This window comes from Filicampus tigris, chromosome 17, assembly GCF_054856515.1.
Source record: "Filicampus tigris isolate MCC_2025a chromosome 17, RoL_Ftig_1.0, whole genome shotgun sequence".
In the NCBI taxonomy this organism is placed as follows: Eukaryota; Metazoa; Chordata; class Actinopteri; order Syngnathiformes; family Syngnathidae; genus Filicampus; species Filicampus tigris.
The window spans coordinates 7,786,876-7,928,168 of record NC_141233.1 but is presented as its reverse complement, the minus strand read 5'-3'; the positions used below and the strand labels follow the sequence as shown (position 1 = coordinate 7,928,168).

At 39.2% G+C, this 141,293-nt stretch overlaps 2 protein-coding genes across 4 annotated transcripts; both read left to right on the top strand.

Moving 5' to 3' along the window:
* Nucleotides 1-22,065: 22,065 nt before the first annotated feature.
* sez6a (seizure related 6 homolog a) lies at nucleotides 22,066-103,042 on the top strand. Of its 3 annotated transcripts, XR_015081885.1 has the most exons (18): nucleotides 22,066-22,481; nucleotides 66,379-67,122; nucleotides 67,566-67,687; nucleotides 78,795-78,987; nucleotides 86,256-86,441; nucleotides 87,312-87,480; nucleotides 88,035-88,201; nucleotides 88,289-88,483; nucleotides 89,795-89,933; nucleotides 96,761-96,957; nucleotides 98,736-98,930; nucleotides 99,475-99,666; nucleotides 100,126-100,320; nucleotides 100,479-100,517; nucleotides 100,661-100,769; nucleotides 100,863-100,959; nucleotides 101,575-101,655; nucleotides 102,660-103,042. XR_015081885.1 is itself a non-coding variant. In XM_086012798.1 (17 exons), the coding sequence occupies exons 1-17, from the start codon at nucleotides 22,394-22,396 to the stop codon at nucleotides 101,599-101,601; spliced, it is 3,054 nt and encodes a 1,017-aa protein (XP_085868924.1). In that variant the 5' UTR covers nucleotides 22,066-22,393; the 3' UTR covers nucleotides 101,602-103,042. The 3 variants fall into 3 exon arrangements, 2 of the variants coding, with proteins under 2 accessions (XP_085868924.1, XP_085868923.1); XM_086012798.1 differs by having other exon boundaries at nucleotides 101,575-103,042; XM_086012797.1 differs by having other exon boundaries at nucleotides 100,863-103,042.
* Nucleotides 103,043-132,577: 29,535 nt separating this feature from the next.
* Nucleotides 132,578-137,636, top strand: LOC147133167 (LIM/homeobox protein Lhx1-like). Its single transcript, XM_086012595.1, has 5 exons — nucleotides 132,578-133,145; nucleotides 133,720-133,940; nucleotides 134,612-134,889; nucleotides 135,254-135,410; nucleotides 136,084-137,636. Exons 1-5 carry the CDS (start codon nucleotides 132,976-132,978, stop codon nucleotides 136,458-136,460), a joined length of 1,203 nt encoding a protein of 400 aa, XP_085868721.1. The 5' UTR covers nucleotides 132,578-132,975; the 3' UTR covers nucleotides 136,461-137,636.
* Nucleotides 137,637-141,293: the final 3,657 nt, after the last annotated feature.

Below are 141,293 nucleotides of genomic sequence, written 5' to 3'. Positions count from 1 at the left end.
CTGAATTGGAGCGTTGAAAAACCTATCCTTTTTTTTCTGATAAAATAAACAATGCAATGGCGTGCCACTCTAAACTGAAAAATGAAAGTCAGCAAGCAAAAACTCCAAAGCTGATTTAATGTTGGGAATAATTTTGCTTCATTTTTTTGGGCTTCTTTTCCTCCCTTGCTCAAGTCGTGTATACTTTCTCCTCACCTCCAACGGGGCTCTGAGCTGATGGCACTGCTGAAGAATAATCTCCCCTGCACTTCCATATTATTCATGTATGCCTACCGCATCTCTTTTTGGCAACGCACGGCGAACTGAAGCAGCCCATCATTGAGCTCCAGCAGCTCTTCATGCATAGGTGGTGCTCAAATGATTTCCACTTGAATTTTTGAGTGTCAAATGAGCCTATCTTAAGCAGAGTACATAGAGGAATTGATACATGACTAAACCGGGAAAATGGTTGCATTTCCTTTAAGCGTTTAAGAACTATACAAAATAAATACTCTTCTATTAATCAAGGCATAACAATTATCTTGCCATTATGTTGACCTCAACTTTCGTTGACATAAGGTGAATGCAAGCTGCCCCCTCAGAGCCGGAGGAAACAGGAACCAGATAAATCAGATTTGTCTTGACAGAGGAAATCCACTGAACCTGAAAATTGAAGTATGACACACGGATTTACACAGTAGATATCACCAGCAAGTCATTGCCACATTTGTCATGAGCAACAATGTCTGGATTTCTGTTCACAGTCCATACCATCACTGTTCACTTGTTTAATTTGTCTAATAATGTTTCATAGTGGAGTGTGCGCAATGAATGATGAAGACTTATCGTACTGTTGTGGAGCACTTGCATAGCAATATCTTTTTCGGTTCAGACACCAATCACTTACACTCACTCTTGTCACCCTCACTGGATTTCACTCCACAAAAGGTCTCCATTTATCCACTTCAGCTTGATTGATGGATGACCTTCAGCTTCTTCTCTGGGCAAGAAATGAGTGCTGACAAGTAATTGCTCTGTGTGAAAACCATCTGATTCAGATTGCTGCTGATGAAGAGTTTTGGATTGAGCACATGTGAAAACCTTGGAAGGTTTTAGGTGTCAATTTTCAGAAGAAGAGAGAGCTTTACAAATTGTTACTCTTTTACCGGTAATATTTGACTGAGGCAAAAAATGTAATACACTACATACTCATATGATGAAGAGTCTCAAATCACGATGAATAAATACAAATACAATACAAAGGTTATTCAACAACTTGCATCACCCCTAAGCACAACATTTATGCTCACCTACCACTGGCGGAGCTAGGATTCTTTTTTTTTGAGGGACTATGGGGAGGGCAAGAATATCTCAACAACAAAGAAAAATTACAAACCCGTCAAATTCTTTAACGCTGTTAAAAAATGTAATATAAGTTCCCTATGGGGGACAAGGAGAAATATGGAGAAGAAAAGAAAAAAAAAAAATCGGAAAATACCCAAAAGTGATCTGGCACTTGGGGGGGTCCAAGCATATTTCAAGGGAAGAGGCGCCCTACCCCCAACTCCGCCAGTGTCACCGAGCAACACACTCTTTTTCCAATTTATAAATCTGACAAATGACAATTTATATTTTCTTACTCCAAATAATAAACAACAATAAAAAATCTATCCATCATGCCATTTTTTAAAATTAAATTGTACCTTTTATTCTATTAAGGGTCACAGTAGGCAGCTGACTGAGGGGGGATATGACAGAATGGTGTCCAGTCAAACACAGGTCAATTATTGTTAGTGGGAACTGAAAATCAATGACCATCATAACAGATAAAGAAAAACAAAATACAGCATGTGTATTTTGCATGTCTCCTTCATTATGTACACAATCCCACACCCGCTACGTTTGGCCTCCTGTAGACCCTCCAAATTGACATTCTGGCAGGTGTTAAAACCTGCTCTGCTTGAACACTCCACAAAAGGTTTATTATACACCTGCTTGGCTATTTTTCACGCCTTATTCTTCTCAGGGAACATCCTCTGCAGGGAATCTCTGTCCCCCAGTCTTAAGCAAATTAGTTTTGTGCCCATCAGCATGATAGAAAGCTAATAGTATTAATTCAAAAGCTAACTGAATGTGAATGGTATCTGCACTAGGCAGGTGAGAGTCATTAAAACTTCTTTTGCTCTGGCATGTGCCTCACCATCATTTCCCTATGAAGTAAGGTTAATAATTTAATTCACAGGGAGAAATATTGACTTTCACCTTTCCAGACACATAAATAATTCTTTAAGATGTAGTATGAAAATACAAATAGCAACAGCACCAGCCGCATACCCTTGAAGATATTTGCCGATTTATCAGGTCGGTAGTGTTGCTTGGCATGTGTGTGACCAAGCTGAACAAAAATGCATCACATACTCAAACTGAGCGATCTTTTTTAGGAATTGTAGATTGAAGATAACTCATTTGAATCACTTGGCAAATGGTAAAGATGTCCCATCTTTTATCCTTGAGCAAATAATATTCAGGTGTTCACATCCTCCAGAGGATGAATTACTACCAAAACAAGATGCAAAGTTTTCATTAAAATGCAAAGTTATTCATTTAAACATGAAAATATTACTTAAACACAAGCATAAAGTGCATTTAAACGATTCGCTATTTTTCTTTGCATCTTCTGCAAAACAGTCAAACAGATTGAGAGGGGCTCTAAAAAAAAACCCACATTATAGCTGCTTTTGAATTTTCCCCACTCCCAAAGGATTAAATACCATTCAACTTTTTAGACTACAACTTTCTTGGCCGAACTAAAAAGGTAAAACTCTGTTCGCCAGTCCATTCATATTCATCAACTTAACCAAAACTCTGTTCATATTACAACTTCTCTTTGGCTTTCTCAAATGGCTGATGCTCAAAAAGTATGTAACGCTCTTGGTTACAAATGTGATGCATAATGCAATGCAGATGCTGCTGGGTTCTGGCTATCACAACAACAGCCTTGTCAAGCTAAACGGAGCCAAAACAAATCTTTTTTTTTTTATACCTGAAAGCAAAAATATTTATACTAAAACAAACACAAAAAAAAAACCTCAGAACAGACAATAAGAAGAGATAACAGAAACTCAAGGGAACACAGTACAATGCATTCACAAAATGATGCTGAAACTGAAAGAGGCTATATACCCAGATGTATTAAAGAAATTAGGCACAGCTGTGTAGAACACAAGGGCAAGCCAGTAAATGATTGGTTGAGAGTGATTAGGGCGGAGCAAAAATAGGACAGAGCAGGTGAAACTCATAATCAGAGTTGACCAGAGTTTCCCAACCTTTATTGAGCCAAGCCATGTATTTTACTTTAGAAAAATCTCACGGTACACCCAAAAGCAAAAATTGTCTAAAGCACAAATATTAAATTGAATATCACACCTCAGTTTAATCACAAGTGTACTGACTCAGTGTGTGTGCGCCATGTCTTATTCTGTTGTATAAATGGTAACGGGGATACATATATAGGTTAATTATGTACCATGGGTCAACAACATGGAGATAATTTACTTCAAAATAACATTACAAAAAAGCTAATTAAAAAGTATAATTTTCATGATGATTGGATGAATGTATTTCATGTGTGTGTATCAACTACCAGAGCTGGGTATTTTACGAAAAATTCAGGGTCCGTTTATCTCCTTCCGTCTACAGCTGGGGTACCCTTCCGTCATCTGTTCATCCGCCATTTTGTCCGGCTGGACCAAATAGTACTCGCCTATCGGTCGGTCCGTCTATCATTTTAAACGCGCTTCCATTAGCGCTTCCGTCGACCAATGCGCAGCTCTGCAAGCTTAGTACGTATGCCTGTGAATAACCTAATGCTTTTAAATAATTTCTTTCTCAGGACGGTGAATTAATCACAACTGGGCTGTTCTGGTTTTCTTAGAAGGTGTTTCATCTCTCCACCGAGCAGAATGGACTCCGTCATGACTTCCCTTCATCATCAAGTTTGTTCATAAGATAAATGGGCATGAATTCTAGGCAGAGCTGAGGCTTTGAAGGGGTCTCTTCAAATGACGCATGGTGTCTGGACATTCCCTTCAAGATAGGGTGAGAAGCTCGAGCTAGAGCCACCGCTCTTCCACATCCAGAGGAGCCAGATATGGTGACCTTGCTGGATAGGATCGGATGTCTCATAGACGCCTGCCTGGCGAGGTGTTCTGGGAATGTCCCACCATGAGGAGGCTCCAAGGATGACATACGTCTCCAGATGTCCAGAGGAAGAGCTACATTACAGAGCTCTTACATTACTAAAAATACATAGCCTACATACATATGCACATACTTACACATTTTGAGTAGATGGGATTTAGGGAATGAATGATTTCCAAATTGTTCACAAGAACCGAGACTGTTTAGACCAGAGGGTCGCAAGTGGGTCGGCTGTTAATTACATGTCACACATTTAACACACCGCGTGTATTTTTGGACACCCTCAACCAAACAGCACATTCTGCTGAATATTAATGATGCACGCCTGGTTACTTGCAGGTTAATACATGCCTTTTCTGATAAATTACTAAGGGCTGATGATTAATGCATAAAGCTGACTGTTCGATGCTTGTAGCTTTACGTTAGTCTCAAGTTGATGTGAGCCACACTTTGTAGCGGCTTCTGCTGGACCTGATATATTGACCCACTATGATCCAAAGAAAATATACCAATGAGCTGTTTAAATCTGACTATATTAAATATTTATGTTTGCCTAAAGTAGTATTAGTTTAAGTTATACGTTATTCCTGGTTGTTTCTGACATTGCCAGCAACCTTTTTCACTATTGTGCGTCATAATTAGAGTGTGTTTGAGGCGTCTCCTCCATCATTGTTGGTGGTGACAGTCTCATTTACAATAGATGGTAGCCTGAAACAGAGCTGCTGTTAAACTCGTGTAGTGTATATATCAAAATGGACTCTGTATTGGAAGCAAGCCCAGTAAAATTGATTTGCTGTAGTAGTTTGCAGCCAATATGTAAACCAAACATTGGACATGTGTTCTGCCTGAAGTAAAGCATGGCACATGGATTTCTTTCACCCATCTCCGAATTCCACTTCCAGTAATATATCTAAATCTATATGTCAATTTCATTGAGTTTTCGCATTAGAACATTGTTTGATTAGCGACTTCAATATTTTTCTCTTTTAAAAAAAAAAGAACAATTTCAAGGGTTCCTTTTGATCGCTGGAAGAAACTGAATACTTTGTATGTGTGCCCGTACTCCGTCCTATCTTGTGATGGCACATGTCTTGGCCCCTGCTGTGAGTTGTCCTGCTGAGTTGTAATAACATACCTCAGTGCTGTCTGAAATATTCATAGCCAGGTAAGCCCATCACTTTGTGCCAGTCACATGGATTCTTATTATCACTCTCCTCTGCTTTTGCCTCCAGGTCACTTTATTCCACCTGACTTTCACTGCATACAACTCACCCCTCAACTCCTGGTTGCATCCTGCATTGCCACCCAATGTTAAAGCCTCCAGCTCCAAATGCCACTGTTTATTGCAGGTGATTTTTGCTTTTTACAAATGGCATTAAAACTGTCAGGGCTCCTGCTTTTATATGTATGTATATCCAGACCAGACTTGTGTTCTCAGGCTTTGCGCATGCCTGGGCAACAGGGCTGTAACCCCTAGTCATTTATATATTGGCTAACTGCCGTATTTTTCGGACTATAAGGCACACTTAACAACATCCTTTAATTATATAAAAAAATTGACAGCATGCCTTATAATCCTGTGCGCCATATGTATGGATGTCAGCTTTTCAGTTTGTCGTCTTTAATGGTGCATGCAAAACCTGCTCATCTTTTATGCTTCAAGATTTTACCATTCGTTAAAATAATTGGACTGTATATCACCTTCACTGTCAAGAAAATATTTCAATCAAAAGCAGAAAACCCCACAAGCACTGAGAGAACATTGAACATCATTTTTACCCAGATTGAAAACTATGCATTTATCCATATTCTATCCCGCTTATTTTCATTAGAGTGGCGGGTTAGCCGGAGCCAATTCCAGTTTAGTTTGGGTGGTCACGTCATTTAAAACGAAAAACAGTCTTGTTCAGCAATTGTTCATCAACAATTGTATTTGCAAGTGTTAGCCTGCAAGAAACATTATCATTATTAACTGTGTAATAGTTTAGCGACAACAACATCGACTTTTACCTTAACTTTTAGTATTGAGCAAGGTAAAAGTCTATACACGCAAATATCTATCACTTTTAAAATGAGGAGTTGTGGTTCGAGTGAGGTCAGGAAAGGGCAGCGCATGCCTGTAAGCAGTTTTCCTTAGCAAACAACAGTCATCATCTCTCTCCAGTCGAGGTCTTCGCACAAGGTCAAAACTGCCACAGGTCAATCACCATTAGTAAGAAAGCAACAGAAAAGCAGTATTGTGGGAGGAAGGCACAAGCAAAGCAAAAGAAAGGTGTCACATTTTTCCAGGTGGCAAATGGCCGCTGATGGTACACCTAATAACAACCCCTTATGTGTCTTTTTAACCAAAGCAGAGCAATTGCAAAAATGGGGTAAATGTCTTGAGTGATGATTTCAGTTTTGGTCTCTATCACCGTAGTTTGAATGTGTGGAGTGTCAGTTGAAAAGAAGAGGTAACATGAGGTAAACCGCTTGGAAGGGGGACCCAACAGCGGTTCATGGTATACGTAGCCTGGTCTTCATGAATTCAGCCTGAATTTGACCTAAGAGACACATGTCGGCTTTCAATGCGGATTATGATTTGTCTTGATCACAGAACAAGCTGTTACCCCGTGTTGTGTGATACCGTCAAAGACTGGTGGTGATCTGGCATCGAGGACGCTTGACTTTTCGTTTGCAAACCTGCCGCTGAGAATCTCATATCTCCGTGGCAAAGATGCTCTTTTGACGATAAAGTGGATGGTGCGCTGTAGCCTACTCCGTTAGTCATTCACCCAAATTCAATCTGAAACCTCACACACTTCAACTTTGAACCTGAGGATGAATGATTGGTTCCCAGTCAGGCCCTATGGCAAGTGGCTATACTCCACCACCAGGCAATCTTGCTATCTTTTTTTTAGAACTATTTATTGGCCTTATCCTACATCCTGATGGATTAATATTTATTTATTTAAGGACACTGAAAAAATACCTAACCCTTTTGGGCCATATCTACTGTATAATTCTCATATTCAGTTTCATTTCCGGTCACTTGGCCTCTGCCTCCTGGAGGTATCCTGGTGCCTTTTTTTTTTTTTTCAAACTCTGTATTGTTCTAAGGTACTATATAGAGAATAAGAGTGCAGTCAGAAAATCTCATTCTTCTGCAGAAGTCAATCAAAGAAATGTATCTCTTTATAACAGTTTTTGATCTTTTGCAAAAGGAGACAAAATGTGCTCGAATTTTCTGCTCTTTATTGCAAGGGCATCTATTGTGTGGGCTCAGCTTGGTCCATTAAAAAACATATACTGAGGCTGTTGAAGACTTTTTTCCCCGAGTTTGAAAATTTGGTTGAATGAGCCTTTCTTGTGCTGGAAGGTAAAATCCAAATCAAACAAAAAAATCTGTACTAAAGCTTTGTGCCAAATAATTCATCTTTGGAACTGTTGACAATTCCATCCATCCATATATATATATATATATATATATATATATATATATATATATATATATAAAAGCAGAGGTAGACTTGTATCAACTTAAAAGTGATCTTAGCTCAGTAATAGTGTAGAAGGGTGTTATGTTTAGACAATAACAATAACTGAAGAATGTGTAGAAATTGCATATCTGAGATTAAACCTCTGTAGAAATCAGCAAAGCAGACCTACCAAAGAAGTCAATCTTCAAATGTTTACAGGTCACATTGACTTTTCAAGCACTGTTTTGGAAAAAAATGTGTCAATATTGTTTTAATGAGTATTTTCTGAATTGTTTTGTAATAGATTGGGTAGATTCACTGTGAAAGCAGATGTGCGCAGCAGATAAAATATTCAATAATTCATCAGCACCAACCCTTTTTATATTTTGTCTTACTGCTCAGGAGACGCGCTTGTCACCTGATTTGTGTTTACTCTAGAGCCAACAAACCATAATCAGAATGTTCCATAAACAATGTTACAAATCATGCAACTAAAGGACACGCAAACATTTCTTGCGCTCAATTGTTTCTGTGGAGCTGCTGATGAGAAACATTGTTGTCTTTGATTCAGTGATCGATAGAGAGGCAGCCTGACAAAGGTGAGCTTTAAGCATCTACGGGGAGATATGATCTGGAATACAGAAACAACCTTGTGAGGAAAAAAAAGCAAAGGATCATCTTTGTGTTGCTAGGATGTGTTATGCGAGGCTGAGAGAAGTGCTGAACTGAGTAATTTTATTCCACTGAAATGGCCTTGATCTGTGCCGACTAGGGGCTCCATTATTGTGATAAATCCTGTACATCGCCTGTTATATCTCTTTGCAGAGGCGGGTTAGACCCTATGTTGGTAATTTTTGCAGACAAATGCAGGGCCAGCGGATTTGAGAGGGGGAAGGTTGCGCCTCTGTGGGAATGGTCACAGCTGACTTCAATCATTGGTCCCCCAGCGCCGCTAAGGTTTTCTGCCACCAAATTGTCACTCTGCCATGCACACCAAAGACACTCTTCTGCTGCACCAGCTTGCCAGGCTTGGCGGAGACTGGTCTGCCAAATTGTCAAAAGCACGCCTTGCACTGATATGAAAATCAGGATCTGCTGGCATTCGTGGCACTGTGCAATTGTGCTGACTTTGAAAAGGGAGCCCTTCAACTTACTAATTACTGGTGATTCTGAAAAATAAAGCAAAAAATATTGTTGACATGCTTATTTTTGTTTTTTATTGTGCATACTGTTTCATGAGTTTTATTCATTTAGCTTCTAATGCTACGTATATTGTGAATATTTTCCTTGCACATCTTTGTGATTGTTTCATTTCTGACAGTAATAATAAAAGGGATACAACTTCTACAACTCCTTAAAATGTATTCTGTATATGAATAAGTAATAATAAGTACTTTTTTTGTTGATACAAATATTTTTAATCAGTGTCACTCTAAATCTAGTTCATCAACTATAACTGTCTATCAAAGTCTGCATTGATCTGATATCCATTACAGAATTGTCATTACCTAAATCTCTGCTTTAAGTTTTTTTTCTTTGTGTCATTATTCTTGGTATTATTCCAGTAGAGCTATTAACTATATTCAGGTTGCTTTGAATCCTACATCTGGTACACAAGGATAACCTCCACAATGCCCTCCACTGACTCTGATTTAACTTATTTAATGATCAACACATTTAAAGATCCATATTTAACATTCAGTGTATTTGCTAGGTTACATTCACAGCGTGTGCTTGATAAATTCATTTGAACGGAGGTAGATGGAAAAAAAACTCACCAATGGGTGTCTTTTGATGACATCAACATAACATCGATGGTGTACTGTATATACAATCTGTCCATTTATTCTGCAGTTGAGTTGGCTAACATTGGTGTCAGATTTTTATCCACACTGAAATAGGCTTGATTCAGGTCTGAAGCTTTGTGATTCCATATATTTTTTCTATCCACGTTTTCAATATGCAAATCCGAATTGTGCTACCTGGGAGTCACATAAACCATGCAGCCTAAAACGAGCTCATGGCGCTGCAACGTGCATATCAAAACAGGATCTATGCTAGGTGGTTCACGATCACAATTGAATCAATCTGGAATGATCAATGGAAACCCCTTCTGCAAATAGAGTCTAATAATAGAATGATCGTCCATGCTCCATGACATTTGAGGGTAAAAGAATATACCAACCAAGTCATCTAATATCTTCTGACCATCAGCTAAGCTCTGATTTTAGGCAATTAGTTTCATTTTACAACAATTAGTATGGATGGACATGGATGGTTGCAGAGTCTCTTCTTCTCACTTGAACATTTATTCATTATATTTACGTGTGAATTTGGATCATGCAAGCAAAAAAGCTTGAAGTGTCTGTATGTCACAATGTTTCCTCCTCTGGCTAAAAATGGAAACTATAAGCTTGATTATCTCCTAAAAATGGAACCATATGATCAAAGACAAACCAATGTGTCATTGTCAAATCATGAAGTACAGAATTACAGATGCAAAAAAGAAAGAAAGGGGAAAAAAAGCAGGTTCATGTTGATAAAAGAGCACGATATATAAAATGAAACTTCAGTACAACAGCGCAGCGTAAAGTTGACAAGCTTGGATAAATTGCTCTTGCATCTTGTCGTGGTTCAATCAGTGTCACTCTGAAGCTTCACAGAATAATGAATGTGCAGACGTACGGAAATAAAATTAAACCCTGCAGCAATAAAGTATGTAATATTGCCTTTTGAGCCTTTTAATTTCCATCAGCAATTAAGTACAGAATTCCAGTCAAATGTTCTTTTATGTAATAGTCGCTTAATCACATCACATTAAATTAAACCTGGAACTCGTAAGAGATTAGCAAGAAAACAACAGAGGAAAAACAAATGTGTCTAATTGGACCATTGTCTCCTGTTAGTGGAATTGCTAATATTGTAGTACTACAACTAGAAGCCTTTGTGGTGGTATTAATAATCAACATAGCATAAGGTAAACTTATATGAATCCTACACTGGGGAAAATCACATTACACCATTTAAGTGTATGAACATAATTGTCATGAAAACAGGTAAAAAGCTTTTTTAAACCAATTCAAAATAAAAACAATATTAATTTAGCTGGATTTAATGGTTAATTGTGAACATGCAGAAGTATCCCATGCTGGATATTACCCGACCCGAGGAAACACATGCTATGTAGGCAATAGCACAATTAGCATTAGCTAGATATAAGTATTTCACATGAAGGTGAGAGCATGTAGTGGTCCACTGGGAGCATTACTGATTGAGTAGCACTTGAAGAAAGGGCCATTGGTACCACTCCTTCTGATACAATGAGTCCAACAGCTTGTTGATGTGCGATGTCAGTTTGAGTTCTGCTCTCTGGAGTAAAATAGCCGATGCTAGAATTACACAATTTATTCAGAGCGGGCGGTTGACCTCCAATCTGTTTTGAAATCATTTTTCCCAAGGGGTGAAAAATGGAAATAAAAAGGATCTGTTCCGGGGTCAACATTTCACCATCATTAACTGTACCGTCAGTGTGTTATGTCACATTTGAACACTGTCATACTCATTTAGGAAATAAATGAAACACTTAAAAAAAACACATATCTTTTGGAATACAATATCTGTTGAAAAAAATTAAACGTAAAATAAAAAAAAAAAGCAATTGTGGTTTGGTGACATACTGATGTCATGCATGGTTGTTTATTAAGTGTACAGCCCTTTTCACACTGCACTTGCTCAGTGTATAAGGGTTGCAAGGCAGCATGAAAAGATGACGTTGCCCCTGGTGGTAAGCATTTCCATATTTGGAAGTGCCTATCAAAAAGTAAAGTCCGTGTTCTGTGCACAGTGCAAGTCTAGCGCAAAGCGCAGTCTGTGCGCATCAGTGGAATTTTCATCCTTTCGGTATTTTTGTAGGCGTGCGCTGGTAGAAGTGAGCGTTGGCGCCGTTAAGGGAGTAAACACATCTGGCTTGTTTGACGACCAATGGAAGTCGATGATGTAAAGTTGCCAGCTTTGAAATGGGCACTTCCTTCCACACCCAATCATGCATTCGTGTCTGACTACTGGTGACCTACTGTGCCATTTTGCCACCAGCTGCCTGTGATGCTGAACAGCATAACCAGTATCAAAACAGATGGATGGACAGAAGACTCCATGGTGCAGAAAAGGAAGTGAGAGAAAGTAGGAGGAATATGAATGAAATATGATGAAAGTATACTCTGAAAAATCACGTCTTATAATACATCTGTTGGATATGCATGATGCCCTGAATGACTTGATCTGTGGTGCGTGCTTGGACGAAGCACTTTGTCTATTCATGGAGCTGCAAATCCTTCAATATAAAAGCCATTACTGCATCCAAAATATGATCTAGCTTCCAATACCATCCTCAGACAGATTTGCAAATCATACCTTCTGCAGATGCACAACCAGACTTTCCCCACTTAAGTTGGCCATTTTGTCCCAATCCCTCATCTTCTCTACACACTCACTCATTCAGACAACCCATGAAACTAAACTCAACTTAATTTAATCAACAGAACTTTGTCCCCCCTAAAGGAGCTGAACATAAATGACCTGAACGTTTTTAATTAAAAGCGAGTACTTGTAGTATCTCAGCTGCCCATTTTCAGTTCTGTTTGGACTGAAATTAAATGTTTTCTTAATTTCATTCAATTTAAAGGGTGTGCTTTTCTCCTTACGAGATATTCCAATTTCATGTAAAAATAACATGTGGTATTATCAAACAGACACAACGCAGATGAAATACAGTCACTCCCCCCAAAATTATTGTGCTTTAAGTGACATAGAATAGTACTGTGTAAAAGTCTAATAAAACACTTTTAACATGCTCTTTTATTAGTCACTGTATGCTGGGCCAAGCCATGCCAAGCCACCAACACCTGCACTGTCCATGTGTGTCTTATAGGGGCGTGGCCTTGTGAGTGATGGAGCCATTGTTGCTCCCCTTTTTCTACTGTACTTCGGCAGCTGCTTATCTGAAGCTCGCTCAAAGCTCGCGTTACAATACGTGCGCCAATTCTTACATATGCTTCTAGCAGGCGTAAACTTTAGTCTACTTTTAGCCACCAAAATTGTCAGGTACAGGAAATGCCCTCGGTATGTATGGTGCAGGATATGAACCCAATTCCCAAATAAGTGCACCAAAGCTTGCGTCAGCATGAAAATCAGGATATGCCTATTTTCCCGCTCAGACGCGGCTGCGGCATCTACAAATTCAGAGCCCTTTATGCTATACTGCTTAACAGCAGATGTGTAGCAGATTGTCACAATCACCCGCACCTTCCTCATTAGGGGGTCATGTGACATAAATCGACAACCTGTGACCAACCTGAGGACGGCGTACAGTATAGGCTGGGGGAGGATGAAGAAAGTGGGCGGTTTGTGTGACTTGTCACTTGTCAGGCATTGCTTCCGCTAGCCTTGAGATGCTGGGCTGTTGCCTGAGAGTGCTTTATCATCATGATAAATGCAGCCTTGGAGCAGTGCACTATCAGCATGCTCAGAGGCGCGGACACGCTCCGGCTAATGAAAAGAGAAGGTCAAGGAGAGGGAGGGGTGCACGGTGCGATAGGGAGTGTGAACGGCGATGCGTATGTTCAAGTGTGGGACAACATGTCAAATCCTCTGTCAAAACGTTTATGCGCGTTAATGTGTGTGTGCACGGTTTGTTTGAAACTAATGTGTAAATGCATGGATCACAATTTCCTTCCTCTACACATTTATAAAAACAGGCACATGCCTCATGATAACACCCCTCAGTGGCTAAATATTAAATAAAGCAACAAAGAATTCATTGTGGCGCATCTGCACCTCTATGGTTCTAATTACATTTGACAAGAAGGGTTTCACTAATTTTCCTGTACCAGTATAACTGTTGACATATTCCTTCTATCTTGAAAGCTATTACAGCAGGTGTTGAGCATTTCCTGCACAGTATTAATTTTGGAGTCATCAAAGTGACAGCGTGGAGCATAGGAATCCTTTTGGGCTCATTACCATAGGCTGCTGAATCGATTGGCAAGACTCTGCATGAGTGGGACTGGTGCTGCTCCCGAGCCGTCAGATAGGAGTAATGATGGGAGCGGGGGGCGGAAATGCTGCATAGTCTTCTGGGTCGCAGCCTCGGCCCGAACAACAAAAATGTTTACGCAGAAATAAGAAAAAGCACAAAAAGATGTCTCTCCCTGCATTCTGTCTCCTGAGCGGTCATTCCTGTCAACGCTTACAAAAACCACCAAGCAGATGTGAAATGGTTGAGGTCAAAGGTCAAGCGGAGCCTCATGCACAATTCTTTTTCTTCCCCGGAAAAGGGATGCGGGCAAGAAGCTGCCTTGTGTGCAGCCAACCTGCGCAGAGGATTCTCCCCCCACCCACCATTATTTTACTTGCTAATAAGGAAGTGCAATTAACAGGCCACCAACAGAAGGAAGAAACACAACATGTACTTATTCATAAAGCCCGATTTAAAGTAAAAGAAAATATTTCCCATTCAGGTGGGAATGGGATCATTACAGCATACCTGTCAACCTCAGCCAATTGCTCCCCTTATTAATGATTGCAATTCCCCTTGTTAAGCGATAATAAACCTTACAAACACAATGCGGCACCCATTTTCTCACAGCAAGACAGACTATGTAGAATAAGAACACAGATAATTTGTGTAAACAACTTTATTTTATTTACCAAATAACGTTGTCGTCTGCTACCAGTGACCGAGACGGTCCGGATGAGAGCCGAAATGGGCAAGACGAGATCGGTCTAACAAAAAAAAACATGTTTTAAAAAAAAAAAAAAAAATCCCTTACAAAAATTGTTATACGGCGTACACAATTTGAAATGATCAAAAAACATAAAATACAGGGAAAACGTATAAGTTGACAGGTGTGTTACAGTAATGGCAAAAGAAAGCACTTGACATCAAGGTGGAAATTGGTTTATTACAGTAATGGCCAGCGTGAGGCAGGTAAGAAATAAAAACAACACTTAATTAAAGAGTGGTTCTTGATTCTCATCAGTAAACATGGATTTTTTTCGCTCAGTCAAAGAACTGTATTGCCAATTTGCACATTTGCACAAACAATATTTATGAGGCCTTCGCACGCATGACTGATGAGGGGGAGCATCTTCCGTGCAAAGAAACACCAAAATAACAGATTCAGGCTATTATTGCTGCCATTCTTTTGACACATCCATATTGCATATTTAGTGATTTTGGAACATATTCTTGACTGCCCACTATGATTACCTATTCAATCTCAATTAGCTTCTTTCCTTTGTTATACATTTGTATTGACTCGCATGCATTCAATCAAAATGCATTCTAAAGAGAAAAAAAAACCCACACCACCCGCCCCCCCCCACACACGCAAACCTAACAATAAAATATAATAGCACATCCAATTCAAAATTTGATTACCTTCCATTATGTTCTATTGTCTTATTTTTCAATATTGTCTATTAAATATCTACAAGCCTAGAGGATTTTCTAGTTCAGGAGAAGGCAAAAAAAAATCAGCAGAGTCAGCAGAATGAGTCGACTCTTGACAACTCTTATTTTATTTATATTCTTTTATGAGACCGCCTCTCTTCAACAGAAATATGGAGTATATAAATAAAACACCAACACTGTATATGAATCCTGCCTGGAAACATCATCCTTGATCCATTACTGTAGCCATAGTCAAGAGAATAATGAAAACAATCAAATATAATTTTCTCTGATCTATTTTGGTGCAAGAACATTTCATGTTGCTTTGGACTGAGTTGAATCAAAATAAGTGTCGTGCCGGTGATGATGTTGACTCTAAAACACCAAACACACAAGTGTTCACTCTCGTCAAAATTGTTTCTTTCTTTGTTTGGTTCTTTGTCTGCACTCAAAACCAAACAGCGGCTGAAGACAAAATTGCAAATTCACGTTCTAGCCACTACCTAGCAAACATGTTATTTTAATATTCTGTTTAGGGTGATCAGGCCTCTGTAAATGTCACTCACTGTCATCGTTTATCTTATTTTTTGGGGGTGATTTTGTGCTTCGACATAACCAGAATTGAACTGAAGTCAACCAAGATGTCATTGAAGTGAAGATTTTCATCTTTAATTTAATTGCTTTCACAAAATATGAAAACTACTATTTAGGACGTCACGCCAGGCAGGCATGGTTTGCATGTCTGCCTCACCAAATCTCTCAGGCTTTCCTATGTGACGTTTGTACAAATATTCTGGCTACTTTTCACATTTCAGAAATCCTGCATGCTCGTTTAATTGAACTCTCTCAATATGCCCTGTTTAACTGTCGGCTTGTCCGTGCTGAAACCCGCCTTACTGACTTACTGCTTGTTTGTCGGTCTTCCCACCTTCACTTGTTTCTTCAGTGAGTCCAAATCAGGATTCATTGTATTGCATTAAAGGGAGAGTTTGAATTTTCAAAACTTTGAATGCCGCCTCACTTTTTTCTGTCTTAAGTTGAAAGCCTAACTAAGCAGCAACGGTTGAAGGGGGGAAAGGAGGGAAGGAGGCAGTGAATTAGAAAATGTTTCTATGCCTCTGGTATCAGGGTGCAACTGGCCTTTGCTATAAAATGAGTAATGTTTTATGGTTTGTAGTTGTTCTTCCTGTTAAAAGTTGGGACTTTTACTACAAGATTACTAAATATTTGACCTAATTATGAACCAGATGGAGCTCAAAATAGTCTTTCATGCAAACCATACACTTAACTTACTGTTTGAGTTGATTTGGTTTGGTTTTATGCTTTGTTTGACATTTGGCTGACTGTCAACCGAATAGCCAACAGTATACTTCACCCAATGCACCTCACAATTCATCTTGTTACTTTCGTCAGCAGTCATGTCATAAATAAATCCCAGAGAGGTCATTCCATTGTCAGTTAAATTCACCACTCATGCCATAACGCCGTCTGTACCGTGTTTGACAGACGATTGGGATTATGAGTTGTACATTTGCTTCACTGCACATTTCTCATCCCATAATGGAAATAGTTGACCTTAGTTTTACTTGTCCAAAGATTCGGATTCCAGAACGTTGGACTTTCTAGCAAAATGTAATCTGGATTTCCTTTCCTTGACTGTCACCAGTGGTTTTCACACTCATTTACATTAGGGAAAGTACTTCTTCCGCAGTGGTCTTGAGTTCTGTTGATGCAAAGGGCTTTCTCTTTGTCGATTTGTCTCTAGGCTGCCAATGTATTCGTATACTATGTTCAAGTGTTCAAATTCATTATCAAACAAACAATAATCCTTCATGGTTACTTCTGGTATAAGGCAGATGTAGTCTCATGTAGGTGTTACAGTTGAGATGAATGAGCTGATTTTAGGACAATGATTTTGATTGCAGGCTAAAAGAGGGCACAATGCTCCACTCTCAAGGTAATGCATTATGATTAGCCCTGTATTCATTTGTGAGTCTTTTGACTGTGATATTGCGGAACATTACCACAGGCTGTAATTTGGAGCTTGCCGTGCTGTGTGGGACGAGACCCATTGATAGCATTTGGCAAGCGATCACGCCAGTAGTCCATCTGAATATCACAGTCACTGCTCTGAGTCAGTAGTCAGTGTATTTGTTAGCTGAGCATGTAATAATCAGTCAGTCCTTCGCTACTTAATCAGCATCATTAGATGTTTTTACATAATCCTGCCATATGAAATTACCTTAATGCGTGTAAAGGCTCACTGCCGCAGTGTGCCTCATTACCTTGGGACATTGGTCATTTCATTTCAAGGGTCTGATTTTCATTAACTGCTCACCCCCCCGACCCATTAGCAGAATGAAAGCTCGCCCGCGACCATCTGGCTGCCAACTAGACCTTAAAGCTGCTTTAAGGCTTCAATGTGTTTCATTCAAGGCAAAGTTGCAATATTAGGTGTTTCTGGGGACAGAATAGGAAAGGAAGATGTGTCGTCATAGAGGAGTGGCAGTTGAAAAGACCCTGGCATGCAATGACACATTGTTTTTGGGAAATAGACTGGTGTTAATTGGTGGCAGCTGTAACTTGAGAAGTGCAATCTTATAGTGTGGCATTCATCCATTAGATAGGTTTATGGTGGAAAAACTCAAAAGAGCAGGTGTGCTTTTTACTCATCTACTTGATACATGATTTGTTCTAAAGAGTCCTCTATTTTTAAAATGGCATCTGCTTGCAGAGACTATTTCGGTATCTTCAATAAATTCTCTCTGGTGCCTTTGTTTGCATCCTTATTCTCACTGTCTGCTCTTGTCTCATAATTTCCTTTTGTTTTGGTTTTAAGAACGTATATCACCAGAGCATGATGTACTGTTCAAGTGTCAAAACACAGAATGTGCTTGAGAAATTCAGGTCTGGTTTGTGTCCACTGGTACGGTAGCTCCGATGAATTATTTTTGTAGGTGATATGACATGCGTGCGATGATAAAGGTTCGTGCTTTGATAATAGTATTCATTAACTGACCGACTGACTATATTGAGCTTATTTTCAATGTAGCACAGCAATGCACTGAGTGGACCCTACATTAGATCTTAAGTTCTGCCTTTACAAATATAATAATACTGAGTTTTAATTGGCGCTGTCAGATTAGAGGATGTATTAGTATTTCGGTGACATTTTTAGCTACGCGAGAGGAGCAAAATTAGAAACATCCCTCATTGTGATGAGGTGCACTTCTACACTGCTGCAAACTGTGATGATAATAATACAACTAGTTTTGTGTATTGTCAAATACTAATGTACACCATGTATGGAAACTAATGATAAAGAAAACACACATGTATTTGATGGATACATTAATCAAAGAGCCCTTTGCCATGAAATGTTGTGCCTCTTGGATGATCTATACGCTACGTTTTTATCTTTAGAGTTGGCCACCCAACAAAAACTGGGCCTTGGCCTGAAGTGATGAATGCTGTCTGGTTACTTTATTATACAAGCCGACGAGTCCTTCACAAAGTAGCACTTGACGACTTTTGTCACACTGTTAGTAACATTGATTTTTCAGGAAAATCCATTGTGTAACTTGCCCTGGCTTGACTGGGAGGTTCAAAAGTCAAAAAGACTCAATGTACAACAGGGACTTGCTTGGTTTGCTTACTTTCCACCTTACTGAGGGAAAAACAATTTAAAAGGGTTTGTAATTGTGGTGGTTTCAGTGCAACTCGAAGAAAACACCATATCACAGCTTTTGGGCCCACAGTTAAGCCTTATGGGAACCATCCATCCATCCATTATCTATACCGCTTATCCTCACAAGGGTCGCGGGCGGGCTGGAGCCTATCCCAGTAGTCGTCGGGCAGTAGGCGGGAGACACCCTGAATTGGTTGCCAGCCAATCGCAGGGCACGCAGAGACAAACAAACAACCACACCTAGGGGCAATCTTTAGAGTGTCCAATCAACTTACCGTGCATGTTTTTGGAATGTGGGAGGGAACCGGAGAACCCGGAGAAAACCCACGCAGGCACGGGGAGAACATGCAAACTCCACACAGGGAGTCCGGCGCCGGGATCGAACCCACAACCTCTGAACTGTGAGGCGGATGTGCTAACCAATCGACCACTGTGCCGCCTCTTATGGGAACCATGTAAAATATTACTGAAAACATGATTGATGATCCAAATGATGTTTTAAAAGGAAAACAATCATGTCTTATTATTTTACGGGGTTCATTGTAAGGAATTCATATTGAAAAAAATGACAACAAAAACAACTGCTTTAAATTCCAGTACAGTATAATTCAATATTTCTCTCCACATTATGTACAGTATGTCAAGCCATTGAGATCACCGCATGGATTCCTACATAAATTCGTCATAAAATATGATCGGATCTTCATCTAAGTCAAAACAAAAGCTTAAACTAATACAACGCAAACAATTACATGATTTTGTGTTTTTATCGGACAAACCATTCAAACATTCACAGTGCATTTTGCAAAAACATGTCAACCCCTGCGCTAATAACTTCTCCAAGAGCTAATTGGAGTCATGAGTCATCCAACCTAGAGACCAATCAATGTGTTGAGCTTGCGGGTGGTTAAAGCTGCATTGCCCTATCAAAAACATGCACACACCAGTTTGGAATTTTCTATTCTCAAGAAGCATTGGCCGATGTGACCTATGCCTCGTACAAAAGAGCTCTCAGAATGCCTACAATTAAGCATTGCTAACTTGCATGAAACTGGAAAGGGTTGTAACGGCTCTCCAAAAGCACTGATGATGATGAACAGTCCATTGGAAGACAAATGGAGAAAGTTTGGCTTTTGTTACGACTCCCCCTAGAAGTCGCCGTCCTTTTAAGATGACTGCAAGAGCACAGTGTAAATTTCTCAGTTAGGTGCAGGAAAATCCTCAAGTGTTGGCTAAAAACACAAAGAAATATTTGGCACACGCTAACAAAGGTGAAGGACTGGAGCGCATCACGCAGGAAGTCACTGCTCTCCAAAAACGCATTGCTCCAGTTTTGAAGTTGGCAAAAGATCACCTGGATGTTGTTTGAACTCTATACCCAGGCCACAAAAAAGGCTGAAGCTGAGTCGTTGAGCGTGCGTCACCAAGAAAGCACCGAAAAACAATACATTTGGAATCAAGGATTATCTTTTTGAGGATAAAGTGAAACAGGCAATAGCAACATGTACAATGTCCATCCATCCATCCATTATCTGTACCGCTTCTCCTCACAAGGGTCGCGGGGCGTGCTGGAGCCTATCCCAGCTGTCTTCGGGCAGTAGGCAGGGGACACCCTGAACTGGTTGCCAGCCAATCGCAGGGCACACAGAAACAAACATCCGCACTCACAATCACACCTAGAGGCAATTTAGAGTATCCAATCAACTTACCATGCATGTTTTTGGAATGTGGGAGGAAACCGGAGTGCCCGGAGAAAACCCACGCAGGCACGGGGAGAACATGCAAACTCCACACAGGGAGGCCGGAGCCGGGATCGAACCCACGACCTCTGAACTGTGAGGCGGATGTGCTAACCAGTCGACCACCGTGCCGCCCACATGTACAATGTAAGTTTTGAAAATCCAAGATAAGAGACACAACATTGATGACTTTTATGTTCATCTGTCGGATACAGATAAGATAACTGTGTGAACTGTGAAGCTAAGGTATAGGTTAGCTTGACCATTCAGTTCACCAATAGTTGGTCAGAATAACAACTAAAGATGATGTTGGTTATTCATGTACTTGAGAAGACAATAACGCAGTAATTTAGACACTATGGAGAGAGTAATGAAACTATACCATTATAAAAAAAATAAAAATAATCGCATACTCTTAAGTTGTTGTTCGTTTCATATTCAGACATCGAAATGCTCATTTAATTTTTAGAGATAATGTACTTTTTGTGTTATGATCAGTGAAAAAACTATTTTATTCACACTCTGATATACAGTATGTTGTGACTGAACAAGATGTCTTGACTTACGACTTGCTTGAACCAAGAAATGAGTCTACTTGACATGCTTGAAATTACTTGAGACTTGAAGGTTACGACTTGTGACTTGCATATATGAGACTTACCTAAACCTCTGGTATCACCTTATTCTTTTGTAATTTGTATAGGAACCACTGCCAACTCTGGAATGTATTGATTGTTTTTCCAATACATTTGATACTTATTCATGTTACAAACTTGTGTAAATAACTGAACCACTCTCTGCTCTCTTAATTGGCCCCTGGAGACAAATGAAGTTTTCTGAATCAGAGTACGGACCAAGAAACATTAATATCCATCCACAATGTAGCATCTTCGTGAGAAATTGGGAGTGGGCCGGTCTACTCAGAGAAAACACATTTAAAAGTAAAGAAATAAAAAAAAAGGGTTTCTGAAATATCTGAAAGAAAAAGATATATTCAGACAAAAATGAATTTAGTAGAAGCTATAGATAACATCTTGGGGTGTCAATAATTGTGGAGGGAGCTGTATATACTGTATATACAAACATATGTAGGCTACTTATACAGTACATACTGCACATACTATACGCAAATACATGCATATGCATACACTCATACACATATATACTGTAAATCATTTAACCCTCGTACTCATACATACGCATTTAGACATAGTGTACATAATTTCGTTAAGCTCAAGGTAACATTTACGTATTTTATTTACTTGTTATTTTCTTGTTTTAACTTGAAAATGTTTCTATATTTTTACCCATGAAGCACTTTATGAGTCATCTACGTGAAAAGTGCTGAATGAAAGAAAAACAAAAAACCTTGTAATTGACAATGAATGTCAAGTTGTCTGCCTCGCTAAAACCTAAATGGAACTGAACTGCTATATCATGTCTCCTCTCTGCTATTTGACACAAATGCACGTTCAACGCCCCCCCCCCCCTCCCCCGCGCACCTCCCAAATTCCACGGAGGTTGTTCCGTCTTCTGACGCTAGGAGTAGGAGCTGTCCTCAGTGCTGACGACTCGCTCTGCTGTCTTCGTCCAATGTGCCGCCAGCTCTCACAGCCACAATCCGCTTACTGAGCGTCCGAATTAAACCAGGACCTCCGCGTTTCACTTGATTATTATCGCCCGTCGTCTCCAGGCGATTTCAGCGAAGTGAAGCGGCAAAAAAAAAAAAAGCGTCACGGATTCAACTTTGCATTTTTTTTTACGGACGTTCAAATCTCTCGGTTTGCTCTCCCTTCCTACCCTGCTCCCCCCCCCCCCCCCCGGTTCCTCCGACACAAGGACGTTTTTTTGTAGCCGCGCGACCTCGACTTAAGAAGAGATGAATTGTGCAAGACGAGCTTGCACGTTGACGAGCATGCTGGCGATGTGGCTTCTCGCAGCTGCCGTGGCCACGAGCCACGGGCGAGGTAAGAACTTGCGTGCACTTTCTTTCGGTTGTTGTCCGTGTGTCAAACAAAAACAAAGCCCGCGTTCAAGGTGCCGAGGTCTACAACGGAGCAAGCGGTGGCATCTGTAATGTATAATTATGCTTTTTATATGACAATGAAAAGCGAAAAAACATTTTTGCTTTAGAAAATTGTGTCAACCAAGCTGTGCAAATGAAACCAAATTACAGACAAAATTGGAAGGTAAACCTGTATTTTAAAGTCATCCACTGACTTATTCTACAAACTTAATGGCTCATCGTGAATATGTATTAAATAACAGAACTAAGCAAGGATCTGAGTAAATTAAATCAAATTATACAGAGGGGGAAGCTAAACCTGTGTTTTAAGTTCATCCACTAATGGCTCATCAAGAATGGATATCGATTCATCAGCTGTACAGACTAAAGCAATGGGGCCAAACTGAATAGAACAATATAATCCAACGTACAGCAGATCCATTCGACTTTCTGCACTCTGCTTTTAAACCTATACGCATAATAAATCAGTAGCACCGTCAGGCAAACTGATTGTTAAAGGATGACAAACTCCTAAAGTGTGCAGGAAATGAATAAAAAAACCTCTTTCACGGGCTCCATTGCAAGCAAAGTATTACTAATCACAAATTGCTCTTCATACAGCCTCGGTGTGAAATGCACAGTTACTTCCTGTCCATCAAGCCACGTCGACACTCTTTAATAAAGCATAACACACCAAGAGACTCATTTTAATTGGCCACAAATCAATGAAACAGGCTTTTGTGTTCAACCTTGCAATGTGATCAATTCGACATAGGGGTGTGTATGACTTGATTGGAGTTAAAAAAAAAAAAAAGAGAGAAAAAAAAAAAAGAGGAAAAAAAAAAAACCAAGCCAAAGAGTGACTTATTTGGCCGCTAAGGTCTGTGTGACAGACGGTGTTCAGTAATAAGACTCTAATCCTCAGGAATTGCTGAAGATTATTGACCAAGCTGTTTGACACAGTTGAGCGCTTGTGGGAAGTGGCGATGGATTCACGCACAGTGGCCTTGTCCTAATTATTTTTGTATTGTGCATCTGCCCTCGCCTCCATCCTTACATGCAGCTCTGTGTTAGAATGACTCCTTCTCAACTTCTGCTGCATGCATGGGTGGGGTGTGACTTTCAAATCTATGCAACATGAATGCCATCACTTCGTCAGAAAATGATGAAATATTGTTAAACCGAGGCAGATCACATAAGAATGATACTGATGGCTTTTCTGTACCTTAACCTTAAAATTGTGGTTTACAAATTTAGAATGGGATATTAGAAACACCTCTACACCGCAGCAGGCTAAAATAATATTAAACATATTGTTAAATTAACGACCCTGACCGTGTCTGTTATATTTGCAAAAGCAGACTCCTGCAATGGATGTCATTAGATTGTGCATCTGAGATTATGACCATTTTAGTGTTGCTTTTGGACACCCTGTTTAGGTGCAGCCTTTCATGGCTCTGGCTGAAAATGGGAAAAGGAAAATGAGTCTAAAACTAAATGTAAGAAACTGTGAAAATGAATTCATATTGCGTTGCCTATTTCATTCGCCCTATCTCAGCCCATCTAAAATGAGGTGCAATTCGAGTGCAGCGCCTGCCACAATATATTACAGTATCAACAAAACAAAACAAAACACCTACTGATTGAATATCAGGTGGAGGAAATATGCTCTATCCTGCTACTAGAGTTTCTACATAAGTAATGTGCAAATCCAATCATTTGTGTTATTGCCCTTAGCAGACATTTTATATTTTTGAAATGTTTGATTGAGTAAACACTAATGCAGAGCGTGCACTGGTCGCTGAAGAAGACGTAGGAATAATTGAGTCTTTTCAGCCCCGGGAACATACCTGCACTGTGTGTTCAGTGCTCAAAACTCCAGGGAGAAGCAAAATGCAGGATGCGACTATTTTTAGAGCAAAAATAAAATTTTACAGCTTCCATTAGTGAATTTGCTGCTTAGCCAGCAGAAGTTCGCTCATAGTTTTTCAATTTTTAATCACATAGGTTTCGATGTTTTAAGAAGGTAAAATTGTGTGCATGCTCAAGCTTGTGCTGCTGCCAGTTGTTGTCGTCAACTTGACGCCATTTGTTACCTCGAAGGGACCCCGAGCAGCCATTCACTGCATTGAGTAAAACACACAATACATTCAATTGCCAGTTTGACTTGCGCACATTAGCGGGTAGAATTTCAGAAGCTGTGAATTGGAGTTGATCTTTTTAGTAACAAATGCATCTTTGTAATAGCCTGGTACAGTAGTTGTGATGCAAGACTGTAACATAAGGTTGCCTTTCTATTTTCTATTCTCATCCAAGTTGTATTCTATTGTTGATAATACTGTCGTTGTTCAGGCTTTATTTCTGTCTTCTATGTGGTGGCACTGGATAAATTTATATGACTGATTTCCACCTGTTTATGCTATTGGATTGTATATGCCACTATTTCCACAGCAAACAACAATGCTTTCAAATCATATTCCTTTGTTGATTCATTCGCTTTGCTTCTTTTTGTTCAAAATTGTGACATCAGATTTTATTGTCAATGCAGAAAGAAGAGGATAGTCATTTAAAACAGTTTTTTTCCTTTATTGCTTTGCCCAAGCGTTGCCTAGATAACTTAATGAGCTTGATAAGTGAGCCTCTCTGTGACAACGTTACATGCAGAATAATTCGTTTGAAACTTTTTGCAAAGTGTGACATATGCTCACTTGGAGTCTGACTCATACTATTGCAATTATTAATACAAATTGATAGGTTTATTACTAAACACAGACAGAATTGCATTTGGCACCAGGGGCAAGCAATTTATTTTGCAAAGGAGCGAAGTGAGGGCCTTCATCAACATGCTAACCTCAATTGTGTGTATATAGCATTAAATTGTATTTTTTCAATGAGCTACGACTTGTTATATTTCCAAGCAGTCATTAAAATTAAATTAACATTATAACACTATTTAATCCAACATTCACAAAAAACGTTGAATGAACATTTACAGTATGCATTTTTTGAGGGGTAGGCCTCCCTAAAAATTAGTGCTAAAGACGACAACAAAAGATAAGAATAAAAAAATGGACCTTGGGTTTATATATTAAATTTCTCCCTTTTTTCCACCCTCTCTCTGTGTCTAAATAGGAGTTATGAGGTGAATGGGCATCCAGTCACTTAGCTGATCAGTAACACATTGGCTTTTGTATACTAACACACGCACATGACAGAACAGCCAGCTTTCTCTCATTTCCAACAGAGGACAGTGGTGCTGTTTTTGACCACTTGAAACATTTCCCAGCTTTAAAAAATATCAGCTAACCCCTACCTAACAATATAAATAGTCAAATAAAAAATAAACGTCAAAAAAAAAAAAAAAAGAACACTAAAGATAATAGTGTGTTCAATACATTATTATCAAATCGTGTTGGTATTGAGTTGTTGAAAGTAGGGAAACGCTTCATATATACTGGTCAGGTGCTTAGAACCAAATACTGCAGGGTTGTATACCTTTCTAGCTTGTTATAAAAGGACATAAATATATAAAAAACATACATAAATAGATAGGTATGTATTTAATATCTCAAATATTTAGGAGGGGCTGGGATTCAATAGGGGTGCTTGAGCCCCCCAAAATAGGCTATAAACACCCATGGTTGGGACTTACGTTAATGATGGAGTCAATAAGAATGTTGCTAACGTGAAGATTAACACTGTCGGCATGGTATCATAAATGGACACGGGCAATACACCACTTATGTGTCCATTAAGGTTATTGTAGTTCACGAGAATTAACCAAATAACTAAAACTATTATTTAAAAAACATTTTCTTGATAAAATGAAATGAAAAAGAAAAATAGTGTTTTTAACCTATAATTGATTAAAACTACATTTAACGTTTATAAAATGAACTAAAACAAATAAAAATTATAGCAAAAATTTCATTCATTTTCACCTTTGTCAATTAATTTGCTTGTCTTAGATAAGACAACCACACAGATTTATATATATATATATATATATATATATATATATATATTTTTTTTTTTTAATTTATTTTTTTTTATTTATTTATTTATTTATTTTAAGAAGGATTATAGTAGTATTTTAGAGAAGAGCTGCATATTCACATGATCATCTTGTTAAATCTTAATAGACATCTAATTTGTTGCATCCATTGTGTTTGGTGAGTTAGGCATGCGAAGCCACTTTTAGAGTTTTATAAAGTTTAATGACATTCAGCCGAGCCTATTATCTTTATGCCAAGACATCATTGCTTCCAGTTAACAATGATCAGCAGTGTGCTGGGAGTCAGAGAGTCAGGCATGTTTTATCTGTCCTTATAGCTCATTAAATGAGTTATGAGCAGTTGACGGAGCTCTCCATGACATTCCACTCAAGGTATGAAAAATGTCTCCAAGATGGAGGCTTGTAATTCACATGCTAATAATAACTTCTGTCTTAGTTCTTTAAGGGCAGAAACCATTTCCTCACATCGGATGAGGCATTAGTAGATTGACAAAGGTTATTCATTACTTGGCCATATTGTAGGAGAGGTAAGAAACCATTTTCTCCCGGGCTCCTCCTACACAGTAATTTACTTTTCAATCACTGTGCTAAATACAAAAAGAACAGTGGTGATTGGGCATTTGTTAACTGACAAATCGATGGTCCTAGCTGATCACTTAATTCAATTTATAGTTTAACCCTAAGATGAAAAGTTAGCGCTGGTCCACCAATAATATAGAGCAAAAAGAGGGTCATCTGGAGTTGTAGTGGCATTTATTTTAAATTCCCTTCATCACAAGCAGGCAAGCCATACAATGGTTTTTGAAATGGTTATTTTGAAGGTCAAATTTCCACTTAATATTCCTTTACAGTATTTCATCAAGGTATTTCACATCCATCAAGAGAATTTGTCACCAACCGAATAAATTATTTGTAATATTGCAGTCTAAAGGACTACTTTCTCTTTTCTCGCATTTTAATGGCTGCTCATATCCCAAGATGTTCGTCAAATGCAGAGGTATGGGGATAATACAAGATAATTCTTCTCCGGCATAGATTTTTGCTTGAAGCTGCATCGCCCGTAATTTGAGGGGAGGTAATAGAAATCACGCAACACCTGTTTGTTGGATTGCTGGTGATTAACTTCATCAGGGGCTATTCAGCATCTGTGTACTGTCATAATTACTTTCATTTTACCAAGCCCTGTCACTTCCAAATGAGAGTCATTACGCCAGGATGCCCCCTTCCGCACCCTCCAAGGCTGCAGTGCACGCCTTCCTCGGCCCCTTTCTGTGCCCGCCTCCGTCTCTTTCACCGCCTCCTAGGTGGAGCTCACAGCTTGGTTGAATGCGACTCATTTTCATCTCTTCATGTGCTAATGCCTCTCTCGTTCCACCAGAATGTTGCATGCATCCTAATTTGAGTCCTCACCGCATGTATTGCTCCCTCGAATATGTGAAGGTTTATTTGTCAAATGTCAAAGAATATTTTTGCGGGGATGTTTTTGGGTCTGGTGGTGGAAGGAGTACCTCACAGCTAAATAAACCTCAGTGATCTCACCGCTCAATTTTAAAGGAGATTGAGCTTGGAGTTCAATTTTGAATGAGTTTTTAGCATTTTCCAAACCTCTACAAAATTCCAAGATTAAAGACACCGAGATTTTAGAATCTGAATGATTGTGAGAAAACCGTAATGTTAGTCCCGATTCTACTTGATTCTAGATACTCAACCCTAGGCTCTGCCTGGTGGGCCATGTATTATATGTATTATATATTTTCTCTCTTTTTTGGGCATTTAGGCTTCGCAACCAACTCTGGAGTGTATTCTATAATCTATATATCTCGATTCTAATGATGATAATGATGGCTTGACGCTGGTGTAGAACCCATTGTAGAGAGAAGAAACTGGCATTTCCCCAAAAGCATTTCACTTCCTGTTTGTATAATCAGTCTCACAGATTGGATGGGCCTCAAATGGGTTGCAGATAATTATGTGAGAGGTTTCTGCAAGAGCCAATCTTTTGACTCTGTGTAATCATCTCCTGAGTTACTCCAAAAAATAAGAATGAAAAAAAAAAGAAAATGAAATTGGCAGCTCAGTGGTTAGCACATCTGACTCACAGTCAAGGTGTTTTGGGTTAGAATCTCAACGCAAGTCCTCGGTGCAACGCAAGTGTGGAGTTTGCATATTTTCCCATGCTCGTGTTGGTTTTATCAAGGCACTCAGACTCCTTTCCACATTCCAAAAACATGCATGTCGGGTCAATTGAAGACTCTAAACTGCCCGTAGGTGTGAATTTAAATGCGAATGTTTTTTTGTCTATATCGCCCATATTCAGTTGGGACAGGCTCCGTCTCACAAGCGGCTGTAATGAGGACAGGCAGGAATGAAAATGAGCATTTGAAGTAAGGCCACATCTGCTTCATTTATGATGTTACTCTCCCAAAACAAAGAGAGCCTAGCGGAGCAGGACCTCCTGCACGGAGCGTAATGGATTCAGAAACGACTTCGCCACATAGGGAGGGTATGCACGTTTCAAATAATGCTATTTTGTGGCAAAATAACAACAGGTCTAAATGAAGAGATCTCTGTCACTTTGTCAAGGCAGCACATCACCACCGTACTTTCTACCGACTCCGCCTTCGGCCTGGCACCCAATCGATCGCGCAAAAAAAGAAAAAGGAGAACCTGGTCGCCCTCCCCCAGGCCAAGGCTGCTTTCTGCACCTTTTGCGCTCAGCCTGTCTGTGAACACACTTCTGTAATCTGGACTGGCGTGCTTTGTGGCTGCAATGGGGATGCCTCTCTGAAACGATTAGGCTTGGGGACAGCGCCTGCACTCATCCCCTCTTCTCAATGCCAGATTCCATCTAGAAAGCATTTCATCTATGGCGGCGGGAAGGCGCATGTGGGGTGGCTCAGCAGTGTGCGGAAAGCAGCAGGTAATAGGCTGTGTAATGTGTTTGGGGGAGTAGTTTTAGTATTCACAGTTAGTCCTGACCTCTGGCGGGTGGTGCCACCCCTGCAGTAATTTCCTTGGAAAAAATGTAATTGAATTCATTGGGATGAGTAAACATATTATAAGTAGTAGAGAAAGATAACAGTGTTGCGGATAGATCAAGGAAGGGAATTGTTTCGCCATGAGTAATAGAAAATAGTTAAGACAAACAAGAAACATAAGTGTGCAGGGTCTGAAGAAACTTTTAATTCAAACATTTTTCCTCTTCCCTTTCTCCACTCTGTCCTCTCAGATCAGTTTGGATCAGATTTGCTGTGATGCATTACTTTAGGAAAATTACAACCCATTTTACAACAGGCTGATACGATCCAAATACATAACACAAGTTTTTCCTTTATAAAGATATTACTGCTTATTTTAGGAAGAGATTGTTAGAGAGTATTGCAACATCCCCGCAACATCTTGTCATTGGAAAAGTATGAATGCGAGAGGCGTGTTTTTGATTTGGTTGAATGCGACAGTCAGTCATAATTAAACATTTGATTTATGACCTTAGTCACGGACATCAATTAAACTCCTTAGTCAAGGTACCGCTATACGATAGAGCATTATTGAAAAATATAATAATCATGATGATTTTGATTGAAATTGAAATCATGAATAATAAACACGATTATTCATTGGTTTTCAAATTTTGCATTTATTCAACTACCAAAACTCAACTTTAGATAACAATAATAAAAAAGAATACACAGTACACACTTGCTACAAGCAACACTGTGCATTTAGGACGCTAGGAACACGCTCAGCACAGTTCGGCACATCAGTCGTTTTTCTTCAACTTTCTGAACCACGACGTGGCTACCTAAAATATGGACGGACAAAGACACAAGTACAAACTGCTATAATTTCTTTTACTCGTTTATATGCATTTTTATTTTGAATCATGGTGGAACCCTTCTCTCTGCCACAGAATCCAAACCGGTGTGGCCCCTGTTTCAGTCATTTCCAGTGAACCAGGAAGTAGCTAATTAAAATACAACCACAAATATATTAAGTAACAATGAAGGTTTTACTTTGTACTATAAATGAGGAGACCGAATGCTATCAGAATGTGTTTTAGAGGCCATTGTGAGGAAAAAGCACTGTAGGCATGCCATACATTCATTTCAGTTCAATGTTCCAGCTGGTGCTTTTAGTCCACACAAAACCCACAGAGTAGTCAGGCTGCAATGTCTTTGAGTCTCTCTTTGGTGAGATGTATTGAAATGAGGTCCCCCGGGAGCTTTTTGTATAATTTAGAGGTTCTAACATCGACCCCCGTCTTGAAAAATATCGAACATTGCCACTCCGAGCAATTGCTGCGTGGTCAGGCAATTGTCTGTCAGTGGCAAGTGAGACCTGTGCCTCTCCTAGTGATTGAGAGCTGCCTCATTGTCATGGTTTCCATCTGTCAGAGCTACAAGACACCTTTGAAGAAAAACTCATGGTTAAAGAATGGATTAGTGAGAAAGAGAACAGCTGCAACGCAGGTGGACCAAAGCGCTGACTGCTGAGCAGGATCTTTTTGTGTTTATGATGATAATAACATTACATTTCTCAGAAGTGATGTGTATAAAAACACCTAACTAATTGGCTTTGAAGCAATCTGCTTTAACAAAAATACTCAGATTATGCAGACTGAATTCATGGAACAGTGATATTGTGAAAATATTCCCTGAACCAAACTATACCAGTGACATCATGACATTTATATGGAATGTGCTTGTGCTTCTATACCTACCCTGTTTACATTGCGGTTTAGAAAGTAAACAAAGGCTGACATTTAAGGGTATATGTGGAAAATAACACAACACCAGCTGCATTGTGGATTAACCTCAGTCGCCACAATGCGAGGCGGGTTACACACATGGGATTGGAAATGGCTTCATCGTTGTTGTTAGAGTGGTGTTTGTGCTTCTTTTGAGAGATGCCATCAATTCTGAATCACATCTAACCGTGTGCCTTCATTCTCTGACAACACGGCATGGCAGCAGGAATTTAACATTTTGGTTTTCAGATCATTTACATAGCCCAACCTTACAACTACCGGCCACAGCTTTAGGTATGATTGCACATTAGGGTCTTAGCCTGAGGCCCACTTGTAATTAGGGCCTGAGCTGTGAGGTCCCTATTGTTTCTGTAGAAATTGTTATTTTTAGTAGTAGTAGTAGTAGTATTCTCTGTAACGATTCATATTGAGGGTCTAAACATCAACAAAAAGTCATCAAATTGCAACTCCCTACAAAGGTTTAATGGAGCCCTATCCTAATATGTTTGACCAAGTGCTAAGAAAATTGGGAGGCACGTACAAGGGCGTACAATAAAAGTCTTGGTAGCCATGCCCTAAAATGTACAGGGAGTGAGCAATGTGTATTTAAATGCACAGTGTTTAGCGGCAATATGCCATAGCTATTGACTTAAGTGATATTGGTTATTATCAGGAAAACAAAGAACAACAGCTACCTGCTCTTACATTAAACTCTTATGAGATTTTTGTTGCTGTCATCGTTATATTTGTCCAAACAAATGTATTTTAAGAGAAATCGAAGAAAGAAGGACAGTACAATATTTTTTTCCGTGGCTGTATATTCATCCTAAATATTTATCTTATTTTAGATTGTATAATATAAAACCATACTACCATTGTTGTAACTGCACTAAACGTCCAGTTAGCGTGTACCTTACATGTGCAATTTCAATTTATGAAATGACTCATTTCAAACAAATCGTTCAACACGTTTGTGAGTACGTTTGAACAATTCACTATAATCACTACATTTTGGAACTGAGGTCAAAATGTGCAGTTGTGCTTGCTTTTTCGACTTCACTTAACAGGCTGCCAATGTGCTTTCATGTAAACAGAGATTTTGTTTAAATGGATTTTTGTGCAGACGCAGATTTTCTGACCCCAGAGTGGGGAATATCTAATTTCCTCAATATGGGCACCAACCGCACTTCATGTCAGTCCATCTGGAAAAAGAATGTATACCCTCGGAATGTGAAGTTAAATATGTGCTAATTATTGTGTAATATTTCAAATCCCTGTTTGACTTATTTAACCCAGGCATCAGTAGCTAAACATGGCTCAGCAGCTTGCCGGGTGGAGCGAGTGTACAGGATATTCTGTTCATGAAGCCTTGCTGTGTGTATGTGTGTGTGTGTGTGTGTGTGTGTGTGCTGGGATTACATCTGAATTATAAAGGCAAACAGATGAAAAGGGATTGTGACAGTAAGAGCTGATTCTTGCCAAGGACACGGCCTTTCACGCAGCACGGGCACAGTAAACAGAGACTAGGACAAATGTTTTATATCAATTTAATACTCCCTCGTGTGATTCTTTTAACAGCAAACTTTAAAGGTCACACTTCAAATGGAGACATAACGGTTGAACTGGGAAGTGGATGGGGTAAATTGTTGTAACGTTTCAACAATATAATGTACAAACCGTGTAAAATAAAATTAATTATGCAAATGATCAAGACATAAACGGAATTGTTCTGTATGTCCATTAGCGCAACACAGGTTCACTCGCATGCTTAAGAGGAAAGGCAGCACATGTGTTCTCCATTTCCATAAAATGGAGGGAATAATGATGAGTTTGTTGTTGTTGTGACTTTTGCCTTGTCCCATCAGGGGTCGCTACAGCGAGTCATTCGTATGATTTGTTTGGCACAGTTTTTACACCAGATGCTCTTCGTGACCCAACCCAACCATATTTTAAGTCAGCAGCATGTACCACTACGCTACCTTTGCAATGATAGGCTTGTTGTAGCGCTATTTACTTGTAAGCAGTGATGGAGTAACATTATACATACCTAACGGTATTTCTTTTTCAGGAACGGTAATCTAAATAATATTTTTTTCAGTCATTATAACCAGGGATGGATCAAGCCAATTTGGCACCCTAGGCAAGAGTCCTCTTTAGCCCCATGTCAGTGATTATACGTACACTTTTGATTTTTTTTCTCCCATCGTTTTGGCGCCCCCTGGAGTCCCTGGCGCCCTTAGCATCCGCCTGTATGGTCTAATGCACAGGAGTGAAACGTAAGGCCCACAGCCAGATCTGGCCCTCCACATCATTTTATGTGGCCCGCGAAAGCAAATCAAGCATGTCAACTTCAATGACGCTTGCAAAAATCAGAACCAAAATTTCAAATTGTCATATGTAATACATAATAACATTGAGATATTTCAAGCATTTTCTTGTTACCAAACCCTTATTACATGAACTTAAACAATAGCTGAACTAACCATTATTATTTTAAAACTAGTTAACCCATTAAGCCCGTAAGTCATCCAATTCTCCGTCTCTTAGCCAACTTAATGCATCAGAATATACATGTGACGGTGTCGCGAGACCGCGGAGGATGTCGTGGAATTTTTTCGAGCCAGCTAATGGCGGACGCCGTCAATCGCCGGGAGCTCTGATTAAAGTAAGTAATGGCAGTGATATATAGACGACGTGCACGACCAGTGGAACCAGTCAAACGTGATATGATATGGTTTGTAGACAATGACGATATTGACGTCTTTGTAGCAGAATACAGGATGGTAATTACCACTCGATTTTTTTTTAATTAAAATAATGCTTCTCTTGTACTGACACGTTATTTTTACATCTTCGATTCAAACAGTAAATGATAATAAATTCTGCCTGTGTGAAAGCCACATGTCTAAACTCTTTAATTCTTTTGAATTATGTTTTTGTCTGCTACAGGGGCTGAGATATTAATCATTTGTAAGTGTTGAATTTCTGGGAGAACTTCAGGTTTTCAAGGGTAATTCCAAAGGCGACCTTAGGTTTTGGGGAGCTGTTGACTTGGCGCTTTAGGCCTTAATGGGTTAACAAACAATTTGTTGTGCAGTGTGTATATGTAGGCCTACATGTGGAGATGATTAAACATTTATATGGTTTCAAAAAATTCACAATCATAACGGCCATCCAAGGGAAACCGTAAATGCAATGTGGCCCACGATAAAAATGAATTTGACCCCTGGTCTCATGGGTGAGATTATAATGTTGTTACCGTTGCTGCCAAATAAAAAAGTGCTCTACATTAATTATTAAATCATTGAAGCTGTTTTAATCAGACCGGCGAAATCTCTAAACCAAGATCTTATTATTTATTTATTTATTTAACCGCTCTTCTTTGTGAGGGGCACCTGCCAACCACATAAGGTAGAGTAACATTTCATTGTAAGCCAGTCAGAGTTAGAGTAGGGTGGGTGTTAACACGAACGAGAGCAGGGACGGTTGCACGGAATCAAACTCAACGAGTAGACACTAGTGAGTCGTGAGGACTGAGGGAATAATGACAGAAATGGCAAGTCCGGTTCAATCTTCACGTAAAACAGTTTTCTATAACTGGAAGCAGTGGCAGCTGGTAAATAAAGCAAAAATATGTAATAATAAGATTATTATTTTTATTACCAGTACTTAAAATACGTATACTATTTTTAGATCAGCAGGATAAATAGGATACAGATACATAAAATGTATTTGTTTATCTATGTTGTCTCATTTTATGACACACTTTCAGTTTTGGGAACTAAGATGCTTCACAATCAAACAACCGATCTTAGACTTGGACAAGTTATCATTTCTTCCCAAATGCTGAAATTGGGAATGCACAGCACATACTGAAAAAAAGAGCCCAAAGACCACATTGAGACAGTAGCACAACCTTGTCATGAAAGACAAGAGAAAGAAACATTTAACAAGATACTTTTTGGTGAAACCTTACTGATTCAATTTCTTGCAGTTTTTTCATTACAACCAGACTCATTTTCTTGGTCACTTGTGGGCTGGCAGATTGTGTTGGGCCCAGTAAAGCATCAGCATAAATGCAATCACACTCACAATGCTTTTTTTCCTGAGAAACCTGGGACAGAGGCTTCAATGTCCCAACCACAAAAGCCAGCAAGACACAGCAGATCAAAGTCAAACAGAGCCAAAGCAACTGTTAGATTTTTGCATTCTTCTAAGATAAAAGTACAACAAAACACATGAAGTTACTGAACATTCGCACACTGCAATCAAACCTACATTGCACCTGAACACTGTCAATTCCTTGCTCACGATGGGTGTGTTCACAGCAGGTTGTTGTCATAGCGACAGCAAGCTGAAAATTTAGAGCTCCCAAAAGAAAAGAAGCAATAGGAACACGTGGTCACGTCTGTGGCTGGAGAAAAGGGCCCAAAATAGGAAGCCACGCATAACTTATGTTATTAAACACAGTTGGTGTTATCTTTAGCCAGCATGGACACATCACTCCGGTATTTGAGTTCCACATAGTCTTGAGTCTCGACTGTTTCCCCGCCATCTATTTTGTGTTTGGCGCATCTGACAGTGGCTGTGATTGTGCGGACGTAGTGACATTCACATCCTTTCGCAGTGTTCCTATCTGTTGGTACGCTGTCAGGGATCGTAGCAACAGACATCTCAGAATATCTGACACGGCTTGAGATCCGTCGCAGCCCGTCTTTGGTTGCACGCCGACTCTATCTTTCATCTTGGCTACAGTCTCTCAGTGGGATGTACGACCACTGCTCATTAGCTGTGATGGTCGAGCATACCTACGATTGTGCATCTATCTTCCAAGGTGTCCAAAATCATACAGACAAGAGATGGTGTGTGTGTGTGTGTGTGTATATATATATATATATATATATATATATATATATATATATATATATATATATATATATATATATCATTAACTATGGAGATTATTTATAATTTTATAGCGCGGAAAAAAAAATTACTCAGTTTCATTTACTTTCTGCAGCAGCTGACCACTGCTCACTTTGCAGCCAAAATTAGAGGAGAGTCACTGACAGACTTTTACATTTTAGTTGCTTGACGACTCATTGGAGAAATCCAAACTAATTTGCGCACTTTGCAAAAGCAAATTCCAATACCATGTTAGTTGTACGTCTTTGGTTTATCATTCAACAGTTGTATTTTACAGGAAAAGAATCATATTCAAGGATCAAAGTAAGTTATTACAACAGTATTTGAATCTAAATAAACTTTTAAAAAAATTTCCACATTAATTTGAAAGAATTTACACATCTGTTCCAAGATTTGTAAAAATTGTTGTTGAAAATAAATATTAATTCATTAAAAAAATGTTAGCGCTTAACACTTATATATATATATATATAATATATATATATATATAATATTATATATATATATATATATATATATATATCAAGATATGTATCAAATTGTCTTTTACTGGATGTTTGAAGCAAATGCCACATTTTCGCTAACCTACTGACAAGTTCATTCATATTGTTAAAACTCATTGCATCCTACCCTCTTGAACTCAACCATAGCATATTGAATAGAACCAAATTGAATCGACTTATAAACCGCCCTTATATCGTTTCGCAAGTATGTATCCAGCCAAGTATCGAGTCGTCTATCATTGGAGAGAGGCACACCACTAATATATATATATATATATATATATATATATATATATATATATATATATATATATATATATATATATATATATATATGTAGGTTTTCCAATCAAGACTCTGTCAGTCACAAGGCCAATGTCTCAGATAACGTTTCTGTTTATGCTGTGACCCTGTCAAAGCAGGTCTTCCACAAGTCCTTGCAAAAACCGAAGTTTTTTTTAGGCAGAAAAAGTTAATTAAATAAATAAATATATCCCTGCACCGCTTGGCTCCAGTGCAATTACCTTCTGCAAATGAAACACCGTGTGTCCTGTAAGCCGCTGAGGTTTGGGTGGTTCGCGCATACATCGTGTCAACAAAACAGCAAAGGCCTATTTGGAAGGTGTGAGGCTGTTTACCTTTGTTGCCATGTGGATTGATGAGGTGGCTGCGGGAGAGGCAGGGGCATGATGTGAATAGTTGGAGAATTACTGTGAAAGGAGGTGTTTCCCCTCGGAGGCGGCTAACTGAGTTTGACAAAGCTGCTTCAGCTGAGAGGCTGCAGGGACGATTCCTGGCTGGGATCCAGCAATGCCGGCTGTTCGTGTGGATGCACATTTAAGGTAGTGACGAAACATAGTGCACAAGCAGCGGGGGAGAGACAACTCACAGTAACAACATTTAAATTAACCGGCACACAGCGTGTGTTTTAAGAGTGCGAGTACAATTCGAGGTGTGTGTCGAGTTTTTCTATATACAGTATCCTTCACTCTTAATATACCTCATTAGAGGAAAAACTCCACACAAAAACGGCCATAACTGTAATCATAACATTAACAAAAATTAATATTAAAGTCATTGTAACAGTTATGAAATGTGGACACAAGCCCAAATACCACAGACTACAATTTGTCTGGTGTGGTAAAATGTCTGGCCACTCTTCTAGCTTCTACTTTTTCAGTATTCACTGACTACTTGATGAAATGCAGAGAAAGGCTTTAGTATGCAATTTCACGGAGCAATCTTGTACGCCAAAAACTGATTTGATCGTAAAATTTAAAGACAGGCAATCCCAGGCATTTAAATTATTCTAAAAGCACTATTGATTCCTCTTATTTGGACTCATTTGTCTTTATATGCCACTGCACGCTCTTTAAAAAGATACTGTATTTTTATGCCACACACCATTAATTTTTTTGCCCAACATTGTCTCAATATTTCTTGTGTAGAACAAAATACAACTGGTAGAGAACTGGCTAGCATCAAAATGATAAAGATAGCAATTTCCTATTGACTATTTATGATGTGAAACACTGAATATAAAGGATTTTTATCTGAATATATATTGTATAGGAGTAATGGTACTAGTAGTCGTATTGTAGACATGTATTGTGTCATGTGAAATCATACATATATCATTTTCACAAAGTATATACTGTACAGTTCGGTATAATCACCAAAACAGTCCACATAATCCTTTCTTATTTCTGGTTTCGTACTCTTTTGTAAACCAAAGCTGTTTGCCAAAAGATTTTTCATCTAAATACAACTATTTTAGGAAAATAAACACAACATAGTTTCCATGGCAATGGAGTCTAAATGCTCACCTGCTTCAAACAAATGTGCTTGGGAATAAAATAAAAGGTGAACACATCATTTGTAAGAGGAGTAGCATGCCATGATCCACAATATTAGCAGGATGATGAAAATATTCATAGAAAGAAGACTATAATGATTATTTGGAATGGAGTGGCACAAAAGGATGAAACATGAAAAAGGGTCAATCCGCGAATGCAGCCGACAGACAGCTGCGTCATTACTGCAAATGGATCTCAAAAGGCACTTTTTTTGTATGTTTGCTCTTTGTCTTGGGCTCCCCGCGGAATTGTTAGCGAAGACAAACCCGCCATGCATCTGAAAGCTCAGCATCGAACAGAAGACAGATCAAAGCCCACGCTGTGCCGCTAAGATGCTTTCGTTAGAGTCCTGAAGACCGAGGGAGGGACGGATAGATGAAGAGGACAACAGAGGGCAAAGTTGGTGTCTTTGTGCTCACTGTGTATAATTAGGCTTCTTTCCCGGTAAATGTGCGGGACCTGGAGATGCGATGGATGAGAAGAGATGCATTCAACGATATTGTCACAACCCCACAGCCCTTGAAGACCAAGTAAGAGTGGTTGTTAAATGAGGTGTTCAAGTGCAGGCTGGGAAATATAGCAGGAACCTCTTAATTATTTGAATATGCTGTCTTTGAAGTAATTTCGGGGTGTGAGTTGCAAATATGAGCACCATTTAAAAAAAAAAAATGTCTCCATACAATAAACTACTTAAACATTTATTAAGCACTTAGTGTAATAAACTTTTTGAGCCTCGGAAAATTGTTTCAACAATTGTGATGATATTGACTAAAACTTTGAGACCTTTTCAGCATCTTGACTTCTGTATTATGTTTAGTTAATCATTAAGCATAACGCTGTCCGTCTCGGACTTTATTTTAAACCTCCCCTGTGAGAGAAGTGTTTTAAATTAATTATGTTTGCCTAATGAATAATTAAGACTGGGGAAAGATAATTTGGTGTTACGGAGCGAGCCAGGCCATTGTTGCATGTTGCACTGCATGCCTGCCTGATTTCACATCGGGAGTATGAAATGAGATTTAGCAAACAATTAGTTTCCTGTTTCGTCATCTACCGTGACCAAAATATCACTGTAGATTATGTCTTGACAAGTGTCAATACTGCATGTCGATTTTTTTTCTCCTAATTATAATGTTCTATTGTTCTTGTGTCTAATTTGACACAGTTTGAATGAGAACAATGGCACTGGCCCAGGTGGCATTGTCATAGAGAAGTAGGAGTATTACACTAACGACAGCAGATATAAGGAGGCATTAATCGCCTTTTGTCTGTGGAGGAGACACAGAGGACAGAAATGAATCCACCATGGAACACATATCATTTGAGTCCTACTTGAAGTGGAAATATCCAGCACATCACAGTTTTGACGCATTTTCATTTGTTTGGTTTTAAGTTTGGCCTACAAGTATAAAAGCTTACGCAGTACGTACATCACCATGGTGTTTCAGAAAAAAAAACACATGTTGCTGAATCTAACTCTTAATAAATATTACTAAATATAGTATTATATTACATATTACATTCTTGTTATTATTATTATTAATATTATTATTATTATTAGTAGAAGAAGAAGAAGAAGAAACCTGATTTGCTAGAGTCATCAAGTAAATTTACTTGCACTTCTGATCAAAACAATTTCTAAAAATGTGTTAACCAGTGTTCCAAATACCATAATTTCTTAAGATTACCAGTTACCACGTACCAGTGTTTATCAAAAAGCTGTATCCACGCTCATAAAGTAAAATATTATCCGCATAGTAATTTGATATTTTTTGTTTTCAGACATTTTTTGTTTTTGTGTGAAGGGAAGGTCTCCTATTTGCTACCATTTTCATCTGTCAACACTGGAGGTTTGTGTGCAGTGTGGCGTCACTGCCACACCTTGATGCTCATGTCACACCAAGTGTGTCCAAGGCTCAAGAGTTGTGAAAAGGCGCTGTGACAAAAAGGACATTTCGTAGTCTGGGGAGCCCACTTTTACACAAAACATGACATCGCGTAAGACATTTTTGTTTTTATATATGGACGTTTCCTTTCCTTTTTCGCCCGGACCTGTTTCGGGACTAATCATTTTGGCCATCAACATTTTTGGTGAGCAACGGAAATTATGTTATAATATATACATTTTTAACATTAGCCATTACGTATCATATTGGAATGAAGGACACTGTTGGTACCGGTAAATGTCTCTGCAGTAACGGATTTTCGAAATTTTGACTGTACTTGTATATAATACTACCACTTGATTTTGGATGATTTTTTTGGTGCAAAAATGCCTGTCTTTTTCGAGAAATTACAGTAAACACCATTAATACATGAGGAAAAAAAGCACATGATTATCTTTGAAAGGATACATCACAGTTATCACTTTGCGTGGAGTGTTGGGATTCCTTTTTGTGTGCTCAAATGTGGTGACTTTACTCTAACCAATATAGTATATGCATACCTTGGTGTGATACAGTACTGTACATGTTTTAAACTGGACCAATACCAGTGACAGTTTCAATTTCACTGGCCCCAGTGATTTATGAGATCAATGAGTCGCTCCCAGTGAAAGAACAAGAGAGAGGCCAGACAGATAACAGACAACAGACAGACAGACAGACAGAAAGACTCCTGCCCCTTTTCTCTGTCCTTGTCTTCTCATCTACACCGCCAACCAACTCTTTGTCCCTCTCTGTTGCGCAAGGCGTGCCAAGAAATCATTGGCTCGTCTGAGAAAGGGCAAATCCTTTTCAGCCAATTTAAATTCTCCTGAGCACATAGTGCTGACTATTCCAAACTAATTAATAGACATGTCATGAATAAAAACACTTTGATTATGAGGAGAGGTTGCCCTCTGCCTCCTTTTAGGCTTGTCATTAGTATGAGGACACATGTGGTGAATAGCCAGAGTGGTCGTACCAGCAGCCAGAGACTGCCACAGATGCCCTCGCCTTGATTAAATTTTTTTTGCTTCATGTTTTATTCAGGTCTTACTGCATGGACCCAATGCCAATGTCTCTGATTAGCCGTACCTGCAACAACGAGTAAGCTAGGGCAGCCAGGACCAGCAAGGCGAGGCTTATTCAAAGGGCAGGACTCAGAGACACGTGACCTCAAGGCCCTCGTCAAACGTGCACACTCTATTACCAGCCACCCTCGAGTCCCCTCAATCAAAGTGACATACAGTGCATGTCCTCTTGAGTACATCGACCCAATCGCAATGAAGATTTATTTATGGCCACCCTGAATTATCGCTAGTGGCCCCAGGGTGTGTTTTGATTCGGATATATCAATTCATGTGCAGCAACTACGTAATGTCAAAAGTTTGGGATCATTTCACACTTAATGAAAGAAGCTAAAGTGCAATATGCCTATTGTGGAGCACAACACACCTGCACGGCTACGGTAAAGAAAAAAATGTTAGCTCATTTAATATAGCCTTCTACAGCTCGCAAAAACGAATTGTACTCCTTCCATCTGTAGGGCATGACGACACAAACGCCGGTGCCTTTCATTCGTTTTATTGAACAAATGAAATAATAACGAAATAAACATGAACACATATTCTCACACGACCTGCCGTTGGCCACAACTAACGCCGAGTCACTCAGCATACAAAGTGGCTATTGGTTAGCCAGTTAACAGGCAGAAATCTCGACACTCTGATTCACTGAGTCCCATGTTCCTCAACAGGCCTAGCCCCGCCTTTTAAAGCCATATACATTCAATGGTCAGGAACGTAATCCCCACCAAACAAGGGATTACTGTAAACACGGCTCCAAACTGCCCCTAAATGGTAGCATTTTGCCCCCGAATTTGAGTAAATTTTTCATCTACCTGTGCATGTGCATGAACAGTAAATTTGTTCTTGTCTTTTACCATTTTTTTTATTCTTCAATATTTTTTGTTGTTGATAAACTTTCTCATCCATACTTAAGCTCATTTAGCAGTAATATAATGAAAATGAATGGAAATGTGAATGTTATTTGAAATATTTGTAAGTCGGTTTACAGTGTGTGTCCCTACATTTTCTACATGCACCCCTAAAAGTTCAGGTTTGGGGAGACTGTGCTACTAGTAATAAGAGATAGTCTGGAGCCCTAATGCCATATTTAAATTATGTTAATGGTCTTGTTTTTGTTGTTAAATTACCCCTGTGCTGTGGATTGGGTGGGGATTTTTTTACGTCGTGATCGGTGTATACTGATTATGTCAGGCGTGCATTTACAAAGTATAAGGTAGATGTGATTTGTCCATTTATGGCAAAGTTGCATCAGCAGATATCTGGATCATGGCTGATTTTTATCCATGTATAATGACGGCTTGATTCTCATCTTAAGATATTTAATAAGTGTTTTTTTTTTTTGGGGGGGGGGGGGTTAGTATTTGTATCATAACTGTGTCAAAATGGAACACATTTTTTTAACCGTTCTACTTTAACTAGACTGCATAAATCCATCTGCACAGTAGGTGAAGAATTTATATCTTGCAAAAGTGAACAACTTAATGTAAGAATCAAGTCGCTGGTTCATCATTGCAATTGTTTTATGCATCTTAAATAACAAATCTTTTTTTTAGTACATTTCTGATAACATTCCTTTTGAAAATTCAAGACGGAAAAAAGGACTAAAGTTGACGCAACAATTCATTCGGAACATATTTGATAATCTGCGGGTGATATAACAGAATATATCAAAATGGATTGAATGCTACAAATGAGCTCTTAATTGTCCCACAACAGCAATAACAAAAATCACAGAAAAGCCTGCCCTTTTAGGAAAATAATGCATGCTTCATCTTGGCTGCTTACAAATATGGAAGGATAAAGAATCGGACAATACATTTCCGCCAAAACTGTCCTGGTACCGAGGTACCCCCAGGCCAAAACTGTAGATACCCCTAAAGACCTACACAAACTACAACTACACAAAAGAGTACAGCAAAACAATACACGAGTTTATAAATACAACTCACAAGCAATTATATTTAACAAAGCTAATGTCGCTTACAAGGGTCGACAAACAACCGAGAGGAGCCATTACTGACGGCTCAAATTAAATAACAGTCAGCCCTGATGATAAATGATGAAAGGCAAACGAGCGCTGTTTTGAAAAACTCTGGTATGCATCTGATTTGTGGAGGGGCTCCTTGCATCCAATCATCTCGCTGAGTGGGAGGCCGTCTTGTTCAGTCCGCGCGGTCAATTTGGAGAAGTGCCACCAATCACTGAGGAGTCATCTGAGGTGGCAGCCAATTCCAGACAGTACCAGCATGCACATATTTGTCTATAGAAGCACATTAACATTTCAGATTGTAAGCCAAACGCTGTAACCGAATGTAAACACATACACTTACTTCAAAATACCTTTTGAAGGATATTACATGCCATGCCGGAAAAAACAAATGGACAACCTCCTATCGTAACGGTTATACTCCACGCACCATACACTTCATAGCTGCAACCCAATAAAAAAAGATGCATCGGAAATTTGAAAAGGTAATAGAGCTTACTTTTTACTGAGACCGTGAGAGTGGTCCAAATTTTCCACTACATGTATGATTGTGGTTGCAGTGGCCCAAAAATTGAACGGCGTTCTGTCCATACTGTACCTTGAATTAGTGTTGAGTTATACAAATTTCTGGTTAGCTCAGTACAGTACAACACAGATTTTAGGATCAACAATACTTTTCAGAGCTTAATTTAATGGCATGCAGGCATTTGAATGCATAGCCTGTATTTCATCAGGAGCTGAGTGCTAGTTTGCACCGTGATCAAAACCCCGCATACATAACAATGCCATGAGCGTGGATGTGTTCTTTTTCTAACAAGTGATGAAAAAAAGAATAATTGTACCTCTGAGTATTGCCTCGATGCACCGGGAGCCTCATTTTATTGATTATACGCTTCTTCCGCGTTGACTTGTTTCGTCCGTGGCCTTTTTATAGACGGGTGTGTGCGGCCATATGTTATTCAGCAAGATACCGGCCCATCAACACGTGGTCACAAACCCAGCTGAATCTTCCCAAGGGGGGACCCCCTGCAGGAGCCATCTGTATCTCAGACAAGGTTATCCATCATTCTTGCTGTAGCTCTCAATTTAGGGTTCTTGTGCAGACAGCTTCAGGCGGCTGTGAACAGCTTTACATGGACGTGGCAGTAATGAGAGCCCTTGAAACTTGCCTTGTGGCTCGCAAAGCCGGCCGCAGGGGCTGAGGGGAAATCAGTGAGACGATCCCCCAGGATGAACCCGCGCCTGCTGTCTTGGCTTGTTGAAAATATGGGCTTCTTCCTTCACCTTGTTTCATTATGGAACAGCAGCACGACATTTTAAAGGAAGCAAAGGGGATTAGGAATAGGCCACAATCCAAGAAGCACAGTAATCCCTTCTTCAGGCTTTTTAAAGACAATGGAGTCAAATGTTTTCCTCAGTGGCTTGGAGTGCCTAAAACCGAACAACCGTAATATAAACATCTAAGCTCATTTTGATGTCATTATTCATTATTGTCATGGCAACAATGGTTGCGCGTTTAATATGGATGTTTACGTCTGATTGCTTCCAGGTATGTTGACGTATAACCCACATTTATTTTCATCCCGGGGGCAAACGTCATAGAGGACGTAAGATTACATGCGCTCCATAAATTTGCTTGAGGTCTGCCTCTTCTAACCGCAGAAATGTGCAGTGTTCATTAATTTCTACCACCCAGTGTTTCAGGGTAAACTTCCAATCGCCCGTCTGCTTCTTTAACCAGAGGCTATCTTCACCCCACTAAACAAATCCACGTCAAACAAGCAACTCTGCCTTTGACGCGCGCAGTGCTGAAAACGCCACATTTCGCCGAAACTCAAAAAACTCCTCCAGTCTTCTTTATGTTTTATGACATGTCTGAGCAACTGAATCCCGATATCATGTGCAAAGCAGATCTCTAAAGTACCTGTATGGCAATGTATTTATTAAAAACTGTCTCCAAAGTGTCAATTTCTCGAGCAAGATGAGCAAGTAGACTCTGTATCAGGTCGCATAATGAGGTCCAACCCAGCTGACTGTGGCAGGCAGTGGGTCTATATGGATAGCGCTAGGGATTGTTTGAACAGTGTGTGAAATATCACAGACCAAACAACATGATTGCTAAAAGGCATTATATTATATTTTATAATGTATGCAGTACTGAGTACATAAGAATACATTCTTACTATATATTTTGCCATCGTATAGTAGTATTTGCTCAGATTTTAAAAATGCATTGAGCATGCTAAGTGTTTCACATTCCGCCAGTGCCAAATCGAATTATATGTTTGCCATATCCAGCTTGCTTGAAGTCTGAACAGCAAGAATCCTACGAGCTGCATTTTTTTTTTTTTTTTACTATAGACTGAGCTAAACCATCTGTGGAGGTGGTTTGAAATGTGATTCAGATTGGATTTCTACAGATGCATCTTCAGTCTCGATGCTCTGGTCTCTCCTGAAATTGGGTAGTGTTTGTAGTAGTGTTTGCTCAGATTTTAAAAATGCATTGAGCATGCTAAGTGTTTCACATTCCGCCAGTGCCAAATCGAACTATACGTTTGCCATATCCAGCTTGCTTGAAGTCTGAACAGCAAAAATCCCACGAGACGTTTTTTTTTTTTTTTTACTATAGACTGAGCTAAACCATCTGTGGAGGTAGTTTGAAATGTGATTCAGATTGGATTTCTACAGATGCATCTTCAGTCTCGATGCTCTGGTCTCTCCTAAAATTGGATACGAGTTTAATGATTGAGTCACGTGCGCAATGACACACTCACACACAGCAGTACAGAAGACCACTTTTAGTGTGAGAACCCCGACTGGTTCACTGATTAAGATTTACAACAACTTTTTTGACATTGACTTGGAAGACACAAACCACAACAACCTGTCCTACTTCTAGTTGCTAATTTCTGGATGTCGCCAAACCTCTCACTGAATGATGAAATCGCTGTTAGTGCTCTTGGCAACTTGGCAGTGCAAGTGTTTCTAGAGCCCCTGAGGGCTCCAGGCAAGAAACACCAATGAAACACCGTCTCTCCCTCCTGCAACACACCTAATTCAAATGATCAGGATCGTTATTCAGCTTCTGCAGACCTTGCTGATTATCTGCTGTTTTCCATCTCCCCCTGTGTTGCAGCAGGGGGAGATGGAAAACAGCACCACAGCGGTCCTCGAGGAACAGGATTGAAGACCCCTGCCTTAAGCAATTTCCAACCCTGTTATGGCGTCTTTGCTTCCTGTGCAACAGCTAAATCGTGTGTTCATGCTGACAACTTGGGCTTGGGTGGTGACCAGAAAATCATTTTTTAAGACGTCTTTGTCAACATAGTAGTCCATTCAAACATACGGTATGTGTTTCTCTTCTACTCTTGTTTTTTTTCCATACTTTCATTGTAAATTGAATTAGAAGAACCTCCCTTCCATGATTGGCCTGGTGCAACATGATAAATGAAATACTTTCAAGAGGAACTAAACAAGGTCTTCCTACATGCAAATACAACACAGTTCCAGGAAATATTAATCCAGGTTCCCCGGTTGTAAAATGCAGTGGATTGGTTAAGTGTGGCACACTTTATTAGTGCTTGGATTCCTTTCATTGTTTAGTTCACAAGATTTGTGAGCAGATGTTTTTGTTTCTATTCTTAGGCAGACGCACCACCAGAGGGGCTTTGGTCTTTTATTATGATCACGCAACTATATATTTGGATTTTTCCAGTAATGATTCTGTTCATTCCCATTTGTTAAACTGGCAGCAGAACTCCCTGTAGCCAGAAATCAAGTCATTGAAGAAAGCTGAAAAGGATAAAAAGGATATATTTATAGCACGGATCTTAGTTACGGCATTATTCACACGTTGAGAGTTTAGTTTCAGCCCATCTACTTTCGTTTAAGGTGATAAAATGTATATGTAGAGTGTAAGATAATGCAATACAATGTGAGTTCCTTTAATTGCTCAGCTCAACAATATTCCTCTGCTGCTCGTCTTATAAAATAAAGGGCTTGTCCTCACATTATTTAGACTGTTCTCCTTAGAATAAGGGGTTTTTAAATAAGATACAAAAGCGATTAAGATGACTATAGACAAGAAATTTCCTCTCACCCTGTAAAGTTGTGGGCATGTTTTCATTGTGAGGTATAGCCAGAAGTTGTCACTAATAACAGAGATGAGATCCTTTGCATGTAAACATATGAGAATGGTGAGCTGTGAAATTGACTTTGGAGTGTGAAATTAAAAGCAACGCCGACTGGCTGTGACTCTTTAGAGGCGGGGCAAACCCTACTGCAATTCAATTAATGCCCTTGATCGTCTAAGCAAGTCTGATGGGGCGTGACCGCGGGAAAAAAAAGGAGTGTGAGAGCAACTAGCGTAGATGATTTGGAAGTTTCCGAGCAGATTTCTTATCAGTGCCTGTTCACACCCTACAAGCAAAGCAACCCTTTTTAATCCATTTAAGGGTTACAAAAAAAAAAAGACATGGATGACAACTACTAGTGAGACCACCATTTTCAAGCGGGCACAATGTCATAATCCAATCCAAAATGGATTAGAAATCAAATATTTTGGTGTGTGAGGACGAAGAGAAGGCTAGTGAAATGCCAGCAGGATTAAGTCCGAGAGGATATTGTGCGGCTGCAGAGGCAGACTATCTTAGAGTTGCTGCCTCTCAATAATAGAAATGTCAAGAAGTGAAAACAGGGGTGAAGCGGATGTCCTGACTGCAGGTCTTGGAAATTACACAGCGGAGGGGAATCCATCATTTCTGCTTCTCACATGGATCCTTTTCTTTTTTTCTTTACAGATGACAATAACTTTTACTGTGCAGGAAATTTACTTCTAGTGGGATAGCGATTTCTGTCTGAGAAGCGAAAATAAAATAAAAACATTGCAAAACTGTTTTGCACTTCTTAGGGATAAGAATGATCATAGATAAACACTAGTCGTTTGGGTTCATATTGAACAACACTGACAACATTGCTCAAGGTTTTAGTACCATGTCAGTGTGACATTGTGCAATTTAACAGAGATCCTCTGCATATGCCTGAATTTTGTCATTTGTTATCAACTGAGAAATGAAATAACATTTCAACATTTGTTGAATCTCAACCCTGGATTCACATGCACCTTTATAAGTAGACACATACACACAAGATGAATTCTTCTCTTAGATCATTATTTTGAGCTCCACTCAAAAAATAATGCTTCTTCTTTTCATATTACTGCTAATAAAATAAGTTTTAACTCGGTTCAACAGTTATTCGACCACTTCTGGCAGGTGGATGAAGCTCTGTTTCGCCCCCGCTTTAAAAAAAACCCCGAAAAAAACAAAAAAACAGGATGAAGTCAGTCATTATACATCTACTATAACGGCATCTTGGAAAGTTGCATGAAAACACTTCCCCAATGAAGATGTGCTCTTCAACCCCCATCCATGTTCCCCACAGGCAGTATAAAACCATTTTAAAGCATGCCAATTGCCTGCCATTTGTCACCACTTTGCCGGGCGCTTTATTTTCAATTAAACCGGAGCCTCTTATAAAGTACATTTTAAAGAACAATTTTATCTTTGTTACTGTGCAATATTTTAGATAAAATACACGTACATTTGTTTTTCGAGAATTGCCAGAAAAGTAAGATAAGTGCATCTTTTAATCCAAAATACGGTAGTTAAAACACACACACACACACACACACACGCGCACACACACACACACACACACACACACACACACACACGCACACAATGATATAATATAATAGCAATATGTGGATAAGCAATTCAGTTAAGCGTAATAAACATTAAAACAACCTTGCTGCAGGAGTCAGTGTTACCCATATCCAGTTTCATGCTTTATTTTGTAATGTTTTATCTCTCCTCAAGCGATCACTTTGTCAGCATCAGTAGTGCCCATAAATCCTACTGTGGAGGAGATTAGTCTGTGAGAAGTGCTGCCGCGTGCAGTAATTAAAATTCTGCCGGATGGCCAGAGTTTTCCCTGCCGTCGCCTCTAAGCATCACTTGCTGTCTGTTTGACTGTCACTCTCCTTTGTTGTCCTTTTGTCCCTCTCAAAAGGTTTAATCAATTATAGTTTCAGCAATTTCAGGACTGAAAGCAGTATCTCTCCACACTTGAACGCTTGTAAGCTGAGTACAAATAGCCTCCTAGAGAAATATTAGCTGACATGTTCAATGATAGACATACGGGACTGGCCTGAACTGGAAATTTAGAACAAAAGCTAAATGCTTTGTGTCCCATGTTTCGCAGCTCTCTAAAAATAATTCTAAATGACCGTTCTAGTTATGCAATCCTAATCAATCAACTATTAATTTTTGCTGCATTATTAATTTTGTCTGTATTGATTAAGTCCTACAGTGCAGCATAAGGGCATCCGTCTAAAATTATTACTTTTTTAAAAGACAAATATGCCTGTCTGAGATTGCCTTACTGGCACGCGTGCATTTTATGACTCCGCTGCTCATATCTTGACAATTGCATTCAATCACAGACAGAATGAAAAACCATTGCACATCTTGCTGCAGCATCAGCAGTATGCAAAAGAAGCGCGGTGTCTACTTTGTCCATTCTGAGTTGCTATTTCTTTCTCAAGTAATACCTGAGGGACCTATGAATGACCTCCATCGATCTGTCATTGTCCCCGTTTTCCCTGAGGAAGAACGATACTTTCATTTTGATATTTAATTCTAGAAATCTATAAAGGACTGTTGCAGGATCTTTTATTACAGCTATACATCTTAGTCTGACAACAGAGTAAATACTCTATCAATTATATATAACACAGGATGAGATTTATGGTGGGCAGATTTCTCTGTTGTATATTGTGCAAGTTTGTCCTATGCTAATTAAATATGATGAAAAACAAAACATTAAATAAGTTTGTAGCTAGAATCTTACATTACAAAAATAAAATGCAGTGCACTACAACGACATGGTAGTCGATGCCTCAGATGTTGCGCAAAATGATTTCGATTTTCCAACCTTTAATCTGATGCAGTTGTTGAAGTAGGAGGCCACAAGAGAAAAAAAGTTGTTTCTAATTTTAGTTAAAGCTTCACAGATAATACCAAAAAACTATAATACTGTAAATAATAAAACATTAAAAAAAGAATAAATAACCTCCAGTTCTGCTTTTGGTAAAATTTAAATGACTTCTGTATGAAATCTGACTAAATTCTTATATGAGAAAAGACTTTCAAGGCAGAAAGGTGAACATTATTACCATTAGCCGTGTTGAATAGTTCTTTTATATCGTGACAACTCACAAAGCAGTACTTTCAACTCAGGGCACTGCAGCACAGAATCCTTTTGAAATAGCTCCCCAAAAAGATAATCACTTCAGTACAGTTTAAAGATTGACCAGTGTGCCATATTCAGACTGTGTAATGTCAGTGCGTCACTCAATTTTATTTAGGATTTCCCTATTTTTGTCACTCATTGCCTGAAATGTCATCCTTTCAGTCATTTTATTACCCCGGTGCTCTGTCTGCAACCAATTTTGTTTATGGCCCAGGTGACCTTTTGCGAGCCATAAACAATGTCTTTGCTGGTCTTTATAGCGTTGCAGGGTAATCATCTCATCGGTTATTTTCCTACTGTAAGAGCAACATGACCTAAACTTTCTGTCCTCAGCCATGAGATGTACAGAGATAATTTGCTTTATCTGTGTTCAGATGCTATTGGACTGCACATGCTGACAAAGTGCCACCTGATAAGAGGGAGCGTGTTACATGCCTGTTGCAAGGTCATGACTCTGCTGCATTGTTTTGTACAGCATGTCACATAGCAAAAACGACTCTTTGGATGATAAGCACTTATGGATGATAATTACTCTAATTATTGCGGAAAGAGCAAAAGTAGAAAATGTGTCCCATGCATTTGCACTGCTTGAATCAGAATGTCAGCCATCAGCGATGCTACTTAATGAGTGTGGTGGACGCAGGCCGGCAGAGAACTTAACTGTACTTCAGTGAACAGTTGGCTTCTGGCTTAGGGAAATGCCAAAGGAAATCCTTGTATTCCACAAGAGTCTGTTCTGAAAACAAAATAGGGAAAATATTGTCTTATTTATTTTTTATTTTTTTCATTCTTGAGTTTCTCATTTTACAGTTCACAAAAGAAAATCTATATGATCACAAAGTAATTGAGGGCAGAGAAGCAATGTTATGTCCTGGATGGAAAGTGTGAGGTGGACAACCTTCAAATGTCACAGGATATGCTCAATAAAAAGAAAGGGAAGAAGAAGCTCCAGAGGAAATCCAGCAACGGAGCCCCAGAGGCCTCAAATTAGCATTTTGTGCACGTTATAGCCTATCTATATCGTGGACATAAAAAAAAACCTTCCCCACCACATCAAGCCTGGTCTCTGTAAGATTTGCCACTGTGCTGTTTAAAAATGATTTCTACTCATTAAATACAATTCGTTAACTTTTACTAGTCTGACAATGAAGGAATTTAATAAAAGAGTAAATTCATTTACGTGCTTAGTCACAGGATGATTCAAACATGTATGTCAAAGTGCCAATGTGATATTGAAACATTGATATAAATGTAAGGGAGTAAAAAAGTCTCAATTCAGTCATTTGCTACGTGTTGTCTCCTCTCTACTGGCTGTAATTGCCATTTGATTTTATCACTGCAAATTTTATATTGCATAATAATCGGATCCATTATCCCATTTGCCATTTTGCTCTTGTTTATCTTGGGTGTAACCACGATTATCTGCTGCTACCATACTGGCTGAATTGACATCACGTTCTACTCTACACAACCTCTCTGAACAGCTGTGCGTAAAGGTCGCTGTCCTTTCAACCTTGTGGTTGGCAGTGCTTGCAGCACTGACGCTCTGATGTGTTGGGCTGCTTTGCTTACTCAACCCCCTATCACCTCCCCACAAGCCCTACTCACCCCACTCTCCCTGCAGAAACAAGCTGACAGGTCGTGGGAGTCGAGGGACGATGCTTGGTGGCTTTGTTGTGTTGATAGATGATGTTTTAAGTATTTAAGGCACAAAAATATGAGCCTCTTCAGGGCTTTTTAAACACTTGACTGCAAATCACTTGTTATTAAATACAAACACTACATGTTTTTATGTACGCATGAATATTGCAATCAAATTGGGGGTCATGCAAAAAATGCTTCGGACTTTAAATGTTGCCAGCATATTTAATAACTAAAGTCAACAGAGGATTTAAATGGTGGTTGTAATTACATGCATTTCATGCGATTCTGTCAAACAAATATCGAGTAACCAAATGGGAAAGCTCTTTACACAGGAGACTAAACTACTCAAACATTAACAATGAAATGATATGTATGACAGCGGCTCACTTTCCGTTTATGCTGGCTCTTGTGTTTTTTCCCCTTGTCCCCTGAGCTGGTATATTCCAAGATTTAAAGGATTAGAGCAGAGTTATATTTTCCACGGAGCTACAGACCGCTTAACCCTGAATCACTCTGACATGGATCCCCCCCCCACCCTTTATATCAGATCAATTCAAAAACGTACATATTTTTGCGATTAACTTTGCTCGTGTAAGCAATTAGTTACTCCACGGTAAATAGCTTATTTTTGCTTGAGACATTCAATAGTCATGTTGAACTGCAACACAGAGTGTGTCAAAGGCAAAGTATGTACAAAAAAAAAAAAAGAAACATATTGTGACACATAGAGATAGACTGATATATTTTTTCTGAGCAGATAACTGATTATTACTAGTCTAGGAGGCCGATAACCGATATTTGGAGCCGACATTTATTTTCAGCAAAAAGGAAAATATTGACGTCAAAATCCCCCCAAAATCAAAACTCTTAACTTTGTCGAAACATCTTTAAGCATATGTTTAATGAACACTATTTTTAGATTTACATAATGGTGATTTATTAATAATATTATTCTTATTATTCATGTTTGCCAACAGGGTCGACTGGTTAGCATGTCCGCCTCACAGTTCGTGGGTCGATTCTGGCTCCGGCCTTTCTGTGTGGAGTTTGCATGTTCTCCCCGTTCCTGTGTGGGTTTTCTGTGGGTACTCTGGTTTCCTCTCACATTCCAAAAACATGCACGGTACGTTAATTGGACACTCTAAATTGCCCCTAGGTGTGATTGTGAGTGCAAATGTTTGTTTGTCTTTGTGTCTCTGCGATTGGCTGGCAACCAGTTTAGGGTGTACCCCGCCTACTGCCCGAAAACAGCTGGAATAGGCTCCAGCACGCCCGTGACCCTTGTGAGGATAAGCAGAATGGATAATGGATGGATGGATTGACCATCAGATTTTGAAAAAAGGCCGATGCTGATATTCGTCAAAACAATACAGTATACTTATAATAGTATGGTATAATGATATACTTCATTCATTCAATACAGAAAACAGTTTGAAAAGAAGCTCATGATTCAATTCTTTGATTTGACTCCTTACTTATTACTTGAAGATGGTCAGTGTCATAATTTGGTTTCCCTCTCTGGTTTTGCAGAGGACATTATCAAGAGAGTAGCGGCGCTTCATAGCCACAATTCATTTTTGAAGGGAGCTGCAGATTTGATTATACGCACAGTCAACTTAATCTTTCTTTTTTCACTATTCAACTCCCCACCCCACCCCAGCTACACCCAGTATGGAAAATCCTTTCAATCCTAAGGTCACAGGACAAACATATTCCCTATCTGCGAATTTGCATTTATTAAATATGAATCACAAGCCCCAAATGGTTTATGGAAAAACAAATCAGTGTAGGCGTGATTGAAAGATTGAGCCTGTCAGGCACTGAACTTTTCTTTTTTAGCCGTTAATACAACAGCAAAGGAGTTATATTGGATTTGTTTTCATTTCTTGCGTCCTTGTACTTTAAAGACATTTCCACTCGGTTTAACTAGACAAGCGTTGCAGCATGCAACTGTAAAACCGTTTTATGTAGATGGATGATATTTGAATCGAATTGAAATGGAACAGTACACGCTTTCCAAAAATGTGAATTTAGTAGGTGTTTGAGAACGGTAAATCTTCCATAACCTACCTTTATAAGTACTTTTCGTTTGCACTCGTACATGCAGTGTTGGCTGTACTGTATCAAGATGCAACGTAAAAAGGCTTGACAACTTTATCCATTCCTGTGCCACGTAGCTCACATTCTGTATGCACACCCTACATGTGATAGAGGCGAGCAGTGATAAAGGCTGACATTTGTGATAAATGCACTGACCATAAACTGTCAAATCATAGCAGAATGTGGCTGCTGGTTGCTCCTGGTTATGCTTTGCACCCTCTCACTCGCCCGTGTAACTCCCCTTCAGCGTGGCTGCCATTTTGGACACACATGGTCAGAGTTCACTTTGACAGGAGCCAGAGTGAGTCACATAGCGGCCAAAGGCATGAGCAGCCAAGGTTAGTGACCATTAAACATCCTTTTTACCTCACCTATCTCTGTGACCCCATTTGGAACTTGCTCACTCTTATGTCTTCATTCCCGTGCAGCACCTGTTTTTTGCTGTGGATTTGTTTACACCCATAGGTGTGCTCTTTCGCCGATAAAACACTTGCTTTAAGGTGTGGATGATGCAGGGTTACCAACATCTGATGGCAGAGTTTCTTCATCGCTTATTCATTCCGCAGTTTATCACCCGCTGACAAGTTGTCACTCTCCCTTAGTCTTTTGTCCTTTTTAAAAACACATTGAATTATTCAGCCTCGCTTCATGCATGATACTGCCGCTGTCAGGCCGCATTACTTTGAAAACAGAAGTTTTTGGGTCATGTTTGTGGAACCAGCCAGAAGCAAGATGATAAATGCTGATAAGCTTTTTAATTATCATAACTTAACATCGTAATGTATAAATTGCATTACGTAAACTTAGGGAAGAAATTTAGTTTGTGCTACTTTTGCAACTTTTACTGTAGGCAGAGCAACAACAACAAAGCCCGTGTTTGACTGTGCGGCAAGGATGGCCAATGTTAGCGCACGGCCGGAATGTTGCTTTTTTGTCAGGATTGGTCATGTAAGAAATGTAGTTTTCCTTTTGAAATCTGCTACAGCATTGATGTACCTTTACAGACCATCAATGGCCCCCACCCAATTCAGAGTTTAGTAACCCATTTTTTAAGAGTGATACAGGAATACGAATGACACATCAAGAGAAAAGATGCTGAAATAAACCACTTGCTTGTCTGAAAGTATCAAATGCAGATGTGAATATTGGGTTTGAAGTCTTGAGCACTGATTACAAGACTGAGTGTTGTTGTGGGTGTTTTGACCACCTGCTGTCTATACAGAACTCGAGCGGGAATGTTGGGATGCAAAAAAAGGTAAAAGATGAACAAGAGTATCTCACTGTCGTGTTGTTCATCTCCTGAATGCGATTTGATGTTGATATTTTACTTTTAGTTTATCTCAGAGGGAAATTACAGTACATCTGCATAGCATAATCTGCACGTCCATCCATGATGTAAAGTTATTTTGCTGGCCCATTGATGGAATTTGATGAATTTGGTACTATAGCTCATTTTGTATGTTAAAAACGCATTTGCCGGCTGTACGTGATTAAGCTCTATGCAGTTTATTGTCCTCATGAGCTTCAGTTGCAGTTTTTGGAATCAGCTTGATCTACACAAGTGACTCCGAAGGGACAAATACATCACATGGCTTGTTTACACAAAAAGACAGAGCTTACAAAAATACTCTTTTGCTTTGAAAGCATTTGACTTTCACTGTGTAGCTTAGTTCCACAATTTGGGATTTATACAGTTTATATCTCAAGAGTTGAACCTTCATTATTATTGTTAGTATCATTAATTAATTATCATGCATTTTCCACAAATATAAGCATAAATATTTAATGTGTAGATAATCTTTTCTTTTGCTGTTGGCGCAGAATTCCAACAACGGGGATGAGTCTGTTTCATCAATCAATGTATCTATCTACAAAAAGAATAGAAGACTCCTTTGACTTGACCAGGCATGGGGAAAATACATGTTTTAATCAAGACTATGGTGCCTTCTCTGCTCTAAAAAAGCCATGTATGCTTCAGAGTGCCACAGGGAGCAGCGTCATACATCACTGTCAGCGTTATTATTTGTATCCCCGTGCCTCCCTAGGCAGCTTGTGTTCTGGTTTTACAGGGTTTATATTTTCAAACCTGTGCACACAGGCACTCACCTGGATCTGCTCTCTGACACCCCGCTGCCAAAACAAACAAAATCCATTTCAAAATTACAAACAGTCAGCATATATAAATGTCTGCCCTAAAATCCATCTCTGTTTCATCACCCCATCGTGTCTTCTTTGTTTATAGTTCGAAGACTAGTACTAGAGTATGTTTTGCAGGAATGTCTTTCAAACAGAGGCAAAGTGTTGTGTTGGTTCATTTGGAACATTCCACAGGTGAACAGGGTCATTTGACTCAAGTGCGTATCATTATAGAGTATAATACGGAACATCCTCGAAAGGCTCAGTTGTACACAAGCAAGGACGGGGCAAGCTTCCCGACGTTGTGAACAACTGTGTGAGCAAATAATCCAGCTCATTTGGGTCTGATTTCCTTTTGATTTGTTAGATAGAAGCACTAAAATTAGCTCATGAATGGTGCCATATACAGCATTCACAATCCCCATAACGATCTATTTTACTGATTCCCCATCTACTATACATTCAGATGCTGAAGATTGAATTTTGGAAAGTCTGTACCCACATATTTATCATTTGAATGCACCACCCCGCTCCAGATTTATCAGAATTAACAGAGTTAATGCCTAGAGTGACATTGACAGACGCTTACCCCCGTGGCGTCCGGCCAGCTGTCGGCACGTCACGCTGGAATAATACACTGCAACGTCAGACAGCGACGCTGACCATTAAAGTACCTTTTGCGCATGCATAAGATGTAATATCCTTCCATACCATTGGCGGCAGTATCACTATTTCTCATTGTTAGAAAAATCCAACCGGAAAGCTGTTGGCCGGGGGCGGATTATAAAAACGTAAACAATGGCATTCAGCTGTATTCTTCGTTCAGGATGAACTCCCACGCAAAGTTCTTGACACGGTATTTGTTTATCACTGTTTATCCGCATTTGTTACTTCCCGTTGGTGCTCCGAGCGCTGATTTGCTAGCTAACAGCCAATCAGAGTGACCAAATGTCACGACTGGTGACGCCGATTCAACATGCGTAAACGCCCCCCAGACGCTTACTGACGAGTTGCGACACTACGAAGGTGGCCGCTACACCAATCAGACGGCGCATTCAGGCGCCACGACGCTTCACGACCTCCGACATCGGTTTGGTCTATCTAGGCCTTTAGAGTTATCTTTTTTTTTTAAACCAAGTATGTAAAAATATATACATAATCTCTGGTGGTATACACGAGTACTGCAGTAACCAGCAACTATAACAAAAAACATTTAGGACGTAACACATAAGTACAGCGAGTCTGTACATAATGTAGGGGTACCATTAGTGCTGTTATACCAAACAATGACAGCTTTGCAAAAGATGCGGAAAGTCATCAAGCAAAAATAAAGTGACCAGTAGAACACTAATTACAACACAATGACAGTTATGCAGATGATGAAGAGAATCGTGGCACCAATTTAAAGTGACCAGTAGTGCAGTAATTATGAGACAACAACAGATGTGCAATGATGCAGAGAGTCCTTGAGTACTTTAAAATGTCCTGTGGTGTGGAATATTGTCGCAACAGTTATACCAATATGTAGAGGGCTGAAGCTACAGTATTCAATATTGTATTACTGTCAATGTGGGGTCTTTTCATTAGGAAAATCATATCATCAGCTCATGACTTCCTACATCCTTTTCTTGTCAAGCAAAGCCTTTCGCAAGATGGCGGGTCAATTTTTCCCTCTCTCCCTCTTACTTTCACTCCCACTCTGTATTTTTAAACAAAGGAATTTTATTCATTTCACTGAGAGAACCCGGTTGATTTTATGTCACATCTCGGTGATAGTTTTATAAAATAACTGAATGAGTTTGTGTGTGTGTGTGTGTGTGTGTGTGTGTGTGTGTGTGTGTGTGTGTTTTGCAGTTAGCTGAACATGTTGAAATGTTAGCATCATACATGATGCCAACAAAGCATACCTTGGATTTTTTTTATATCCGTAAATACCCTACAATGGAGCAATGCAAGAAATGATGCCGATTTTGCATAAAAAATGTTAAATATGCATATAGCATTTTAAATGTATCACATTACAGTAATCCATTTTAAAGTTGTGGGTCCTGTTTCACCCCAAGCTCTCTTCTTAATTGACTCCAGCATGGAGTAAATGAGAAGAAAATGAAAAGATAAATTACAATAATGGAAGGAAATGAAGTGTGTAAGAGACATTTTCTCCCAGTATATTCTCAGATGCGGAGCATTGGTAAATTGAATTACAAGAATGACTCTTCTAGGGAAGACGTGGGTTACTAACACGAAGCAACACGATGTACTCTCAGTGACTCACTTGTGCTTGATAAAGATAAGCCAAATATGCGTGAAAGAAATTGAATGGAATTGCAATTTTCCCAATTCAACATCATTCAAACCTACATTGAAGCTTCCTTACTAAAGCGTGCATGCTGGATGGCCCATTTACATGTTGTTGCTCTACGGTGTCTCTCATGCAAATAGGGGTGGCATGTAGATCTGCTTTTGTTCCGCTTCGGGTAAAAGGTCAGGCCTTATGAGCTTCTATTAAGACATAGTTTGTTTGGAGCCTGAAGGACGAAGCTCATTGAACCGGAACGCAATAAATGACAGCGGAACGTTACGCTCCCGCTCAATGAAGTCAAAGGGCAAAAGGAGGAAAAGAGTCCATCTTATTATGCTTATATTTTCACAAATCACCAACCTGATATATTGAAAATGAATCAATACGATGCTTTTAAAATCAGATTATGCAAGGTCACCTAGGCTGAGCCACACTCTAAATATCCGTCCCTTTGCAATTCCGTTAAAAGTCAGTTATTCTTTATTTTAAATGATTAAATAAATAAATAAATAAATAAAATGATGGTTTGGTTTTCCCAGCCAGCACTCACTTAATTGAATTTTGTACATTTTCCTCCCGACACTTTATTTATTTCCACTTCCGTGCACCTGTGACACCCAGAAGCCTAATTAAATTATCAATTCATTAAGTCGACTAATGGAATCATTTATCAGATTCAGCTCATTATGTCCTGTCGTCTTTCTTTATCACTGTAGTCCAAACAAATGCTACAGGTATGGAGTACATGTCAAAGCGAGGACATTTTCATTTCCTGATGCAAACCTCCACTGAGGATCCAGGAAGTCACGCTGCCAGTTCTGAAAGATGCGCTTGTGAGCCCAATGGAAGCTGTCGATTGATTTGCTTGTCTAGAGGCTCTGTGTAAAAATAAGGAAATAAAGCCCCTGGATGTAAAGGAGATTGATGTCAATCAGCAGCCCGCCTCAAGTGTGGCTTGTCCCATCTTATTAATGCGCTCTCCATGCACTGAGTGTTCTCTGATGACTCCATTGATATGCAACTGAAGAGAGAAGCTTGTCTCTTGCCATTTTAAGGAGGAGTCTCTGGTGACTGCTCTGTCGTTGCAGTTGGCAAAGACAGCCAGATAGATTGTCATGGATACAGAGATGTATCCGAACAAAGTCACATCATGTCCTTCCGATATTGATGGCACTTATAATTAAGATAACTATTTTATTTTCGTGATAAGGTAATTACAGGAGTACACATATGTTTTTTTTTTGTTTTTTTTAAATTTAATACAGTCCAATAATGTTATAGCTGCGTAAACGGCAAAGTACACACTGGACTGGACGCCATTCAGTTGCAGATATAGACAAACAACCAATTGCACTAGCATTCACATTTATGGGCAATTTAGAGCCTTGAAACGCAATAACATGTTTTTGGAATATGGGTACAAAACAGGAAGGCCTCAGTTAATAGCTAATCATCCTTCCAACGTGTTATCTAATAAAAGCAATAGTCCAGGACCCTAAATGGTTTAGTTATCACAAAATGTAGCACTTTCAATCTATTTTTGTGGCTTATGCCGCTTCATTTTTACCCCTGCCAAACATGTTATGTGTGTCAAATGCAAAGACCTTGATTTCAATATTTTTTCAATCCCAATAGAGCTGTGGTGATACCATCTTAAGTGGAGTAGGGTTAAACAAGCATATTTATGTTTGTTTACCCTTGTTTACCCTCTGTATGTTGTTGTGCAGAAGCACAGACGCTAGTGTTGCTAAAAAGAGCAGAGGTTGAACAGAAAATAATGCTTAGCTTTATTTTAGATTTATTCACTATACTCACTTTAATCATTGAAAGAGTCCCGCTAACCCCCATATACCCCCCCCCCCTTCTTCAGCTGTACATTGTTGCATGCATTACAAGGCGAGGATAGATGGCATATTTTCCTTGTCTAATATAAGACTTTGTTTGTAAAAGTAATCTCAACTAACCAAATCACCAGACATCAGAGAGACCTAAACCTAATCGTTTTCATTTTTCCATTTCCTGGGCACCACTGTGCCGTAACTGTCTTATAAAAACTTAACTCTTATCACACTTTTTAAATCCTATATCTACCCATGAGACCCACTAAAAGTAAAAATGAATTCTAAATGAGAATCTTCCTTTCACACCTAAATTCCCCCATGGACAGTAAATTCCATCGTTGTGTCACGAGTCTGAATGTGAACACTAACCAGTGCTATTACAGTAATCTCATTCTGTCATGGCAGTCACCACCTTTAATTTATGAATACGCTCTAATTAACAAACCGCCGTGTCATGTGACTTAATGCAGTTACACACATAACCTCTTTAGCGTTTCAGCTCAGGGATCTACTTTTAGCCATAGCAGCTCTACTGCAGTAAATGAGCGCACAACTGTGAGTTTACATCATCCTCAACACCGTCGGCACTTATGCAGAGCTTCAGTGGCGTCACATTCTGGACGATGAGCAGTTAAAAACATGTATTTTTCATCAAAGTTCCCCAAAAGAAAACATCAATCATCTCTTTGGGGTTTTTAGTCATTGATCACTGGATCGTTAAATATGATGGCGATACGCCCATCTTGTGAAGCTGACAGAGCCCATGAAGATCACCTTGTTCTGACACGCCAATGCTTAAACCAGCATATTACAGTACAGCTACACTTGATTGGAGTCCTTCAAGTGCAATGAATTTAAATTGGCTGGCAGTAGAGTGAGATGTTCCATCTATGGATTGAACTGGGTGACAGAGGGGCCCTTCTGTGCTTATGAATCACAGTCAAGCTCCGTAGTCTTTGCCAAAATCACAGTTTGCAAGTCATACTGTAATTGTAATGGAAATTTGTGCTGCTTATCAAATAGAAAAATATTTTATATTCAACAAATGTTCAGTGTCAATATACCAGACACACAACATAGTCACAAGATTAAGTTCGGTACAGAGAAGGTGAGTTAATTTAGGCAAACTAATAAATAATGAATAAATTAATAACCTAAAAAGAAACACCAGGACCCGTATTCAGATGAATCATAGTGAAAACAGTTATTAGGCAATATCAGTAAATAGTATAATAAAACCTATTTATAAATTGCCTCTTAATAGTGTTTTTAACCCAAAAATTGCCATAGTGGAGAGAAGGACATAGTTTAATCGCTAGCACTGGACAAAATGGCCAGAAGTGGAAAAGGGGGAAGAGATGTGTTACAGACAATGGGTAATACAAAGTAATAACCAGCTAAACATACCCCGTGATTGCATGGTAAACAGTCCAGGGTGAACCCAACCTCTCACCCAAATGTCAGCTGGGAGAGGCACCAGCTCACCCTTGACCCTCATGAGGACAAGCGCTATAAAAAAAAAAAAAAAAGATGGATTAATGGACATTTTAATCATTTTCAATTAGAAAGATTAAATGCTGAAAACACTACACATGTTAATATATGAGGCCCAATGTACTGCTAAAAACTTGCACCCATGTCACTAATTGAAGCATTGCTGTTTACGATAGGCATAAGCATTTTTGACGGTTAAGAGAAGTTAATCAGAAACTTGTTATTTCTCTTCTCAGGTCGGGCAATATTCTGGGACTAAATCTTGGCAAGAGAATGTTTCAAATTTGCCCATTAATTATATTTACTGACAATTTACATCTTTACAAGCATCTAAAGTCCAAGCTTTTCAAGTTTATTCCGCAAAAATGTTTCTCAATTGCGCAAATTTGTATCTGCTTCAATTTTGTCTTCATTTAATGCAGGTACAGTTTTCATCCATATATTTTCTTCATATCATCCGGGTGCGAGACGGAGGGCTGCAGCTTTAGCAGCGTAGCCAACACTTCCCTCTCCTGAGCTACTTTTTCCAGCTCTTCCATGGGAATCCCAAGGCATTCCAAGGCCAGCCGGGAGATATAGTCTCTCCAGCGTGTCCTGTTTTGTCCTCAAGGCTACCTCCTGGGGAGACATAACCAGAACACCTCACCGGGGACTCTGAGTCCCTCCCGGATGACCGAGCGTCTTACCCAATCTCTAATGGAGAGCTCGGACACCCTACGGAGAAAACTAATTTTGTCCGCTTGTAACCAGGATCTTTCGGTCGTGACCTACAGCTCGTGACCACTACTGAACACCTTCTTCACCACGACAGGCAGATTCAGAGTCTGCATCACTGCAGACACAGCAATGATCTCCCACTCCATCCCTCCCCTCACTTGTGAACAAGACCAACATACTTGAACTTCTCAACTTGGGGCAAGATCTCATCCCTGACCTGGAGAGGGCATTCCTCCCTTTTCCGACTGAGGACCACAATCTCAGTTTTTTGCTGGTGTCCACCAAAGGGTTCAGAGATTGTTGCCACAACAGGCACCGCACCGACCATTTTAAGGCCACGGTTCCTGTCGGCCACCTCCGCAATGGAAGCGCGAAACATGGTCCAATCAGACTCAATGTTACCGGGCTTCCCCGGAATGTGATTGAAGTACTGCCGGAGGTGGGAGACATTCCCAGCAGGCCCTCACAATATGTTTGGGTCTGCCGGGTCAGAACGGCATCCGGGTAAGTGAAAATCTCACTTTTCTCATCATCACAGGGGTCTTTTGAGACATGCTTTGTCTGGTCCCTCACCTAGGACTTGTTTGACATGGGTGACCCTGCCAGGGGCATAAAGCCGAAGACAACTTAGCTCCTAGGATCATTAAGTGACATAAAGTCATGGCTTCAGGTTGACTAATTTGTCTTTTTCATGTATTAACATTGACATTACAAAAGAACTCAAAGTAAAAGAAAAAAAGAACACAAGATTTCAACTCTTCCTGAGCAAAACTTGTACTGCAAACATCCAATTAGAGTTTGGAGAACATTGTGGTAGCACAGTAATCACCACAGTGGTGTCTCCGACCTGTACACATTGATTTTGTATTGATCTTTGTGTGAGAAACTCTGCTTTAACCTAGTTCCCTACTCCATCTTTCCACACCACTCAATATTCTGTCTGCTGGGAGCCAGCTGGATGGTCAACAGCTTACTACACAGAGATTTTGACTCAGAGAGGAGTCAACGATAAGAAGCAGGACAATAACCATAACCATCATAGCAAATGACAATTCTGAAGTGTCTTTCCATAGTTGTTGTGGATTTTGCTGTAATTTTGCATGAGGTGATCCGTATACTGTGTACTCCAATTGTTTAAGTTGATCTGCCTTTACACTTGCTGGTAAGCCTTGATAGAACACACCTCATCTCTCCTCATCATTGTCAAGCAACCATGTAGCAATTCAGTCAGCCTGGATGACTCAATTCTACTTCAAAACCCAAATCAAATGCAATGATTAACATAAAACTACTGAGCTCTCAGCACTAATGTTTCCACTGTCATACGACCGTGCTCATATTAAAATTTCTGTTGGCGATCGGAGCCTTTCTAGTGGTCCATTTTGTGTTAGCTAAGCCGCAGGGGTGCCCATTCAGTAGATCGTGAGCTACCAGTAGCTCGCGAATTGTGTCGGTAGCTCTCATGGCGTTAACACACTGCCAGTGCTCCAAGTTTTATGCTATTGATATAGCTGCCTGTCGTAGGCCTGTTGCATGCCTCACTGCAGTTATGCAAAGTACTCCAGTACTGTATATGTTGTACATACAGTATGGCGAATTTACCGGTAAGTATATTTTAAAATGAATAAATAAATAAATTAGGTAGATTATTTGGACTTATTTTATAAGTAGCTCACAGGCTGAATAAGTGTGGGCACCCCTGAGCTGATCGAGAGGCATCCTAACCACCTCATCTCGCTCCTCTCAATGCGGAGGAGCAGCGGGCGACTCTGAGATGTCGTGTGTCATGTGTCCAGTGTGGCATTTAAATGCAAGGTTTATTTTTCGAGCCTTCAAAAGATCAATAATGTCATATTTCCAGAGCAAATATTTGCTTGCTTGGTTGCAGACACATTCAACAATCTCCCATGCTGGAAAAGCAAATGCAATTTCAATGCGACCGTGTATAAAACTGTACTGATGCTAAAGTGACCTCCATAGTTATTTATTGTATTTTCACATGAAATTGTAATACTCACAGCTTCACTTTAAACACATTATATTTGCTCTTCATTTTAAAAGAAGTAGATTGAATTTCTGCCACTATAACGCGTGGTGTGGAATAACAAGTGGCTATTAGACCCATTTAAACTTAGAACCTTTTAATATCTCAATAATTATAGGTTTGTGCCTGTCAAAGATTCTTAAGGCATGAATATTTGCAGGGTTTGGCAACTCCAAAATCTATTTGTCAGAACTCCTCAGACAAACATTGTCGGGGGGAGGAGACACTTGTGGACACACAATTTAATTATGTGCCACGAACTGCCACTTAACTTAGTGATTGCACTGTTCACAGATTTCAGATGTCACTTTAACAGATGTAGGTCAAATCTGCAACAATAATCCTGTCAGGCTTGTGTTGTTTACGTTTCGCCTGTGAAATAACTCCCTTTATGTATCAAAGTGTTTTAATTAAACATTAATTGGCTGCATCATTTGGAGATTGGTTGTTATTTTCTTATTTAATTCAAACTGCGTTTCATTAAATGGAAAAAATGTCATTGTTAGGGAGGAAAATTCCAGTGCACTTTAAGTCCATGAAGAAAACTACTTATACTTTGATTTGGCACCACATCCCACACCTGAACATTGCTGTTATTGATTTTAATCAGTTAGAAAATCAGACACTAACTAACGACTTGGATAAGCTATACAACAGTGACAATTACAAAATATTTTTTTAACTCACTGGTGTGTTTTTGTTTTATGAATCCCAGTTCCTCTTTCAACAGCACTCACGTTTGTGATGCATTGAAAAACTTAAACGATTGCCATTTTTCGTTAGGATGAATGGCGGATGCATGCAGCAATGTAGAGCAACTAAACCACAAAAATATTTCCCCGTCATGTCACACAGTTATGTGGCAACCGAAAGGCTGTTTGAATGTCACACTACATGGTTGACAGCCATGCGACACTTCTATGGGACAATGGGAATGGAGTGGGAGGAAGGCAAAACTTCCCTTTTTTCCCCCAGACAAAGCTTGTCTCTTTGTAATATACCAGCTATGACAAAAAGAAAGAGCAAACATAATGTCCTCCGCTGTGTTCCTTTGTTTACTGTGTCACGTCCCACTTGATTCATGGTGCTGGTATGATGTCGTTGTACTGAACTAACAGCTACTGCCAACCTGCATACAGTAAGCTGATGCGTATATCTTGATGCAAATGTGTTCTTTGAATATTTCTTAAAAAAAACATTGGTATTCTTGCCTTTGCTTTTAGGTCCAAATGAGAGTGATGGCAGGGGGAGGACTCTAGATTTGAACAGGGGTCACATCACAAACCCCTCAACAGCAGACACAGAAAGTGAGGTTCACTGGGTCACCACTGCATTGCCGATGAACAGCCCAGACCACCGGCCGGTCCTCAAAGGCTTGATGCTTCATGAGCACCTTCTCTTGAGGGACTTTGAGGGAGACCAGCACTTTTTCAGGAGCGAAGACTCTATGGCAGCGTATCCCACCAGACCGGGCTCTGTGTCTGCCTCAGATGTAGTGCACCCCATCACTCAAGTAGTTCCCCACGAGGACGCTCCAGCCTTCTCAGACATGGCCTCTACCGCAACTGCAGCTGCCACCTCGCCGCTTACCACATTCTCCCCGACAACGCCCAGACCTCTGATGCCTCTCCTTCAGAAGTCTTCTGAAGAAAAAAAGGAAGGAGACAAGCTCGAGCCAACCGCACACTCCCTCACAACACAAGTGCCACCAAATAATGGCAATACCCCAGCTGCTTCCTTATTATTGCAGCGAGATCAACCTCAGACTTGGAAGGCTTTTTCTGCCAAAGCGAGCCTTGCACCCTCCACAGTGATGATGGAGAAGGGGCATGCCAAGAAAACACCGAAAGACAAAAGCAATCCCTATGAGCTCCTCCTGAAACTAACTTCATCATCCCAAATCGAGGGGGGTGGCACGTCAACGTCCGTGATCACAACGACAACCATCACCACAGTGCAAACAGCTGGTGAGTATGTTCCCAATTCCTTCGACTACTACTTCCATAGATTGGTTTGTGGAAAACAGAAGGGTGTTCAAATGACTGTGAAATAAGTATGAGCCACGTCACAATAACCTAAACCCCAGAGGAAATTCAAGTTCGGAGTATCTCCCTGTTATGATTTGACACATGCAACTCCGAGGGGAAGAAAATTATGCGGCAAATTTCTGCATCCCTTCTGTTCATTTTCCATGCTGCGCACAGCTATTCATCTCTACACTAGGAATAACAGAGTTGCTCATGTGTCAAAGACAATCTGATTTGTCCTGCTTGTCCGTGCTGTAGCTGGAGAAGCAATCCGCAGAGATAGTTTGAGGGTTACCCGGCCACAGAGACACAGGTGGGCTGTCAGTAAGAGTCAGTGGACTGAAGGAAAAGGGAATCACCCGTCTTTTCGCTGTCTCCCGCAGAGCCGTGCGGCCTAAATTTCACCGACCCTGAGGGCAACATTGAAATCCTGCAGCATCTTGACACTGCAATGGAGTGCAACTACTTGATTACCGTCTACCTGGGATATGGCATCGAGGTTCAGGTCAGTGCTCGAGACCCCGTGTCATTCTTGCGGGCATCTGAAACAACACCGGACTTTTTGTTAAGTTATTGAGTTGTGCAAATATCTTTTGACCTCCCTGAAGCAGGTCTTGTTTGCGGCTTACGACTTCAACTAGGACATGAAAGTTGGTGCCAAATTGATCCTTGGTGCGGCTCTAAAAAGTCTTGCAAAGCAGGTTTTACCCAGGCTGTTTTTTAATCTATAGATAACTATAAAAATAATACATTTGTAATGCATTCATAGTATCTTGCACTAAAAAGGCATTACCTACTTCCTATTGCCACTGTTTAATAACTCCCACTAATCTTGCATATTTGCACTTTAATCTGAGTCAACTATTGTATATGACAACAAAACATTACATTACATAAGGCTCCTAATGGAGGAGAGAAACCCCAATCTAATTATCATAGCTATCACATTGTCACTGCAAGTGACCCCTTTTATTTACAGGTGGCTTGATATTGTTGCATATTATAAATTATGCCAGACTACTATGGCTCATAATGTGCTTAATAAGTGGTAATGTTTGTTATATAAAACACTCTCAAGTGAAATAAGGGCGCATGGGTTAATCCAGTAAAGAGCTGTGACATATTTGGTGTTAGCTTTTAGAATATGTGCCGGTCTTGTGTGGGTTGATGGAGATAGACAGGCAGAAAATTGCTTGGGTGTGTGGGAGGACAGGGACAGTCTCAGGTTGAATGTTTGCACAAAAGTCTTTTTATAAAGGTTATAAGAATTAATTTTCAGTGTTTACGTGTGCGTGTGTGTTGCCTGGCATTTGCAATTCCTCAAACGGCTAATTTACTACAGCAGACTTTATATATGTGTGCTTTGTTTCCCTGCCTCTGGAGAGCTAAGATAAGTCTTGACTGAGTATACACTTTCTGAAGAGAGTATTTTTTTCCAAGAACCACAGAGACTCTTACCTGCACATATCCACACAGGCATACCTGAGCAAAGACTTCACAACATTTGATGTCACAGCTGTGTACCATCACAGATTTTTCAGTGCACTTGACAAAATATTCATTGGTTACTTTTAAGTCATCAGTGGAAGGGAGTTTCCATCCACCATACTGATGAGCTGATCAGGAAGGTTGAACTTTATAGACCAGTGACACTACTGATGAAAGTGAAGCCATGATCTCCATTTCTTTTCAAAAAGAGACATATTGAAGGCAAGCATGTGTTTCACCTCAACAGTCATTTCCTTCTGCCTGGAGGCAATCCGAGTCTCTTGGTATACTTGTGGCAGGCTCAGATTTCAAAATTTCCAGTTATTGCTCCCTTAGTTTTAGTGCCAAAACATAGAGCAATTTGATATAGTAACATTTTCACTGCGTGATGAAATTTCGAGTAAGGCATCTGGGTCTTGTCCTTTATTTCATAAAATGGATCTCAACTCGACACCAAGCACCCCCCCACCCCACACACACACACACTGCCCAACCTCCCCCACCACCTCACACACAAATTGATCTATTAGGCACCTCAATTTAAATGCTCTTTACTCTCATTTCGGGAGTTCCACTTTTCATCATGTTGTGCGAAGTCATTTTGGTGATACTAATCTCCCTTTAATCACAGTATCCAATAAGAAAAGAGCTATGCCATGAACTGTCGATGGAGCGAGTAAATTGATTGCTTCCAGTTTGCTGATGAGTTTATTTGCCATTTTCTCTCAACTATCTCTGGAGGACTCAGGCACCCCACACCCACACTCATTTCTATGGGCAGTATCTGCACAACTCAGGAGACAAACTATAATCAAATGCAAGATTGCAGTGTAACACCAAATAATTCTGACATCAATTCTTACTAGTTGGACTGGGCAACATTTTACTGTAGCAAAAATGTTTTGATTCCGTTTACTCTCAATGTATGAGTCAGAGACAATCAAATACATTTTTTTAGGAATAAATGTGGAGGGTCAGCTCTCTTTTATATGTGACACTTGCAGGGGATCATGAGTGAACCATGTATCAGGACAATTATCAGTCAGCTGGCTGACTGTTGGATCTCGGTTCCCGCAGCTCACAGCATTTAATGAATTTTCCCATCTGTTCTTATGACCCCTTCATGACTATTTTGCAGAGTAAAATGCAAACACATTTGGAGGCTGCTCTTATATCACCTAGAGCAGCAATAAAGTAAAGTAAAAATAGAAAAAAGATACATTTTGAGGATTAGTGTGGAGTGTGATAAAGAATACATGTGAAAAAGGCTTATGACAGATCTTTGTGGTACACCTGTATTAATTAATCTTAAAATCACTTAAACGATTGAAAGCGAGCATGAAAATGGTGACACTGCTAAGAATTCATATAATTACAGCATAATAAGTAACGGATGTATATTAGGTAAATGAGACATGAACCGAGTCATTAATTTTCTGTCATTTACTTATGATAAACCTACAAATTGACTAATATCATGGAGTATTATTTGTGCATCCTCCAAACATCACTCCTTTTCTGCAGTGCATCACTTTTGAAACACAGTTTTAACGGACAGATGGAGGTTTACAAGGGTGTGAAAGTGGTATTAAATTCCTTCAAATCTGTTTTGGAGCTCGTCTAATTTGACCACATGAATCCCATCGATAAATTGTCAGCTTTTTTCCTAGACATCTGTTCTACTATGGTATCCTCTACTTGCTTACAGTATCAACCTTTCTCAGTCTCAAGGTCCTTACATCTCTGGATACATGTAGTCCTCCCAGGTCTGTTTCATGGAGGTCTGCATTCTCAGGAAAAAGAGGAATGAATTCTGTGGGTGCTCAGAGAGTTGGATACATTTAAGGGGTTAGGAGCCCAGACGGGCAATTTCTCCCACTGCCACAAAGCATGATTGGAGGAGTGTTTCCATTTTCTGACAGGCTTAAGGCAGCAGCATTCAAGAAGATGGTAGGGATAGATTTTGTGTTCAATACTGTGAATCCTATTTCTTCTTCAGTTCTTTTCTTGCTTCCCATTTCCATACTAATGCCACAGTTTTTCTATTTGTCCGGCTATTTCAATGCCTCAATCAGCATCAGTTTTACTGGAAAGCTTTCAACCCTTAATAGTCTTGGCTCTTTCGGCCTTTGAATTAAATATGTAATCTCCAGTTTTACTTGGCCCATCAGCATCAAACATGCATGTTGTTTTGACTCAGCACTTTCAACGAGTGCATTAATGAATAAATATGACTCATGTTACAGTACATTAAATACGACTGAAGCTTTTTTTTTCTTCATCCAGTTTCACCTTTACATAACGATAGCCAATTGAAATAAATCCAAAAGGAAAACACATTTGGGGAAAAAAACATCATAGAATACATAATTGGTGCTCTAAAATGCTTTATTTATTTAGAGTGTTAATGCTATTTTGTCTCGACTATGAGCGTGTGAACAAAAATAGTTGCATAATCAAAAGTAAAACTGCCCTCTAGTGTATGATTAATATCCACAACCAAATACTTTTCATTGGGTAACAAAGATTCAACTCTGTCATCAAGCGACATGACAGAACACGATTGAAGCGGACCATTGCGAAAAAAAATGACAGTTTGCGAGTCACATCCACATGCCAAAGGATTGAGCACCACACATCTGCTCAACGGAAAAACTGTGACCCTGTACTGTACTGCAAATATTTTTATTGAACTATAAAAACATGGCATGATTGTCAAGGAAGAAGTGGATTGCGATGCCGTTGACTGGCGATTCAAAGCCCTAACATTTAAGTCTACTTCGGCCTCACTGCTCTGTATACAGTGGGCGTTTAGAAATGACTTTCCGAGGTGGATCAGCGTAGTCTTAAAAAAAAAACAATTGACTTAGGCCATGTCATATGTTTACAGCTAACCTTTTTGAGGTTTAACAATTGTTTGTCGATGCTACCACAGTGACCACGCTCTTCTGACTCCAATCAATAGTCATTTTAATAAGCAACACTTACACTTGACATACAGCCTCTTCACAGATACGGGTGAATTGCCATATCGATCCGAGTACACTTACTTTAAATTCAGTGTATTTTTTCTAAAGGAAGAAAAACTGACCATGACATTGACCCTGGTTGACATTTCTTTTGTTGTTGTTAATTGACCACAAGCACCCTCATCATATCACATCAAAGACACCAATTAATATTTATTTTGAATCACCAATGCGTTGCCTGCCTGCTGTCAACACTAAAAGATAGATTACACATTCACCAGCCAAAACTTTAGGTTCGCCTGATGTAAGGAGAAAGAGAGTTTTTGGCGCCTTTATGCCATCTATATAAATTTATTGATTAATGTTTTTTGTGTGTTTTGAAAACACCTGAAAATATGAAAACATTATCAACGACATGCTATGTCAAGTTTATTCATGCTATGCCATTTACTGTGCTTTTTAAAACGCAAATGCAGTATAAAAGTGTGAGAACATTTCAAAAGTATTTTGAATAAAAATGAAAGCCCATCAGTAGCAAGCAAGTCTTTAAACAGCTTGTTCAATCGCTTTGTTCAATAGTTTTATTTTTTTCTATGCTGGTACAGAATTTAAAAAAAAAAATGCTTTCCTTCAAAAATGTAGATAGCCAGAGCTTTCCACACATCCCAACTTGCCGACTGCATCCACTCCATAAGGTCTTTTCAAGTTGAAAGTGTGATTTATCATTTCTCCCGGATTTGAATGCATTCACAAGTTTCCCTATTTTGAAAGCCTGCCGCAGCTGTCAATGAATCACACATCTTTGGTGTGTCCATGTTCATTCTCAGGTTACACAAGGTGGGTGTGTCAGAAGTCTGGAAGAGAGATGAAAAGTACGCAAGCCGAGACGGGTAACAAGCGACATCACTTGATGAGAGAATATAGTCCATTGTACACAGCAGATTTGTCCATGAGAAGCTGAGACTTTGCAGGAGAGGTAACGATTGCTTCCGTTAATCAATTTTGGAGGGAGATAGCGTGGTAGAAGGATGCCTTCTTCATGTTGTGGCTTTCGGGAGCGAGGCGAGACATAAAGACTGGTTTGATCTTGATGAGCTTTTTAGGGTGTCAGGGCTTTGTTGAGATGAGTTTTCATGAGGCCTAGTCATCTCAAGAGGAATGCTTTTCAGGTGACACTAATTGCCGCTGCACCCATCAAGCTGTCATAAACGGAGAAGGCTATGCCTGGCAGAGGGGTTGTGTTCTCTCAAACACAGTGTCACCCATAGAAAAGAGTAAAAGAAGCATGACTGAGAATACAAAAAATAATTCGCGATAGCTATGGAAAAGTGCACACTGCTGTAAATAAACTCAAATGTCACGACTTGGGAGGCACTGAATGAAGTGGGGGTGGTTTATTGGAAAGTAAGAAGCTCATTTCATGAACAAGATTGATGCAAGCTTGGCTTCTGTCTTCCTGTTTTCACAAGAAGGTTGTTAAATCAATGTATCACTCCTATGCCTGACCTACTCTCCCTAGACCTGTTCAGGTTGGTCAGACCTAGATAGAATATGAAGCATTGACAAAAATCATAGATACGATCTCCTAAATGTATGACAAAATCCAAAGACAGGTATGATACATAAGAAAAAAAAAACAGAAAAGAAAGAATATATAAACGACTGAATGCATACTACTATTTTGTCAATAACCAAAAGAAAGAAAACTTCAGAATAGCCTCTTTGAGATTATGGTAAATATGGTGTTGGGGTTTTGTCAAGGGTGAATAAATATGTTAGCAAAAATGTGAAATGAGTCAAAACAAGCAATTTATTGATGAATGCAGCAACAGCCTCTGGCATATTCTCATTAGCACTCAGGTTTGCCTGGTTGGTAAGGAGTCATTGTTTTAGACAGCCAGCAACACAGGAAATGGCCTTGGCATGTTTGTATGGAGGCGAGTGTTCGATTGAGATAATGTTTGCCACATACTGAGCACTGGAATGAGCCTGTTTTTCCAATGAATTTATCAAGACATACACAAAACACCACCTGGAGGCGGCTTATTCACCCCATGATGGAGAAATGAGCATGTAAAATAGAGAGCGATGAGGCAGGTACTCTCCATGAACGCTTCAGTGTATCGGTCAGTAGGTTTCATCATCGTAATGAGGTCTCCGCAGCTGGTGAGTCCAAAAGCTGTTGATTTATCATCGCCACCCCCCCAGCTGCAAGGTCATTTAATTTACATGTATAGTGGGATGAGTTTGATTACATCCTCCCCCTTTCAGCATCAGCGATGGCTCCTGTGAGTCACTGTAAATGTTCATTATGGTGCCGCAGCAGATGTTTTCAACAGTAAATTATCGGTATGAGTCAACCTCTGTGAAAAGTTAATCCATAGAGTGTTTACTTACAGATTACACATTATGTGCTAAAATGTCACATGTTGAACATATTGTTTCTTTCAAAGAAGCAGATACAGTGAGAAGTGTTTGTGCCATCCATTTGAGGTTTTTTTTTTGTTGTTGTTTAAGTGCACATGCATTTCATGTTGCAAAGTGCTGATCATTTAACTAATATATTGCAGACAGTTGTGGATCACCTCTGGTAATCAAAGTGAAAGCCGTAATAGCAGACTGTATAAACGATATAATATCTGTAAAAGCTTGTTGCAGTCAAAACAACACAATTTATACAAGCAAAATGCATTCAAGCACTTACCTCGCACAAAACGTCTATGGTGGCGAGCATTCTCATAAATTACGCATTATGCATTAAAGTTATCGTTACAGTTATCATTAAAATAGTATTTGAGTGTGATTCACAAGGAACAGCTAAATTACTGCCAGAGCAAAAACCCATTGATTATATGGTACACATGTTATGTTCATACACAATGTACATTGGCATTTCTAAAAACTAGTTGTCCCCACATGTCACAAGTCACGACATACTATAGTACATTAGTGTTTGCCTTAAAAGGGGCATGGCCTTGTGAGTGATATCAGGAGCCTGAAGTCAGTCGGGTGGACGTGTATTAATGTATATTACATGCTCATTGTGAGTGTTTTCATTTTGTGATTGTGTGTTTGACTGTTTGCCGTATTCAATAAATGCCTGAAAGTTCACGAGAGACTGTCATGCTCCTATTTTGTCCCACTTCACTTGAGCAGGGGATGTATCTCAAGTTTGCTCGTGATTAAAATTGTGGCTTGCAGCACAAAGCAAATGTGTATGAAGCACTCATATGAAAAATCAATAGGTGGAAGGTTTTTCAGAAACATTAATAAAACTTAGAAACAGGGATGACGAGTTCTTTTTCCCCAATCCCCCTCATTGCATGAAGATTGTATGAAATGGTGGATTTGTTTAATTTCTACTAATCACATCCATCATCAAATACATTTTGATTGGTATTTGAGTCCCAGACCCAACCAACACAGTTGAAGAGAAGTGTGGAAGAAAATGTGCAAGACCATATGAATTCACATGCTCACACACCAGTGAGCCAGTAAGAAAATGGACAGGTGAGCGAGAGAGTTGTCCCTCTGGGCATTTGGCTGCAGTACCGGTGAATTTAAGGCAGTGTGATATCTCCCGACATGGCCAATGAGTCATAATTGAGGCAGGACAGCTGTTGCCGGCTGTAGTGACAGGTCCCAGGGAAGGTGACAGATGACATGGCCCTCGGGGGCTCAGTCCAAATGTTCGATGCTGGCTGCATCCCTCTGTGTCCTTCAGAAGCTTCCCTTGTCTGTTTAAACCAAGTGGTCACACATTCATATTATCTTTTACTCTTTGTATAATTGGCAGGATGCCAAATCATTTAATAACCCCAGGAAGAAGTTAAAATATACCATAATGTAATGTAAAATAGAATATATATACATGACTGGCAAAACAATCAAGGATGTTTCTCTTAAGCAGACAAGAATTACACAATTTGACTTGATATGAAGTTTAAAGATGATATTTTACACTAAATAGTTTTCTGCAAATACAAATAAATGAACTCGTTCATTCAAGCCTCAAGATATCAGACCTGATCGAACTACATGGTATTTAACCGTCGTAAATGTTCAGACGGACAAGAAGCAGACAAGAATTAAACAATTTGACTTAATATGAAGTTTAAAGATGATCTTTTACACTAAGTAGTTTTCTGCAAATACAAATAAACGAACTCGTTCATTCAAGCCTCTAGGTATCAGACCTGATCAAACTACATGGTATTTAACCGCCGTAAATGCTGTTGATGGGCATGACGGTCAAAGCATCAATTGCGAAAAGGTTACAGAAATTATCATTGCAGCTGTGTCCCCTTCATTGATCAGATGCATAGAAAGTCCTGGCAAGGCAAAGCCAATTAATCTCATAATCTCTGGAAACAAAATGCGATACACAACCACAGCAGCATGGCTAATGTAGCTATATATTTTTTGTTTTTATATAATACAATACAATACAATACCATTTTATTTATATAGCGCATTTCATAAAAGCTAGAGCTGTAACAAAGCACTTTACAAACAATACAATAAATACAAAAACTATAAAAGGCCGTGATACACTTATTATCGGTTGTATCTAAATAATTTACATAAACAACTCAATCAAAGTTGCTTAGTACAATATATATTTTTTTCTTTTTATTCATGAATTTTCAGAAGATTTGTTCCTTAATTTGTTTTGTTAATTAGCGATGACTGGTTCAAAAATGATTCCCCAATGGTAAATACATACGCATAACCATATTGAGGCCAATATAGTAATATTGTTTTTCCATTTTTTTCAGAGACTACTATTATTTTAAACAAGACCTTATAACCTATCTTTTTGGAAAAGCATCCTGCTACATATATTTTTGGTTCTACTTTAATTAGTTGTTGTTCCTGATAATTTTATAATTGTATTTCAATTACATAGAATTTTATAAAAATCTTCTCTGTAGAACTTTGCCACAGTTGACGCAAAGTATCATTAGCATTCCCGTACAAAATAACCCCATATCATTTGTATCGTTATTTTGAAGTGTGGGGTATTGTGTTAGCACTGTTGCTTTACTATACTGTAGCGTCTGAAACCGTTACAAATCACTTTTCTATTACGTCCAATCATGATTAATCCACCAGTTTCATTCGTGTAATAGTTGGATTGAGTGAAAAATTGATTAGTCGTACCCGGAGAGCTGAGCGTAAGGATGTTGTGCTAAAGTTTGGATGCTTACGCTGGTTATTTAATAAACGGAGTCTGTGCAGTGTACGTTATATGTGCGACAGATACCAGCTGTGCAAAAGTATATTCAAATCTCACTCCTCGAGAGATTTAAGCAGCCAGTGGGTTAGCAGCCCAGACTCTAAGAACCTCAGCCAATGCCCTCAACAATAACAAGCCAGAGGATGGTGGTAATGTGGTTGTTCAATTCGAACCACCATCATAAATATGCTAAGATAGAATGAGTTCAAGAGTTGTTGTGGGACAACAGTGACTTTGGACGTGGACCACTAAAATCATATGCAAAATGCAAATCAAACGTTGACCATATCAAACAGCACTATGCAGAAATACATTTTTTATTATCATTATATAATTATTAAGATTATATAATGCTAATTGCATCAATGTTGTTGTATGCCATTTGTAATATTTAATTTCTTCACCTATTGCCGTCTTTAAGAGAATCAATAAGGAATCAGATTGATAAGCAGTTGTGATAGTGGAATCGGAAGCGCTACCTTATCAATTCCCAGCATTTTAAAACAATATGGTAAATTATATGGTTCTAAAATGAATTGCTAATAAATCACTGTGACAGTTTGAGTTTCTTTTGTAAACAACAAAAAAAGAAGGCATTTTGTGAATGTTTTCCCTATTTGGAGGTTTGAAGACAAGCAGCTCTGCAGAGCGGTGTCATGGTGGCCTGTGATAAAAATCAAATCAATCAAAGTGTCTGACCTCATGGATAATTCCAGAAGAAGTCACCTCCAAACTCAGTCTCCAAGAGTCCATTAGCCTGTCTGCGCTTATTGTCATCAGCCCGAGTGATACTTTGTCAACGTGACCACATTTATTTTGTTGTTGCTGCTCCTATGCGGTGTGCTCACACTGCCCACCGTCTCAGCTCTTTCAGACTATCTCAATAACACTCCAGCGTACTATCAGTTGGCAGGCAACATATTTTCAGCTCGGCAGCATACCTTAGCTTACAATGACTCCTTTGGCGTTCCCAGCATGCAATTTTTCTGGAAGATGGCACAGTTGTGTTTGAAAGTCAATGTAATTGAAGTTTGGGTCTTTTCGACTGTTTTTTGTTGTTGTTTTTTTAGTTTTTAGGTTATTTTAGCTTTCAGTTTTTGACCAGAAAACAAACACGGACTTCATAAGGCAGAACATATAAAAGCCGTGCAAGACGTGTAACATACACATATATATATATATATATATATATATATACACATACATATATACATAGATACATATGTATACATACATACATATATATATATATATATATATATATATATATATATATATATATATATATACATACATATATACATAGATACATATGTATACATACATATATATATATATATATATGTATGTATGTATACATATGTATCTACATACATACATATATACATACATACATACATATATATATATATATATATATATATAAATAACAAGAAAAGCACACTATTAACTGGTGACAGCGCTACAAAGTTGTATCATTAGTTTATCTATGGTTTACCATTCAACGTACTAAAACAAAAGCTGCCATTTGACGATAAATTAATAATAAATGTAAAAAACTGTATTAAAAAAAACGATTTTGTAATAATACCTATTTCACATAAATGTATGTATTAATCAACAAGCTGGGAAACATAACATTGCATGCATGTGCTGTAGTACTGACACCAAATAGCCATTTGTTAAGAACTATTAAAAGATCAGGGAATTGCGATATGATATATCACTGTAAAGCTATCTAAACTGATTTTGTCTGGTGTATGAGCAAAACATATACCCATAGAAATAAATAAGACAAAACAATGAGAAGTGACTCTGACAATTGTGACAAATTTGAATGCTTGAATTGTAGAACACAGAGATACAACAAACCAGGACGTATTGTATGTGTAACCATGTTCTGCGGTTTATTTTAGGTTCTGAATACAAGTATGTCAGAGGGGCAGCAAGTGACAGTGGAGGACACGGGTGGCCGAGAAGCCTTCATTCTTGCCAATGAGTCAGTGTTAATACGAGGTCTTGTGCTACGCAGTCGGAGCAACCAGATCTCCATTCGTTTCTGTAGCGACCAACTGCACAACTCAGGCGTCCTTCAGCTCCATTACCAAGGTGAGACAATGGATTATGATCTAATATGTCTATGAGGAAATATTAAATTCAATCAGACTGTGTATGGTACAAGGTTTAACGTTTGACTCCATTTTAATTTTGTTTCTGAGCTGCAGAACACAATGACTAAGGAATTAATTGCTGATAAATTGTAAATATAGTGCTCACTTCACGTCACAAAAACTCAGAGCTGTGATTTATGCAGTGGGTCTCACTCTATTCAAACAAGCAATTGTGTTTTTAAATTGTACATTTACACTTTACTTTTAAGAAGATGGTAGCATTCACAACGTATTATTATGGGAATCTTCACTGAAAGCACAATTGTTGTTTTTTTTTCCCTCGCTATTTCCTCCACAGCCATAAAGAAGACAATGTTGGATGGATACTCGTTCACCTTTTAGAAAGTTAATTCAATGTGACATCGACAGTAGAAAAATAAGTAATAATCAATTTCAAATGTTACCACTAAATCTCAGTGTGGCTTGTATACACAAAAACTACTAGAATGAGGCTTTAAATGTGCTTAAATAAGAACTAGTGAGCAAGAAAAACCTGTTAGAATAAATCATTAGCATGCTCTGGCAGCATATATGATGGCTCATAAATTTGTCTTCCGCTTGCCAAATGTGTGTGTGTGCGTGTGTGTGCGCATGTGTATGGGTGTGTATGCGACATTGATCTTCCATGTCCACAACAATTTCTGTTTATCTTAGCAATCGCACAAAGTGGCCACCAATTACATGCCCCATCGATTTGAGTTGATGGTGGAGCTGGCCAACAAAACATTCATTCCACCACATTACGGCAACTCTTTCATCAGCTCTAAAATGAAAGGCATCGTGCAAACATTGCCACCAATGGGAAATAAATCAGCCCATCTCTGCTGGTTGTGGTCTGTTGCTGTGTGTGGTCAGACCTGATGATAACATTGAGGGGTCAGTACAGATGCGATATGGCTTTGCAAATTACTATACCATAAAATATGTTTCATTCAGTTTATGTAGTCTTCTCCATCACTTCTTCATGTTTAACCGACTACATTTCATCGAAATGGGCTGTTAAATGAAGGGATACTGTTTGAATCTCAGCTTGGTCCTCTCTTTGTGGATTTGCACGTTTTTACTGTGCTTGCAAACAAACCTGCCTTTCTCCCACTTTCCGGTTGGTTGTCTAGTCTGTCCATATGTGTGAATTTGTATCTGTGTGGTAACCAGTCAACTGTGTACACGTCAGTTGGGATAGACTCCAGCTCACTCTTGACATCAAACAGGATAAGCGGTAGATGATGGATGAATGGATGTTAGGGAATTACGTCTATTATTCAGAAATGCGTTGTTGTGGTGGATTACGATAATTCTAACGGCTAACCCTAACCCTTGTTTGTACATTCCTTTTCAGATTAGATTTTAAGATAAATAGCTTGCGGTTATTTTGGGCTCGGAACTGGCAACATATGTCAATTCTCCTAAATAACGGAGGCAGGCATTCCGTTAGTACTGACGGAAGATTCGTCAGTCCGTCACCGACGGACGCTTGCTTTTCCGATGGATGGCGAATGGTGACAGACTTTTAAAAAAATGACGGACCAAGCACTGATGGAAGAGGGTTTTCGTCCATCAGTGTAATCACCACTAACCAGGTCAAATAATGACGGACATCTCCTTATAAGACCTCAACATCTCAATCAATCAAGAGCTCAACCGTGGTTGACTTCACCGCTTTATATCCATTACGTGTCGTCATTTGCGCAGGTTGAAAGAACAAGTATATTTGTACGTAGGGTGTATCTGTTATTAGTTTACAAATGAAGGGAGTTAAAGTGAAAAGTCGTCTAATACTCAATTCAACTTTGAGTACTGTAACAAACTGTACTTCATTATTTCAAACCACTGCATCCAGTGGAGATATTGACAATGGCAAGGAGACAAGGAGATATGTCCCTTTCTACAAATCTGAATAAAAGTACACATCCAGGAAGGAGTTTTCACTTATTGTTGTGAGGCTTGTTTCAATATATTCCTTATTTTCTCAGTGAGCTGCATGAATCGTGAGGGTGGGTTTATCGGTACAATATCTTGTTGGTCTAAATTAGGATCATTCAACCTTGGCACAGGTCGGCGCTCTCATGAGTGCAATTCTACTTTAAACTTAAATCAAATCTCGTCACATGAACGAAAACTGTGCTGAGATGATTTTATATGGGGGGTGCACTCACTGGAGACACAGCAGATATTTCAATTTGTGTTCGCCTCCCCACCCAGCCTCAGCGACACCTTGTCCTTTATAATGGGCTGTGAGAAATGTGATTGGACAAGCATGGAATAAGCGGGCGGGTGGAGTTGTGTAGAGTTGGTCTCGACTCTGAGTAATTAATATCTGCCACAGCATCAGAACTGCCTGCGACTGATGGATGCTTCTATTAACATTATTGCAATTATATTCTTTTGCTAAGACTTCAGTGTGTGTGTGTGTGTGTGTAAGTGACTTCCCTGTAAAGGCTTATATACATAAAATAATAACTTAGTGCCATTTGGAAAAAATATATACACATATATTTGAAGTATTTTAAGTTTAAGTTCATTCATTTCTGTTGTTTTGTTCTGTCTGTTTCCATTCATATTTATGTTTTTTTTTTTTTAATTATGGTCTGTTTAATAACGTTTACCCTGTTCAGCCTGCGAACTTAAAGTGTTCTTTGAGTTTTGCCCCACCGTGTGATTGAATTCGATCCTACTGTTGTAGGTTATTAAAATCAATTAGCCTGTTATTTGATTAGGCACTGGTAAAGGCATGGAGGTGAATGACTAAATATACTCACCATTTGGCAGCTTTCTGGAAGTTTCTTTTACAATTCTATTAGTTCATTCATATTGTAACTGCATCCGAACTTCAAGTCCACAATGACGTTTCACCTCCCCGGTGCACTTAAGTTACCACAACCGCAAATGTGCTTATGAGGAAATGTGCTTAAATTGATGGGAGAACACCCAGAATGACAGCTTTGACAGGGGTTGATCCACTCAGAGTGCATATCTAGCATGAAGGTGCGTTAATGAGAAACTTAAGTCGATGAGAGAATGTGCGCAGTCAGAAAAGAGCACAACTGTGCGCCTTTTCCCTCTTCTGCGCACGGGGGAGTATGGCTCAAGGAGAATAATTTATGTAACTCTACTGAAAAAGTTTTTTTTTTCGTTTTCAAATTCATAGACCATTAAACATGCCATTGCATTGGTTTTCCTCACAACTCATTGTTAGTGAAGTATACACTTAACTGACGAGTGATGAGATCAGAGTAAATGAGCATGAAGTCATCCACATAATTATAAATTGGCCCGTTTGTTTAATCTAGGGGTCTTCGATCCTGTTCCTCGAGGGCTGCTGTCCTGCCTGTTTTCCATCTCTGCCTGCTGCACCACACCTGATTCAAATGATCAGATAATCAGCAAGGTCTGCAGAAGCAGGATAATGATCATGTTCATTTGAATAAGGTGTGCTCCAGCAGAGAAAGATGGAAAACAGGGAAGACAGCGGCCCTCAAGGAACAGCATTTAATACCATTGTTTTAATCTCTTGAATAACATCTGAATACCTATAACAACACAATTGTGCTTGATTTAAATGCTAAAGCATTTGTGCTCCCCTTCATCTTTTCATAAGGACACCTACAGCATTTTACCCACACAGTATCAACTATGTGTCACCCTGCCTGAAGTTGATGTGAGTCATTATTGCACATGACAGAGGGCAGGAAGATTTTTTTGGACTGGCCTAATGAGTTCATTTGAAAATCAGAACTGTATTTTTAGGTTAAATAATTCTAAGGTTTAGTAGGATTTGCCCCAAAATGTAATGCATTGAATTGTCAACCAACATGATTGGAAGGCTTACTTTAAAAAAAAGGATGGAAAGCAAGGCCCTGTAACATCATTATATCTGGCATGCGTGGACAAATCATGCACGCCAACTTGATGTTTCATCACACATTTACATTTGTGGACACCACAACTATGATGTGGCCCATGACAAAAATGAGTTCGACAACCCTGTACTACAATATTTTCACATGACATTACAAATAAGAAGAGATCATTAATAATTAAAATGATATTTTATATCAAAATATTGAGCATCCTGCTAGCCATGGTCTCCATGTTTGTTGCAGTTTTTTGGGAGGCTCTCATGGCTCTACCCCAGGGGTGCTCAATCCCGGTCCTCAAGAGCCCCTATCCAGCCCGTTTTCCATCTCTCCCTACCTGAACACACTTGAGATCCACACAAATGATCACAATCGTTACCAGGCTTGTGCAAAGCTTGGTTATGAGCGGATCATTTAAATCAGGTGTGTTGCAGGCAGGGAGAGATGGAAAACAGGCTAGATAGGGGCTCTTGAGGACCGGGATTGAGGACCCCTGCAGCCTACCCTCTACCCTCCGCACTGGCCTAGCCAGAAGTTGATTATTATTATTGAGCGTCTCAATTGTGTCACAGGCTGCTATAAGAACTCCAGGGAGAAGATACTGACAAGGAAATGCTAATGTTTGTCTTTCTGTGCCCTGCGATTGGCTGGCAACCAATTCAGGGTATCCCCCGCCTACTGCCCAAAGACAGCTGGGATAGGCTCCAGCACGCCCCGCGACCCTTGTGAGGATAAGCGGTATAGATAATGGATGGATGGATGGCTGGAGAGATATATATATATATATATATATATATATATATATATATATATATATATATATATATATATATATATACACACACACACACACCCCCACACACACACACACACACACACACATGCACCCACATACACGTGCGTTCAACAAATCAGGTTGAATAGTGATGAAAATAATCATATTTTTCATCGTTTAAGAAATAATCTGTTTATAGAGTGCACATAGTGTCAACTAAACAGACAAAGATTAATTGCGTTATCTTGTAAGATGAAGGCTGACCTTTCATGAGTGTGATCTGCTTCAATGCCATCCTCTTAAAACAATCAGTAACTTGAAAACTTAAGCCACCATACATCTGTTTCCTCTGGCCTAACAGTTCCACCGGCTAATCCCCCAGACAGGCCGTGCAGTGCAGCTATTATTTGTAATAGCTAAATAATCAGACTTTATGGCTCGGCATCTAGCAGAATGGAAGCAGCACAAAATTTAATACTTCTGGAATTGGCTCTACAAGTTTTGCCCACGGCTCTTCCACTGCACGCTCAATAGGGATGTAAATGCTTCTAAGATAATAGCAATAACTAGGTTCATTGGAGCTAGTGATAAACGACGAATTGAATGGATGACCCAAGGGCAGTGCGCCTCGTCCCTGTGGCTTGCCGATTTGCTGCGGGTGGGGTGGGGGGTGGGGGGTAGGGGGGTTGTCGTTTCATTAGTGGCGTGAAAGCAATGGCTTGTGTAAAGGAAAAAACATAAGTCATTAAATTAAAACAAGGGATAGCGGCAGTTTTACAAGCGGTTTATGGCCATTAGGCACTTGCGGCTATTTTCCCTTGAGGTTAATTTCGGAGACGGGCATGTTTAGTACCAAGTTATATGTCTCATAAAGTAAAGTTTTCATCTCTTAAATGAGTGTCTGAGACGAAAACTGTCTTTTGTGCAGTTTAGCAATCATCATCTTAATGATAAAACGCTATGCAGGCAACCGAAGCGATTCCGGTGTTCCAAAGTGGCTGCCTATCAAGATTCAGCTTTCCTTGTAGATATGTGTGGACTCTAAAAAGATACATTTGTCTTTTGTCATTTACATGCTTGCACTGAGATGCTTTCCAATGATTTGATTGGTCAAATTGAATACTTCTGATTTGATTGGTCAAATCATTGGAAAACATCTCAGCGCAAGCTTGTAAATACCATGACAGGATTGAAACCAACTCCAGTGTACATTATAAATCTGTCAATACCACATAATTTTAAATCATGCTAACATAAGATTGATGGTTAGTCTATATAAATGATTCGAAACTTGTAGATGAACGGTGGACAGGACGTCAAAGAAGTAAATTGCAATCTTGATGTATATATTCTATTGACTTTATACCAGGGATGGGCAACTCTGTGGCCGCCCAGTAGCGCTGATGAAAAATTGCAGCCTCAAGCCATCGTTTAAGTTGCCCAACCCTGCATATGTCATGCTAATTAGAATTTACAAGTTACGCATATTCATTTGAATTCAATTTTCTTGTCAATTAATTCATGTTCTCTGAAATACAGTACACTTTGCACATGATATTTGTTTATTTTTCATATGGAGACATAAATGTGTTTTTGAAGGTAATTTACAATGGACTGGCTTCATTGCGAGTTGAAACTTTATGGCCATGAAGTTAAAAAGTTCCACTGTATCTGAACTTTAGGAGAGCATTTATGCAGATGTTATCTTTCAATATTTTCTTTTTGTCAGCATTATACTAGCTATTATTGAGGCTTTGGGACAGGTCATTAAGCAGAAAGTGGCTGTATGAAAAGTATGTGCAAAGTTGCAATGTTGAAACTATTTCCGTAATTTTGCTTGCTGCACAAAGCTTTTATTGTACGAAGCCATTGTTGGTCTAATTATGTTTACTTGTTATGGTGCTCACACATTTCCAGGAGTTTAAAAGTTGTAGTGTTGTCATTAAAAGGCCTACCCTAATGAGGTAGAACCGTGTGGTTATTAGACAGGAAGAGAGGTTGTTTAATAGCTTCCATTAGACTTGGTTTCCACGAGAGAGCTTTGTCCTATTCATTAATTTTAAACAGGGACAATCCAGTCTTGGGAAATTGATCTCACCCAGATGGAAGCACAACTATGACAACATATGTATCACATTATACATTATAAGCCCATAATGATGGTCAACTATCAGGATTTAGTTTATAGTATTGTAGTATGTAGTATAATGCTGGAATTGTCTGTGGAATCACATTAAAAGTAGTGTTCTATTTACTCACATTTGATTGATTTGTCTTATTTAAATAGACTTATTTGACTAAATATTTGAGCTCACTGTATAAAGTAAAATTTTAATTATTAATATTTTGACTATGCATTTGAGTGCCCTAATAGCATTCTTGTTTTTAGTTGAATATAAATTTTTAGTCAGCCCAACTATTTTTAGTCTTTCAGGGTTAATATTTGATCGGATTAAATATGTTGCAGCTCTATGCCTTATTCAGTACATTCCATGCATATGACTGGACTACACTACAAAGGCCCACAATATGACAAGATCCAAAATCTGCCTTCTGTGTTCTCGCTTTCTTTAGCCTTTGTGTTGAGCTGTTCATTCCCCAAAGAGCCAGCTGGTGGAGAAGTTTCCGTGACGCACCTCTATGCTGGTGGAGAAGCTTACTTCAATTGTTTCACCGGCTACAGGTTGAAAGGTCTCAAAATGCTCACCTGCCGCAACGCCACCACACCATACTGGAGTGGGAAGGAGCCCCAATGCATTGGTAAGACTAAACTTAGTCGGTGAAAAATGCAGTGCATCTCAGATCATTTTTTTGCATCGCTGATCTGGTTCAGTGTCACGGGGAGCTGGAGCCTATCCCAGCTGATTCGGAAAGAAAAACGGACTTCACCCTTCACTGGTTGCCAGTTAGTCATAGGGCACATATAGAGACAGACAATTCGCATACATTCACACCATCGCTGAAGCCACACTTCCTGCACCAAAGTCAGAAAAATTTACCACTACATGCATACAAGCTACGATAATATAGTCAAGTAAAAAGCTGCATTATGAAACCTCAATTGAATATTTTTTTTGCACACAAATACTTTATTTCAGTCTTCTGTTAGAGTATATTCCATCTATATACAGTCACATTTCATTTAAAACGACTGAATTGATTTTTTGTGAAATTCCTGCTCATTAGCATCTTTTCTCTTAAGGGAACAAATGATTCTGATTAACAAAAGGTGTTGGCTTGGTTGTTTTCTACTGGGTTGATTACTGTACAATCCAGGGCCAAATGAATGTGTTTTCATACGATTAGCAGCACAGACAGTTATTGTCTGGCGCCAATTAGCACCTGGCTGCCTTAATTAGAACCCGATTGCATGACTTTCCCTGTCCTGCTGGTAAAATGCTCATGTACCAAATCCAGACTTACGCGTACAGCTGCTCTGAACCGATACTGACACTGCTTATGCCATTTTTAACAAATCTCTCACACACAGTCCTCCACTACCCGTGAGCCTTTTGATGTGGGCCAGTCTGCTGGAGGTCCATACAGTCTGTCCAAAGACTTTTCTCTGAAACCGTCCATTTTGTGTGATTACGGTGGCTCATTTGGTCCTTTCCCCACATCCTCATACAGCATCCTGTGGCGGAATGATCAAAAATGCCACCTATGGTCGCATTGTTTCCCCCGGATTTCCTGGCAACTACAGCAACAACCTGACATGCCACTGGGTCCTGGAGGCCCCTGAAGACCAACGGCTACACATTCACTTTGAGAAGGTGGCTCTGGCAGAGGATGATGACAGGTGGATAAAGCACACACACACACACACACACTCTGAAACAAAAAGTGCGCTGGCATCTGGTCATGCCTCAATAACATTTTCGCTTTTTTTCCATAACCAACATAGCCAAATATATGGCTGTGTAAATAAATACATGGGAAAAAAAATGTACCTTCTCTTCTTACAACTTATTATTATCATACTGATTCCATCCTCATGGAAACCCTTCTATAGTAGCAGATGAAAAGTAGTCACCAAAAAAAGCAAAGTAAAGCCAGAGCAAAACATATCAAGTTCTCGTCTATGAGGTCAGAGTGTTTGTTCACACGTTTAAATAGAGACCTATTTCCATGCTGTCCTTTTCCCTCCGCGTTCTATCTTACGAATATATAACGGCATACGGGAGAAGTGAGAAATTGACAGCATAAATTGCTATCATCCCTTACATGATCCCTCACCTCATTTTGAGGTGGTAGACACCCTGATTGCAGTTATCACAGCTCCACATCTTCTGTGCGTCTTTTAAAACTCAAGGGTAACTTGCATCTCTTTTCATCCTTACTCGCCTTTTTTAGACTGCTGATTAAGAACGGCAACAATATTGACTCCCCTCCAGTGTATGACTCCTACGAGGTTGAGTATTTGCCCATCGAGGGAGTGCTGAGCACAGGACGTTATCTGTTTGTTGAGTTTACCACAGACGGGACGCTGACCTCCACTGGCGCAGCCATCAGATATGAAGGCAAGTTTATTGTGCAGTTTGCCATGAAAACAGTTGCAGACTCTACTCAGTTGTCACTGTGATTTTTTTTCTTCCCCCAACCCTTAGCTTTTGCAAAAGGAATGTGCTACGAGCCTTTTGTGAAGTACGGCAATTTCAGCAGCAGTGACTCCACGTATAATGTCGGGGCTGTGGTGGAGTTTTCGTGTGACCCTGGTTACACGCTGGAGCAAGGCTCCGTGGTCATCGAGTGTGTGGATGCCGAAAATGCTCAGTGGAATGAGACGGAACCAGCCTGTAGGGGTGAGCCATCTGATTTAACCCTTTTGACTCATTCTGAGGCAGTTAAATTACACACAATCGACTGGATGACCCAAAGCTTTCATTTTGTGCCACAGAGTTGCAGGACTTAAAGGAAAAATCAAGGAGAAACCAATTTAATTCACAGACTATTGGGGAACTCCTTTTTCCAAAAAGTGTATTTGTCATGTTAACTAAATGTGTTCCTAAGGAGATAGCAGAGCTTATTGCTGTTACACTAAAGAACACCATAAGCTGTGCTTTCTCAATCTACACACGCAACATGCAAACCTTATCGCAAGCTAATGTAGGCTGCAAGTTGATTTTGCAACTCAGCAAAATTGAACAGCTCTCCTGTCAGGCTCAGCCCGAGAAAACGAGTTTAAAAAATCGTTTTTACTCCCCTGGGTCACGATCACCCTGTGGTTCACTAGAATGCTTTTTCCCCCCATGTGAAGAAGCCATTGTCTGATTCAGATTTTTCCATTTACATTGATTATTTATTGTGATCCAAAACCTATAATAAAGAATCTGCCTTTGCAAAGATGGTAGTACAAATTTTAATGTATTTAATGCCTTGGAGTAAAACTGCACTCCCACAAATATACTTAGGGATCAAAAAGTATAAATCGTTCTCAAATCAACTGTCTTTGGTAGGCACTTTTTTTTTTTTTAACCGTACCATCTGATACATGCTTATCTGAAATTCACTTCTTAGTGAGAAGTCATTGTCATTTTTTTTAAATTGCCATTAGTTGGTCCTCTATGACAGTGTTTTTCAAACTGTGTGCCACAGCACACTGGTGTGATATATATAGATATTGTCAGGTGTGCCGTGGGAAATTATCTAATTTGTCTGCCTGTGCGGTCTTGCACCTGGCAGCGTAATCATGTCTTTACTACATTGTGGTACTCTTCCATACCAGCAGGTGGCAGCAGCAGCAGCAGGTAGCTAATTGTCTTTTTTAGAGACAAGCGAATTAGTAACGCATGTTTATCCAAACAGGCCTATGTTTCACACTGAGTAAGTATCAATATGAAACATTAAAAAATACTTTTGTCTTTGTGTTTATTTAATTCCTATTAGAAACGTTATAATATAACTGTTTAACATTCTTCAATGTTAAAAAGTACTTATAGAAACAATATAACACTTATATTGTTAAAATAAGCTTTTTTTTTCACAATTTCACCTGGTGGTATGCCGCGGGATTTTCTCAATGAAATTAATGTGCCTTGACTCAAAAAAGTTTGAAAAACACTGCTCTATGGTATGAATGCATTTTTAAAGCTTTATCTGTCTTTGTGTTGCAGCCGTTTGCAGCGGTGAGATTACCGACTCGGCCGGCGTGGTGTTGTCTCCTAATTGGCCCGAGGCCTATGACAAGGGGCAGGACTGCATCTGGGGCATCCACGTGGAAGAGGACAAGAGGATCATGCTCGATATTCAAGTGTAAGGCCCTGCAACAAGGTGTACGAGTGGAAACTCACACATAGAGGTCTCAGAGGTCACGCTGACCTCGAGACATTAAGTACGGCATCTCTATACTAAAGCACATGACATCTCTTCCGCTTCACTTTCTCTCGCCCACACTCACACCGACACACTATGACAGGCACATGGGAATGTGTTTCTGTAGTTGCAGTCGCTAATTAGATTCCCCCCCATCCTCTACATTAAGCATTCTGCCTTGCTTCCAGCTCGTTCTCCGACCAGATTAGCCAGTAAGCCTTCCTGCTCTCACTTCCCTGGTGTGTCTCAGAGTTGGCTTTGAAATGAATATGCTCTGGCAGTGAACTACCCTGAGCCACTTATCCAGCCCTCCCAACTGGAACTCAACACACATGCACACTGATGTCAACATTAGACGTGCACATCAGCACGGGCGCACGTTCTTTCTCCTTCACCTATTACGCTTAACGTCCCCTCCGATACAGTTTCCCCTCATTGAGATAATACCAAACAGTGTTTATAGGCCACATCCTAAAAAAATTCTTGCACTCCACAAGTTAAAAAAAAACCAAGTGATTTTTCATCAGAATGATTCTCCTTTTGTGACGCCATATATGGCAAAAAAAAAAATGTATAAGTGATGATGTTTTTGCCTGAAGCACTTGCACACACGTGGGCACAGGGAGGTTAAATTCAAACCAGCGGGAATGCTGCCGCAGGCTGTAGAAAAATGGACTCGCAGACAATCCCTATCACAGGCTATTGTTGGTTATTGGGCATGCTAGTCATGTGTGCATTTAAGCACTTATAAGATTGTGTTCCACATTGTATGACTTTAGCTATCCATTCCTGCATCCTACAATAATGTACATGTTCACATTTGTCAAATAAAACATGTCACAAATTAACTATAAGACATCAAAGTAAATATCTTCACAGCATTTTGATGAGGTATACAAATCTTATAGCTTCAAAATGTTATTTTTAGCTTTCTTTCATGTGTATAATTACACGAACAAGTGAAAGGGGGTAGATGATAGGTTCATATAATAGAGCGGTTGGCTCTTAACCTGAAGGTTGAAGGTTTCACCCCCAATTCGCCCACATCTTTGTCATTGTATCCTTGAGCAAAATAATGAACCACCATTTGTTCCAGATGCTGCGCCATCAGTGTATGGAAGCCTGAAGCTAGAAAAATACTTTACAAGTTAAAATCAATTTATTATTAAAGCCCATATCCAAATGTGTGATTTTTGATTGTCATAATAAAAGGGTCTCTGACATTCTTTGGTCATAATGCAAAAAGGATAGAACTACATCACACTAAACTTCGGTTTGTAGGACCAGGAGAAAATATTTAATTTGAGTGGGGTTGAAAAAAAATGAGCAATTGTTCAACGCAGCTGCAAGCCAAGTGTGGCTTTTGTAATATGATGACTCGGGGCAGAGCTAGGCATTGCAACTATGCTAGTGGCTCCTTGTTCTCACATATCCCAGGGTCTCAAGAGAAAAGCCAATCCAGATGAAGTAAAAGTATCATACATATTGTATATTAATCACTGAGCCGCCAAATTAATAAAAGTTAGCGAGAAGTTAGAAGGCAGCGCGCGCAAGGACAACAGTGCCCCTGTGCAAGCTTGCCCATATTTGGAAGTGCTTGCATAGCAGGCAACCAGGATGTAACAGTGAGGCTTTTCTCACTGGTTGGTATATTGCTGTTAGCACTCTAAAGCTCCTCACCATTTTGGATGCGCCTTCTGCTGTCACCGCGTTTTTGGGGAATTTTTTTTCTATTCGAGGGTGTGTCGCGTCGCTGCAAATGCCCACCTTGTGCGTCACACCGTGAAATAACACGCCGTTCCGTCCTCGCAGCACATACACAATAAATGGGTTTGTCGACGGGGTGCTGCGTGTTGCTAAGTGAAAATTCAGAACTGGCTTACAGGCACATTTTCGGAAATAGTTAACCAACACAAGATTTACTTTTTTGTTTAATTTCACGCTTGATTAATGGGCAGGCACACAAGCCGTATTTGTACACCGTACACAATTAAAACTTCCATCCATCCACTCATTTTCTAAAGCGCTAGTCATCATTTGGGTTGTGGGTGAGTCGAAGCCTGTCCAGGCTAACGTTGGTCAAAACACCATTGAGTGGTTGCCAGTCAATTTCAGATAAAGACTGACAACCATTCACAATTTTGGGCAATTTAGAATGTTCATATAATCGACCATGCATTTTTGTGTGATGTGGAAGAAAGTCAGAGTACCCAAAAACAAACAAACAAACAAACAAACAAACAAACCAAACAGGGCAAACTCCACACCAAAGGTGTGCTGCCTTTGGATTTCTAGTTTCTTCAGTTTTCACTTCCAATGAATAGAATGACTGTTAATGTCAATAATTGTCTCCATATTTCGTCCACGGATCAAGATAACATTTTATACAAGTCAGATAACTTCAAAGAGGCTTCCACTTTATTCTGTGGAAAATGCTCTGATTATGACTGCTTAATATCGAATGTTCAAAGTCAACCACTTCACCTTGGGAGGGGAAAAAAATCCTCAAAATAAATACGTTGGATGTGAGGTGAACTGATTACCATACAGAGCGCTCAAGGTTGGTGATACTTGGCCTTAGCAGCATTTGCTTATCTGTACAACAGGAAAAAAAATTATGAGGCTACATAATTTTTTTTGTCAAATTTGTTTGCTCCTGTCACACGTGTTGACTTGACAAGAAGCTCTTGTGGATGAGTGCTGTCTCATTATTAAAACGCAAGGGGGGTTGGGGGAAGCTGGTCCACACCTCCCCACATTAATGAGAACATTTTCCATATTATCATTCATCACTGTGCTTGTGCTGGAAATGATAGAGGAGCAGCGTGCATAATGAGGACTGATTAATTTAGGCCAAACAGGAGGGCTGGCTCCTCACTAATTAGCATGGTGGCAGATGAGAGGTTGCAGCTGATCCGCACCTGCACAAGGGTTTAAGAAAATTTTTCACAGTACTGTATTACACAATGGGGAAACTATTAAAAATGTTTTCATTGTACATGTTAGGTTTGGGGAGCCCTCATGTGGAGGCCGGCACCACTACACCGCAACGTGCAAGCTTTGTTTGAAATAGAAGCCAGCAATTTAGGTGTCAAATGTGGGAATAATTACAGTATTGCCTTTTAAAAGCATGACAGTGAAAGCAATTTAGATTCTTTTGGATAATGCCGGGCTCTTTAGACTTGGCAGGTCAGATTCAAAAGGCTAATGTACACTATTCAACAGATGCCATTGTTATTCAAAAATAGATTTTTCTTTCTCAAAAAGACCCCTCAAGCTAAACATGTGAAACGGCGCGCACCATTGAAGACAGAATGCAAGCCTTTTAGAAAATTGGTTTTGCACCGCGTGATAGTAAATTGTCATGAGAACCAAGTCCAAATGGGTATCAGTCAAGTGAATGCCAGCTTGCTATAGTGAGGCCAGTTCAGTTCAGTGGCTGGTAGTGTTTAATACTAGAACTACCAGGACTTTGAAACTATTAAACCTACGAGAGCAGTCATTTTGACGAATTGCGCTTTGTTGCACTCTGGCAATGACGTCATCGTCGAAAATGATTATTTTACTTGCTGCTCGAGTGTCTAATAAAGTTATTTTGTTTATTGAAATTCTGTTGTGAGTATATTTTAATGTAAATTATGTCATAAAAATGAATGTGAAACAGTTGTTGAAGTGCCTATATTGTCCCGTGCAGCTCTCGCACTGCGCGTGTCAGATGTTATAAAATCTATATTGGTTTGGTGCCGAAAGGAGCCGCGTGTAGCAAAAGACTTTACTGCACTTCTCTTCGAAGAAGAGGAAGTAAATCGGAAGTGCGGCACATAAAACAACTCCGTCCCGATCGCACCACGGAATTCTTTTTTTGCCACGGGGGAAATTATGTCAACAAGCACCACATAAGCTCATTATTCTATTTATTTTGACTGTCTGGCATGTACTACCCACAACGTCATGACTATCACATTTAACAGCCCCTTTAGGGAGGGACTTTTTTACAGGGACTTGCTGTGTGTCAGACAAGCAAATAATCCTCAGACTAGTCAATATTTTGAAGCAGATGTAACTCCTTCCTCTACTCTATAAGATATATATTTTTTTTTAATTACAGATCATGGTGACCAGTAGCGTTTCCCAATGTAGCCGCTGGTTGCTATAGAAACCTGGTAGCGCCATCCGAGCGCACCGTGCATAAGATTACGTAGAGTCATCAAATTGACTGACTCATAACCATTTTTATATTGTTTGATACCATACAATTGCACCATGGTAATATACATAATTAGTAAAAGTCAAGAGGCCAGGAGCATCTTATATCTATATACACAGAGTAATAACACATCAAAGTTTGAAAACAGTCCAAATGACTGCTCTTGTAGTCCTAGTGTTAACTACTGAATGACGTGTAAGTCTTGGCTGAAGGGCACTTTGCCATCCCTGTATTGTATTGTTTGGAACTCCAAAACCAAGTTGACAGTATTTTGTCTGACTAAATGTGACAATTAAAAGGGCTATCAAAATGTTTGGGCGGATAACAAGCCAGTGCCATTGTTACTTGTGTTGTGTCCTCTGAAAGTTTCTTGATTAGAGGTCTATTGTAACTCTTGTCATTTTTGTCATTGTGGTACAATTCCAAAGAAAGTTTGAAAAGAAACTTTAACTTAGTTGTGAATACTGGTGTGTAACTGTGACAAGCAATTTTAACTGACAGCTTTAAAGCAAAAACTAAGGACTTCTTATTATTCACTGCTCAAAAACAAAACACTTTAATCAAACCTTGATGAATAAAATACTCCATTTGATAATTTTGATTTTTAAAGATCAACGTTATGTAAAGATGATCATTTGATTCAGAATGAAAGTTTATTTTAAGAGGTGAATCATGTTTAGAGAGTAGTGGCTAGCACTGTAGTTGTATCGTATGTAGTATAGTTTAGGGTTCGAATCCCTGCTCTGGTCTTCTTGTGTGGGGTTAGCATATTCGAGGAATATCAATATGAACATCGCGGGAATGCTGAGCCAGGAATGGGTGCTTGGATGCTCAGGGCATTGTGTAATGTTTTGGTGAATGTGAAGAAAACAGACAAGGACTGATCAAAGAGCCGTGTGGAATAAGAAAGAAGAATGAAGCAAATACCCCTGCCATACGTTTGAACATCTGAGGCTGAAGACAATCACAGTAGATAAGATCGTTAAATGAAAAATACACATTGTCTGGGCTGGGGTGATTTTTGTGAGACCTTTGGGGATTGATAAGGTTCCATTGTGCATTCTTAGCACAGGCTGTGGTCAGGACACAGTTTGAACTGAATAAAAGTCTCAAGTATGTAAAAAATACAGAAGGAACAATATTACTTTATCAATGTTGATTAAATAAAGTAAGTCATGATATAATGGCAGGTCTGTTTTCAAGCTGTGCTGCTCCATGAATCCAAAGACACAACTGGTACAATTGAATAGAAGTAACTGAATGTTGCACTATTATGAAAGACAGTTAGCATCATGCATTTATTCCTATTCACTAAGTTTGCACACTGATAGCACTACTATCATTTGGACATCTGTTTTGTGTTTCAAGTTGGCTGATAGAGTGTTGTTTTTTTTCCTCATTTGTACCCACCAGCATGCTTCACAATATTTCACATATGTACTCCTATTTATTTTTAGTTTGACCTTATGCCTTGCATACATATCCATGAATACAGTCGATGCAAATCATTGATTGGTTCTTCTAAAAAGCGGTACTGCTTTTCACTGAAAGCTGCATTTGAATGCCAGGAGGACAGTAATTGTATTTAAATGTAAAGTCACTTTTTTTTTTTGGTGCTTCCTGTTGATATTAGGTAGAGGTGTGTGAAGGTGTTATGGAAAGAGATGAGAAATAATGTGGATGAGGTTGTGAACAGAAATGTGGAGAGTCCATTTGTTTCCTTCCCACCGTCAATGTTAATCACTCAACTCACATCACCAACCAGCAACCACACACACATTCTGTCCTCTACAAAGTTATAAGCAAATGTGGATCAAATTTAGCACTCCAAGTAACTGATGTATTTGTGCTACATGGAGTGTCACACTGCTATTTTACATCAACTGAGTTCCATGGAAAAATCTAAACTTACAAGACAAAATATATATATATAAATTAATTGACTGAAGCTATGTGACATTTGACATCAATGAACAGAAACCAGGGAGCTAAATACAAGCAATCTGATGAGTCAATGAAGAACACGAAGAACAAGAGATGAATGGCTGGAGGCAGCTGATTGGTTGACACAAGGAACATCGCCGATGAGAACAGGTGGAAACGAAAACCAACTGAGCAAAAAAAGACCATGGCAAAGTCAAACATGAAAAAAAGTGAAAAAAAAAATAAACAAAGTAAAAAAAACCACAGATCATGAATATCTTCTCATGAAACTTAACCAATGAATACTGGAAATATTCCTATCATTTATTTAACTTGTGAATCCTTCATTTCAATTTATAAGTAAACATTTAACCTCTGTGACAAGAAATGAAAAAGAAACAATTTGCATTCCGCCTGTACTGATTACTCTAATAAATGACAACTAAAACTCACATATGCTTGCAGTACAGAAACCATTTTACATGTGGGGGTATGTATTAAAAAAAAGAAGCCAATTTCATTTACCTGAGAAATTTTTTTTTGTTTGTTTGATAGAGAAAAATGGACCATATTGACAACAGATTTCCTTTTCATCAATTGTATGGAGAAATAATCACCACTTGTATGTGTATCGTAGACTCAACTTGGGCAAAAATGACCTACTAACCTTCTATGATGGTGATGACCTGTCAGCCAACATCCTTGGCCAATACAGCGGCAAACGTCCTCACTTCAAACTCTACACATCCATGGCGGATGTCACCATCCAGTTTCAGTCTGATCCTGCCACCAATATCTACGGCTACAACAACGGCTTTGTGGTCCACTTTTTTGGTAAGATTTAAATCTACAAGAAGAAACCCAACTAGTTTACAAGCAATTTACAAAAAAGGGTCTTGATATTCCCCCTGTTGCTTTGTTTCTTTGCTGTAGCCTTGTTTGTCTGGCTCATCACAGGTGTGCTCCATTCGATAACAGGAACACAATAATTGGGTACACTTAATTGTCGGCTGCTTTGCCTGATGCTTTGTGTTCTTTGCCATGTGCTATTGTGCCATTGTGCATCAACTGGTGCCAAGCTGCCTGCTGCGTTCCTCCCAGCAAACATCTCAAGCCTTTGTTTACATTTGCTCCCCAAAACACTCTTGTTTTGTTCACACAGAAAACCTTGCATTTGTATTCCCCTGCTGTAACATGAGTTTTTTCATCCTGAAAGAACCACACCACTCTTCCTTAACAAAGAATTGAGAATGTTAATGTGTGTACCATCCCTGAATCTAACAATGAAACATCACGTCATTTTTTACGTACTTTTGCCAAGAGTGATGTGAGTGAAGAAAGGAAAGTGTCTACATTTTCAAGTCTATCCAAGTTAGAGCAACTGTTAATAAAGCCGCATGATAAAATAGGGATTATAATTGATCAGAATTTAGCCATTATTGATACTGCTGATCGATCCAATTTCTGATTCTCACTGGTTGAAAGGATTAAAAGCATACAAATCCATGATATAATTTGTCATTATCATTATATATTGTATCCAGAGGTGGGCATTTTACAAAAATGTTGTGATCCGTTTATCGCCTTCCGCCTGCAGCCAGGGCAATAATAATCATCTATGGGCTAGTAGGGCTACAGTGTATATCGTATATATATATATTTATTTATTTATTTATATATACACTGTATATACGTGTGTGTATATGATACAAATACATACATATATATATATATATATATATATATATATATATATATATATATATATGTATATATTTATTTATATATATACTGTATATACGTGTGTGTATATGATACAAATACACACATATATACATATATACTGTATATACGTATATATACACACATGTATACACACATGTATATACATGTATATACAGTATATTTCTATATATATACTGTATATACATGTGTGTATGTATACATATATACAGTATATATATATATATATATATATATATATATATATATATATATATATATATATATATATATATATATATATATATACTGTATATACGTGTGTGTATATGTATATATGTGTGTATTTGTATCATATACAGTATATACAGTGTATATATAAATAAATATATATATATATGTATGTATGTATTTGTATCATATACAGTATATATATGTATATATATATATATATATATATGCAATTATATATATATACTGTATATACGTATATATACACACACATGTATATACAGTATATTTATATATATATATATATATATATATACTGTATATACATGTGTGTATGTATACGTATATACAGTATATGTATATATATATATATATATATATATATATATATATATATATATATATACTGTATATACGTGTGTGTACATGTATACCTATATATGTATGTATTTGTATCATAAATGACAACAAAAGGTTACATTGCGGTGACGATATTTTGTCCTACCATTAATCAGAATGAGTGGGGATGTTAGTATTTGTATTAAGCAGGAAAAGACTACAATGTCATTTGTTGTACCCTCTACAGCAATATCCCAGCATTCACACAATTACTCACTACCCACTTGGCACACTGCCTATTTCATCACCAATGTCCACAGAGGTGCCGAGGAATGACACCTGCTCCGAGTTGCCAGAGATCACCAATGGATGGAAGAGCACATCCCACCCTGACCTCATCCACGGTACCGTGGTCACATACCAGTGCTACCCTGGATTTGAGATGGTGGGCTCCGAGATCCTCATGTGCCAATGGGATCTCAGTTGGAGCGGTGATGTACCGAGATGTCAGGAAGGTGAAGAACAGACCGACACCATCTTGGAATGAATTGCATCACAATTTCGGCTGAGTTATTGTTTGACACCACACGTCACTTGTCGGCTCTTAGCGTTCGGGGATTGTTTTTCATTGTCAGAAAAATAACTATTCATTTCTAATTATATCCAACACAAGCTAGCCAAAGTACCCGTGATCTAATATAATCTACATCAGAAGAGCAATTTTAGGGATTTTCTGTTATATATCATTTAAGGCTGAGGTTACATCAATCAATGTTCTTTTTCAGGGTGATGCCAAACAATTTTCATCAGGATTATTTCTTGCAAGTTGGCAGTGATTTTGTCCCAAAATGAACACATTTGAGAAATAATACTAGTGTATATATGCTATTCTGGCAAAAAAGGAGCGAGATCTTTCCCAAATGAGAAGACATTGGGTTCTTAAAACTTCTTTATAGCACCATGTACTACTCAATAGGAAAACACACACATACATTGTTTTTTCTTAGGCATATAGAAGCATATAACTACTAATATTTCCCTTTTTTACCCATACACCAGTGATGACATGTCAGGACCCTGGAAATGTGGAGCACAGTCGGCGAGTGAACACGGGCACCCGCTTTGCTGTTGGATCTTCAGTGCAGTTTTTCTGTAACAAAGGTTACATTCTGTCGGGCAGCAGCCTCCTTACGTGCTACAACCGAGAGTCAGCCAAACCCAAGTGGAGCGAACGGTTGCCCAAGTGTCTTCGTAAGTCACACGCTAAATTAAAGCCGGCTTTTGCTTATATTTATTTATTTATTGTTAAGTGATGTAAATATGTTTTCGCAAAGCGCAAAGTATTACATCTGAGTCAAAGTTGTCAGCTGGTTTTTAGTGGTCTGTAAACACCATTCAAGACCTACAACCAGTGCTTCAAACTTCTTAAGAACTGCAATTCTAAGTCAATTAAGAACATCCAGCTAAGATTAACGAAGCGTCCAACTCCTAACTCTCTCAACATTTGCTTAGAACAAACTTACGTTAACTGTCCTCCAAAACGGAAGTACTTTTGTTGGGAACCAAAGTCTTAAAGTGACCGCCACCAACTTTTTCTAAAAGTCAACCCGATGTGAGCTGACCTCCTCAACTCTTGTTTGGAAACACACACACCAATATGAACAGCGCCCTCATCACCACGGTCGTACTTACAAACGTTTCTGTCTTCAGCTGAAAAGTACGAACCATGCAGGAACCCCGGTGCCCCCTCCACCAGTGCACAAAGTTCTGAAAAGGCCTTTTACCAAGCTGGCGAGATGCTGACCTTCTCCTGCCACCGAGGCTATGAGCTGCAGGGCGAGCCTACACTTTACTGCATCCCCGGACACCCTTCACAATGGAACAGCACGCCACCTGCTTGTCGAGGTAAAGCGGGCGGGTAGCGATCGCTTTAAAGCTCACAATTTCATGAGCTATTGATTTTCTTTCTGCAAAAACACGATTTGTTTAGTGCTCAAGTGTGACATGCGCTTTGTGTAACAACAACAAAAAGGAGCAAACACTGACTAATTGTCTCTTTGCAGCTTCCTCGAGTCGATATGTGAATGAACAAAGGCGAGACGGTGAGTTATACTTTTAAATGGGGCAACAACAATGCATCAATATTAGTTTTGTAATATTTTGTACAAATTTAATGCTCTGTGTGTGTGTGTGTGTGTGTGGGTGTGTGTGTGTGCGCGTATGCGTGTGTGTTTTGACCCCACAGTTGTCAATACCGATTATGGCATTGAGGGAACGAATATTACCCTTGCTGTCTTTATTCCAGCTGCAATTATCTTGGTGGTTGTTCTCGGGATTTATGTTTGTGCTGCAAAGTAAGCAATTGTATTCAACATTGCGTGACCTTTGCAAACGAATGCACATTTCATCATGCCCCATATGCGCCCCCTCCCCAACCTGTCGTTCAGACTCCAAGTGAAGTCTATCAGCATGCCAACATCATCGCCGCCGTACGACAACATGGCAGAGGAGTCCGCCTTCGACAACCCGGTTTATGACAGAGGAGTAAGTACAGATGGGATGACCATGCAAGCCGTGGACTCACAAAACACCAGCGTGCTGTCCTGAAACGTCCCTGTCTGGCTGGCCATCTTGTCACCATTTCACGTTTCACCAGAAGAGGGCACCCACAACTCATCTTCCCATCACCATTTTCCATCCGCAGAAAACAAGTGGTATATGCATCGATACATCACCGCTTCACAATATGAAGAGAGGACACACTTTAAGTGCACTCCAAAAAAGTACAACTAATAAAACTAAAACTGTAGTGGGGGCAGGCATTCTTTCTCATACCACTAGAAGGAACCCACATACCACACTGAGAATCACTGAATTGCTCTCAGTCACCCCTTTCATTGCCATTGGATCATGTTGCATGTGGTACTAAAGCACCACATACAAGGAATGCACATAATGTAGCTAATGAACAAAATCATTGTAACACCTGGTCAGGAACTGAAACTGGAACTACATAGAGATATGCCCACTTTGTGTCCTCAAATGACATTGTTCTTTTCACTCCATTTGTCGCCATGATTTCACCATCACAGCAGAAAGTATTTTGTTGACAAGATGGTTATAAAGCACCCTCTCCAATCTTTTCCTCTTCTCGTTCAGCACTGGCAGGCACACTCTAGATACTAAAGCTGTCAGCCTGTCATAATGTTCATGCTGGCGCCACTTCACAACAACTATGAGGTGAGATCTCCGGCCGTTGCTGCGAGCACATCTAAGTCACTGTCACCTGAGCCACCAGACCACCATTTTGACTACCTCTTCCAACCTGTCACACTGTTTCATAATCATCTTGATGAAAACATTATGCCGGCGTTAGAATGCTAAAGTACGACTGGGTAACTTCATGTTGCCATTCAGCGAAACACAGATGTACCGCATGTATGATCCACATAAAGCGACCAAAATCTTTATAAAGAATTTTTGGGGGAAAATGACTTCAATAACAAACTACTAATATCCCTGGAAAGTACACACAATATTATGCTATACAGAAGTTATATACAGTAGCTACATGAAATATTATGATAACTACATCTCGATTAAGGAGATTTTTTTCCCACTTCATAGCTGCTTTATTAGGTTCACCTGCACAGTTTAATAAAAGCCAATTCAAAAGCTGTATCCAAAATCCTGCTGGAGAGTTTTGATAGAGTTATTTATTAAATAGCTTTTATTTTCTTGTTGTGGGTCTATTTTGCAGTGGCTTGAAGATGCAAGCCATCCATGTTGTGCAGGTGTACCGATTAAAGTGGGCACCAAGTGTTTGTTCAATGTTGGCCCTTAACTTTTGTGTCGGAATCATACCAAAAGCCACTGATACATGCAATAGTTGATAACAATACTGCTTTTTGTATGGAGTCTAATGTCACATGTTTGCAAACATAGATGAAAAGAGTGTAACTTGCAATTAAAGCAAATAATCAACCTATTAACAACATCTGTGCATTTCTTTTATATTATGTTTGTGATATTGTTTGGTTATATTTTAGGTACAGTAACCTAATGGGCTTTCCACATATGTGAGCACGGTGGCATATTCACATCTGGCTGACATATTACTTCGCCTTTGTATATTACAATTAAAACAGATTGTTTGTATGCTGTACAAACATGTATAAAAAAAAAAATGTTTCACAGATTATCTCAACTGCCCTTTGACTGATTTGTGTGTCTGGTCTTTACAGGATTAATGAAAAAAAGATTAAGAGGTGTCAATTTAGAGACCTTGAATTTCTCAAGCTTTGCCTTTTGGGATCTCCCTCTGCACTGTTCATCTTTTCCTTTGAGGATATTGTAAATATGTCTTTCCAAGGTCGACTCTGTGAATCTGTGGATCACCATGGTGATATTTTTATAAACTAAATTGCTTATGCCAGAAGGTGATCACTTGATTTTTCTGTATTTTTGATGCCCTAACTCAGTAGCAGACCTTGATGGAAAAGGGGCTTTTGTTGAAATCTGTTCGGTACAAATTCCTATCATCTAGCTTTCTGTCAATTTGCCGATATTATTGTATTTTGTTTGTGTGTCTGGATCTGCTCTTTGTAAATAAAATGCCTGTCCAATACGTGTGTCTCTCGCCTGACTTTAACCAGAGTAATCTTACTGACCCTAGTCACGCAACAACAACAAATGGTATACACACAGTAACATTAATTCACATAAATTACATGGATGCAAGCAAGAGGATGTTCATTGGTCCAAAAGAGAACATGATCATTGTACCTTGGAGTTTATTTTGGATTTACACATAAAAACAAATACATATTTAGTACTGTAGGCACCACATAAGAGGGAAATGAGATATTAGCTTAAATTAATACAATAGGATGTTTAAATAATGAATTACAGTGCAAACACTTATGTCCAGCAGTAATAAAAAGTATTAACATATAGGAAATAAAATGCCTATATGGACTGAAGCAACAGCCTTAAGAGTGATGTATAATATGATAACAATACAACAGTAAAAAAAAAAAAAAGTGTTATGGATCTGTAGATAGATGACAAGATGATGTTATTAAATTAAACCTCATATCGTAATAATGACGCATCAGTTTATTTACATAATATTGTCAATAGAGGGCGCTACAGCACCGCTCCACCGCTGACGGTGGTCATTACTCTTGAAGACAATATATACACTATATATATTCCCCATTTGATTTTTTAGGCACTTTAAGCATTAACATACTGTACCACCAGGTGTCAGTCTACTACCGAGTCACGCATGCAACCATGAAGTCACTAACCCTCCAGTATCATGCATATACTGACGTGGTCCGATGAGGGCCTTCTGTTGTTCACAGTGGCTCACAATTAAAATGAGACCACCTCACAATCCAGAGGAGACCAGAGCATGGCACTTATTACAGTAGACTATTATAGACGTCCCGCTCAGCCTGTTCAGCCTGGGGGGGAGCAGACAGTCGACTTTCCATGCGCTGTGGGGTACATTTTATGAGACATCGTTTAATTGGGGCTAATGATTCGTTCAATAGTAGTATTTAGCGATAGTGCCTGTGCGTGTGCGTAAATGCATTTCAAACAGTCTCAAAGTAGGGGCAGACGAGTTTATTGAAAAAGACATTTTAGGCGTAATATGTCTTTTTCTGTCTTAGAGCAAACACGGAGTTCATTGTCTGTTTCTCCATGAGAAGACGCAGCATGAAAATGTCGCAATAGTTGAATACAATTATGGACCAACATCGTATTCTACCCAAAACTGTGACTGTGGAATAATGTCAAAGTTATTGTATTAAGATAAGTTAAGGTTTCTAATAATAATACAAACAAGGTCTCTTCTAGTCAATTAAATCCTCCACCATAGTTGCAAAAACACCAGTGTTTTTAACTGAGATTGCCACCTTATTCTATTATCGTCAGTAGGACTAGTTAGGCCAAGGTTCAACCTTACCCCACGATTGAGCATAGCTCTTTGTGTGATTCATCGCTCCATCACGGAACTCAAGTCTGCCTCTGTGGTCTGTTTACAACCCCAAATCATGTTGCTTTTTTGTGATCTCAGTGACACTTATTAACTGGTGACTATCGAGAAAATATATTCAAAATTCTGCATGTCTGACAGAAAGCATCACTTTACATTGATTTTTTTTCTTTTGAATTATAGAATTACCCAATCCACTGAATACCGAAAGGACGAGAGAAAGGAGTATGAAGACCTATTTCCAGCTGCACTAACTGGAACATAGCAAAAACCAACTGGGATTTCTCAGATCAGCACATGATTTCATAGCAGTGACATGCACTTGATTGGGCTACAGTATTAAACACAAAAGAGTGCACAGTACAGATTTGTTTGGAAATATTTCTGTACAATTCTAAACTATAAAATACTTATACAAGTCAATTCAACTTTAATCACCATCAAAATTCAGAAAAGGATGCTTGTGTTCACTGCTTAATTTCACCCCTCATTTATATTCTCTCAAATCTCTTTCTATCTGAAACCAGAACATCTTAGAATTTGTCTTCTGCACACCTTCTTGTTTTGTTCTTTGTGACAAGATGTTGCAATTTAAATCCCAGTGATTGATGTCACATATATTTTCTTTGAATCGATTACGTCGATTAGAAAATGTTCATGTTTTCATCATATTTTATCTGGACTGTGTACAAAAATTACAATGTACACTTGACATGTTTTTTTAATCCTCTTTTTTGGCACTGATTGAGTACAACAGCATGTTGCTGCTATAGCCCAATTCAAACAATTGATACAATACTGAAATAATACAATGACACTATGTAAATTTTTATTCAGAGATGGGAAGAAAAGTTATCCTGCAAAAATATTTGTTTATACAAAAACAATCTAGATTACGTGCTCTTTTACACTCAACACAATTTTGGTGGCCATATTGGTCCTGTGGTAAAATACAGTATGTTGTGGAAAACCAGATGCTTTGTGTGAAACAGGACATCTGTATGCAAGTGTGTGGTTGTGAGTCTGTGTGTGGTGTACATGATGTGAGATGGAGCTTTATACGAGATGTTTTCCTTCCAGGGCGCTGAGCAGGTTTGAGATTGAGGGCTCTGAACAGAGGGGGGACAAAAGCAAGCAAGCCAGAGGGCGGAGGGGAGCGGATGAACCGGTGAGATGATAATGCAGCATGACACCTCTGAAATGAATCCCTGGTTACCATGGCGAAGAAGCGGGATGAGCCGCTCTCTTAGGAGCCTCAATAAAAGCATGTTGTAAATGATGTTTGATTAGTATTTTCAACATGTTCCTGCTCGGAAGAGACGTTTTTGTCAGCTGCCTCTTCTATTGTTCTTCTCCAGCCCGATATTATGAGGATAAATAAACTGCGACTGCCAATTTATATGGTACATATATGATCTACATGATGCCCTTGAGTACACAGAAAGGCACCCATAAATAGTTTATTATTACTTATTACTTTCCACACACATACTGTGTTTACTTTACATGAAATCTTTTGAATTAATACATAATATATTTTTTTAAAGAAATCACAACAATAGACTCTGAATAGCAAATACATGCAAGAATGCAATCTAAATTGTATCATAATTTATTCAGCCTAAACATCGAGCACCCGATTTTGTTTGCTGGAGGCTTAAGACTAAAGAATGTGTGCTCCACATTCCTAAGATAAAAATGGCTGTGGGACCTATTCATGACACAATCATTTATTTAAGCACCTCAGCATATTAAGCAGGTTCCATCTTATTGCGAATCAAATAAATAACTTATTTCCATACATAAATGCATTACACGTGAAATTATGTTTATCTAACTGTAATTTGATATTATTTGGACATTAGAGTTCCTACATAATGATTTCACCTATAGCATTATTTATTACGTCAATTCAGTGTGTGGAATTAAATATAACAGAAATGAGCATGGCGACTGGCGTTTTCAGTTTGTGGTTTCACAGATTTGAAATGATCCATCAATATTTCCTGTAACAGTTAGTTAAATTAAGATAGTTTGCCCCCCTTGTCGCTGCAGCACTTAAATATCCATTTATATTTCCGTCCTGTACTTTGTTTTCCTTTGCCAGCCCCTTCATCAGTCGACTTTGTCGAATACCAGCAACAATTAATCCCAATACTAAAAATACTTGAAAAAAGATGATACAATTGCCTTGGGCTCATTCTCATCTCTTGGACAAAAATCTATTTGAATAATTACATTTCTCACTCCCTCCACAGCCCCTTAACTATTGAGTCAAAAATCACAAAATGACCTCCACCTGGCAGCTGACTGGATTGCTAACCATCCACAACCTCTTCAATTTGAGCGCAACCTTCAAAATAATCTCCCGTAACATTCTCATCGACAGTCTTACCTCGATTAGAATCTGTAAGACACCTGGGGCTGGGTCTGACCATTCTCATTTCATTCAACCCAAATAATTCCCATTCTTCCCCCCACCTTTCACCTGGTGTTCCCCAAGGCTCTCTCCTCTGCCCGGTTTGTTCGTCATCTACCTCCTATCCCTTGGCCCTACATCCTGTAAATACAATACAATTCCCTTGCTATCTTAACCTGTCCATGCAGTGACTTTGCCCGGTGTCCATGTTATCGTTTTTTTTAATCCATGTGTATGATTTAAGGTTGTTGTTTTTTATAGCTTAGCTTTATGTACAGTGCCCATGGGTGTTCTCAGGGTAGATTTTGATTTAAATAATCATATAAAGTTACAATAGAAGGGACTCTTAACCGAATTCTAGATCCCCAGTCGGATTAAATCTTTGAACAGTGACCATTAAATTCAAAGATGTATCCATTCACATTGTACATTTGCTACCTCCATAGTTTTCTGGCATGAGTGTGTGTGGCTGTTTTTGTGTTCTGATATTCATCACTTCAGGAGATAAAGTCTGTGTATGCTGTCACATTACAACTCTCTTGGTGTGGGGACCAAAAGGCCCATCTCCATCTCCGTTTCCATGTAAATGTCTGTCCAAGACAATCAATCAATCAATCAGAGCTTATACACATATCATGCTTATTTGTTTATACTTACTGTTGAACTATTGACTTACCTGACAAGCATTGGCCAATCAGTGAAAGCAATTTCAGGAAACATTACGTTTTTGTTTTTTTTTGTCATTTTTTGAAGCTCGTTGGTAGAAAATCATTGTAGTGGCTCATCCCCACTGATGATTGGTGATTAATGCATGTTGATATCGCCACGCTTACTTTCATCTGATATTTCACTGATGAGCAGTTCAATAATTCTATAAAGAATCAAGCTGCCATTGATGCCAAATTCAATAGTAATTAGAGTAAGATCATTACTAAGGCTAGAAATGTCAAGCAAACAAAATTGGAACCACTTACTGTCACTGTTGAATTAAAGAGTAAAACTGTGTCAGAACTGCAAAAAAAATATTGTATTTGTCTACTGTGAGATGTATCATAGAGATGTACATAAATCATATGCCCTGTTCAGCAGCATACAGTCAGCATCACCCCATCATCTTCCTACAAATGTACAATGAAACATTCCTTTTTTAAATTCCACCATTCAGGCTAATACTCCCTTTTTATCCAAAGTCTTCACCAGTTCCTATATCACAATAAGTTCTGATAAATTCTGATAAATATTGCGTTTGTGGAATAAGAGTTAATCCACCTGTTTTTAGTCATCACTGGAGGCGGCCATTTTGTCACGTCTTTCAACTGAAAATAATATCACAGTTGCTTAGGGCTCACGTAACAACCAATCACAGCTCACCTGTTTTCTGAAACTGAGCCATGATTGGTCATAATTTGAGCCCTCAGCGCATCTGCGATGTCATTTTCAGTCAACAGAAGTAATAAAATGGTCGACCCCTGAGATGGTAAAACATGGATGGATTTTACAACTTAACTCATATTCCACAAACACAATATTAATCAGAATGCCTTGTTTGAACTAGGGGGCCTGCATAGAACATCCATCCATCCATTATCTATACCGCTTATCCTCACAAGGGTCGCGGGCGTGCTGGAGCCTATCCCAGCAGTCTTTGGGCAGTAGGCGGGGGACACCCTGGATTGGTTGCCAGCCAATCGCAGGGCACACAGAGACAAACATCCGCACTCACAATCACACCTAGGGGCAATTTAGAGTGTCCAATCAACTTACCATGCATGTTTTTGGAACGTGGGAGGAAACCGGAGTACCCGGAGAAAACCCACGCAGGCACTGGGAGAACATGCAAACTCCACACAGGGAGGCCGGGGCCGGGATCGAACCACGACATCTGAACTGTGAGGCGGACGTGCTAACCAGTCGACCACAATAGAACTGCATAGAACGTATTCTTGAAAAAAAAAAAGTTTGCATTGACTTTCCTTTCAATTGAAAAAACAAGCATTGGATTCAACTCACACAAACAGCCCCTCAGCCCTTTTCAAACACACACACACATACACTTTCAGCTGTTACTGAAAGCATGCTACTGAACACCAATTGATTGGCTAATCTTGTCTTTCTTTAGAGAGAAAATATATATGACAAATACAACAATGCATTTTAAGGGCAAGCAAGGAAAGTCTATCTAATCTAAGCAGTCTATGTAACCATAGGATGTATCTGTATGTAGGTACAGTATTTATGTATGTGCTGCAGCTACGTATGATCTAAGATAAATATTAGCTGAATATGTGCATTTGTGTGTTGAACTTGTTGGTTCAATGTTGCAATTAGACGTACTTAGCCGATTCTGTCTTTGGGTCATGAGCCGCATCGCGTCATTCTATGGCTAGGCATTGGCCGAATGAGCCGGGCAGAATGACCGACCCCGTGAAGAGTCACCGCCGCCACCGCTGCCCACACTTGCCGGCCGGGACGAAGCGGGCCGAGGACCTGAGCGTGAGTGGGGGCGAGCTAACGTGCTATTGCTACGCATCTTCGGCGGCAGGGGCCCGAGGATGCGCGCCACGCGCGCACACATTTTTTTTTTTTAATCAGTCGTACTTTGTTCGTAGCTCTTCCGTGCGGCTAACTAGGAATCGAAACTTGGCACCGACATTCTAAAATCTGAACGGTTCCGGGTGAACCGAAATGATGGAAGTGATTCCACTCGAATCCGGGGTTTCGGTGCCCGACCCTAAGGGGGACACAGCCGTGCATGTGTCTGCCGAGCAATTCATCCTCATCGTCAATATTTTGAAGCAGATGTAACGCCTCCTCTACTCTAAAGCTTTGTTTTTTTCAAGATACATGTATAGATCATGGTGACCAGCAGCCTTTATCAATGCAGCCGCTGGTTGCTATGGAAACCTTAATCACGCAATCAAAAAAATTGACGGCGTCAAAAGGGGGTTGGATTGATTTAGAAAATAACACGCTAAATTGACAGACCTAGATATTATATATAATCTGTTGCATTGAATATTAAAAGAATGTTGCATTGAACCTGTCTCTCTGCATGAATTGTGCTCCTGTGTTAAAGCACTGGCGCCCTCTAGTGTCTAAATTTAGCCGAGAATTTAGAATTGAGGTCAATTTCCCCACTTCGAGACAATGTTGCTCCTAGGAACGTAGTCCATTCAATATATTTACCAAATGATCCATCACTTCACCTGACCATGGCACTTTTGGTAAATCTTTTATACTCCACGTAACACGACAACACTATTGCATACTATTAAGATATTAAAAATAGGTATAAGTGTAACTCGATCAAGGCGCTGCACACTTTTGTGCCTTGGCTGACGTGCTTTGCTCCCTAAAGCACTGGATCATTGGAATCCATCACGAATATATAGCTCTAATCACACCATATAGACTAAAAGAAAGAAAGAATAGTCTCTATGTAAAATGAAAAAGATACATATGTGAAAATTACGGAAGACCTGATGTTGAAAGTGTGATAATGGCACACAGAGGTACTGAATTCTTTTAATCTAATCATGGCATGAATACTGGAGGTGGGCCGGTTTTGTGAAAGGAGGAATTTATCATTATTGACTTGCACCTCCATCCTTTGCGCAACCCGACTTCCCTCCTATACGACATAAATCATGATTTCTCTTTGTAAGATTCTCTGTGCCATGAGAGGAACAATAGCCTGCTCATGTCAATTTTGCTCCGTCTTTTTTTTGTCCCTTACGTATTTTATCTCTGCATAGTCATTATCTAACGTTCCCGATTTGGGGGCCTCAAGGGCGGGAGATCAAGTTTGTATTGTTACTTAATTTGGATGCATGAAATGCAAAGAGGAGTAAACAGCCCACAGTTTGCAGAGCTTGTGCATTTGCATCCTTTCTTTTTTAAATTTATTTATATTTTATTTGTGACCACCGGAGAGAATCATAAGCAGCAGGAAATTGAAAGAAAACAATGATTATCATGAACAAGCACTTACATATGTTTGGGCTCATCACATCCAAAACCAAAGATGTTTGCTGCTTGTGTGCAAACACAAATTCCTGCTGTGTAATTATATGACAAGAAAATAGGAAAATGTGTTTTTTGTTTTTTTTACTCACTAACACAACAGCAGAAGCATATTAATTTAGCATATTAACATGCAATTTGACAGCTTGTTATAGCAACACACAGTTCAAAATGTATTTTCCTTCATTCTATATGGCTAACCTTTGTACGAACATTAAAAATGCAAATATCAATGGCATTTGATTCCCTGAAAAAAGGTTAAACCGATAATAATATACCCTCTAAACTGCCATATTGGACCAGTTTCGTAATGGCTGTGACGTGTTTTGTGCTTTAACTTGCTATTATTCATTTTGGACTTGTTTCTTGGTCTATTGTGCTATAAAAATGCCATATGGCTTCATCAAGTATTGCCAAAATTTAGAAGGCACATCTAACCAACTATGGTTTCATATTCTTTCTTTCTTGTGGAAGTGACTGACTACCGGTCTGCTATGGTGGAATAATATATTGTGTAGTATATGCGTCATAATTGCGAGTTTCGTTCTAATATTTTCAGACTATTAACACATGCCTACACATGTCCACGTCAATTTTGGTGAGAATCCATCACAGTTTTTGTAACCGTTTGCACACTGGTTCAAACCTTTTTTCAGGGAATCAGATGCCATTAATATTTGCATTTTTAATGTTCAAACACACTGCCCAATAGAATGAGGGGAAATTAATGTTGAATCATGTGTTGCTTTAAGTTAATCTGGAAAATTTAGCATAGCCTACTACAGTAAACAATGATGTAGGCCTACATGCTAACTGATGATTTCATAAACGAAAATGAAACCAGAAAGACTCTATTTGGAACATAGGCTCCCTATAAACACTAAAACACCTCGTTTTTTTCAAGGGTGCCAGAGAGCCAGAGTATCATAACTACAAATAAGAATGATTATCAGCACCTGGAACCTAAAAGGTGATAAATATTTCATTTTAATTAAACATAAAATATTAACACGTTCTTTAATATGTTAATCACGTGACTTGATTGATCACTTTTCAGCAAATGTATTTCCAAATGACTATCATTAGTCCCTTTCTGTTTCAACTGCAGCAAAAATATATGTGAACATAATTTAACCAACATATGTTTCCTATGAAATATCTAAAGGGGAAAGTACAACCAAAGAATGGACTTTTGCAGTTTTATCATCGTATATCCTGCAAGTTCTGCCTAATAACATCATTTGTAAATACTAATTTGATGGCTAAAAACATATCACTGTCTTGTTGGACAAATATGCCAAGGTATCAATTAATTTTGGATATTGATGTTCGAAGTAGTCTTATTTCCCTTAATGGGCTAATGTAATGTTTGATGATATTTTGATTTCATGCAATGCTGCTCCAATTATGTGGACTACTATGATATACTTTTCCTCACATATTTATGTTAATCAGTGTAATACGAGTAATTAGGGCTACAAATATAACGTCCATACATTTTGACTGTCATGGCCAATGTTGTATTTGTTAATTTTCAGACAGAGTTTAATTTTATTCTGGCTAATCGTGTAGATGAATGGATAGAGTTTATGACTACAATGGGTACTTATTTATGTCAATCATAATTGAGTATACACATAGAAATATATATATATATATATATATATATATATATATATATATATATATATATATATATATATATATATATATATATAAACATTGTAAGAAAAATGACTGCCGGTTTAATGAGGTTCAGGTTTGAGGTTCATACACGTTTGCCTGTATTAATGATGAGTACAAATGATTCTTCCTGATGATAAAACACTTGTATATCTATGAAAAAAGATACTACTTCATTGTTGATACATCATTTGAATCCAAATGTGTGTTGTATGACGTACAGTACAGACTTAATGCAGAATGCCAACGTAACGTAAAGATACGGTCTGCATATATAGGCGTGCATATACACACTGGGTACGGTGCTGGATTTTTATTTTCTTCCCAAGTTTCTTTGCAATTAGTGTAAGTCTAAAACTTAATTTCTAGGCCGCTTTGTTACAGTCTTTTTCCCCAAGTCAGCTGTGATATACACCTGCAACCATGAACAGATAAGCAGTAGAGAGAATCAATTGATGGGCACTGTAGTATTACCATTACATTAATACATTAGCGATTATGCTATCCAAAACAATAGAAATTGACGCTTTATGTTACATTGCAATAGATATTTTGTTATTCAGACTGATTTCATGGCGCTCAAGACCCGTGAAACAAATTGCACTCATTTGATAACAAACACTGTAACAACATTGTCGAAATAATCAATATCTAATTGTAGTGTAATGATACTTCAGCGCTTACAAATTAGACAGTGTATATGTGGAGTTAGGAGCGCAAATAAAAACACACAACAAATAAGAGATGAGGCTAATCTAATCCAAAGAAAATCAGTGTGGTGGATTGTGAGATTCAACAGCGTGTAAGCAGCTCTGTATCATTGTAGAAGACGTTAACCCTCGGTTACCTTCAAATTGAAAAACTTTTTGGGCTATTTTTCCCCCCAGCAATTTAAACCTCCAGGAAGTGATTTTAATTCCATTTTCTCCCCAAGTTTATATTTCAGATACTTTGCTTGTTGGTTAAATATCTAAGTAGCCCATTGAATAAACTCACCACCCAGCTCACTGTGCATCCAAAATAGCCTAGCTGTTATGCGACTATCGAGAAACAAGAAGTCCACCATAAAATCTCAAGATCTATTTCCCTGTCTCAAAGCGTATGACACGGGAAAAACACAGAATGTGTTGAGAGACATGGTTGCTTGAGCTATTGCCCTTCCTCTGTCAGCAGCCCAAAGGCTGTTGCTGTTGCATCATCCTTTGACTTGCGCACTCCTGCCAAAATGAGCAACCCAGTGTTGGCTTGTGACCGGGTCACATCCAAGTCTAATTTACTGTCGCCGCACAGGCAGGCGCTGCTTCTAAATTTATGTCCATGAAATATTTATAATTCATGGTGTTATAAAGAGCTGAAATGATGATTTTATGTCTTGGACATTGCTGACAAGCACTTCTGGAACAAGTCGACCGTGTTTTTCAAGTGGGGTGACGGACTAGAATTATTTTCACATTTTTGGGAAAGATTATTTGCTTTTGGTTGGGAGACAATAGACTGGCTCAATAGCAAGTGTATCAGATGAGGATGCCTTAATCAGATGCATTCTCTGTCACGTTTGTGGTCAAATAGCTATGACTGCACCTCATTAATAAAAACACTTTCATGAAGTCATTTTCATTTGAGAGAGAGCAAAAAGAATGTTTAGAAGATCATAGAACTGTATGTTATAGCGAACTCAATATAATCCTAAAACCCCAGAACAATTGTGAAATTGTCACAGGTGCGGGGTAGAGGACCAAAATGCAGGGAAGCAGGGCGTAATGAACAAAATATTCATTACCAAAAATCACCATAAACAAAGTCCTGAAAAATCCAAAACTCAGAGTAACAAAGAAACCGTAGGAACCAAAACACCATGACAGCGGCAATGACCCAACAAGGGCAGAACGAAAACCAGGAACTTAAATACAAGCATACTGATGAATCAATGAGAAACACCTGGATGAGACACAGAAGGTACCGTAGGAGAGAGCGGATTGGCTCACACTCGGGGGTGGAATGCACACAGGTGGACACAATAATCATTGACGAGACAATAAAAAAAAAAATTTAAAAAAAAAAACCACACAACCAACATAGACCAACATGACAAAAATCTTGATATTTTTCCTAACTTTCATACAGCTACTTGCGGTCAAATTCCCAAGTCATGAAGTATGAAGCAAAAAGAAAACAACAACAAAAAAACAAGAGACATTAAACATCAGATGAGGTCAAACTGACCCCAAAGATAATAAGAGGATTAATAAAGTGTATCGTTTTTTGTTTTGTTTTTATGGACATGAATTAAACAATGAATCATAAGTTAAGGTCCAGCTCATATTACTGAGCCAGTCACACACTCAACATTTACTTTGGTTTTATCATGAAGTGGAAACAGTAATCATGGAGGTCTCATCTCATTTTAACACTTGTAATGTAGCACAAATGAAATGAAAAGCGCTTACTGGTAATTAAGGAGAAATTGATTGGGACACACTCTCTCAGTCCATCTTCCCAGCCAAATGTGATGTTCGAAAGAGCATTATTTGCTCCACTCAAATTAGACAGAGGAAATATATTGCTGTAAAAGCTCACTTCATGAAATACAAATTAGGTTAAACCTTTATTTTTGATAGGCTTAAATCGTGTGGCACAATTTAATGACAAAATAACTTCCCATCAAACTCCACAAACTGTTTAAATAAAACTTGGCGGGATCTGGGTGCTGTTAGCAAATGGTACTGCTATTATGGAAAATTGGAGGTGGCTACAGCATGTTGCCTTGCTGTCTGCTTTCCCTGCTCCTCGCCTCTAATGGCAGCTTACAGAGCGTTTACCCATCTAACTACTGCAATCATGCTATTTATTTAGAGGAACAGTACAACACATTTAATGGGAACAATATTGGCTTTTTTTTTTTGTAAAGGAAAGGGTGCAGATGAATTGTTGGTGAGATTGGCGCTAGACTCTGTTCCTTAACAGGTCCAATTTTGTGAGTATAAACAAAAGCTCAGGGGCAGAGTGCTGCGTCACTCCAAACAAAAGCCTGACATAGACATGAGAACAAAAGCCAACAACAGGAAATAGATTGGTTTGAAAAAGGTCATTTTTGAGGTAGCCTCAGAGGGAAGTTTCCTGTACTACTTGGTCCGTTTGTAGCAGTGTACAGATCACAACTGTCCACTAAATTTTAACATTTCAAGGATGACATGGCAGATAATTGTCCTGTGTCTAAAAATATACACAATACAAAAGCTGTATCAAATAATGAAACAAAGAAATCAATCTGTTCAATTTTGATTGAGAGTAGTATCATATTTATTTAGTTGCTGTGTAATTTATTTGATTGAACTGGCATGCCAATCTAGACATTTTTATTCAGTGATTCAATAAATGCAGACTCTCATCTTCATCGCATTCCTGTAAAGGCTAACAGCCTCGTGAGTTATCTGGGAAAGTTTCAGCACCTTTCGCATCTATTTGCAGTTCGGACAGGAAGTGACTGCAATTGCAGAGATTTCGGAGGTCGTTAAAGTCACCCCTTTAATTGACCCAGATGGAGACGATTGGTTTGTGGACACTTTTGGTGTAAAGACACAGAATTGCCCGGTGATCAAGCTTGATTAGCCAAAGGAGGAACTTGACCTTCTTGGGCCTCTTATTGTGGTTGTTACCCATAATATGGATTCATGTTTGTTAAAACATACTGGTAACCACATCAATCATCATGATTTCATGGATTTTGCATTCGCTTTGTTACAATCGGCAACCATATTGACTGAACTTTGAAATTATTGGTGAATATGAGTGAAGGAGATGAGCGGAAAACCGCTTTCAATATCCCTTTTGGAATATTTGCTCATGCCATTTCCTAATATTTTTCATTCTCTCGTGTTCTTTATATTTAGACACAGCTCAAAAGACAGAGCATTTGATGCAAAACATATTTTTCTTTCAACTCTCCTCTGCTAATCAGTGATGACTTTGTTGGGAGAGTACATTATCTCCATTTTTGGTTTTCTACTTGGTCTCCTCTTTACGAGCCGTTAGGCAAGCGGAGTGGGGTGCTGTGGTGTGGTGGTGGGGGGCAAGGGGGGCATAGAAGCTCAGATGTGTTTGTGTTGACAATTGCCAGCTCTCGGCTTCTAATGATGGCAAAACAAACAAGTGTGAGTTTCGCGACAAGCTCACTGTGTGTCACTTCATAATTTAATAGCATTTTGATTGCCGGCTCTGCAGGCGCTGGAATTATCAACTGGATGGTGCCGCTGCTATTGTGCTCTCTGTTATTGGTGTACCATAGATAATGCATTATAGAGTCAATTTGCTCAACAATCAAGTGTTTTGTTTTTCTAACACATTTGCTTTTTACTGCCATTTTATATACACACAATATTTCATGCTTTGGTATTCAGGCTGAGAAAGGGTGAATGTTAGTAAAAAGATAATGTGGATGAGGCCATATTTTTTGAGGGTGTCGAATAAACTTCCAGGGCTTTTCTCCTCGTCATTAGTCAATTTTTAAAATTATACTTTAGCACCGACTGATTTGCTTTTAATGCCTGCACCTCTCGTTGTATCAATGTTGACCTTTAGTCTGTCACTGGGAATGCCACAGCTGCTCTTTGTGATGGCACAATGCAGAGGTGCTCTAGAAGGGCCGTCTCTGCCAAACCACAGATCTTACAAAGGTACTTCAAATGGCTTAATTTACATGATAGTGTTACCACGATACCATGAGAGTGTCCTCCTCCTCGCTGCAGGACCAGACTGGTGAACTATGGCATGACACGTGTAAGCGTGAATGGAGACAGAGGTTATCGGAAGGCACATACCCAAAGGAAAAAGGTCATTGCATTCCCAAGAATATGTGATACAGAATATATCACATACAGGAGAATATGCTTCATTAATGGTATGCAAAATGATGCCGAGAGACTATAAATATAATTGGTAGGTTTAAAAAATATCTTGCCTTGCATAATTTGTCAAAATTCATTTCAACTCAACTGATACGTTAGTATAGCATTCATTCCATCTGTACCTATGGTTAATCTATTGTCTGTGTCTCATTCGCTCATGCTGAGTGTAAGGTTTTGCACTCCATCCTTGAAGCCACGAAGGAGGCTCAGCGCTTGGCAAAACTCAGTAACACCCATTGAGGGCAGGGGGCCTTTATATACTTTCCTGATCCTTCATTCTCTTTCACTGGCTTTCCCCTCCTCCTGCCATGATGGCGTGATTAACCATCAGCAGCACAATGGGGGCACATGTCCCTTTGGCCACGGACAGATCACTTAGACCTGCGAGTCCTAATAAGGATTAGGCAAGAAGTTAACAATGAGTCCTTCAGGGGCGGCTAATACTATTCCACTCGGTGTCACTTCTCATCCAAGTCTATTCACAATTCCATGTTTGAACATTAGCTATAATCCTCTTATATATCAAAGGTGAACAAATCATATTAATTTAGACATTGCCACCTCATGGCACATTATGCACTCCCTGCAAGAACCCCAAATCTCACCATCTGTTCTACCTTCACCGCTTCCTGCCCTTTCATAACCCGGTGCACCTCCAGTCAGCTCTTTTGTCAATGATTCACATCCGAGCCAAGCATTTACCTGCATTTTAAAATCCAAACAATGTGTTTAATATAACTTTCATTCCTCAGATTTGCTTCTTGCCACAGTAACAAGGTAGAAATTAAGTCAATGGTTTTGGGTGATTTCCAGGTGTTCTTCTTGCCTAGTACTGCATAGAATGTAGTCCATCTTAATCCAAAAACAATCAAAGAATGAACTTTTTTTTTCTTCAGCAAGATAGTATACATAAGAATTTTTTGATTCTCAAATATTAGGCCTTTTCCTCTCAAAACATCAAAAATGATATCATGGACAGAAAAGCTAATTAGTGTCTCCTCTTATGAAGTTGGTTGGTGCCCTCTGCAGATGTTATTTATGTCCTAGGTTGCTTAAATGTTGGTCAGCTTTACTTGTGCACTTTAAAAACAGTTGGGTTAAAAATAACACAATTTTGAGTCAAAAATGGACCAATCCACAACTTGTGTCAATTTGACCCAACTTTCTTGGTTGTTTTTGCAAAAAAAACACCCAAAATGGGTAGTTTCGTACAAAACAAAAAAAAAATGGGCTGTTTTGTACAAAACAATGCAAGAAAGTGGGTCAATTTGACCCAATTTGTGTATCGTTCCACTTTTGCCCCAAAATTGTGTTATTTTTAACTCAACTGTTTTTAGAGTGGTTTTCAAAGTACATTTTAAGTGAGATGTTAATATTCATATTATAAGATGGTTAATATTCATCCACATTAGATATTCGTCTTTTGGGTTCTTCTTGTGTTCATCATCCTGCATAGCTACATACGCAAACGCAGAGTGAGGGTATCACATTATCATATCATTATAAGGCCCCATTCATATTATTGTGAGCAGGTGATAGACCATTTCAGCGGTTCTTGTTTTGTTCACTTGTGCACTACCATCATTTCTACTTGACTCGCTGTCCTCTCACTTGTATCAAACATGAATTAACCTAAAATTGACTGATACTGGACTCCAACACAGGGAATACAAGTTGAAATGGTCTCCGGCCCATAGCCCCATGCCCTATTCTTCTTTTTCCATCCTCTTCCATCTCGCGCTATTGCTTCTGGATGTTTTTTTTCTTTCCTCCCGACACTCGTCCTCGTCACTCACCTGCCTAGAATACATCAGCTGTTCCATTTGTCTGACAGACAGGTGCAAGCAAAGTCTGATGGAGTAATTTACCGCAGATGTATAGAGCATGAGTGATGAGAGAAATGTCATCCATGGCGGTGGAGAATACTGCTGTGCTGCTGGATGGAGACAGAGGTGCATTTCCATTCATCACAAGTCCTGACAAATTGTCCCACTTCACCCTTTACATTGTCAGTAGTATGTCTCTCAGATCACTGGTGCTTCATATTTGCTACTTTCTTTCTAAAGTCTTTGCATACCCCATGAGGGGGAAAAAAAAAAAAAGCAGCGTGCATCATAAAATCATAAAACAGGTCTTGAGTTCAAAGAGTTTCACATGCTGTTCATTTTCATTAAATAGAATAAATGAAAAATATTTTTTAGAAAATGAATCAGGCCATTTGGAGGCCATAATATTGAGTTTTAGCCATTTCTTTCACTAATTATGTTGTTGGGCGCTGGGAGGTGATTTCTGTTGTAAAATGTGGGCCTTGGCTCAATAAAGGTTTGGAAACACGGCACCACAATCTTTTTGTTACTTGTTTTTCATTTATACAAGAAAATAAAGAAATAAACTAGTATTACAAAGTGTAATGAAGCCACATTTCATATACTGTATTGAAAGATTGGTGTGTTGAGGGAAAGAAATGATGAGGCATTGGCTTAAAAAACTTGGAGTAGTCTTAAATGAAGGTAAAACTGTATTTGAAATTTATAGTCTAAATTAGGTGTTTGGAGGCTGATTCCCACCCCTGCCTACTATTTTGCTGCACACACACACTTCTCATTATTCTAGTCCATTATTTACATATCTCAGAGTAGCCGGTCATGAGAATAGTGAAAGTAATGGATCGTAAAACCTGTCTAATGCAAAGCCCAGTGTGAGTCATATCTTCCATCACGATGATATTTGCTTTACCAGAAGCAGATTTGACTGAGACTTGCTGGCAGTTAATACCATCATTACTGAATGCTTTGTGAGAAAGACGCCATTTACATGAGGAAGGCAATCATTCTGCTCACACGATGTATTAGTGGATCATACTTTGCCATCCATGGATTAACTATGAATCCAAAAGATCTTGGCAACAACAGACTATTCAGTATGTTTTGTTTTTGCAGATATGGATATGTGTGATATGCGTGAAAATATGGAAGGAAAATAGCAATGCAGTTGGACAAATACTTCAAGTGATTAATAGACCTCAAATATAAATTTAAAATGATCTACAAGCCTTTTATATTATATTTGTAGGCGCGTAGATGGGCTTGCTTGGTGGGGTTGTGACAAAAAAAAAATGCAGGGAGGTAAGGCATGATGAGGCAAAAAAGTTTTTTCCCCAAAAAACGGAACGAGTGGAGACAAAAACACGAGATGTTATTTACATGTAACCAAAACAAAGTCATCAAAAACATGGATTGTGACAGTAATCATTTGTACCGTTAAACAAAACAGTTATTTTGCTCTGAACAGCATGCCTGCATGTGATTTGATGTTCAGTGACTGAGGAATTCAACACAGTAGTCATAAACATACCATTTTTTACAATAATAATAATACATAATTGAAAACAAAAGACTAATAGATTATGTTCGGGCCCTTTTCCATTGAAGAGTACCTCCCCAACTTTACATGGCTCTACTTATAATCTTTTCACTGGCAAGACAAGACACAAGGTCTCGTTAGTTATGGTGTGTGTTTGTTTCGTTCCAAATACTGTGTGTGAGATTTTGCACAAAGGAAGTAGGAGACATTTTCTGAGGTTGTACCATTTTGTAGCGGGAAAAAACTGACCACCCAAATCAAGGTGGACAAAGATGAGCCAAGGCCTGATGTGTGGAGTGGAAAGTAATCATTTGTCTTTGTCCATTCATGGACTTGGCTCCTTCCACTCTACATGGTTTTGTTCATTGTGCAGTCATATTAACAGCACGAGCATATTTGCGCATATACCTGCCTTCCTCACTCTGCTTTAAAGTTGAGCAGCCTTTGAGCGCTAATCCGCCTCCTGTCTACACACAGAGTGGATGAAGATGATCAATACATAACACAAACCTTTTTAACCACAGGCCACAAGTCTTCAGTGAGTGAGGCCGAAATGACAATATTCAATGATTGTTCACCTCACCTCCACTAAGAGGATAAGGCCCAAATAGTATTAATTCTTTGTGACACGGAGTAAAGGGAGAAATTGATCTCCCCACCTCCATTCCTTCAAAAAAGAAACCTTTGTTCAGCGGAGCGATATATCTTTTCTGTCGCCCACAATGGGGATGACCACAAGCACGGATAGCAGGAATCCGGGCTTTTGCTTGATCATCTCCTTCATCCTTGAACAGAAAAGGCACCAAGTAATGGTCTTGGCGAATGTCAAAGAGCAAGTGAATCAAACCTGACACGGCAATTGTAGAGACTCACTCCCCTCGGGGAGGGAATGGGGTGTGATGCTGATCTCTGACCACTCCTGATGGAGGAGCATGGTGCTCTTTCACTTTCACATCTCTTTGCATCTCTGGAGAGAAGAACCAAACGATGTCGAGCGGCAAGACACCTTGGAGCGCTGATCACCGGTCCGATGATATTATCTGAGGTCACGGGAAGAATCAATGACTCTCGCTCCTTCTGCTGCCCCAGCTCTGCGATTTGCGCTCACACCCTATGGGAGCCAACAAGTAAGATGTGACAGCCCGCAAATAGCTTTATTGACATGGCAATGGTAACATCTGTGTTGATGAAGCAGTTTCAACAAACAGTTTGCATGGTAATGCGCGACTTATTAACACTGTGCTGGAAACGGACTTTTGTGACATGCATTCAGTTGCTTTCCTCAAAATCGGGGATGTGGGCTTGCGCCTGCAGTGATTTGGGGGGGGTGGCAGGGTTTGAATAAAGAGCAGCAGGGGTGCCAAAGCTGCAGCCACGGACATGTTTTGTCATGAGCATATGTCTTAGTCAAGAGTCACAGAGTGTTGGGACTGGCAGACGCTCAGGGTGAGATCAGCTGCTCCATTAGCACTTCACTCTGTACATTCCCCCGACTCTCACCACCCACTTCCCTACGGACACAACACTCTCGTAGCTCGGAGGGTGAAGATGCAGATTCAATTCATGAAGTTCATTCTTCCATCATCATATAAAAATAGTCACGCATAATTGAGAGCATGTATATTTTTTTCTGCTTGAAAAGTATTCTACATTTTGACAAATTGTTACTTCACTTCAATGATAAAGGTGTGTAGATGTGACTTCCTACATTTCCCCAAAACAGGCAGCAAAACAACGAGATTCCCAAGCATGACGTTTAGCTACAAGCTAATATCATCAAATGCCTGACGTGTTGCAGTAAAACTGTCATCTTACAAAGGAAAGGCAGGCAGACTACTATGAGGCTAGTAATCTCATGCAGTCTTCTGTATTTGGATTTATTTTGACTTGAACGTGCTAAAATCTGCAGAAAAACAATCGGAAAGATGCCATGCTTGTTGCATGTTACAAGCTCGAAGGCCGAAAGATAAAAACAGCAGAAAAAGAAGATGAACTTTTATTCAGGAATTGTCATGGTACAAGATTTGCTGCTAGGAATAAGGAAAAACACAATGGGATGGAAGTGGCATTTTTCAAAATTTAATGTTGCACCACTGTCTAGGTTTTAGAAACAATGGCTATTGTCTACAGTTTGCCAGCCCTATGACGCTTACTCTAATATCCACTGTCTACAGTTTTGAATTAAATTATGATAGCAGAGAAGTTTGCGTTACAGAAGACGTTTTTTCAACTAAATAATGTAAAATGAGACAATTCATTCGAGTGAGTTCAATTTAGTAAAAAATAAATAACTGACTTAACTCTAGTTCTAACTATTCTAATAAGTGCTAAAGGGACTGAGTGAAGGCACCATGTTCTGCCTCTGGCTCTGTTGGGAGACATTTTAATATCTCACTCAAAACAGAAGTGTGAATTTAATGTACACAATCTATGAAGCATAAACGTTGCAGAATTAGCATAAATGTCTGCCCTCCCCTTTCTGCCCTGTGGGTCTTTATGCTGTCACGTATGAGATCCTTCAAACACGTGACAGCTTTAAAAGCGGTCCCCTCTTACTGTGGGTTTATTGACTGCTAGTAAAGTTGCAGTACATTGCAGAAATGTTGAACTGTCAGTGTGAATATACGGCCTGGGTCCAGTACCCAGGTGTGCCGAGGAGAATTGTTAAATTTTCCCATTTCTCTTGTAATGTGTGACAGCCTCAGCAGGTCTTTACTGAAGGTGAGTCGCCAGCATCAAATGGCTGAAGGAACATAGTGAAAACAGCCAAGTCCACAAATGAAACTAGTTATCAGTGTTGGGAACAATTGCAAACACTGTAGCTTAACAGTGGTTCAAACGTAAAATCTTTCCCTTCCTTCGAGGGAAGAGTGCAAGATGAAATTAGATGAAAATAAAGCTTTTACTTTTTCTGAAAATGAATTTGCTGCTATGGTTTCTAAAAGTGTTCACACATGAGTCCGTTCACATACATGCATGTTGATTTGTATGTGCCCGTGAGGCTGGGGGCCGGGCCAGGGGAGGACGTAGCACTTCTAACGGCTTTTGGATGTAGATAAATGGCTTACAGATGGCCTCACTCAATATATTCAAATGAGATATAAAAGTGGGAGGGTGGCTATCAATACATGCATGGTTCTTGCGAGATATGATTCAAATGCCAATTGGCCACAATTTTTTCAGCAATTCAAACTTGCACAATCAGCCAGGCAAAATTTTGTTTTCTTTTAGAAAACTGAAAACACAAAAAGTCATTAAAGTGTTGTGGGGGAGTATATTTTTTGGCCTGGACTGTTTAAAATAGGATGAATACCCAGAGAAAAACATTCAAATGTATTTTGTAATTGCCATGAAAAATGTATAAACCTTTAATTAAATGGCACATGATAGTATTACTGTTTCAAAACAGACTCAAACTTAAGACGAAAAAAACCTTTAAAACAAAGTACTTTTTATCAGGATGGATATTATCAATATGATATTAGGAATGAAGAGGTCTTTTCCAGAAGTAGGCGTTTACACCTGTCCATCAGTGCCAACAAAAGGTCCGTTAGTCCGTCATTGATGGTCTCCTGTTTTCGCTGGCGAACTGACAACTGCCGATAACTCTGAAACAGGACGGAATAAGCGCCGACTGAAGCGATTTTTGGCCATCACCGGGACCGCCACAACCACGGCGACGAGAAGCAGCAGGAGGAACAGTAATTGTATAAGAATTTTTATTTCTTTTGTGTGAAGCGGTTCAAACTGTTTTTTAAATGAATGAAAATGTGTAACAATAAAAAATATTTAAAATAATTACGATGGAGTGACGGTCTGATGGACTGGGTCAGACTGAAATAATGACAACTAATGATGACAGACTTTCGAGTCTGTGGCTGGCAAATGACTTCAAATTCACTGATGCGTCCACCACTGGTCTTTTCTAAAATTCCATAAATCATTTTGTACCATCGTGAGATGTATTTACCTGCAGATTTTCCAAACATTGATTTTATACTGTTTAAAATAATCATCGGTTCACTCTGAACATTTTCAACAAAATATAAGCAAGGATAAAAAAAAACAACTAATGGCGTGTGATGATCGATTAAAACATTTTAAAAAATCCTCCTACGCCTATTCTACTTACCAGATCATATTTACATCGTATCTGGGCTTTTGTTTTGTATGAGCTTAGTCCCTCCATTCATTCATTCATTTTCCGTACCACATATTCTCAATATGGTTTTTATAGTTGACTTTAGGCAAGAGTCGGTGAACACAGACTAACTGTGCATCTAGTCCTAAATTTGGTTATTATTCATCAATTCTCTGCATTCAATATTTTTGCAATTAATAATGGCAAAAATATATAAATAATGGAAAATATTGTAATATATTTGCCAGACCAGTAGTTGGTGATAACCCTCTGTAAAATAAAAATGTATGTGCGCTTCACACACTCCCACATCAGATATGAAATTGTCTTTTGGATATCCTTTGTGGACATAAGTGTGATTTAAAATTATCTCAGCAGTGCAGTAATTGTACACTTTGTCGGAGAACCACGCAGCAGCAATAACATATAGCCATTGTTATTGTGGTTATTTTGTACTTAATGAAAACGGCCCGATAGACATGCACTCTGAAATCAACATACAGTACAATCAGTAAAAAGCAAAGATGCATGGATATTCACAATGAACCCTTCCATGGTTGGATTGCAACACTAGTATTAAACTGATTGCCGGGCAGTTTATTACTGGCCAGATAATGGTCTTCATTCAGTCTTCTCAGTCCACAGAAAATGTCCTGGAGGAGTTCTAAGAGCTACTAATGCATGCCACACTACATAGTACTATCAGCATAAATTGTATTTACCCACGTCTCACCTATAACACAGGGATGGAAAAGAAGCACAAATGCGATTATGCACACGAAGAATTAATCCGGAGATGAGCGCAGGGTAATGTATGCTAATTATCTAACAGGATATTCTTACATAGCAATTAGCATATCTGGGAGGCCAGACAGGGATGGTCGGGCAGCCGGAAAGAGAGCGGAGAAGGACACAGCTGCTGATAAGGAGTACAGCTTGTTTTGTTTTGTTTTCATAGGTGCTGTTTTTTAAGTATTCAATTATTTATTTATTTTACATTTGATTTAAAATATGCCACACAATAAAGCTATCGTACAATCAAGATAGTCCGTTTTTTCAATTTCTCTCCTATTATGAATATTGCAGCATTTGTGATTACAGCTAACATGACAACGCAGCTCATAGAAGTACAATAATCTCTACATATTTATATATATATATATATATATATATATATATATATATATATATATATATATATATATATATATGGGTGTTTGGTATATGGCGCATCTCACAGAATGTACTTTGATTTCGATAATTTGACACTTGCCAACAATAGGAACCGGTTTGATTTTCCCCTCTGTCTGCTCTGTAAATCTCATTGCATAAAATGACCACGAGTCACTGTATCAATTCTGATTTTGGTATTTAGGTGTAATCAGCCATGTAGAACACCAGCTTGCAAAAAGGCCTGGCCCTTTGTAAAACATCCATCTGTTTTGTGCATTGGGGAAAGCCCAGTCCCAAAGAGCTGCCGCTGATAAAAGGGTGAGCATGAGAAGGCCCAGCTGAAAGGACAAGGGTGGGCGGCGGCATCGGGACGCAGTCTGTCTGTGGCACTTGTGCTGTCCACTTGTATTCTTATGTTGAATCCATGACTCCCCTGCTTGCATACAACTCGGAGATCAGAGACTGACAGCTGCTGGCACAGAGGAGAAGCAGCTTGGGACATGCATATGACAGATGCACAAATGCATGCCACCATGCATGACACCGTCGGTCTACCTCTCTCTCGTGCTCTCTTAATCTGTTTGGCTAATATTTTCCATCGACTCGCCAGTGTACATATCACACGTCATCTGTGACCTCTCAGTGGGAGCGGGAGCGGATCGATTCATACAGTTGGCTCCCCCTCTCATGTTGTCACAAGTGGACAGGAGCCAGATTGGGAACAGATGATGATACTAATGTCAAAAGTCTCGGACGTCTTCCGGAAAGACCTTCTACAAAATGTTGGTGTGTGTCCATGAGCACTTTTACATTTTGCCATACGTTCTTTTGCAGCGCTGCAGGCTTTAGCGTTGTAATATGTCATGCCACAACCTGTGTCAGCTGAAAGAGATGCAGCATCATTAAAAGAAAAAAGATGAGGCAGAGAAGGTCCCCAACTACTACTGTAGTCCCTAACAGTGGCTACGTTTACATGGACACATTCATTCGGATTCAAAGCCTGATCACAATGAAAATACTTCATGTACACACCTCATTCGGAATATTCTCATCAAGCCCATTGCGATCAAGATTTCATTCTGAATGAGAGAGGTGGTTTGTGTCTATTGATGATTCGTTCAGCGCGCAAGAAAACGCTTATTCCGAAGTTTCGGAACAAACTATCTTTACCGCGCATGTCAGTGACGTCAGTGTACGCGTTTCTGTTATTTCGGGAACTTAATAGAAGCAGAGCGAGCACAAGACATGGCGGGCGCAAGACTGGTCTGGTACATTTGCAGCCCCATTAGCAAGTGTTAACTCAACATAACAGGCAAACGGGAAAAATATGTGAAATAACGCTAACCTTTTATTGGAGAAATGGACGGAGCGATGTTTTGTTGACACGGAAGACACTATGACTTCTTCTTCTCCTGCTATTTCTGGTATATTTGGTCAATCTGTGCATGTTAAAATAATTTGTTAAAGTGTGATGTATGAACATGTCAATCGTGATCCGTGTAATGTAAACGTAGCCACTGATAGATGTTGTAGGGACAATATATGCCTTTGAGTATTGTTGCATATTGTTTGTATGTTCCGCTGAGTGTTAAAACAAATTTTAAACATTTTTTTGTAAGGTGTTTTGATCTCTCTGATTTTCACCTCTTGCGGCTGGGCCCGGAGCGCATTCACTGTGATAAAAAGCTGGATTGTTAAAATAATAGCTCTCTGACTGTGTCAAACAAAACGCTCACATTGGATGTCATTAGCTTGTGTGAATTTGTTGCCTGTCTGTTTTTGTAGTTTGTAATATCAATCGCTTATTTGCATGGAATAAACACTTAGTGATGCATTTGTGGAATTTATACTTTAAATTCAACATTGTATCTGTTTGGGAGACATCTCTCTACTAGTGAGAGATTTGTCATGTGTTCTGTGGAAAAGCGGTTTTTTTTTTCCCCCTGCTAGTAGAACCATATGTCTCCGGGGTCCAATCCCCCACTCTTTGATTCCCCCAAACATGAACACGCTCCTGAGCCCCACCCCCCTCGGGCCAAGCGGGCCTCCCCTTTTAGCCAGTATGCCCGATAACTGACGGCAGCTGCATTGATGAGCACAATGTGTGCGCCAAGGCAGCTCAGCTGGCCTCTCTCCCCACTTGACACTGGTTTGACCTGAGCCGTGTGACTTGTCCACCCTGCAGGCTGCTCCGCCTCGCCTCACGCAGTCTGTCTTCATATCTCTTCTCTCCACACGCGCTGCTCCCAGGCAGGGCGCACCTCCAACAACGTGTGCATCCTCAGGTCAGCCAGGTCAATTAAATTCAAATTGAAGATAAATGATTTGTAAATCATGTAGATAAGGGCCTAATACGCCGTAGAGGGAGGCAATGCTGCTGCTTTGCCTTGAGGCACTTTATTTGCAAAGAGACAAAGTGACTTTCCAAAAACATAAAACTGATGCAAAACAACACAACAATGCTTTTGTTGTATTTTTGATTTTCTTTTTAATGTGCTTTGAAGGTCATTTGCTTGTTTGTTAGCTGGCGGGATGATGCAAAAAATGTAAAGCCTTTTTCCATGACGGATTGTCATATGCATGCAATGATGGTTAGCTTAAAACAGAGGTCAACCCAAACTTTTTTTTCAAGAATATGTTGTATGCAGGCCCATTATTTGAAACAAGGCATTCTGCTTCATATTGCGTTTGTGGAATATGAGTCGAGCAGCAAAATCCACCCATTTTTAGCCATCTCAGGGGGGCGGCCATTTTGTCACTTCTGTCGACTGAAAATGACATCACAACTGTTCAGGACTCAGGTATGATGACTGACAGACGGCTAGATTTCTGCTGCTTAACTCATATTCCACAGACGCAATATTAATCAGAATTCCTTGATTCAACTAATGGGCCTGCATACGACATATTTTCAAAAGAAAGTTTGAGTTGACTTCCACTTTAATTAATTTTAGCACTGATATAGATAATTTTGCCCTGCATGCCACGATGCAAATGCTGGACTCATATCTGGTCTCATTCTCCAAGAACCAGAAGTTATTGTTCTGCTTTCAAAGATTTAAAAATGTGTTGTTAATGAGTTCAACTTATCAATGTCTTGTTTCAGTGACTAATGTTGAACCAGGAGTTGCAGGCAAGACATGAATTGCTGTTGTCCATGTAGGACCTCACAAAGCCCATCCTAGTCCTTGTCTGATTGAAAAAACATCCTCAAAAATGTGGGCTTGTTGACTTTCTCTCACAAAATAAAGGAGTGCAGTCTTAGCTCATGGATGGATCCATATCCCTCGATCACGCACACAAACTCCCATCTGTGCACAAGCCACATTGGCGTACGCACCATCAGTGTGAAAGGCTCGCCACAGCATCCCTGAGGGACTCGTGACGCTGAGGAAGCTAAACAGAAGCTGATGGTGTGACAGAGCTAGGGGCAAGAGGGACAGGGGAAAGGACCCCCTCCTTTCAGCCCCGCCCTGCCATTCTGCTCCTTTATAACTTTACAAAATAGCCTTTTAATTTGCTGTAACGTCTGGGGTGTCTGAATTGTGCCCGCATCAATCACCATCATCACCAAGAGGCTGAGGGCACTCCGTCCCCTGGGCCCTCTCAGAGAACGGCCCCTCAGGCACATCACTCAGATGGGAGAAGGATCCCTCTGCCTCACTGTGCCTGAAACCCATCCACATCCGTGCAGTGCTGAGTAAGGGTTACAGTAATGGAATACAGTCTGTATCGTTTGAGGCTGTAGAGCCTGGTTGGCTGGTTGCAGAGTATATTGAGCAACCCCCTAAAAAAATGACCCGAAACCAGTGCAAAGAGCCACAAAACAAAATGGATGCCCATGCTACAAAGGCAACAGTAAAATAATGTCCAGGACAACAAAGCATGTATGAATCATAGTTTGATTTAGTGTGGGAAAGATGCATTCTGTATAAGGTGATCAGCGCTCAAGGTTCGAAGTATTAAAATAGGACAGGAAAGTTTGCAACAGCAAAGACAAGACAACCGAAAAGAAGGCCTTTGCTCATCTTAGTAATTGCTCTGAACTTGGTCAGTTCCCACAACACCAAACAAACTGCGCCCGCAATCGAGTACACTCGCAGTATAACTGAAAATATAATCATTGCGAGAAATGTATTTTTGCCTCAAAAATATTACCAAAAGTATATGTCGAATTTTGATTTTTTTACTAGATACCTCCTGAATTCATTGACAGATGAGCTGCACTAGACACTTGCACTGTAGGTCATATTCAAAAGTATTAGGATGGTTGAGGTGGGGACTTAAAAAGTTCTTCGCCACCAAACTCCTACAAGCACCCCTTTATGGACCTTGCATTGTGCACTCGGGTAGAGCCATGCTCAAACTGAAAACCTTTAGTGACACGATTCCATCATGTCCTGCTTTTGATTGCGGAAGCCCCACCTGTGTACATTTTGTGTCCGTTAAAGTTGACCTTTTGATTTTTCTTTTAAATCCCTCCACAATACCATCTGCCACCGTGAAATGTGTCATATTGACATGACTTTCTGATGCATGCTGGTCACGCTGAACTGCCGGACATGTTTTAAATGTTATTCGTCATGCAGTTTGTGGCTTATTTACCGTCCTCTCAGTGTCTTCTTCATTTTCACGAATCATCTTGAACTCTTTTTAATTAGCCTTTGATAATTAATTTTGATTTTTATTTATTCATATGAACAGTCCCAGTGGGTGGGCTCATCATATTGTTAAGGCCAATTAGCAGCAATTAACAAACACTAATGACACACTCCCCAAGCCCCTTCCAAAACAAAAAGTGCACCATGCCAGATTCCATTGCTTGTGAAAGACTTCTTGTGTGCTGTGGAGAGGTGGGGGATCAGCACACTGGGCAGGTTGGCTCATCAACACCAGCACTGGAAAAATCCAGACCCAGAGGGAGACACTTATCCACACCCGCACTTGGAATGCCACCATGATAATTGCTTTGTACCTCCTGGATGAGCCACCGACACTGGTTTTAGGACTGTTTGTGTTATAATCGTAAATAGTGTGTGTACCTTTTTTAAAAGACACATTATAAATCTCACCATCAAGTTGTAAATTGGCTGACTTTAACGAGTAGGAACTAAAACTCACGTGACCGTTGTTTAATGAACTTGGAGTCCGGCCAATCGCACATAACAGCTCAGAATGTCATTAAAATTCACCAAAAGGGTGCTGCCGTACGAATAACACAGGTTGCCAAATAACAATTAAAATTCAATTACTGTAACAAGTAACTAAAGTATTTATAATACTACATGTGTTGGATACCTATTTAGTGGGGGATTTTTGTGTAAAATATTGCACGCAATGTGTTTTTGTTTCACCTGAAAAAGCTTGTGAAAATAAACAAAATGTTTGAAAATATGGCAAAGTATTATTTTTTTATGTGTGTGTGTGTGTGTGTGTTTTGTTTGTGACGTGTGCATGGATGGAACTCAAGTGCAGGTGCAAGTGACTGAATATAAATATGCATGGTTCAAATGTTCCTACAAAATTGTCAACTGACTATGCTTTTAACACTGATTTTGGCTGAGGACATTCAACTTTTTCTCAAGCGGATCTGCCCATTTGTACTGCGAAATCAGTCAATTCAATATTATACTGAAACATATTTTACATCTGTGGACTGAGAACTACAAAGCTGACTTTCCTTTGCAATGTGATGTTTCTTTCTCAAGAACTTCAAACGAGCCACAATCATGAATGAGCCTCAGAGCCTGGGTACATAAACTCAAATTGATCCATCCCAGTGCACCATCCCAGTATGATAACATCTCAAATGTAGCCTATATGGCCAGAAATGATTGCTGCTAATCAGCCTTGTCCTTTGAAACCAAATGAAGACTAATGCAATGACCATGTGTGTATGGAAAGCACAGTGGTGGCACTAATGATGTCATTCAACAGTCCATTCTTTTGAGAAAAGTCGTCATGTGATCATGTATGGCGTGTGAAGGATTAATACACGCAGAAAAGATTGACCAGAACAAAAAAAATTGAAGATGCCAATATGATTGTGTGTGGTTAGTTTCACTCAAGGTGTAAAATATTGTAAACTCTCAAATATACACTAACACCACATTTTTATCATTTGATTGTATTTTTCTATTAAAAATATTTTCTCTTTTTGATATCTGCTATTTCAATTTGTATTCACTTTAACCTAAAATAAACGTATTAAATGACTTTAAAAATAGCGTATGTTTTCAATGATATTATGCATGCTCAAACATTTAGCTGTAATGTCATTTAATATAGTTGGTGTTGCCTTTAGAAGCGTGGAAATTAAAAAGCCTTTTTATTGGCTGTCGCCTTCGTGACGTCGCTTATTTCCCGGCATGTGGTTGGCTGTTCTCTAAGTAGGGAGCTCATTAGTGCGTCTTTCTATACTGATGTTACAACAGAGGGAAAATGGGACTCAAATGGCAAGGGTGGACACACTGACAGAACCCTTCGTTGTTTTTCCGCTACTCTTGACGCAATCCAGGATATATTGACACGCAGGCGTGGGTTGATGTTGACTCTTTGCTATTTCCGAGACCATCTTGATTGGCCCGCAGTCTTTTCGTGTTTAGGACAGAAATGTTGTCGAACAGTCTTTTTTCAACAGATGACCTGTTGTTTGGAGCTGTTGGTCTTGTGTGGATTCTTCTGACATGTTTAAATCGCTTGGATAATCCTTGTCATTATTCACATTGACTTGGATGCACGGGGATCCCCAGGATAAGAACGCCGAGGTGACGGGGAGACTGGAATACACCCCCAAAGCACTGGGTGTAAAAAATAAATATTTATTTCTTGGAATTAGCTCTGCACGATGATTCATTGCGCCAACTGCGAAAAACCTATTGTCGATCGGTTCTTGCTCAAAGTTCTGGACCGACCGTGGCACGTTCAGTGTGTGCAGTGCTGCGAATGCAAGTGCACTTTGACAGAAAAGTGTTTTTCACGAGAGGGCAGACTCTACTGCAAGAATGACTTCTTTAGGTAAGAGTCTTGAATAAAATTCTATGACTATCTATCTATCTATCTATCTATCTATCTATCTATCTATCTATCTATCTATCTATCTATCTATCTATCTATCTATCTATTTATCTATCTATCTATCTATCTATCTATCTATATATGGTAAAGAAACATGCTGAGCAGGAAAAGGGCGAAATAAAGGGCGAAATAGTAGTAATCATAATAACAATAATTTAATAATAATAATAATAATAATAATAATAATAATAATAATAATAATAATGTAAACCAAGGTGTGTAAGCTCATGTGAAAACATGCATTGTAATTGTAAATATTTTCATGCATGCATTCATGTTACGTTATTTTTGTGGCTGATATAATATTGCGTATTTTTTTGTATTTTCATTTTTTCCTTCATTCAGTTTTGCATTTGAATGCAATACATTGCATCTTTTTATTCTTGAAGGCTTTGCATTATCTAAAAATAATAATAATAATAATAATAATAATAATAATAATAATAAAGTAATCCAACGCCCTGAAGTGTGGTGTCGCACATGAATAGCTCTACTGTCTTCTTGCTTGCCACAGGAGATTTGGGACCAAGTGTGGAGGTTGCTCCCAGGGGATTCTGCCCAGTGATCTTGTCCGCAGGGCCAAGAGCAAAGTGTTCCACCTCAACTGTTTCACTTGTGTGATGTGCAACAAGCAATTGTCCACCGGCGAGGAGCTCTACATCCTGGACGAGTTCAAGTTCGTTTGCAAGGAGGACTACCACAACAGCAACGGCAAAGACACCATTCACCTCTCGGGTTCGAATTATTATTATTATTATTATAATATTATTATTATTATTATTATTATTATTATTATTATTATAGCATTACATGTTAATTTATTATCGATTTAATTAATTTGGAGATTGCATGTTTTAATTTTCAATATAAAATAAATGATGACTGGTATTTTTTGCTCAGTCCATATTTTAACGTTGGTTTCTTTTTTTTTTCAATCGCTTTGGCTTTGTTTTGTTCTTATTTGTTGATATGTCAAATTGTAGCGTACTTCCAACTCACAAGGTTATTTACATATAAATGGGGTACATTTACACAGTGACGTCATTAAATTAGAAAAAATACAATTTAGAAAAGTTATTCCAAATTGTAATAATACGTGTTTTACGGTTGCAAAAAAAGTATGTACAATATTATTGGATTTTAACAACCTAATTTGTGCTTTGTCAGAGGGCAGATATCATCCACCTCACCCGGACTGCTATTTGGCACAATTTTAAAAATACAATTTGACTTTATTACATTCATATGTCTGTAAATCGCGAGTACATGTGTTCTGCTTCTCTAAAATTATGTTCTCTTGTGTCCTAAAATCACTCTGTATCTGAATAAAAGCATCACGTGACAAAGTCCGCTTTTCAAATGAGTTGCTAAAGTGCGCTATGTGCTTCCTTTGCGTTTATTGGCAGTGACGACGTGTAGCGAGCCCAGTTTATCTCCGGACTCCCAAGACCTGCAGCAGGATGACTGCAAGGACTCGGAAGCGGGTCATTTGTCGGACAAAGACGCTTGCACCAATGAGAACGACGAGCAGGGCGCAGTAGGGAAGAGACGGGGCCCTCGGACCACCATCAAGGCCAAGCAGCTGGAGACGCTGAAAGCGGCTTTCGCCGCCACACCGAAGCCCACCAGACACATCCGAGAGCAACTGTCACGGGAGACCGGTCTGAACATGAGGGTCATCCAGGTAAATACGGCGGAAAACTAGAAAAAAAGAGCCAATTCCCCGACAGTAATCATTTAAATTCGGGTTTTGTGCGTTAAACTATGGCTTTTACGCACGCAATTATCAATGGAATTCTGTTTTAATGCATCAGTGAATTGAGCATCAACAAGAAAGAAAATGCAACATTTTCTAAGACCTTCATACAGTACATTCTAACTCTATCTCACTTTCCTTTTAAAAAAAAAAATTATTATGATTATCTTATTTCAACCCTTAAAAAAATAAACCTTCAATGGCGCAATATGGACTTTCTTGCTAGTTGTATTTATAACTGCATATTGAAATATTTTATGAATGCATTTTGTGCCACCTTATTTTTCAAAAGGTGTGGTTCCAAAACCGGAGGTCCAAAGAGAGGCGCATGAAGCAACTGAGTGCGCTTAGTGCCAGGAGACACATGTTCTTCCGCAGCCCAAGAAGGATGCGAGCTCTGGGAGAGCGAGTGGACACCGCGGAGCTTGGCCATTTCTCCTACTATGGAGGTGAGCTGTATTTGAAATAACATCGTAATCCTTATTTCGTTGTACTTCACGTGACTGTTCACTTGCATCCCCTGTTCATTTGTCAGTTGCATGTTTTATATGTATTTCTCATATTACGGATTTGCAGTATTTAATTTCATATCGTGTCTGTAGTTGGAGTGTGTTGAATAATAAAGATGGCTTAGTAAAAACACAAGTAATTATACTAATTTCTGATTGACAGTGTCAGGAGGATTTCAGTAATCTGACAACATTTTTATTGTAGCGGATATGGTTTGCACGTTTCCACATCCTACTGAGAGGTGACCATGCAAAATGTATTAGACATTTTATTTAATTGCAGTATTTTAACCTCTCTAAAGAGTGTCAAAATACAAAGTGCATGCCCGTATGCAAGTATGAAAATAATTACTTTGTTTAAAGAGAACCTCTCTGATAGTCATTCAGCGTGTTTTTTTTGGGGGGGAAGTGGATTATTCAGATTTAGTGCCTTAGGTAGTGGCCAATTATTATTTGTTTGATGTTTATTACCACTCTTAAGTTGTCAACCAAAGCAGAGCAACATTATAATTTTTATTGCTTTGGTTCTTATTAGACTGTGTACCTATAATGTGGCAACTTAATGTCTATTTTCACCTAATTCATGTATTATGTCCCTTCTGAATGAATGCAGATTATCCTGGTGAATATTATGGCCCAGGCGGGAATTATGAATACTACCAAGGTCCGCCTTCATCCCAGGCGCAGACACCAGCAGACTTGGGTTTTGTACCCTCAGCGATCCCTGCTGGCACGCCCTTAGGTGCCATCGAGCACCGCCACCCCGGGCACCACTGCCCGGGGGAGGTGCAGTGTTACCCTGACACAGTGTCACACCACCCGGTTAACTCACCCAGCCCAGAGCCCAGCGGACCGGGCTCGATGCACAGCATCTCCAGTGAGATGTGTGGGCCCAGCACGCCTTTCACCACCATCACCCTCGGCGACAACGGATACACCAACCAACTGTCGCAGCCCTCGTCCGAGGTGAGCGAAGGAACTGTGTGGTAACGCTGGGCGTTCTGAAGGCAAATCATCACTTTATTTATTTATTTATTTATTTACTTACTTATGCATTTATTTATGCATTTATTTAATTATGTATTTTATGTATTTATTTCATGTTTTTTTATGAAGACAAAATCTCTATTCTTGAACATGATTCTATGGGTGCGTCTACAGTCGATTATATACAAATGGGATTAAGTGCTGGATAGTGCTGAACCTCTTTGATGGAGCAATAAACACATACATATTGTCGTTTTTGTCACCATACATAGTTTTTCAAAGATCAATATGTAGGCTATTCATGTAAATCAGTTTCTCCATCCATGGTCTTCTCTGCTTATCCTCGCTAGGGTATGGTTTAAAAATCACCTTTCAGTATTAAAAAGCAGCTCTCTACAGCTAATGGTGAATACAAGGTTTTAGATTGTGATTGTCAAGCGTGTCGCATTTGACCAAAAAGCTCTCTCAGGACTGTCTAAGCTTTGCTTTTTAAATTTAATTTGTGTCAAAACAGTTTTGCCTTCAAAAGGACAGGTGACGTCTGAAAGAACACATTTGTATAGAAACTGGTCACACGTCATGAAGACAACGAGTTCAACCTTATAAATAAAGAATATAAGTGAAGGGCACTCAACTGTTTACTTTGAGCCCCAGTGTTTAAATATCACTGTATAAAACCTGACTGATTGTGGAAATGGATTACAGAGCACAAAGACGAGCAAAACATTTGTAGCTATGTTTGTGCGATTGCTCGCTGTGCTAGTTTGTAATTGGAAACACATGTCGAATGATGAAACAACACAACTCATGAAGTTGTGGCTAATTCTTGATGATGTCTACAGTAAAAAAAAATAAAAAAAATAAATACTGTAACAAAACACACCTAAGACAAACTTGTATGCATAATGCCAGCAGTAGCTAATGTTTGTAATGGGATGATTGTTTAAATAAGGCTGAGACTGATGTTTCTGACCATTCACTGTATGATAAAATACATTCTGATTGTTATTTGTAGAAATTGAATTTGGACACAAATAATAGCTTCATGCATTCAAAGACCAACTGGAATCCCTTGCACCCATATTTGCAGTAAATATGTCAACATGTTTTTGGAAATAGTTTTGTATGTTTTATTGTGTTACTTAAAATATTAAGTCAAATAAAATGATGTGGATTGGATACGGCAGAAATATTCCTTTTACTAAGGCCTCGCGACATCTGAATTTCTGGACATTGTTTTGCAAAGTGACAAACTGACAAAAAATAAATATGCATGGACAGAAAGTGCACAGCACCTAATCAAGGGTAGAGCTTCGAGGTGACCAAGGGTAGTCATGGCCACCCCTTGTCACTCTCTGGCATTCCTACATCTAGAGTAAGCAACAATGGCCGATTCTGACTCTTAAATTACCTTAACATGCATGTTTCTGGATCCTGGCTCACACAAACATGGAGAAAGTACCCTGGGCCGAAATTCAAACCCAAACCTCTTAACTCTGAGGCGGAATCAACTGAGTCAAATGATTTTGTTATTCCGCAATATGACAAACCAACCTTTGTTTGCCTTGACTAAAATGTCAGCGAGAGGACCCTCGAAAGCTTTCATAAACAATTTATATTTGCCAGCCTGCTATTTTTCTTTCAAGAACGACCCACATGAATCTTAAAAATGATAGCAAACAATAGAAATCACACAGAAAAGGTTGGCAGCACCAGTTTCTCCTTGCGCAATTAATTCATGCTTGCACACACTGTCAAATATTTGCTCCGGTTTTGTAGGATGGGTACAACCACAGCGTGACAAAAGCATTTTCCAAAACCCCCAAACTTCATTGTGTAGCCGATGAGGTCTGAATTTTGAATTGTGGCTTTACACCAGTTGTGGCTTTACACCACCAAGATGTTGCCTGAGGGCAACAGGTAACGCCCCCTAGGACCACGTGAGTATCTTGATGCTAGCAAAACCCTTCCGGTCAAATTCTTCCATGTGCATATTAGAGAAAAGGGCCGCTGTTGTATACCTTTCTGGTTGTGCAGATTCTTGCATTTACTTCAGTTAAATTCAATTTTATCTTTATAGTGTCAAATCAGAAGATACATTTTCTCAGGGCTTACGTCTGTTATTGACACACCTTCATGCTCAAAACAGGGTGTGGGTGGAGCAACACTAAAATGCTCCTTGTCTGATTGGCCTTGCAAGTATTCTCACGTCGACTTAAGATGCAGTTAAAATACAAGCCACACTTTCAAATAATATTGCAAAAGAGACTTCCAGAAAACTGCTAAATGCATTTAAGCGGCCACTGTTGCCAAGTTTTGTGTTTTTAATTGTAATCTCATGCAGTACGCCAACATTGGCGTACATCCGCATATGAGACTTCAAGGCTGAGCTCCCCAGCCAACTCAATCCCCCCCATGCTTTACCGGTGCTTATTAAAGTAACAAGCTGATTGATTTCAATAATCTCGAGCAGAGTCTCCAAGTGCCGTGACTGAACAAAAAATATTTTATTGAGTTAAGAGTCACTGTGAGTCGGCTATTACAGAGTTCTATCCATTTGTTGGCGGAGAATATTGGCGCTCAGTGACTAAAACACTCTACTTATAAAAAATAAACAATGCTAGGATGTTTTGATACACCCAGATACGTATTAGATACATGCCGATGCAAGTGCAGTGTAAACATTCATATCTGATACAGAATACACAATCTTGTTAATGCAAGTTTGATATTATCGAAATACACCCAGTGGTGAAGTGAACTCACCCGCTGCTCAAAAAACGAACCCCAAAAAATATTTAAAAACATCCGCTGTAAATCAAAAACATAAAAACATTTGGAAAACAATTGCCGACCAGTAAGTGGAGTAATGCCAAAGCTACCCTCATTTATATCAATAAGGTAGAAGAGTCAGGTCAACAAAATGACATGTGACGTTAATGTGTATTATTTATGCATCACTGTTTACTTCCGTGTTGATGGTTGTGAATTTGCAATTTGGGCATCTGCGCATGCGAGTTGTTACACATATTCCATCAGTGTAAACATACTGGATATGTGTCACCTGAAATGATATTAGACTGTATAAAAAAAGTAATACTGTATAGAAAATTGGAAGGGGCATTAAATTGGAATTAGGTGCTTTGACCTGCAAATTCAGCCGTAGTGTGTTCATTGCATAACCAGTTGAAGTTAAAACACGAAAAAATATTAATTCTGCATAATCATTTGGAACCTTTGTTGTTTGACATGGCATCATAAATAATTGCATGTTGGATATAATTTGGATGTCTATAACTATGCATATACGGTCCAATATACACTGCTGTAAAGACACGTTCACATCTGCAAATACGATCCGACAGCCACATTAAAGCATCTTTGATTGTGTGACGGCAAAAGTCAATACCTTAAACATAAAGGACGCACAAAAGACTGCTGACTGTAACCACTGCGGCCGTGGAGCCGTTGGGGGGTGGGCCAGGGGGAGACGGAAAGCCCAGAGGGTTGTAAACCATAAACTGCAGGGAAGCATGCACCGAGGGGACATTTTTAAGATTCATTTTCTCCTCCGATGTGTTGCTCGCACAATCCAGATGAGGTCAAAAGGGGAGGTACATATGGTTGGAAATGACTGTGGCAATGCAAGCTGGGGCTGAGCCATCGTTCAGTCGAGCCAAGGCCGTGAAAGTGAAACGGCAACGATGTGCTGGGGAAGCAAGACCACAGCATATCCATATTCTAACTACACAGTGACTTTGATTTCAATACCTTAACTTTAACTTTAATTTTGCGGTATTTTTGTCAATAGTGGCATGGAAAATTAATAGTGGCATGTAATCAGTAAAACCAGCAGAGTATATGATTTCACAGTTGGAGAAACATATAGTGATATTAAACATGTATAAAAATAAAAACACTGGCCTATTGTTTGAAAATTGACAGATGACCACTCACATTCACTTTTATAATGGATGATTAGAAAATTGTGGTGCAACTGCATCAGCACAGTTGGAAACTTGTGCTGATTTTCTGAATAGTGAAACAACAGATTTGTTTTTTGGACCATCGTGATTCGATTGTATCCAAAAATGTGCACGTAATTCTTTTTGCTTTTGTTCTGTAAAATTAACAAAACAGAAAGCTCTGTAGTTTTATATTGTAGATGACATGGATACCATAGTTTTATTTTCAGCTGTAAATAAAATTAGGCCGGAAATCATTCAAAAGAGAAAGCAGAATTTTACTCGTGAAATTATGTTTTTTCATAAATATTACAAAACTCCAACACTACAAACAACAACACATGGTGAGTTGTCGTAGTGTAATCCACAAACGTGTTCACTATTGGTGTTCTGAAGAGAATTTGAATATTAACATTTATGAGCATTAGTAAGCGATAACACTACAAATAGCAACCATGTTCATGCCACAATGTAGTCCACAAACATAACTGTCATATTTTTCTACACTTTATGATTTAAAGTGGAATTAAGTCAAACATTTTCTTTAAAATATGTTCTATGCACATACAAGGTTAAACATGGCAATCTGATCAATACTGCGTTTGCAGAATATGAATTAAGCAGTGAAATCCACCCGCTTTTATCCATCTCAGGGGGCGGCCATTTTGCCACTTGCTGCCGACTGGAAGTGACATCACAGTGCCTAAGGGCTCACATGACCAAACTCAGAAAACAGGTGAGCCACGATTGGTCATTACCTGAGCCCACAAATGCAATATTAATCACAATCCTGTTTAGACAAGTGGGGCCGCATAACACATATTTACAAGATTTTTTTTTACTTGACTTCCCTTTTATAGGTAGGAATTTG

What these genes read in the sequence shown, in the direction of transcription:
- LOC147133167 (XM_086012595.1), top strand. Translation starts at nt 132,976, where the DNA reads ATGATTCATTGCGCCAACTGCGAAAAACCTATTGTCGATCGGTTCTTG. An exon ending in AGACACCATTCACCTCTCGG is followed by an intron (nt 133,941 to 134,611) that starts GTTCGAATTATT and finishes GTTTATTGGCAG; the next exon opens with TGACGACGTGTAGCGAGCCC. An exon ending in TGAACATGAGGGTCATCCAG is followed by an intron (nt 134,890 to 135,253) that starts GTAAATACGGCG and finishes ATTTTTCAAAAG; the next exon opens with GTGTGGTTCCAAAACCGGAG.
- sez6a (XM_086012797.1), top strand. Translation starts at nt 22,394, where the DNA reads ATGAATTGTGCAAGACGAGCTTGCACGTTGACGAGCATGCTGGCGATG. An exon ending in CACCACAGTGCAAACAGCTG is followed by an intron (nt 67,123 to 67,565) that starts GTGAGTATGTTC and finishes TGTCTCCCGCAG; the next exon opens with AGCCGTGCGGCCTAAATTTC. An exon ending in TGTACCGAGATGTCAGGAAG is followed by an intron (nt 98,931 to 99,474) that starts GTGAAGAACAGA and finishes CCCATACACCAG; the next exon opens with TGATGACATGTCAGGACCCT.